Source organism: Dendropsophus ebraccatus, chromosome 1 (assembly GCF_027789765.1).
Source record: "Dendropsophus ebraccatus isolate aDenEbr1 chromosome 1, aDenEbr1.pat, whole genome shotgun sequence".
Lineage (NCBI taxonomy): Eukaryota > Metazoa > Chordata > Amphibia > Anura > Hylidae > Dendropsophus > Dendropsophus ebraccatus.
The window spans coordinates 155,688,177-155,832,355 of NC_091454.1; the positions used below are offsets into that span (position 1 = coordinate 155,688,177).

Here is a 144,179-nt window from a genome sequence, read left to right on the forward strand (position 1 = left end):
CCTGACCTAAAGTATACATGAATAATACTATGGGTCACTGTGTCTGGTATTTTGGAATACTGTGAATAATAATTTTAGGGCACTGTAGTGGCTTATATGGGTTGGTTTGTTTTATGTGGCACTTTAACTGATATTATGCAGTATGGATAACAGTATGTGGACAGTATAGCTAATATGTGTTTTCTGTTTCTGATATATGTTAGCAAATAGCTATAATATGTAGTCAGTACGGCTGATGTCACATGGGTGGTAACAGTTATAGTGTTTCATACCATCAACTCTATTTCCCCATATTTTAACTTACCAAACATCTTGCCTTTGTGAACATAAATTTTAATTTTCATATTTGCAGCCATTCCATGGATTAGACTGCATTCTCATACAGTTTTTTCATATATTTACGGTTTTTAGTCTGTATGCCATATTTGGAATCATGGCTTAAGAAATGGCACAAAATGCTGTGCAAGATTAAAGGTACTATTACACGGAACGATAATCGGCCGAATTGGCACTATCCGGCTGATTATCATTCTGTGTAATAAAGACAAAGATCAGCCGATGATCATTGTCATCAGCTGATCGTTGATATAGGTTCTGACCTATAATTGTCGGGCGCCGACCGCGCATCGCCACGTGTAATAGCGGTGTGGCCGGCGGCTAACGATATGCAAACAGAATACTTTATCTATCCATGGTCCAGGGCTCCTCCTGCGCTCTGCTTCTCCCAGGTCCCGCACGCTCCAGCTTCAGAGCGGCCTTTCTCAGTTGACAGGCTGCTCAGCCAATCACAGGCCGGGACCGCCGTGGCCTGTGATTGGCTGAGCAGTCTGTCAGCTGAGACAGGCAGCTTTGCAGCTGGAGCGTGCGGGACCTGGGAGAAGCAGAGCGCAGGAGGAGCCCTGGACCATGGATAGGTAAAGTATACAGTTTAAGCAAGGGCTGCAAGGACATGCAGCCCTTGTTAAACGATTATCGGGCGTGTAATAGGCCCAGTAAACGAGTGCTGAACTAGCAAATTGGCGCTCGCTTACTGTTATTATCGGGCCCCCGTCGGCCCGTGTAATAGTACCCTAAGTCTATAAATAATCAGTATATGTAAATATATGCATACATCAGACGGCAAATGAAGGCACAAAATTTCAGCGTATATACCATTGTCGTATTTTTAAAATGACAAAATACAGATGGTAATATATAGATCATTTTATATATTGACATAAACAATGTTATCCATAACATGGTGAGGTAGTTTACTAATAAAGACACGTGAGATTTGAGTCATCGGTGTGATTGTACGCAGAGCCATGCAGCAATCCAGCATTCCAGTATTTAAAATGTATGTTTGATAGGTATTATCTGGCCACTTCACAAGTGGAGGAAAATAGCTGTCACAGCCAGGCTTTATCAACATGCCGAAGGGCTAATTCAAGAAAGCTGAATTTGGAAGCACTTCACATTGGGGCACACTTCTAAAGAGTTTCTTAGGTTTGCTTTCCTAATTTCTTAAATATATACATCAAATTATAAACCTTATACAACAAAAAAACGCTACCATCTTTCAGGAAACGGGTGGGATTATATTAATCTCATATTACATATTACAGCCAGACCATGAAATGCTTAGCCAATTTATAGCTTTATAGCTTTAACATACTATTCATCACACACTCCACTGACACACACACACAGTTCACACAGACGCCACTGACACACACACTCCACTGACACAGACACACACACAGATACTACATATACTCACTAACATGCAGCAGTAACAGTTCTGTCCTCTCCTTAGGTCGATGTACACACAGTAAATTTAAGGACCTGCAGGTCATGTGTACATTGTGAAACAATGTAAAAATACATTATGCTCAGGGGCACAGCTATGGGGGCTACAGTGGTAGCAGTCTTTGGTATGCCTGAGGGGGCCCAAAGGCCCTGTGTCAGAAGATACCAACAATACAGCCAGTACATGGGCACTAGTATAGATTTTGCATTAGGATTAAGGAGCTTTAAATTATTATTCAACTAATGCTTAATGCATTATGTTGTAACAGTTTTTATAGCTGTATTCATATGACAAGTTCTTTGTAGTCCATTTGAACAACCTCTTCTTATGCCCTCTTCACACAAAGAAAAGCAAGTACGTAGAAAGTTGTTTTTTTTAATTGCCTAATTTTTTCATCTATTTTAGGATAACTTAAGTTTAGTGGTTATTTTGGAGGGGACAGAGTCCCTTTAAGAGAAGACTGTGCCTTTCAGTTACATTCTGTCTGTTTGAGATACTGCTTTCAAATCAAATTAACAGACTGAAAGCATAACATCTGCATGAAGTTTGTATACTCTCCTTGTGTCTGCCTGGGCTTCCTGTAAGGGCTACAGTTTCCTCCAACACTTGGTGTGTGTGTGTTTCTAAGATAGGGATAGATAGAAATGAGCAAATCTTAAGCACGCTCAGGTTAGTCCAAACTCTAACACTCAAAAATGTGATTCCTGCCAGCTGAAGAAGTTGGATGCAGCCCTTGGGAGGCCTAGAAAACATGAATACAGTCTCTATGGCCTCTACATAACGGCTTCAGCTCCAGCACCGCTGGGGACATTGGCAATGTTATTACATCTGGGCACTGCTGTGGAAGATTTGGTGCTATATAAGCAACATAAATGTATCAACTTTCTGCACAGTTACATTGTCTTGGGTTAATTGCTAAAAAAAAAGTATTAGATATACAAATATATATTAAACAAAACTGTACGAAAGAAAAAGCAATGTTCTTATCATTATATGATTCAGGAGCGTAATATATATATATATATATATATATATATATATATATATATATATCTCAATAGAAGTATCCATGCATACTCACTGATTTCTGGGTAGTCTCGGAGGTTGTTGTCACAGTTGAAGCGGTTTTATATCTCATCATCTTGTTTAGATCCAGATAGTCCAAAAGTAACCCAAATGTCTGATTCTTTTGTTTAACACCAGCGTCTTTTCAGCCACAATTCACATCTGTAAATATGTCCAAGAGTTTCCGAGACTGTCTGAGAAAGGATTTTCGCAGTGATCAGTGGAAGTCCTGTTAATTCCTCTCCACCCCTTTCCTGCTGCTTTAGATGTGCTCAGCCAGTAATCCTCAGCACACAAGTGTCTGCCCTGTACTCAGCATAGTAGCTAACTTCTCGGTCCGCTTTAGTGCCCTGATCTCTGAACACCTGCAATGACCACTGACAGGTAGCCAAGAAACACTCTCGCATTGTTTTCTCACCGGGTCATCTCACGTGTAGTTTCCTACTAGACTTGTCAGGCAGCATTCATATTAGATCTTTTAGCTGCTTACCTGGACACACGCATGTAGCAGTCAGAGACAACACCCTCGCAGGGTGGGGCCTTGTCGTGTCAATCGTTCATAATCATTAACATGTTCAGTGCCAAATACAGTCTGAGAGTTTCATCCAGGTTTAAGATAATTATGGCTCTTTAGCTACTTCTAGTGGTAATAAAAGTCTGAGAATAGAAAAAGCTGACCGCACATGATGGGATTACTCTAAGATTTGCATGCATAGCAGAATGCAAACAGCCATAATAAAAGGGATCCCTTTAAATGTTTTGCAAGCTTTTTTTTTTTTTTTTTTGCGATTTGTAGAAAATATTTATATTTTCTTGTTTTACAGTTTTCAATATTATTGTTAGGGTCCATTTACACAGAAAGATTATTTGACAGATTATCTGCCAAAGATTTGAAGCCAAAGCCAGAAATGGATTTTAAAAGAGGATAGGTCTTAGGCTTTCCTTTAGGATTTGTTCCCTGTTTATAGTCTGTTCCTGGTAGAGATGTGCGAACCGGGTTGGGGTTCGAGTCGATCCGAACCCGAACTTTCGGTATTTGATTAGCGGGGGCTGCAGAACTTGGATACAGCCAATGACTATATCCATGTTTTCCAGATATCCTTAGGGCTTTATCCAAGTTCAGCAGCCACCGCTAATCAAATGCCGAAAGTTCGGGTTCGGATTGACTCGAGCATGCTCAAGGTTCGCTCATCTCTAGTTCCTGGTTTTGGCTTCAAATCTTTAGCAGATAATCTCTTCTTAAATTAAATTCAGATGTTGGAACATCACATCAAGTTTCGTTATACACACTAGGTTACACAGACACACCCTTTAAGAAGTTGACAAGGGATGCTGAGCATGCAGGCAGCACTAAAGCACACAATACACAGTGACAGCTGATAGTACAGGCAGCTCCTGTTACCAGACCTTCCTCTCACACATGGGAGGTGGAGTAATCTGTCACAGCTGACACAGGCGAGCCAACCTCAACCCTTTATGTGCCAAAAGCCAATGCACTGTGTTGTGATGGTCAGAAGCCTCCCAATGTGTGAGATGTACTTGAGATGAGAACAGAGAGTGCATTGTAAGTCATTACACAACTCTTCTCTGACAATGACAATAAGTGACAGAGTACAGTGTGCACTGACATGTGGCTCATTGTAAGGGTGTGGTGGATATATATATAATCATATAATCATTATTCTAAGAACTGATCAACTGCATGAATGGACTATTTTGTTGGCCTTGGTGCATTATGGTGGCTCTTGGGTCTAATTGTGGTGGTAACCCAGGGGTGCTAGGTGGAACTTGCAAGGACAGGTGTGGTGGTATTGCTGCAGCACTTGTCACAGAGTTTGAAGTGATATATGCCCTTCCTGGAATCCAGTATAAACTTAAAGTAACTGTTCCACCAGGCCCAGGCTGAAGCACTGGAGGTGGGCCAACCCACCCTTAGTGGGAGGATACCCCAGCCCCTCTATGATAGGGTTCCATTGATTCTAATGGAGTTACGTCATAGAGGGGCTGGGGTTTCTTCCCACTAAGGGTAGGTCGGCCCACCTCCAGTGCTTCAGCCTGGGCCCGGTGGTACTTAAAACAAGTTGCAGCTTTTGCTGAACTTTTTCTTAAAGGTGCAGTACATGTTACATAGTCCCTTTGTTAAGAAGGAGCAGATAATAGCTTGAGAGCTGGCTGGTAATATCCCTTTATAATACTTTGGACACTTGACTCACTGCTTTTAGCAGGTATACTGGAAGTACTTGAAATATCTGTAGCTAAATCACTTAAAGTAGACGAAACACTGTGCTTAGCAGGTACACTGGATTTAGGAGAAATCTTGACAAAGTCTCTTAGAGGAGATTACTTGCTTGACCATAGACTTGACCTGAGGACTAGGTGGGCTAAAGGGGGACCTATCCAGACACTATGGCCTAGATTAATCAAAGGATTTTAAATTTAGATAGATCTGTTTTGATCCATTTTTCCATTGACTTCCATTATGAAAAAAAAGAGATCAAAACGGATCAGTTTTATTAACGTACAGAAAAACATAGTCAACCTCATTTTTGTGTCTGTTAAAAGAAAAATGGATTGCGAAAATGTAGTGTGAACCCAGCCTTACTAACACTGACTAACCAGAACTCCCTTACGTGGCCTACTCCTCATGTATATATAGACCTTATGGAGCTCACTGGTTGGTGGAGAGGACCTTAGGAGAATGTGAGACTCACCTGTGATAGGCTGCTCAGTGATAGGTTGTTTCTGTGAGGTACACTTGATTGGGAAAGGACAGCTAGCCAACTCTCAGCTGGTGGCAATCAGAGGAGAACTGAAAAAAAGACATGTACATAGTTAACCCTTAAAAGTCAGAGCTTCAGCTGTGATATACAGATGCAAAGAATACCGTGAGACACCTAGTGGTTGAAGTGCAGAAGACACATTACTATCCACAGAACTCATAAGCTATGGCTTCCTTCAGTGTCAGACTATCTATACTCAGAACAGCAATGGAACATTTTATATTTATGTCCTACATGAAAAGATATCACATGAGATTACTGCCATTGTTGTAACAATTAAATGAGAAGGAGAAGGAAAACCACATTATCAAAATTCACAGGAACTTATTTTGCTACATTGTAAACCTTTTTTTCTTCCCATGCTTGACTGATGTCCCAATACCTAAGTGGATATGTTGTATCCTCTATGCTACATTATACAGCATGGGGGCAACATAGGTTTGTTGTGTAAGTTAAATGCAAATAGCTGTCTAATTTCATGTGCGGTTAACCTTTTCTAGTTATCTTTGAGTATCTTCATGCTGTTATTGTATGTTATCTTAACTTCCCGCAAACACATTTAATTAAAGAGCATGTTCAACTGAATGCAAAATTTAAAAAATGCAGACATAGTAGCTCTAGCTTACCAAAGTCCCCCTGTCAATTTTCACTGTAGTCCACTAAGTTTTGGGTTCACCATGGACTGTTTTCTATTCACCCATCTTTTCTTTACTTCCTGGTTTGGATCATTTGAGCAAGGGACCTGCTAAACTACATAGACCAGCACTCTCTGCGTGCCAGAGCTTCTTGTAATACCTCCCACCAGTGACAAGTATACCACTAGTCAATCTATGGATATGATTGTGGGCAGCAGGTCTCTCTCCATACCATCATATTACTGACATACTGAAGATTAACCCCTTAACGACCGCGGGCGTATATTTACACCCTGCGGTCGGTAAGGACGTTCAGAGCGGGGCCGCGCGGCGGCCGCGCTCTGAACCGCGGCGGTCCCGGGTGCCGCTTGTAGCCCGGGATCGCAGGTATTAGCGGGCATGGTCCGATCGCCATGCCCGCTTATACAGTAATCGGATGCAGCTGTCAAAGTTGACAGCTGCATCCGATTACCGGACGCAGCGTCATCCCTGGTGTCTAGTGGGGAGATCGCTCCTCCGGGATGTTATCCCGGAGGAGCGATCTCCGTAACTGAAGCCGGCCGGGGACCGCTCCAAGATGGCGCCGTCCCCGGCTCGGCACTCGTTTACTTCCGGCTGCAGCAGCCGGAAGTAAACGAGTGCCTATCTCATGGATCTCTGCAGCATATCTATGCTGCAGAGATCTCAATGAGAGAGCAGAGCACTTATACTAGAAGTCCCCCAGGGGGGCTTCTAGTATAAGTATAAAAGTAAAAAAAAAAGTGTTGCTATTAATAAAAAGCCCCCTCCCCTAATAAAAGTCAGAATCACCCCCCTTTTCCCAGGTTATAAATAAAAGTAAATAAATAAATAAATAAACAAACATGTTTTTTATCACCGCGTGCGTAATCGCCCAAACTATTAATTAATCACATTCCTGATCTCGCACGGTAAACTGCGTAAGCGCTAAAAAATCCCAAAGTGCAAAATTGCGCATTTTTGGTCGCATCAAATCCAGAAAAATGTTAATAAAAAGCTATTAAAAAGTCGTATATGCGCAATCAAGGTACCAATAGAAAGAACATGTTATGGCGCAGAAAATGACACCTGACACAGCCCCATAGACCAAAGGATAAAAGCGCCATAACCCTGGGAATGGAGCTATTTTAAGGAACGTATATTTGTAAACAATGGTTTTAATTTTTTACAGGCCATCAGATACAAGAAAAGTTATACATGTTACATATTGTTTTAATCGTAACGACTTGTGGAACATATATAACAAGTCAGTTTTACCCCAGGGCGAACGGTGTAAAAACACACATCCACTAAAAACACAAAATGTGTTGTTTTTTTTTTCAATTTCACCACACATTGAATTTTTTCCTGCTTTTGCAGTGTACTTTATGCAAAAATTCAGCCCGTCATTGCAAAGTACAATTAGTGGCGCAAAAAATAAGGGCTCATGTGGGTTTCTAGGTGAAAAAATGCAACTGCTATGGCTTTTTATGCACAAGGAGGAAAAAACAAAATCGCAAAAATAAAAATTGCCCCAGTCCTTAAAGGGTTAAGACACCTGCTCTCCTGTACTTCACTTTGTTTATAGTCTCTGAATTACAGAATATTGTGTGGTTTCTGTGAGTTGGTGGGAATGGATGACATTGTTGATAATGTACCAGAGCCGAGCTCCACTATGGTGCTGCCATGTTCCTGTGGCAAGCTTACCTGCAGGAACATGGCAGCACCATAGCAGAACTCAGCTCTGCTAAATCGGGAAGATGCTGTAATCCAGCAGAGCTTGTACATACATGCAGGGACATCGCTGGACCTCATTAGCAGTCAGCTTTTTTGCATTGCATAGATGCTGTAGTAAAGGTAATATGAAATACTGTATATGCAATGCAATACAGTTGTCCTATGAGAGAGCTGAGGTTAACTAAATGGATTAAGCCCTACCTTCATGGGTATGTATCGAACAGAGACAATGAACTAGAAAGTATTTAAAGGGGTTATCCAGCGCTACAAAAACATGGCCACTTTTGCTCCTCTCTTGTCTCCAGATTGGGTGGGGTTTTAAACTCATTTCCATTGAAGTAAATGGAGCTTAATTGCAAACCACACCTGAACTGGAGAGAAGAGAAAGGGAAAAGTGGCCATGTTTTTGTAGTGCTGGATAACCCCTTAAAAAGACTTATTATAAATACTTTTTTGTTCAAAGTTAGGTGTGTGTCAAATGCACTGTGTTTTTCATGGACGCCAGGATGTGACATCTGTGACATTAATGAAACATACAGATCCCATAGACTTCTATTAGCTAATCCGTGCCACAATCTCGATCTATACTAGGACATTTCCTATTTTTTATTAAAACGAATTGCGGGTCTATGAAAAAGCATGTGTGAATAACACAATAGAAATCAATGGGCTATAAGTTGATCCGTGATCCGCAATCACAGACAACTTTGGGTGACGTGGATAAGGCCTTAGTAAAGTCTCAGCTGCCCTGTGTAACGTCAACCTAAATTTAGCTTACTTCCCAAGCTAGCTCAAAGTAGTGAGATAATCGATATTCAGAGTACAGAAAAAGTAGATCCCTATTCCTAAAAGAGACACAATATGAGGTAAAGGTTACCCAACCAGGCCCAGGCTGCTACAGTGCTTGACCATAACCAAGGCTACAATGGTCAATATAACCAAATTTACAAATTTCACCTAAAAAAAAGCTACCATAAAGCTACATGGACACATAGTTTAGATGATTTTGAGACATGGCCAGTGGTAAAATGTCTCACATATATTTCAATTCTAAATCAATTAATTACAGATTAGACTGGGGCTTAACAGGGGTCACTTTTAACCAAATATCACCTTTAAAGGGGTAGTGCAGCATTAGAAAATTATTCACTAAATAACACACATTACAAAGTTATACAACTTCGTAATGTATGTTATGCTAGTAAATGGCCCCCTTCCCCGTGTCCCCCCCACCCCCGGAAGTGTAGTGCACTATACATACCTGATTCGTGTCGACCCCGGCCGCCATCTTGGAGACAATGACTTCGCCTTCGGGAGACCGGCCGGACCGCACCAGCCCTCCTTTATGCCGGCCCCCCTCTGCCGCGTCATCAGCTGCTCAGCCGCGATTGGTTGAGCATAGCTAAGCTCAGCCAATCACGGCTGTGCAGTAGATGACGCGTCCCTCAAGCCGGCCCCCTCTGCCGCATCATCAGCTGCTCAGCTGTGATTGGCTGAGCTTAGTTATGCTCAGCCAATCGCGGCTGAGCAGTTGATGACGCGACAAAGAGGGGCCGGCATGAGGGACGGCTGCAGCGGTTCGGCTGTCCTCCCGAAGATGACATTATTGTCAGAAGATGGCGGCCGGGGGTCGACACGAATCAGGTAAGTATAATGCACCACACTTCCGGGTCTAGCGTGGGTGGGGGGAACACGGGGAAGGGGGCCATTCACTAACATTACATACATTACAAAGTTGTTTAACTTTGTAATGTGTGTTTTTTTGTGAATAATTGCTTAGCGCTGCACTACCCCTTTAAGCCCCAGTCTTACATATCTTTGAGTTCAATGAAAGCCTATCCCCATACACCAGAGACCTGATTGACTAATTTTTAATATGAAGACATTTGTCTGTAGCTGGAAATTCTTGGTCTGCCTTACTTAAAGGAAAAGTCAGTCAAAATTTTTTTATTAAAGTATTGTGTGGTGTACCCTCGGTGTGGTGTTATATCAGAGGAGCAGCCGGTCACTTGCTAGGTGGTTAGGTGTGACTCCATGCCAGTGGTGGTTGGCCAAGATACAGATGGACCTTGGAGTGTTACTTTGTGGCGCCAGTGCCGGGAAGGCACACAGGTGTGATGGCACGCCTGCTTTTATTTGACAAGGCCGGATTTAACTTTTTTCCCCTGTGGTCAGTGTCCTGCCGGGTTGCTACGGGGTCCCTTGGGTTAGTGTAATCATGGATGGCCAGAGTGGTGTAGTGACCCTCCCGGACTATTGGATCTGCCACCCACAGAAAGGGGAAGTGTTCCAAGGTTAGGTGATGTGCTGTGTCGGTGGAAAGCGAAAGATCACAGAGTCAATTTAACTTAAATAAGCTTGTTTTTACTGAAGGATACATGCTTGAGGCAAGGTTACACGATTATGAAGTTTCTCTTGATAAAGCAGTTGAGAACACACTTGACAATAGTTCCAAATAAATACTTGACAATACAGCAACTAGATCTGTAGTAGGAATACAGCGTAGGATATAGTCGTGCCAACTGAGTAGTGTGCTGAGTGATACAGAGAAGCAGAGTATCAGAGAGGAGGATGTTGTGAGAGTCTCCACCCAAGTAGTCGTGTGCTCTGCCGGGATGTTGGAGGATGAGGTAGAATGCTTAGAAGAAGAAGAACACCTGTACTCATGTATTGACCTTGAATAGTCTTCACACCACCTTATGCCCACTAGAGTTGGATGAAACTTCCTAGAGGGTGACACAGGCCCCAGACCTTGTTACCTGGGATGAGTGGAATGCTGAGGGTTTCCTACTGACACCCACGCTGCGAGATAAGAGTTCCTCGGCTTATCGCAACTTTGCTCTATCCAGATCAGTTCCTAGCTTCTGTGCCTTTTGTAGATACTGTCCTCCTCTGTGACTCTCCTTGTCCACAGCGTGGGTTGAGGTTGTCTCTGACTTGTCCTCTCCTGGAATGGTTTTAACAGTGTATAGTGCTGTGTAGTGTTACTGAGTAGAAAGTTGTGAGGGGGGTACTGTCTGCCATCCTTCCCATTCGGGGTTCTAACTAAGACTGAACTAAGTAGGGGACCTGGAACCTGCCACCCATGTGACTTCCTATCTCACAGCATCTAAGCTGTGTTTTGAGTGGGTAAAGAGTGCAATAGAAGAAGTAAAGAGCTGATAGGAGAGAAGAAGAACAGATTCACACTGGTTCACAGATTCTGGTGACACAAAGAAACAGTAACCCTTTATACACTTCAGCTGTGCAGCTTCCAAATACATATAACCTGTAGAGGGACATGCAGTGGTGGCAGAGGGACACTGAGGGACACGGCACTGGAGGGACACTGAACATCCCTCTGCCATCATACTCTCCAGCAGCCACAGCATGCACAGCTCTGGGAGTCCGGTCGTGACATCACCAATTTATCCAGGAAGTGAAGCCTTGATGCTGTAGTAAGTGTAGGGAAAAAAAACACTTTATAAGCGTTGCCCGTATTAAGTGCATATTGGTGATTTGTATATCTTTTGGGGGTCCGTACAATGCTTTAATAAAACTTTTCACCAGACTTTAAAATTTCAGTATTCTCTTTCCAGGAATGAGATTATTGTCATGTTGATCCTTATACCTATATTAGAGAACACCCTTCATATCAGGTTCCCCATCCATTGTTCGGATCAGGCTTTCGCTTCATTAAATAAATCTGAAAACAACAATTTGCAGCTGTTAAACAGCAATCTTTACAGTCCAGACCATACATCAGGTGATGTCTTCGAATTACTCTACTACTCTATTTGCCTACTGCCTTTGCCAGTCTGTGTCCCAGAATATCACCTTCCTCAGTACACAAAAAAATCCCAGCTACAGTTAGTGTCCTCAGAACATCCCCATTCACAGCCAGAGACCCATAACAGTGTTTGCTTAACAGAAGGCTATGGTGCTCAACAAATGTTTCATCCAGTCAAAAGTGAAAAGAGGGGTCATGGAAAGAATTCCGAAAGTTTATTTTTTTTACTTCTGTGTTAAGATGGCTCAAAAAGAGGAAGGTGATCTCAAATATGTCATGCCAGGGCCCACTTTGGGGAAAAAGTAATGCCCATTGACTACAGAGATTGCACATCCCAAAATCTGTCCATTTGTCTTTCTAAACAAGTAGATACCGCTCATAACATGGGTATATTTATAAGTAGAAGCCACAGAGATTGCTATAAGGCCCAGAGATTGAGGGGGCCAAGTCAAGTGCAAGAATCTTGTGTCACTTTCTGTAAATTCTCTCTTTATGTATTGTCATAAAACAATAAATTTGAACAAATAGGGTAGATATTATAAGTAGGGTTGATAAGAACAGTGTTTAATTTAAAGTGTCACTGTCATTATAACTTTCAAAATCTAAATCAACAGTAGATGTGATAAAGCAAGTTTGCAATTTACATTTATTGTTTTTCTTTGTTATCATGGAAAACACGGCACTTCCTGTTTTCTGACTCTTTTTTTCTAAAAAAAAAAAACAAAAAAAACACAGAGCGCATGTCAGCTTTGCTACATCATCAGCTAGTATGGAATACATACAGGGGTCTACCAGCCACGCATTGTTAATAATGATAGTGATGCATGTCTGACGGCCAGGGTAAAGAAATAAAAAGGATTATACTTACCTGTTTAGGCTCAGTCCAGTGTCCTGCTGCCTTATTCCTGTATTCTCTTCTCACCACAGTTGCTTCCTGCACTTCCGAACCCATCTCTGAAGTGACAGGCCACTGAGCCAATCACATGGTTTCGTCTCAGCTAGTGATTGGCTGAGTGGTCTTTCACTTCAGAGATGAGATCAGAAGTCCCCAAGGTGGTTGCAGTGAGTGGGAAACACAGAAACCAGGCTGGAGGACACTGAGTAGCCTGGACAGGTTAGTACATTTTTACACTAAAGCAGCCCTTGCTGCCAATCTAGTAGATCGATGCTCGCTTACAGTATTGTTGAGTCATGTATGGTAGAGGTCCAATTCTGGGGCCCTATAAATTCTAGTCATTTTGGAGAATCTAATCTTCCATTGTCTCAAAGCTATGCTGAACAATTTGCTTTCTCCCTTTGAAGTAGGTTCACAATGATTGGCCAACAGTGCACCATGTGTCTGTGGTTTATAGAATGTCTAACTTGTCTGATAATGTTTCTATACCGATCAGTTAATGAGTTTGTTTTATTAACATTCTGCATAGAGATGAAATCTTCATCATTTGGAGCTTCCACAACTTTTGGTGATATGTTCCTGTTAGTCTTGCTTTGGTGAAGCGTGTGTATATTTGTACATTCATTATTTACTTGGTGTAACTATTCAAACGCAACATATTTATTTTTATATTGGGTTTCAGTCCGTCTTGCATTAATTATGGTCTGGTGCAATGTACACCATATGCATTTCCAATTAAGATCTTCACATAATAATGACTCACTCAATTATTCATTGTGATGCCAAGATCCATGTGAGATCAAGTACAACTTAAAGGAAATGACAACTGAAATAACAAAGCTGTGGCAAGTGGGTAGAGCAGCACCCTAATGTCACCCAGAGCTTCACCTTCACATGCATTCTTCATGACATTTGTTTACTTTTTAATAAATAAAAAATAAATAAATAAAATAAAGACAAAAACCTTGGGAACATCTATGGACAATTTGCTTGCACTATTCTAACCACTGCTGGTTCTCATAGCTGCTGCCTGGCCCCACCTGTGTTCTGGTTACAGATACCAAAAACAATCCATTCTAAGGCCACTGTCAAGGATAGTGAGCCCGCCCAAAAACACAAGCATACATATAGTATGCGTGGTGGCTCAGTGGTGAGTACTGTTGCTTTGCAGTGCTGGGGTCCTGGGTTTATATCCCACAACATCTGCAAGGAATCTGTATGTTCTTCCCGTGTATGCTTCGGTTCCCTCCGGGTACTCTGGTTTCCTCCAACAGTGGTGGCAGAGGAGTGGTGCAAATTCTTATTGTAAGTTTGTTGAAAAGTTTTTTGTTTATTGAACTCTTTTGGTATAAACCCAGTAATACTATTGTTTTTAAAGGGGAACTGTCAGCAGGTTAGACAAATCTAACCTGTTGATAGCTTCCTAGTGGGCACAGCTATGTCTGTTACCTTCATCCTCAGCGCTGTTTTCGTGCCGTTAGCTGTGAAATTCTCTGCTCAGTAAGCAGCACGGGGGCCGGGTTTATGTCCCGAGCACCAATCTGGCCAGCCCTCTCCATTAATAATCATTAAAAGTGGCTGGCCTGCCCCCCCCCCCCCCCAATGACCATCAATGAAGGGGGTGGGACGGATCGGTGCTCAGGGGGCGGTAGCCTTGTCCACAGTACTCCTATCAGCTTACCAGAGTATTTCATAGCTGGCAGCACAGGAACAGTGCCAAGGATGAAGCTAACAGACATAGCTTAACCCCTAGCACCCTGTGCCCACTAAAGGGCTATCAGCAGGTTAGATTTGTTTAACCTGCTGATAATTCCCCTTTAAACATATCTTGTATTTAGCCCCCTCCCCCCTTTGTAAAAATACTGTCAGAGTTTTTTTTATGTGATCTTATCTCATGCTATTTCATACCATGTCTATTACTGTTAGTCAGGCTTCTTGCAAAATAGGAGTGTAAAATCATCAAACACATCAAATTGCATACATGGCGCAGAGAAACTTGTTGCAATGACACAACAATTCCCATTAGACATTGCTGAACACTGCCCAAGAGCTCTGCAGACTTTATATGGAAGCAAATACTTCATGTGACATGTTAAGGGAAAGTAGAAACATAACAATTAGTATATGTCCAAGGACCACAAGGAGGGAGGGTGGGGGCCCCACGTATCTGGCAGCTCTCCAACATTAAATGCCTGTGTAGAAAACTACTGAAACACATAGACATCAGATTTGTCTCATGTGGGGCAGAGGGGCATTTGAGTCCTCAGGCACCTGGAGCCAGATGCAGCCTCAACCTTTGCACCCCTAAAGGTATACCCCTGTACATAATGCAATGTATCTCCATCAGCAAGGCTCCCCTTAGGAACATGACTTGTAAATGAACACAGATAGAATAAAATTAGAGATGAGCGAACCTCAAGCATGCTCGAGTCGATCCGAACCTTAACGTTCGGCATTTGATTAGCGGTGGCTGCTGAAGTTGGATAAAGCCCTAAGGCTATGTGGAAAACATGGATATAGTCATTGGCTGTATCCATGTTTTCCAGACAACCTTAGAGCTTTATCCAAGTTCAGCAGCCACCGCTAATCAAATACCGAACTTTCGGGTTCTGATCGACTTGAACCCGAACCTGGTTCGCTCATTTCTAAATAAAATCAATTATACTCAGTAATTGTTTAGTATACATATATCCTAACCATATTAATCTAATTGATTTCCATAATCTGAGTTTTTTGTTTTCCCATGAAATTGTTGGAATTTCAGAGAAAGAGACATATGAGTCCATAATAAACTCTCTCTCAGCAACTAAACATTGCTGGTTGTATGTTTTGCCCAGTGTTTGTGTGGGGTTTCTCCTGGGACTTGGGTACCCTCCACATTCCAAAAAAGGAGGAAAATAATAAGTAAGAGATAATCTTTACCGCCCCCAAACCCCTGGTACCGTGTTATAAAGGTCCTCGTGCCGTGTTTGGGGTCGGCCTTTCTCCTGATGCCGGTATTTTGAAGAAAAACTACAGTTTTCATACCTTATTTTATATCATATGTCATGGTGCTGGTTCCAGTAAAAAGTGATCTTTTATCATCTACGGATTGTGCTACCTGGAACCGAAGTGCCACTTAGCCCCGCCCACATCACCACCATATGCCCTGCCCCTCTGTGACATCATCACACATAGGTCCCGCTCCCTCGGCCACCATTGGTATGGGCCGACCTAGAGGGGGTGGGGCCTAGACCTTAAGGCTGTCCCATTCTAATGGCTGTCGAGGGGCCGGGGCCTACACAGCGATGATGTCACAGAGGGGTGTGATCTACAGCGCCGCTGTGGGCAAGGGTAAGCGGCACTGCGGCCGCGAAGCCCCGCCCAGGTAGCACAATCCGCATATGATAACAGATCACTTTTTACTGAAACAAACACCATGACGTATGATATAAAATTAGGTATAAAAACTGCTAAATTTCCCCTTTACACCTGTGTAGAGGAGTCAGAATGCAAAAATGGGGAGACAGTGTCACTTTAAGAAAGAAATAAGTCATTTCATTCATTGGGAAAGTTCAAGAGGAGTCTGTAGCACAATGTGGGGTTGTTACAAGTTGGTCTAATAACATTAACCCATGGTAATTTACCAAGAAATGCTGAATTTCAACTATTCTGCTTCTTTTACTAAAGTTTAAGTGAGCATCTTCGGAGAGGCACTACCCTTTATGAACAGGACCTGGACTTGTGACGCCAAATGGTGGTCTGGGAAAATATTACTAATACTTAGGGACAGTTAGGTAAAAGGTTTGGTAAATCACTACCAAGGGTTGTTGGAACAATTGATTGAGTCTGTGGAGTGCCTGTAGGAATTGACAGTGCACGGGAGCTACTCTAAGGGCCCTATTCCACCGGACGATTATCGTTCGCATAATCGTTAACAATCTCAAACGACCGCTATTGCGAAAGACCTTAAAACGCTTACTCATTTCCATGGAATGATAATCGTTACTTATGATCGTATTTGCGATCGTTTTTTCTTCGCTATTTCTTCGCTATTGCGTTCGTATCTACTGCGAACGACCGAACTACGTCTTATTCAATGCGAATTATTTGCGAACGAGCAACGATAAAAATAGGTCCAGGTCTTATAAAGCGATCAACGATTTCTCGTTCGGTCATTAATCATTAACTGCATTTCAACCGAACGATTATCGTTTAGATACGAACGATTTAACGATAATCTGAACGATAATCGTCCGGTGGAATAGGGCCCTCAGTCCAACACTTATGTTAGAGGAGGTGAGCTGAGCATCTGCACATGCCTTTGCTTTAAGTTTTTTTTTCCACTAAAATGCCTTAATAATTTAAAACTCTAAGGGGGATATTTACTAACAAATCTAAAAACACGATTTTTTCAAAGATGTTTTGGCATAATTTTTCCAATCTAATGTGTTTAGTAAAATTTATGTAAATTGTCTAATAGCATAGTAAATGTGTCTTAAAAATAATGGTCTTTTAATTAGTCTAATAAATTCACCTGGTTCGGAGCAGATGTAGCGATGCACCAATATATGCAACTTTTTAAAAAGTTGAGCAGTTAAATTTGGCTAAAAAAGAATTCTAATTTGGATAGTCTTGTCTAAAAAAGCTTCATAAATTCATATTAGATTTATTTTGAGCGCAAACTAGATATATTAGACTAAAAACAGGTGCAATTAGTTTGATAAATGTCCCCCTATGAGTCTGATTTACTACAATTGTCTGGTTTTCAAGAACCCTACACCTCAGGGTTTTGGTTTCTCAAACCCACAGATTTATTTATTATGTGTCCCATTCCTTAGTATCTGTCAGGTTTTTCACATGAGAAAACTAAAACCCGGTCATCCTGCGGCACCAGGAATGGCTGATTTTTAGAATGCAAACCCCGTAAAAAACAATGGTTTGCTTAAAAAAATATGTTGGTTATGGCCGATTTTAAAAGAAGCGCCCCACGGCATGCCCGCTTTTCGGTTTTAAAACACAAAATGACAGCTGTGTCAGATTTTAGAGATTCTTGTGGCACATGACTTTGTAAAGGGGGTAAAACAAAAAACCGACAGGGAAAAACTAGTATAAAAATCTCAATTTGATGACGGAAACACCTTAGTAAATCAAGACCTATGTTCAAATAATATAAGTGGTTGGTAATGTCTTTCTAAATATCACAGGATACAGGCCACAGTCATTACACTCATTTCCTTGGCTTCTTCTAGGCCAAGATACGATTTTCTTTGTTTCAATGCCTGTTACCACCATAGTATATTCTATATTACAGAATACACCTGCTTCATCCCAAACACCTGCTTTCTTTCATGATGTGGTTGTGTTGTTTCTACAAAGTATTTTCTTAGCTTCACTAAATCTCTTAATCCACTAATGTTTCATACTCCACATCTCTTCTTTCTCTGATATGATACAGAAGTACGTAAAAGTCCTGCCAGTTTATTTTGCTACAAGGAGCGGCCACAATAAAGATAGAACAGAGCTTACATTTCCGCCCACAATGCAGACATACTGAATTGTTGTAGGTGCGAGGATTAGAAAAGTTATTGCAGAGACCTTTGTATCTAAATAACTACAGTAGCTACATAAAACATGTAGTCACCATAAACAGAAGGCATATGAGATGATCACAATACATTGCTACCGTGACTGCAGAGAACAGACCTCCCCCCCCCCCCCCCAACTCTCTCATTTCTACAGAAAATAACTGTAAATACAACAAAAACACAACAACTCCTGTTATTTCTTTTGTGGGTGGGGATCAGATACAACTTGGGCATAAATATTCCAAACCGGCAAACCAGCAGCATAACAGCCAAAAACAATATATTTTTACTGCCATTACCTGTACAAGACATACAGTATAAAGCTACAATACTAAACCTTTAACCCTACCTGATATAGTTCTATCATGGAGGTGTTATGGGTTTATGGAGTGGGCTGAGCTCGCCCCATTCGCTCCATTCCATTGAATCCTTTTAACAACTGACAGCCACTGTCAAATGACCAGCGTCAGAGCTCCCTCCATGCTGGTTAATAGGGATCAGCAAATTTACAGAAGCAAAGCACTTTGTTAGGATCAGGCTTTGAAGTCCGCACAGCTCCGTGACGCTAATCCATGGGTGCTGGGAAAAGTGGGATCCAGTCCTGGAAAACTGGGAGTTTCCCAGGACTGGAATAAACTTTTGCCGACACCTGGAGAGGACTTCAAAGCCTGAAAAGCTGCCGGCTGATCCTAACAAAGTGAGTGCTTCTCTTCATTCCCGACTGGTTACTAACTATCTATATACTACTGTCAGGGCCAACAGCAGCATACAGACAGAAGGCACAGCCTTGGCGGCTCATGGGGTCTGATCAGTTCCCTCTCAAAATAATGATGAGATGCTGATCAGTTGTCATGGCAGGTCAGGGCCTTCTTTAGGCCTCCATGGCTTTGTAACAGATCTTCTCTTAAAGCCTGTTATTTAAATCCCCTTGGGTGAGACTAAAAAGCAGCAGGAAAATAAAGAGCATTGGTATCACAACTTGCAGAACTGTCCGAACTATTAAAATATAATGTTATTGGTCCTATGCGATGTAACAAAAAGTCACAGTTCTCAAATGTGACAAAGTCTCATCCATCCCAAAATGCTACTGTTAAAAAGTACAGATGATAGAGCAAAAATGGTAGTCAAACCCTGGCAATTTTTTTTTTTTTATGTAGTAAACAAGACAAAAACTATTGTGTGCACATTGACTATTGCTGTAATCATACCCAAAGAATTATCCTTATTTTTTGGGAAAGTATGATTACAGCAATGGTCTGGGACATAAACTAATTTGTTAAAAGCAACCAATCACAGCTCAGCTTTCTTAGCGAGCACTGGTAAAATGAATGCTGAACTGCGATGGGTTATGATAGGCAAACAGATTGATACATCTGGGCCAACATGTCAGTTCTATTGGGAGTGGTGTAAACAATGTTTGTTATTTCACCCCCCAAATATATTTTTTTTGTTGCCCAGTACATGTTACAGTAAAATAAGGGGTGATATTACACTGCACAACTGGTCCTCCAAAAACAAGCCCTCATATGACTCTGTAGATAAAAAAAACTAAAGGAGACATAGCTCTTAGAACCCAAGAAGGAAAAAACAAAAATGTAAGTTGGCTGCGTCCTTAAAGGGGTATTCCCATCTGGGGTAGTTATGTGACAGCATATACAGGATAGGATCCCCAGCTCCTATTGATTTTAGTGGGAGCTCAATGTAGAACCGCTACGAGGAAGTGACATGTCTGACATCCTTTTTCTGCCTGGCTAAAAACCTGATTTCAGTGGGAGACAGCTTTTCAAGTAAAACATTGTGTTTTTTTGTGTGCAAATGGACATGGTTTCTTCATCAGCAAACATGTAGGTTTTTTTGTGTGAACTAGCCCTTGTAATTTAGTTGAGTATTAAACAGTCTAAAGAGAGGATACAGTGTTTGGTTTTCTGGGCTATGACACAGTTATTTGCTAAGTGACCATGAGCAAGCTGATAAAACAAGACTTATCACAAGGACTCGCTAGGTTGTATATGTTACAAGGGAGCCTCATAGCTTTTAATTCCAGCAGATCATGTGTTATTCTGCTGACAGTGTCAGGAAGTATAGTTCAAAATAACCAGGAAAAGCAACATACCAGAGACCTGTTATGGGAATAGACAGGACATCAAGTCCATCTACATTGTTCTTGTATACTGTATGCAGAGCTGTACAGTAACACAAATATTCAAGTTGTACCTTAAATTATAGTTTGGCAATTAGTTTCATCCTGATAGCACAGCTATGTATATGGGATGATGTATCTATAAGTAAGTAATACCCTAAGTTTACTGTTTACATCACATTTTTAATTTACATTAAGCATATATGTGATGTGTATACCTAAAAAACAAATGTGCAGCTATATGCACAGCAAAATGTGTGTGTGTGTGTGTATATATATTATTATTTTTTTTTTATTATTTTTTTTTACATATGTATTAATTAATATGCTGGAGAGAGAACAAAAACATGATGTGAAAAGCCCCTACTCTCATTTATCTTGTATAATTACTGTATTAGCATTTTTTATGGGTATTTATTGTCAAGAACCCTCATTAGAAGTCACTTCTAATACTGTATTTTAATAAAATATGTGAGCATTTGGCTAATTATTTCCTTATACATAGTGATGGTAAAATAACAGGAATTTGTACTCCTCCTAGTGGCTATATTGGGTACTGTTTCACAGTGGACAACTTCCCTGTCTCTAATAAAATATGGACAACTGTCTGTAGTTTGGTTCCAATTTTTGTAGTTCGCCTTAGGCCTCATTCACACAGCAATATTCTGGTCAATATTGTACATTAGCCTACACTGGGAATGGAATCTACAGAAAGTATAATTGAATGTTTTAGCCTTCTGTATTCTGCACCCACTCTGCGAGCACAGGATGAATATTCATATAGAGGCAGTGGGCATGTGGGTGGGTCGGTGTAGTGGGTGGGTAGAATGCCTCCCCCAGTGCCCTAGAATACCTCTCTAGCATATTCATTTTATTAATCTTACACAAAAACGATGCAGCATAGAGGTATAATAAAAGTACAGTGGTACCTTGGTTTAAGAGCATTTTGGTTTAAGAGCTCACAGGTTTTCTAAATTGTGACCTGGTTTAAGACCATTGCTTTGGTTTAAGAGCTCCCTGTACTGGGTGGGAGGGGGAGTGGGGGAGGGGAATGGTCTGCATAGCGGGGTGTACAGCACTGTATTCTGACCCAGGAAGTCTCCCTCACCTTCCAAATCATAGCAGATCCACTTCAGGCTGGGGCTTACATCAGGGGACAGGACTGTGGAGGTAATCTCTTCATAGCTGTAACCCCTCTCTCCCCGGACAGAGAGTGCTGCATGTATGTGCCCACATCTGCCCTGCTCATTCCTTCATGCCCCCTGCAGTCTCTGTCAGCCCTTGTGTTTCCCATCCTCTCCATTACTATACAGTAACTTATAATATCACATATTCTGCTGTTTTTGAATGTTTCATTAGTTTTACATGTTATTCAGAATAATAAATCATTATTTTTGGGGTGTGGAACCATGTGTCTGCATTTCTATGATTTCTTTGGTATAAGAGTGGATTTGGATTACAAGCACTCTCCTGAAACGAATTATGCTTGTAATCCAAGGCACCACTGTATATTGATACTCTTAAGTATCCTCAGTATCCACTGCCCTCAGTATCCTCTGCCTTATTAGCTCATGTGAAAAGTTTAGATTCTTTGAACCCTTCAAGGCCCTATTCCACGGAACGATTATCGGCCGATAAAAGTCCCGTGGATTGGAAGGCAACGATCAGCCCACATCATTCATGCCGGCTGATCGTTGCATCGTTTGTATTTTCAAACATGTTTGAAAATACAAACGATGCAACGATCAGCTGCCACTGCCCTGTGGAATAGGAGTGGCGGCAGCAGACCGCTGTTGTATGCTATGGGTTACCCAGGCGATCTAGCGAGCACCCGGGCAGCCCCCCCGCGCACCTTCCCGCGTCCCCCCTTGGACTCACTCGCTCGCTGCTGACGTGTGGAATAGCGGCAGCAGCAAGCCGGGAAACAGGGAGCAAACGAGAGCCAATATCGCTTGTTTGCTCTTCAGAGTCAGGCTGTAGAATAGGGCCTTTAGCGTCATCAAGCCTACCAAAAATCAGATGACCTTCTAATGTGTTTGAGGGTTTCCTGACTCTTCCCCCGTGACAGATGTTGGATGAGAGAACAGACAAGCATTGGTAGTCAGTAAAAAAAAAAAAAAGGCTATGCTGCCGGTACTTCGTATAGCAGAGGAACGTGTAAGCAAGCAGGGTAAGGAACTCATGTATTACCCTACTTTTATAGCAGTTATTCCTATTGGCACCATCTCTTTTGCCTTCAGAGACACATGAGGGCAAAAGCCAAAGGTAGTGTCAGAGGGCACAGAAGATGCACCAGTGGCCTCCCTATAGGTATGCTATATAGATTACCGTGTATTTACAAGTATGTATTCATAGGGCAGGGGATGCTGGGAAAGGACATAGTTCTCTGAACTTTATCTGCAGATCCGTTTTCCTGAACACTTGTGTTTTATTTATATGGCAATTAGGTGGTTTGGTGCATTGGGGGTTGTACTACAGTCCAAGGTGCACCGCTCCACCCACCTCTCTTCACAAACATTCATCCAGTGCATTGCAGTGATACGCAGCCGGACTGACGTCAATGCAGAGCACTGCCTGCATATACAGAAAACAAAATAGCTGAAGGTCTGTGTTTAGCCTCCCCCTCCCTGTAGACCAGCAGTTGAGAACCCATCATGCATGGAGAGACAAAGCTTCAGCTTTGGCTATTTAGGCATGATGGGATTTGTAGTTTTGCAACAGCTGGAGAGCCAAGATTTCCTACCCCTACTGTAGACTGAAATCTAGGTGACATCTTCCCTTTAATATTCTGCCAAGCACTTCTGGTGTTTGACTGCCCTGGTCTTTTTATGGCAGTATTATTGGTATAGTGCTTGTCTAATAACACCTGCCCCAGACCTGTGTGATTAAGTGTTCATATGTTCCACTTTTATTTTCCTTCTTGTGTTCATGGTTCAGTTTAGATATTTAAAGGGATATTCTCACAGTCACATCAAGGTATCCATTATCCGCATGATTAGTGTCCATATAATTCAGAATACCCCATTAAGGGATTAATAAACAAAATTTGCTACAGCACACATGGCATGCGGCTTATAGATAGGGCTGCTTTTTAGACCCACTTCCTAATTCCAGCTGCTGCATCCCTTTAATAAAGTATATGATATAAGGGCAGCTTTTTCATATAAATTCAGCAGGTGGTGCTGTTGACCAAGACACGCATGACTTCTTTAACCATCATCGCTGTAGAAACATGCACCAGGCTGTTGGTTCATACCAGTTATTAAAAGGCTTCAGTCATTGTACTCTGATGGCTGTGGGATTTTTCTTTGTAATTTGCCAAATATTTGCATGTCTTATGTCATACTGTTATTACTTTGTGTTCCATGTAAAGAACATAGTGAGAGCATCCTTCCCTTTCACACAAATTCACAAGGCCGGATGTGACAGTCTCAAATGGACCAGAGGATCTAATCTTTTATAGAAGCTAGCCACGAAAGATCCAGCATGTGAAGCTAATGCTAAAGCACATATCATACTACTGGGTCTAATCTATTTACTCTGTGCGCTCAATTTAACAGTAGATTTTACAGCATTGAACACAGCCATAATTCAGTTCAGGTTATCCTAGGTTTCTGTAAATTCCCATTGATTTAAGAGAGGTGAGTGTGCATGGTTCTCTTCACTGTATTGGCACTAGAATGGCTATTTCTCACATACAGCAGCCTAACAGAAGTGAAGGGAGCAGCGTCCCGCCCCAGTCACTGACTGGCGGAGTATCATGAAGTGTCAGCACTGGAGATCCGAGAGCCCAGTGGGGGTCCTGAGTCCAGCCACTCACCAATGGCACAGGGAGAGGTGAGTCCATACTTAAAATCAAATGCCCCCTGCCCCTGACAAATTTAAAAAGATGCTGGACTTCTACTTTAATTTCTCTTTAGTTTAAATTGACACTGTTTTTTTTGGCATGTCCTAGAGGCGTATCTAAAGTTTTGATTGGTCAGGGTCTCAGTGTTCAGGGAGGAGTGCTCAATAGATTAGACTAGGCTCACATACAGTAAAATAAAAGCTAAATATTACTGTAATTTTGAGTGAAAGTGAAACTGTGTGAACAGAGTAAGAAGAAAAGTTGTATTTTGCAAAAACAGGTGGTAAATAATTAGCATGTTCAAGATTATCAGAATCAATTATCATTATTCTATATGGTGTGTGCACATTATTTTATTGAAAATACGGCTGTGTTTTGCTTTTCTTTTACAATGTGTGAACACAGGGGCGTAGCTAAAGGCTGATGGGCCCTGGTGCAAAATGTTAGCTTGGGGCCCCCCCCATCTCGCCCAATCAGGCAAAGTCATATCTAACGTTATATCCAATTACTCTAATGTGCCACCATGTTCTAATGCACTGCCACTGCCTCCACCTCATGTACTGCACTACTGCCCCCTATAATTAATGGACTGTACTGTGTCATTGTCTAATCATTGTATTCCAATCTTTGACTCTCCAGCTGAAAAACTACAACTCTCATCATAAACTGCCAGTTGGAAAAGATGGGGGTTGTAGTGCTGCAACCTGAAGAGCCACATGCTGCAAAACTACAACTACCATAATAAACTGTCAGCAGGCACAATGAAGTTTGAACTTCTGCAACCTGGAGAAGTCACCTAATATCACCTGCAGTCCTATGTAACACCACATAACACAGTGATATCCCTCTGAGTACAGATAATGTAGTAGTCACCTGCAGTCCTATGTAACACCACATAACACAGTGATATCTCTGAGTACAGATCATATAGTAGATGTCACCTGCAGTCCTATGTAACACCACAGATAACACAGTGATATCTCTGAGTACAGATAATGTAGTAGCTGTCACCTGCAGTCCTATGTAACACCACAGATAACACAGTGATATCTCTGAGTACAGATAATGTAGTAGCTGTCACCTCGGGGCACCCCTATTAAATGATGTTCTAAAAAAATAAGGAAACCGTCATACAGTGACTTACAGGTGACGTCACTTTCCCTTTTCCTCTCCATCCGGCCCAGACCTCCATGCTGATTCCTTCCAGATACATTTCATCTTTTCAGAACCTGCGAGACAAACAATTTAGGCTCCGCACATTTCTAGTAACTTCCTTTCCTTTCTCCCTCCTGTAGGCTCCCATAGTAACTGCGCTGTGTGGGATGCCCCCTGTATGTAGGATCCCCTGCTGTGCCCCCTGTATGTAGGATTCCCTGCTGTGCCCCCATGAGCTAATAATGCCCCCAGAGGTGCCCCCATGAGCTAATAATGCCCCCAGAGGTGCCCCCCATGAGCTAATAATGCCACAGAGGTGCCCCCCATATACTAATAATGCCCCCAAAGGTGCCCCTAAAAAAACAAACATCCTACTCACCTAATCCACGCTGTTCAGGCAGCAGCTCTCCTCCTCTTCGGGCTCCATCTTGCGAGCCGCAGGGACGGGACTTCCGGCAGTCGTGATGACGTCACATCATCACGCCTGCCGGAGAGGTCACGTCCCGGCGTCCTATAGGCTGCTGGTATGAAGTGCCGGCAGCCTATGGGAGGGAATGTAGGAGCGGGATGCTGACAGGTAATGCTCCTGTATTCTGATTGCTTTAATGTTCCGCCCGCTCACTGTGCTCACTATGCGGGCGGAACATCAAAGCGATCTGTGCATCCCGAGAAGCTGCGCGGCCGCAGCTTCTCGGGATGCTCAGAGACAAGTGGCAAGGGGGGCCGTGCGGGCCCCCCTAGCGTAGGGGCCCGGTTGCCATGGCGACCGCTGCGACCCCGATAGCTGCGCCACTGAGTGAACATAGCCTAAAGATGCACCTGGTTTATCAAACAACATGTTCCACATAAATCTGGTGCATTTGCATTTAAATCCAATGGGACAATAGCACTTTATTCACACATATATTACTTTTATAGCTGCTATTGTAAAATGAAGCACCAGAAGGTTTTTTTTTCTATTTTGTTTCTATTTTTGGACATTTACGTGTATTTTGTTATAATGCATTAGATCAGCGGAGTCAAACTCAGGCCCTGCAGCTGTTGCAAAACTACAATTCCCATCATGCCTGGACAACCAAAGCTTGAGCTCTGGCTGTCCAGGCATGATAGGAATTGTAATTTTGTAACAGCTATGGGGCCTGAGTTTGACACCTCTGCATTAGATGGTGCTCTATGGGATGTTCAAAGTTGTAGATATTTTTTTAGAACCCCACCCTGACCTCCACAACTCGTCCGTTGTGGTTCAGTTGCCTTTCAGAACAGGGATATTTTATATTGACATGTGACACTGCATCAGGTCTATTACATACAATTTTAATTAAAATTCCATTTTATTTCCAGGTTGTAATGTACCAAAACCAGAAAAACACCACATGGAGTGAATACTCTGACAAGGGACTATGTGATAGTATTAATGTACTGGCTGAAACAATCATGTATTGTGTGGCAATATTATATGAGTATATGGTTTAGAGTAATTTTCCTGAGACAATTTCCATGCCCAGGATATTTTCTTCTCCTGCTGACACCAATGGACATACAATTAAGTAATAACTAATGAATCAGGTATATACCACATTCATTTATGAGATACCGTACAAGACATTGATATTTGATATATCACCACCAGAGGGCAGCACTTACACATGCTTTATGTAGTAAATTTGTTCTACAATTCACAGAAAATATTTACCAAATTTATTGAATTTTTTATGCCTATAGTCCTCTTTTACTTACGGCCTACATTCACCTTCAGGTGTCCTGCCATATCACGCTGAAATATATGCAGTATGTGCAGTGTCAGACTATTGATTGTACATTTAAAACAACCTTGTTAAACACATCAGATACGTTACCATTATAAATCATGTTGAATAGATCAATAATTTGTATCCCTAACCTTGTCTGACCCTCAAATATTCTCCTTTTCATTATAAAGATAAGATGTTGAAGTGTGGGTGTGCAACTAAATAGGCAACTGTTCACATTCTACAGCAATACAATAAGGAATTTTATGAACATTTACAATTTATGCTGCCATTAAAGATCCAATCCAGTTTACATCCAAAACATAACGCTGATCTTAAGAATGTGACATTTGCCACAGTTCTGCATGTGACCGTCTCAAAGATGATATCTCACATCTAGTTATTACTGTGTGCTTATAACTGGTATACTGTCTATATTAAAATCAGCATAATGCTACAGACATATCTTTGTCAGGATGTCATTAAAAAGTGCAAAAAAAAAAAACGCATATGGTTTGTTAGATGGGAAAAGAATTAAGGCCAGGAGGAAAAAATAAAAACAAAAATTATCTACGACCTGAATCCCATTAATCCTCTGGCTTGGCGGGTGGGGGGTCTCATCACTGCAGATCATCTATTTAGACTACAAGTGCTGGAGTCCAGCCAGGTGAACTGTTTAAATGAGGGATGGGGAACCTTCGGCCCACCAGCTGTTGCAAAACTACAATTCCCATCATGCCTGGACTGTTTAAGCTAAAAAGTGGGTTGGTGTCAGTTCACACTACAGTATATTCAGTTTTAATGTGTTTTCGTATTTAAAGAGGATGTACCACCCGGTACATCCTCTTGAACCTAAACCCTGATCGAACGGCGCCGGCACGGGGAAGCCGGTGCCGCGGTCCGTTTTTCGGACCGAGGCCCCGTTCCCGTGCACAGCGCCGTTCTATGCACCGGAACCGGCCGGTGCTCAAGCACTGGAGGCGGGCCGGGCCGCCCCCAGTGGGAGGGAATTCCCTAACATGTATGACGCGGCTTCATTCATTCTAAGGGGGCCGCGTCATACAGGGGAGGGAATTCCCTCCCACTGGGGGCGGCCTAGCCTACCTCCAGTGCTTGAGCACCGGCCGGTTCCGGTGCATAGAGTGGCGCCGTGCACGGGAACGGGGCCTCGGTCCGAAAAACGGACCGCGGCACCGGCTTCCCTGTGTCGCCGCCGTTCGATCTGTGGGTTTAGGTTAAAGAGGATGTACCGGGTGGTACATCCTCTTAAAAAAGTGAGTTTTTAGAGAAATATTGCTATGAGGCAAAAGTGATTTGACCTATAATCACAACTAGGAAAGTTTCACACTATGTAAAAATGTCAGCCATTTTTCATAATGGCCATCTCTACACAAATACAGTAGCGTCCATCATTTAAAAAAATAAACGTTATTTGCACAATGACACCCGTTGTTATGAAAGACAGCCCTTATTTGTACATAGTGCAAACCTAGCCTTAGGCTATGTTCCCACACAGTATTTTTTGCAACCAAAACCAGGAGTGGATTAAAGACACAGAAAGGCTATGTTCACACACTGCTGAAATTGAGTGGATGGCCGTCATTTCCTGGCAAATAATTACTGTTATTTTGAAAACAACAGCCATTGTTTTGATATATTGGCCATTATTTGCCATTATATGGCGGCCATCCACCCAATTTTAACAGTGTGAACATAGCCTTTCTGTGTCTTCAATACAATCCTGGTTTTGGTTGCAAAACACTGACCGAAACACTGAGCAAAAATACTGTGTGGGAACATAGCCTTTAGGGTAGCTTCACACACACCATATCGCAGCGGATTTGGTGGTGCAGATCCTGAGCAGATTTCATCTAATTAACTGAACACAGAATCAAATCTGCACCATTAAATCTGCTGCAGATCCTGTACGTGTGAATGCACCCTTAAGGCTATGTTCACACTTTGTATGACACCAGCCAGCCGGTGTCAAAAAAAGATCAGTACGGGCCAGATGATCTTTACAGCCACTGAATTCGGATGCGGGTGCATCCGTGCGCGCCCGCATTCAAATTTCCTGCTGCACAAAATGGAGCATGCGGCTGGAGATTCCATAGAGGGCAGCACAGTGTAAGTTCAGTTTAAACAATGTCCGTGATTAATACTGATCTTACGTTGTGTGAACATAGCCTTAAGGTGTTTTATAAAGATTTGAAGTCTATAGGTTGTGCTCACATGCTGAATTTTTACTGTGATTTTCAAGGAAAAAAAACACTAAAAATTACACATTCTTACCTTGATTTGCACAATTGCAGTAAAATAGCTAAATTTTTGCTGCAATTTTAGAAGAATAGTGACAAAAGCAGAAAATAACAGTAAAAACTCAACATGTTAACACAGCATCAATAGAGTACAGAGAATACAGTTCTAGGTGGGGAGGGGTCTCATAGGTGATGATGCCCTTACATGTCACCACATTCGCTTACCTGATCGGTGGTGAATTTTACCCTATGCCCTTAAATTCAAGCATTCAAGGCCACAAACACGCGGTGACAGAAATGTGCACAACCCAAACTGGATCAAAATAGGAATTGCGCGCATTTCAATCACAGTGTGTTCGTAGCCATGGACACCCGAACTTCTGGGCGTAGGGTGGAATTCACCACCGACCAGTCAGTGGACAAGGTGGTAAGTACACTATAAGCACTGTGATTTTCTGTGGGTCAGGCTGGTGATCACATGACCATGTTACGGGAATGAAACACATGGATGCAGCTGAGCTGGAATACAAGAGATGACCCTGAAGGACTCTTGGATGGTGAGTGAACATGATATGGGCAATATTTTTACTTAAAGGGTCTTTATTTTCATAAACAGCACCACTTTTGTCCATGGGTTACCCTACTGTTGCAGCTCACCCACCTGAGGAGGTCCATTATTAATAATAATGGACAACCTATTTAATCTAACCATTGCTACTCTACCTTTGGTGCTGTCATGCTATCTTCACATAGTTTTTGCATTTTGGGCCATAAAGCATATGTTTTACAGCAGTAAAAACAGACAAAATTTATAAAAAATATATATACATCAATGTTCATACATGAATTTTACAAGTGTAAAAATTATGGCCACTCAATAGAAGTAGCCACCTTTTAGGCCCTTTTTCATCAGTATTTTCAGCCATATTTTCACTTGCAAATATATGGGCCAAATTAAAATAGTTGGGTTTCTTGAACTAAAGATTTTGCTGCAGCCCAAAAACTGGTTACACATATGGTTGGGACAGCTCAAAAGTAATAAAAGAACCTGTCAGAATGGAAAATGTGATTACTCTGTGACCTAATACAGAACAGGTTTTTGAGGACAGATGCACAGTGTGCTATTTTTTTTCTCTGGATACTTGGTGTTTAGGCCTGATATCTCACAGTGTTCATGACAAACTCAAGTGGAGCTTCTTTGCTCAGCAAAGAACAGATAGCAAGTATAAGTATTCTTGAAAGGGAATCTGATGACTAATTGTTTAAATAATTTTAAAGTGATATTGTCATTATGAAAAACTTTTTAACATATCATTGGGCTGATCAAAACTTTTGACATGTCTCTGAGTCATGACTCTCCACACTGTGGCCGTCCAGCTGTGGCAAAGCCACAATTCCCATCATGCCGACAGATAAAGCTTTGGATTTGGCTGTCCAGGCATGATGGGAAATGTAGTATTGCAACAGCTGGAGGGCCACAGTTTAGAGACCCATGGTCTAAGTCCATGGAGCCTGACTGTTCACAGACATTGGGGGGGGGGGGGGGGGGGTCCTCTCCTCGTTCGTTCTTATGATCTGTCAGGGTCTGCACACTCAGACCCGGACTGATCACAGCTTTTAACTTGTCTCCCTGACATGTCAAAAGATTTTAATACTGACCGTGACACTTTCATGTATTTAAGAATTCTTAGTATTTTTTAATGTGAAAATAATAAGACTCAAAGCGTCTATACAGACACTTATTCGTTAAACCAGTATATGTACTGCGGTTTAAAGGCCCTTTTACACTGGCCAATTAACGTTAGTGTTTCTAGGAACGCTCATTTACCCCATAATCGACCTATTTAAAGGGCCAGAGATCAGCCAAAGGCGAGCAAACAGCTGCTATTTTTTTTACAATGTATTTAAATGGACGCACGAACGATACAGCAACCATTCATGTGGCTTGGTTGCTCAAATAATTGTGCCTTGCATAGTTATGTTGCATATCAGACTATGTAGAAGAGAACTTAGAAGGCCAGGTTTATTTTCCTAGAAAGGGAGCCAATTTGCACATGCTGTGAGGCAGCATATTATCAAACATTACTTTTTGGCTCAAATGGTACTGAACTGCAATACCAGCCACAGCCACTACCAAAAGTATGGAGCTGTGGCAGGTAAACAAGTCTCTCCCCCCCCCCCCCCCCCCCCCCCCCCCCGGGAACTTGTTAAAACACTTCCGTGTTGCGTTAAAAGTCCTTTAATAGGTATAATATTATTAAAAAAATATCATTTCATTTCAACATGGCAAGTAAAGCACAACAGGAAAGTGACATCAGGATTAATGGATTGTACAACAAGGTAATCTAGAAATCAACAGAGATGAAGAATTATTTACAGCACAGTAGTGTCTACACCAAGCAGCTCAACCTTCAACACCTCAGCCATTTATGTGAGTGCTGGGAGCTGCCTGCAGAACAGCAGATGTGCAGATGGTCGCTGTCTATTGATTTATAGTCATTGCACAGCTGTGGGCGCCAAATTACTTACACATATTGATTCTTGTAACAGTTTTGTTGAATACATTTTTATGAAATGCTTGAAAATCGTATTTTAATTATAATATTTACAAAGAACAAAAAGTTTTAAGACATTAACCTGTACAAATCAATTTCCTTCAAACTTCATACAGGAGGACATCTATATCGCTGGCAGACAGGAAACTTATGGCTATAGTGTTTGTTATATTATACTAGAATATGCATTATTTTTTAATTTTATAGTACAAATAATATCCAAATTAGGCAATTATGCCATCGTCTCTAGAATATTTATATACAGCAGGGGATTCATATAGAGACTCTCCGTCAGTGCTCAGGTCATCATCATCATCCAAGTCATTCAACATCTTGCTTGGTGAACATCTGCGTCTGCTACAGAAAAAAAATGTATTGGGAAAAAAAAAAAACATTGAATATTAAATATACAGCAATGGAATTTAGGTCTTTAAAATATCCTAAGATTTTCATATATTAAAGAGAACCTGTTAGCCGGGGCTGCCCCCTTGCACCCGGCATAGATACCGGCTCCTGCACTTCCTGATCTAGCTGCGGACATATGGCCATCGGCTCAACTGCGCGCTTAATATGCAGATGAGGCGAGTCCGATGGCCATAGGAAATCACTGGAGCAGGAAGCACAAAAGCAGATATGTATGCCGGGCCCTGTCCGGGGGGGGGGAATGTGCCATGGCTGATAGGTCAATATAAAATGTGAGGTTTTATGAATCTCATCAACAAAGTACAAAACATTTTTAGTGCAGATTTTAAAGATCTACTGCACACATCCTGTTCTTGTTGTGGATTTACACAGTGGACAACATGACTGACAGGGGTGTAACAGGGTTGTACTTGCTGCAGTTTATATGATAAACATGCAGATTTTGCTTTGGATTTGCAGTGTGAACTTATCCTAATGGAAATCAATATTATGAAATGTAAAAAAAAAAAAATATGGTAGATTTTAGATTAGTTGTAATTAAAAAGAGATGAGCGAATTTACAGTATTAACGAAGCGAATCGCTTTGTTAGCTCGGCAGTCGGCTTATCAGCCTGCTGCCTCTTCTCCGGATGCCTGGAAAAGCTGGATCAAGTCCTGGGAAACTGGGAGAAGTTTCCACGGACTAGATCCAGCTTTGCCAGGCACCCGAAGGGGCACGGATTTAAAAGGCAACAGGGTGATAAACAGACTGCTGAGCTTACAAAGTGCTTTGCTTCTACTGTAAAGTCGCTCATTTCTAATAAGGAGGAATATTTTCTAGCTCAGTCAGATCTTTCCTAACTAGCATGTTTGAGTGTACATATATTTGGCAATATAATTGCAGTGGTTTGGAAAAATGCACACTGCAAACTAGTCTAATCTCCTTTTACAGTCTATAGTAAGAATGGCCTTTTCTCAATTCATAATTACTGCGCTGCTAAATATTTGTGATTTATGGCTGTATTACAATTGTAAATGCCGTTTTACATGTAGCATAAGTCAACAAGATGGACCTACCTCATCTCTTTCTTTGCTGCACTTAGCTGTGCTTGTAGCTGCTCATTGATGTCAACTTGTTCCTCCAAGTCTCTTTGAAGCTTCTTTTTGGCACTTTCTAATCGGTCTATTTCCTCTTCTGCTTCTTCAACTTGCCGCTTCATTGATTTCAATCGTAAACTTAGCTAGACAAGCAAAAGTTGTTTTAGAATGTTCACTAGATACAGTGTAAGAGTATGTATATCATGCAGACCCACTAGATACATTTAAGGAAAGAACTGCAACCAGGACAGATGGTGAGGTGCTGCACAATACCCAGCACTGCCCTATAATCTTACTACAATGTACAGTGGTGCCTTGGATTACGAGCATAATTCGTTCCGGGACCGTGCTTGTAATCCAAATCCACTCTTAAACCAAAGCAAATTTTCCCATAAGAATTCATAGAAATGCAGACAATTGGTTCCACACCCCAAAATAATGATTTAATATTCTGAATAACATGTAAAACTAATGAAACAAACATTCAGAAACATCAGAATATGTGATATTATAAGTTACTGTACAGTAATGGAGAAGATGGAAAACACCAGGGCTGACAGAGACTGCAGGGAGTATGAAGGAATGAGCAGGGCAGATATGGGCACAGTATAGCAGCGCTCTCTGTCTGGGAAGAGAGGGGTTACAGCTATGCAGAGATTACCTCCACAGTCCTGTCCCCTGATGCAAGCCCCAGCCTGAAGTGGATCTGCTATGATTTGGAAGGTGAGGGAGACTTCTTGGGTCAGAGTACAGGGCTGTAGACCCCACTATGTAGACCATGCCCCTCCCCCACTTGCGCTCTCAACCAGTACAGGGAGCTCTTAAACCAAAGCAATGCTCTTAAACCAAGTCACAATTTTGAAAAACTGTGAGCTCTTAAACCAAAACGCTCTTAAACCAAGTTACTCTTAAACCAAGGTACCACTGTACTTGTTTTCAGGTAAAAACATTAAAAGCCCTTTCCACATTAGTGTTTTGGTTTCAACAAAAAAAGCAATGACAGCTACTACAGTGACTATTATATAACTGGGGTCCATGTGGATTCTGGTATGGTTATTCTTACCATCACAAATACCAGATTGCTAAACTGAGATATGTATTACTGGCACTTGCACAATTTAATATGTAGGTGTTCTGTGTATAGCACCATAATGGCCTGTAGGTGTGCACACAGTGGTGTTACCCATGACTGTCCACTAGAGGGCGTATGTGATCTTAGCACCAGCTCAGTATAGAAGCTGATATCATACAGAGAGGCCTGGACACATCAGACCAGTCATACATTAATTATTAATTGAGTAAAATTGAAGGGCATGAGATTCCAGAGATTAATATTGTACAAATATATTACATTTAAACCATATTAATTCACTAGAAAAAAAGGCCATGGTGATGTTAAAACCCTAAAAGGGACTCTCTTACTGCAAAATAATGATCATAAAATTCAACCTCTAGGTCATCCCCAGGTCACAGGATTACAGGTGCCATTACTTAAATTTGGAAGGAAAATCTGAGAATCCAAAACTTAAAATAACCATATGTTAGTAGGGAAGAATTTTTTTGCAAAATGAATATGCCGCCATATGGCAATACCACATCCCATTCTCAATTATTGTTTTTTGAGACTGGTCAGGTAGCAGTGATGCCAGGGTTTCACTGTGACTAGCAGGTGACATGTCCCTGTGTAACCCTTGCCTAGGGTTTGTTAATAACAGAACAGGTGGGCGTTCAAGAGTTACAAATATAGCGGTGGTTAAAGATCACAAAAAGCCAATCTTTACTTATGCTGTCAGTTCCCCCCCCCCCCCCCCCCCCCCGGGCAATAAATGATTTCTCATTTAATAGCATGGGGCCACCTTTAAGACCTGGATAGCAATCCTTTCCAATATTTGACATTAGTACTTTGTTACAATGGACAAAGCCCATATTTGCAGTTTACCTGATCTTTCTGATCTGTTAAACTGAGATGTTCATCATCGACCTGCATCATTAACTCTTTCACCTTCCTCTCCAGCCTGCGGTTGTTTAGTTGGAGATTTGCCCGATCCCTGAGGGAAATGAAAGCACATTGTTTTGAAATTGAATCAGGAAATGGTGCCAGATCCTTTTCAACTTTCCCTCAGAATGCTGATGAAACGTACATTGCATTTAATATTCTGCGGATTTACTGCTTGCAGCAGAGAAAGTTTTGCCGTCCTTTCTTTTGTCATTCAGAAAAGTGAAATGTTACTGTCTCCCACACTGAAATGTCAATAATGTAACATTTTGTAAACTTATTCTGATGAGGATGTCTACTGGGAGCTAGAGCAGACGGTGATCCAGGTCACCAGCACAAGAAGTAAACCAGCCATAGACAAGTATTCAATCCAAGGCATTCTGGTACAGTATTAAGGTTGCTGGTGATGTGATGCTGACAGTTGTAGAATACTAATGCTTAGCTTTCAGCTATAATACAATATACCAGGCTCCAAAGAAAATTCTGCTCCATATGTGTTTGTAATAATGTCATATCTTCATTGTGTATGCTAAATAATAGGTAATAAGCATGGTTTTTTTTATGACCAATCCAATATATGTACTTCAATATATATAATTTGTATAGTAGGTTGATTTTTCCCATCTGTAGAGATGCCTTTATTCTAAATAGAAAAACTAAGCTTTCCTTGTGATCTCAGGGGGTCAGTTCAGGACTACGGGTTAAAGAGACACAAAAAAAAACCAGGTCAGTGTCCCGAGTGTATAGCTATAGAGCCCCCAATGAGATATTCTAAGAGTCTGTACATCAGAAGTTAAGAAAAATAAATATACTAATTCTAAAACACCAGTATTATATTATGCCAAAAAAAAGTTAAAACATATTATTTGGATTAAGCTATAAGATATAGTCAGGGTGTGCTTTCTTATTTGTCCTATGTCCTAATGGTTACATAGTATTACTGCTTTGGCATTATTTAGGAAAGAAGAGGTTAAATCACACCCCAAGTTCCACATACAACAAGCTCCTCTACCTTTCTTCATTTTCCAGGCGTTCTTCCAGCTCTGCTATTCTTCCTTCCATCTGAGCTACAAGCCCTTCTTTATTTGATCGATGTGAAGTTTCAAGATGAGTTATTCTGCTCTTCAGATCTTTGTTCTGGTTAAAAAAAAAAAAAGGTGCAGTGGGTCAAACAATGTCCAAATGAAAATGTTACACAAGTTATGAAAACAAAGACTGATATTCAAACAATAACTGAATACTGGAAACACAATTCATTCATTCTCCATAGTCTATTGGGTTACAGCCTACTATGAAACCTGCTTACGTAAAGGACAAATAAAACTGTATTGAAAAGTCTCCTCAAGACAATTCTATTAAATCATATGGATTGGGGTGGGGGTTGCACTCTATCCTACTTTATTAGCTGGAAAACCACAAGGCTTCATGTATAAGAACCATGTACACCAGCAAGCTGGCATACAGTGTGCCTGTAGGTACATAATAGAGACTCCGTAGATATTCCATGTGCCTCCACAAACAATGCCTCTATAGAAAAATATCTGTGTAACATAGCATGTGTTATAACATGGTATTCACTTGCCCAAATTGCAATTGTAATACAATACATAATAACACTGGATTAAAAAGCATATTCTATACTTATTATTTTTATACAGTTACATAAAGTATTATTTTATCCTTCTCTATTTATCTCCTAACTGTAGATTTGTAACCTCCAAATGCACGCCAATGTGCCTCCAACATAGCCCGACTGTCATTAAAGGAGCAGAGCCCGCTCTATATGCAATGGGTATCAGCTGCATCTTACGGATGACACTTGCTTGCTACTATAGTCCAAGACTGGAAATACACCACTTCCTGCAGGACATACAGCAACTAAGAAGTACTAGAAGACCGTTAAATCTGAAAGACCACAGGAAAGGTAATAACTAGCTGATTAGTGAGGGTCAGCTCTGGTGATCATGTGGTGTGGTGTGGCAGCAGCACCGCAACTAGTTCAGCTAGATATTATCCATTTTGGATACATTTTGGGATAACCTCTTTAGCATTAGTTTTATATGAATATTACTGTCTCTACAATCAGTATATACGTTTTACAGTTAGGTTACGGTGACCCTAAACAGAAGACTTTGTAATAGTAATAAATTGTAAGTTTGTATAAGAAACAATAAAAAGCTAAGCATTACCTGTCTCTCCAAAGACATTTTATCACACTCCAGATCTTGCCGTGCAGCACGTTCCTGAAGAAGTTCTCCCCTCATTTGTTCAATCTGTCACACAAGTGAAGAGCATGGATTTCATTTAATACAACATTTAAAAAGTTAATATTGCATGAAAAATTGTTTTATTGTACTCTTGTACAGTGGTACCTCAGTTCTCAAACTTAATTGGTTCAGGAAGGCAGTCTGAGAACCGAGCAGTGTTTTCCCATAGGAAATAATGTAAATGTGTTTAATTCGTTCCCGCACCCACTAATAATTACCTACAGTACCCATATATAACATTGCAAAGTGCCCAGTTTGATCACTACAGGACATTACAGAGCAGCCCTATATACTGTACAGGACATTACAGAGCAGCCCTATATACTGTACAGGACATTACAGAGCAGCCCTATATACTGTACAGGACATTACAGAGCAGCCCTATATACTGTACAGGACAATACAGAGCAGCCCTATATACTGTACAGGACATTACAGAGCAGCCCTATATACTGTACAGGACATTACAGAGCAGCACTATATACTGTACAGGACATTACAGAGCAGCACTATATACTGTACAGGACATTATACTCAAGAAACATTTAATAAAATCAGCTACTATAGTACAGTAGTCACTAACGCCTCACTCATCCTTTACTTTATAGAGTCCCCCCCACCCCAGCACTGTAAAGTATGGGAGATGGTTGTGCCCTGCCTGTACTACTACTGTACTGTATATGCACTCCAGCAGTCTTATACAGTATAGGATGAGAGATGGTGGTGCACTGCCTGTACTACTACTGTACTGTATATGCACTCCAACACTCTTATACAGTACTGTACTTTATGTGAAGCCTCACCAGTGCTAAACTCACCAGGTACAACCCATGATCCACGCTCGCAAAAACTTTCAGATACCAAGCAAAGTTTGAATTCTGAACATTGCTTCCAGGTAAATTCTTGTTTGAATACCATGGTATTACTGTACTCTAGACTGGGGGCCCGAAAAGTGTTTTAGAACCGAGCATGAGTTTGAGAACCAAAGCTATCTTGAAGGGAATTTGTCAACTGAAATTCAGGTTCCAAACAGCTGACATTGTGAGATACACAATAGAAGGAGGCGTAAACCAGGCAGAAAGGTGTAAATTTTTGTGCAATGTCTGAGCCAGGCGCAGGTCCTGCCAGATTCACTAAGAGGTGTGCACCTGTTGGTGATTCTAGCGGGGTAATTGGGGGCCACTCTTAATAAATGTCTACTCTAATGTTGATAGCGGACTTGCTGCAACAATGCTTACATATCCAATATATATGTGAGGCTTCTAATAACAAAACATTGATGTGTACCATATTTTGCCATCTTTGTCCCATTCAGTTAAACAATCAGGCTGTTTATGCTCTTTTTTTTTCTTACACAATGCTACTTCTCTTCACAGGTTGTCTACTGTATTACAGCTATGCCCTATTCACTTCAACAGAACAGAGCTTTACTCTAACTCTAAACATTTATATAGAGATGGCGAATTATGGGATAATAGAAAATTTTAAGAATTTGTGAAAATCCCTAAAGAAGGATTTTGGAAAAGGAAGCACTGTAATAAAGTAACAGATTTCTTCAGAGAAGGCACACTTAAGGAGTGTGAGGCACTAGGGGACAGGGAGCAGAGGGATTGGGGACACATGTTTAGCTATTTGCAGTTGAAAAATGTGTTTGAGAAAACACAAGAAAGTTATTTAAGGTTACTTGTAGTGGGGGTATTGAAAGGATTTGGGGTATAAATAGAGGGAGGCACTTGGTTTCTAAATTATATAAAATATTATTGGAACAAAAATATGACTAAGCATTAATCGGTTTCAGGAGACAATAGGAGTCTGATCTAGGTTGTCTCTTGGATGAGAGCTAGGATGATATTGTAGGGTGTTCAGAGCTTCACCCAAACCTGAGTATAGACTTACCCAATTCAAAATCTTACATAGATCGTACTACACACCAGTACTAATGAAATGCATTTGAGGTGAGGCCACTTGTTATAGATGTAGCGGAGAGGAGGCAGGTTTGATTGATTCATTCTGGTTCTGTAATGTAATAAAGGAGTTTTGGATGGAGGTGGTTGATCAGTTACAAAATAAGGGAATACTAGAGGAATCCTTAAAGCGACTCTGTACCCACAATCTGACCTCCCCAAATCACTTTTACCTGCAGATAGCTGCTTTTAATCCAAGATCTGTCCTGGGGTCTGTACGGCAGGTGATGCAGTTATTGTCCTTAAAAAAATACTTTTAAACTTGCAGCCCCATGCCCAACGGGCGTGGCTTAGAATATCTGTGCCCTAACTTTGCACCACCCCTCTGTCCCTCCTTCCAACCCTCTTCATCATTAGGAATGCCACTGAAACATTTTCTCCTGTCTGAACATTACCTTAACGATCTGGCCCATGTGCTGGGCTAACACAGGTGGGGAATAGGAGAAAATCTGCCTGGAGCATTCCTAATGATGGGGAGGGTGGGGAGGAGGGACAGAGAGGTTGTGCCAGCCCAATGCATACACAATCTAGGGCACAGGGCTGCAAGTTTAAAAGTAGTTTTTTTTAGGACAATAACTGCATCACCTGCCAAATGGACCACATGACAGATCTTGGATAAAAAGCAGCTATCCGAAGGTACAAGCGGTTTGGGGGGGTCAGATTGTGGGTACAGAGTCGCTTTAACCTTTGAAGGGGCAGTGTTAGGGGAAGATAGGGGCAAGGGGGAACATAGAGGTCTCATCAATAATCTCTTGCTTCAGGCAAGGCTAGTGATCTTAAAGAACTGGTTAATGCTACAGGGCCGATGAAACAAGAATGGGTAAACCAGGTTGATAGAATTAGATGGTGGCTAAAGGAGAGAAAAAGAGACAGGACAAGAGTAAGAAAAAAAAAAATCCCCCTGGTGGATCGTGGGATGGGGGAAGAGTTCAGAGGGGTAAAATGGATTTGTTAGAAATTGTATGCTGTGCATGTTTTATATGGAAATCTTATATACTTGAATATTGTACATGGATGTCAGGACATGACATTTTTTAATGGAAATATGAAAATAATAAAGGAAAAAAAAAAAAAAAGATGGCGCTGAGGAATACAACCATGTTTTTCTAATCCAATTTTTCATGTTTTTCTAATCCTGGACAACCCTGCTATTGTAATTGTAACTGAGATTAATCAGGGAAATCGTCTAAAAATCAGCGACTCATAAAAATTTTTTTTTAAAGAAACAACTAGAATAAAAAATGTACATAGAGGGAATGTAAACATCCTACACAATATAAACAGTTCATGAATCCACAATTAATATATACAAATGTAACAGTGAACAATGGTAAACCTAGGAATTACTGCCACCTTCCTAATGAATTCATAAACAGGAACAGAAAAAGTGGCCCCACATTCCAGAGAAATGAGGTCACATTGGACTGGGAGGACTCACATGGGTTTACTTTTAATGAGAGTAAATGACTATTCACATCCTTCTAATTGCACTGTACAAATCTGCCGCAGGTGTTATTCTCACTTCTCTTCAAATGACTTTTCTAGTAAAAACACGGCTGTGAAAAGAACAATTCAAAGCTGTGTTTACGCAGCACTGTTTCTCAAAGCCAATACAAAGTGTGGACCTTAAAACTGAAAAGTTTAAAAGGATTGTAGGACATTAGTAAAAAAAAACCTGAAATAATTAAACAATTGTCAATGGGTTGCATCTGGTATCACAGCTCGTGTATGTGTCTTTATTTTGTCCAGTGACCCTGCAGAGAAAATGCAGCATCACAAGGCACTCAGGGGCTACTGTGTTTTCCAGAAGGAGAGCTGTTTGTGGCGATGGCACTCCTTTCTGGATAATAGAAGGAGGTTCGGTTCAGGGACTCCCATCCATATATCTGTATATCATTTTTACAATCCTAAGGGCCCTTGCACACTGAGCAAAAGGCGAGGAATTGAAGAGGAATCCGCTCTTAATTTTAGCTTGAAATTCCTCCTGTAAAATATGAACAGAACAATGTCCCATTGTGTTTAATGGGATTTTCACTCTGTTGCTCACACTGCAGAATTTCCAAGCAGAATTTTCTGCCACAAGTCACTTCTTTGGGCGGATTCTGCTAGAGGAATCCTATAGAAGTCAATGGGGCTTGAATTCTGCTTGCATTCCACTCCTATTCTGCCAGAGCAGAATAAGGGTGGGTTCACACTGAGGAATTCTCGTCGATAAATTCAGCAGAATTCTGTCGCCTGTACGCGCTCACAGCCACGCGCCTCTCTGCCCCTGCCAGACGCACATCAACTCTTTCTGCGGAATGCAGAATCGGCCGGCCCATAGAATGGTGTCTATGGAGCCAGCGGAAAGGCGTGCGGCTGTGAGCACGTACAGGCGACGGAATTCCACGGAATTTATCCGCGAGAATTCCTCAGTGTGAACCCACCCTAGAAGAGGAATTTCAAGCAGAATTCTTTCCTCTTCAATTCCTTGTCTTTTGGTCAGTGTGCATGAGCCCTAATTCTGGAAAAAGAGGCTTGCACTATGAGCCGGGGTAAACTTTTGCTACAACTGACTATTTCTGGTGTAAATTAGGTTAAATGCAATTGGCCACAGGCCACCTCCCTTATCCAAGTCCTGGCCATTTGCTTTCTTCTCTTATTACATAGGATAAATAGGAGAAAGCTTAAAACTTCTGCAAAATGCTGCTTGTGCATTTGTGATTTATCTACGCCATGATCTATGTCATGTCAAACAACTTTCCTTTATGTTCCTGGCTATGTACCTGGAATCTTTGACTGATTGTTGATGCTCTGCCTGAAAGGCAAATCAAGACTTCCCTCTCATGTTTGACCACCTATAAAGTTATAGACAGCTGTCCCTTGTGTTCCGATTACTGTATGTACACACTGCTGCCTCCTGAATGAAATCCTCTCCTTCCTTCTCCTTTTAGCTTGTTATCATGAGCAGCAGTTCAGTGCTTAGTGTAGGTCTTTCTCTGTTCCGCTGCTTCTTTTTATTTCTGCTTACATACCACTTTTGAACCCCACGTCCCTCCGTTTGCCATCTATAGTATTGTACTGTAAATCATCTAAGTACTACACTGTCTAATTCAGTGCACTGTAATTTCACCAGTACTATGTCATAACATCGCAATAAGGAGTAGGTGCCATGATTGGTCAGACAACTAAGGGAAAGAAAGTCCCAGTGTGAGTACTGTACTACTGGTAAAAAGCCCAAATCTGGACCCTCCCTCTGAAAAATTGTGGTACGGCGTGTATTAACCTTGTACTTTACTGTCCTTGACTGGTAGTGGCCTCAAATCCTTGGCAATTCACAGCACCCAATAGAATTCACTGTAAACCAGTTTACCACGAGTTACCAAGGATTTACTGTAACTACCAATTAATTGCAGATAAAGGACAGAAAGTACAAGGCTACAACATCTGATTACTATAACCATGGCATATAGGAGTACCACTCTGAGGCAGTGTTCACACACTGCAGTTTTACTGCGTTACTGCACCATTTTATTGTAGTACTTGTGAATACTGCATCATTTTATTGTAGTACTTGTGAATATAGCCTAAGTGCAGCGTCAGAACTGAGTTAAAAAGCTAATTAATATGACTGAGGCAGATTGCCAGGTAAAGGCGTTTTAAAGGAGGTTGTTTAGCAATGTGTACCTAGCAACCAGTCTGTCAGCTTTATCAGGTCTTCTGCTTAATGCCAAACTGGCACAGGTCCGAGTGCATAGAAGGGGCAGGTAGATTTGGCAGCACTGCAATCACTCTCTTCTCTGTTTCTTGCTGGCATGCTAATCAAATTCTTGTAAAAATAAATAATTCAGTCCTTTAATATTTTCATTCTGTCCTACTTACAAAGCAAACCCCTTTTAAAATTCCTAAGTTAACTAAAATTATTCAAACAGGCAAATAGTGATTTAGCTTCCACAAGGAGAAGTCTCTCCAGTTGGTGCCTAATCTATCATTTGAAGCACAAACCTTTAACTACCCTGTATCTGCAGCACCAGTACAATGGGATGAATGAAAAACACATGACAGGCATAAAGCTGACCAAGAATCTGTCTGTCAGTCACAACTAGGAGTCCTGACAATGAATGGGGTTGTACTCCGACACACCAAAGAAAACAAAACATTAATTTAGGAAGTTATGATTGACGCTCTTGAAAAAGGATAATGATCTCGGTTTCCAAATGTTAGCACCCTGTCATTACCTGACCTGCATAAGACATACCTTACTCAGCTATTGAGTAATGTGATAGATTTCCTATGAGACATGTGTACAAGTAGGAGATCTCACTGCGGCTACTTCCTTATTGCTGCAGTATTTGCTACGCTAACGGTATACGACCAGTTACATTCCATTTAGTGTAAGTAAATAATAATCATCAAGCCTGTCATTACCCATGTGTAAAATCCAATGTAGTTGCCATGAAGTGCATTGCAGTGTGTCATAACCTAGCAATAGTGTCCCGAACTATATAGGTGCATTGTGAATGGTGCCATATTGTGACAAATAAGTGCTATACTGTAACCACTTTCTTTCAGAAAAGTACAGACAGATACCTACAGCCACAAAACAAAAGCTGAGTGCTAGGCCTGTAAAATAGTAAACTTCTCTGAACTGCCCTTGCCCCCCTCCAGAGTTGGAGAGTACAGAGCAGCTTCTGTTTAGTTACCCCAATGACATTCTATTCATGCTCTCCAGATAATGTTCCAAAATGCATTGCAGAGTGATTGACTGCAGTTTGTTCAGGACATCATCAGGAGAGCCAGGACAATGCTAAGTAGCGCTAAGTAAACAGATTGGAAAAAAGCAAGTACAAAGTTGATGGGGTCTGAAGCAGACCGCTCTATACAGTGTGTAATGACCATGTTGGGTTACTGAAGCTTAGCTGTCATTTACTGCATTGGGAACTATGTTGTAGTAACCCAGTACGGCCACTATATAATGTACGGAGCTGTCTGCTTTTAGCTCCATTCACTGTGCATGGAGGCATCAGAGCACTGACCACAGATGATTGTTAGGTGCTCGGTGCACAAAGGCCACTGATAAAAGCCCATAAAACTTGTATGTTCATATGAAAAGGAAAAAAAAAACACAAAAACTTAACATAAAAAAAAACAAAGAAAAATACATTTATAAAATAAAATGCTAGTAGTAGCCATTTCTTTTAATTCATTTATGAATCTATATGTTGTACGGTAAATACAGCAGTCACCAGCACACTATTCTTGGCATGGCAACTCTTGTAGCAAGCTAATTCTCAGCTTTTTAGAAACAAAATTTTGCGAAAACGTTTGGGAAAAAAAAGAGCAATTAGAACAAGCATCCACACGCCAAGGTTCTCTTCCTGACACGGATGTTGTTATTTAACTCTCCTGCATTTGTTTAAAGCATTATATATTCTGGAGGCAAGGGAATAGTAACGCCGGTGCTAATTGGGGCTCGCGGAGTAGCATGTTCCTCTGGCAGCAAAGCTGTTCATTTTTAATGCATTATTTTCACCCTCAGCGGAACAACAAACGTTGTACATTTCAGCAGAAGTTATCACAGCTGGGTTTGGTGAATACTGAAAACAAAGTATTTTCAATGAGCCATAATACCCCTCTGAGAAACGGCATGGATTTAATAAACAGAACCCATGTTTATGCTAGACGTGGTATTACGAACAGCTGGTTATCATAGTCTTGTTAATGAAACTGCACAATTTCATTTCTTCTCAATTATTGATATCAGGGAGCCTGGAAGCGTCCCTTCATGTCTTTTTAAACCGGTCTGTAATCTTAGTTCTCATAAATAGTATGTGTCATGTAAGCCCACACTGAGGGGGAGAGCGAGCGGTTATAGTAATGAGGTGCATATTCTATTTCTCCAGACAGATGACTCCAAGGAAGGCGCAACAGTAACCAGAAAAAAGGCCAATGTTAGACACTTCATTCACGGGAAACGAGAATTCATTTCTACATTCTGAATGACCTGCTTCATACACCTGGAGCACAGAGTGGAACAGGTGTTGGGAAACCAAGCGGGAATGCTGCTCAGAGAAGGAAAACAAAAATTCACTAGCAAAGCCACTGTAACTTTAGCCTGCCATATTTACACTGTAGCCATAGAAATGCTGTGCTCTCCCACGGTTTCAGGCAAGAAATCCACAGTCAGAAGGTTCTCATTTATATCTCCCCTCCCCCTCACATTGTAGACGTTTTACAATTAACTCCTTTCCTGTTCATGGGGTCCCTACAGCCCCATTTTGGAGCATGTTGTAGTCCCTGTGGAGTTTCTCCTGTAAGAAATTCAAAGCCGTAGGACGAGGTTTGTAATTAAGACGCTAAACTTTTCTTTTAGAAACCTAAATTCTCCTAATGAAACATCATTTATACCTTTTATCTAGGAAAGCATTCACAGAGCGGCACTGCTAAATGTACAATATATCACTAAGACCAAGAGATCAAAAGTTCAAATACAGATCACTTTCTTCTACTTATTTCGAGCATAATACACAACCTACAGGCTGCAATTGTCAAACTAACTTTAGCCACATTTTCGGACTTCCAATATTAATTAAAAGAAATGTTACAATACAAAATAGCAAAATACACACCGAGCTACAAATCCAAACTTGTTTTATCTATTGACAAGGACATAAAAGTAAATTTGGCGTGGATTTTTCAGCTGAATTGGTCCTGAAATGCTCAGATAAGCTGAAAACCGTGCACTGATTTTTTATTGTCATGTGTGCAGTGAAGACCGATTCCCATTGGAGTCAACAGGAGCTGGTTTTAATAAACTAGATAGAGATTTGAATGCCAAAAAGAGGAAACATTCAGCTGTGAATTTTGCCATGGGAACATGTCCTTAGGCTCCGTTTACATTATGGTCAAGGGTTCCACTATTGGTTAGTAAAGTAGTAGTACTAAATGTTAGTACTAAAGTCTAAATGTTTTAATAAACCTACATGTCGGGGTAAAAAAAAAAAACATTTAATGTCTGACCCCCATTTGTGTTTAATGGGAATAATGGTTATGTAAGACTTGGCAGTAGTGACTGTCACTATGGTTTACGATACAAGAATACTTGTGTCTCAGCCCTTTTTAAATGTCTTAATTTTGTAAAACAGAAATGTAAAAAGAAAAAAAAGTCACCACTTTAGCTTTTCTGTATTGATAGGTATTGATAATGTGATAACTGTTGCAATTATGTTGCTTTCTTATTTAAAGTGACTCTGTACCCACAATCTGACCCCCCCAAAACCGCTTGTACCTTCAGATAGCTGCTTTTAATCCAAGATCTGTCCTGGGGTCCGTTTGGCAGGTGATGCCGTTATTGTCCTAAAAAAACAACTTGCAGCCCTGTGTCAAACTGGCGTGGCCTATATTGTGTATGCCTTAGGCTTGCACACCCTCTCTGTTCCTCCTGCCCACCCTCCTCATCATTAGGAATGCTCCAAGTAGATTTTCTCCTATTCATCACCTGTGTCAGCACGGCACATGAGCTTCATCGATAAGGCACCTGTGTAATTTTCACTGTAGGGGAATGGCGAAGATGGCGGGGAGAAGGGACGGAGGCTTGGTGCAAAGTTAGGGCACAGATACTCCAAGCCACGGCCATTGAACACAGGGCTGCAAGTTTAAAAGTTTTCATTTTAGGACTGCATCACCTGCCCAACGGACCCCATGACAGATCTTGGAGTAAAAGTGGCTATCTGAAGGTACAAGTGGTTTGGGGGGTACAGATTGTGGGTACAGAGTCACTTTAACAATGCAGTTGGAAAATAGAGACAGTAGTTCACTAAATGGACTATAGAGGTTGGTTCGTGAAGATGATCTGCCAGCCAGACATTACCCCTACAGCAGCTGCTGGAGGCAAAATCTAGCTTTAAATGGGGGTCATTTAAATAAACATCATCTTTGTTAGTGATTATCCAGTTCTACAAAGTTCACATAACCGAAAAACGCATATGAAATAGAGCTGTCTTAGTGAGACAACACCTTTAAGAATGTAAAGACAGCTGCAATGTTGGTATAGTCTACAGAATTTATTTTATTTGATATATATTTACCTGTTCCCTGCATCGTGTTATTCGTTCCAGCAGCAAGTCTGAGTTATTCTTTTCTTCATCGAGTTCCAACTCTAACTGGGATAACTTGTCCTAAATAGAACAAAGCAGATCTGTACATTGAGCCCTAGAACAGTGATCTATAGATGAATGAACGTGATCATTAACAAAAATTGTTGCAAACGTGTTGAGTGACTTGATGATCTATATCGTCATCTGCTATGTCAGTGTATACACATTTACCATTTGATCTGATGGGAAGGGGGTGCCTGACCTGCAGGTGAGGGCAAGAGAACAATTACCAGTGTGTCTTTTTTTAAGCCAGGTATAAAGTATGAATGAAAGATTGACAGAACTAGTTTCTATTACTAGGCTTGGTTTCCCTTTTCATACTACAATCAACACAAGTAAATATCTGCTGCTCACTGGTCTGAAGACAGAATCACTGCCAACTTCCAGCAGTACAATTTTATACAATCTATATGGAATTTTGTCTATTTTATGTGACATATGATACAAGGAGCTTTCCAAGAAAAACTATCGGTGAATAAAAAAAAAAAAAAGAAGCTTTGTGTTACATAGCCTTAAATCGTTTTTTTTTCAGAACTACAATACTGATGGCTTATCTGTAGGAAAAGCCATCACTTAATCTTTGCTCCTGCAATTAAGCAGGAGCAGGTCAGATGTCTAGTTGTCATAGACAGCCAGACACCTTGTAGAAAAGACAGAACTCGTCTATAACCACTTCTATCAGCCCTATTTCATCAAACATATTATTTACAAAGTGGAATCAGGGCTGTGATGGCCTGGTGCCCAGTACACCATAGATCTGCTAGGTCTTGGAGGACCTAAACCAGCTCTGCCTACAGTATGTATAATGACACAACATAGGGCTTTTCTACATAGGTGTTTGGGTCTTCTATAGATGCCTCTGTTCGAAGAGAAAATTGAAAAGTAAAAAAATAAATAAAAAGTTTGAATGGCCAGCAAATAAAAATATTACAGCTGTTAAACCACTATGGCAACACTTTATTACTAGAGACGAGCGAACCTCGAGCATGCTCGAGTTCATCCGAACATTCGGCATTTGATTAGCGGTGGCTGCTGAAGTTGGATAAAGCCCTAAGGCTATGTGGAAAACATGGATAAAGTCATTGGCTGTATCCATGTTTTCCAGACAACCTTAGAGCTTTATCCAACTTCAGCAGCCACCACTAATCAAATGCCGAACACTCGGGTTCGGATGAGCTCAAGCATGCTCAAGGTTCGCTCATCTCTATTTATTACCTATAATTTAGCTGCCACAGACAGACCCCATCTTCTATTGTTATTTAAATGTTGCCTATACTGAATAGATAAATGCTGTCTACGGCCTTATTCATGTCCACAAATGCTGACCGAAATTAGGACCCATGCATTTCAATGGCCTGGTTCACGTGCAGCACAAAAAAAAAAAAACAAAATACTGTGGGTCTAACCAACTAATATGTATGGGGGGTGTCCTGGCCCTCACCCTATTTGATGGCTGATGTCAGTGGACAGAAGGGCAAGGGCAAGTACATTTAAACATGCCCAGTTATTTTGTGTTCAGGGATGTCTGGCAGCAGCTTACTCCCCTCTTCTCAATGAGAATGAAAGCATGCTTGGTTCAGCTGGGGGTAGTTCAGGAGAAAGTTAATTTTGTAGACAGCAATCTGGGGTGCACTGCCATCTTAATCATGCTTCAGGGAAACTGTAAAATATCTGGGTGTTGGAGCCATAGCATGGATGTATAAATGGTAGCTGTGTCATTATGAAAATAGACATATCACAAATATTCAATCTGGCAAGATCCTTGATCTGCTGCAGTCTTTCCCAAGAGTATTTTTTTGGTAAGTAAAGTTTATTTTTTAATTAAGGAAACAGATGTTATACACGTTAGGTAAATATCATACCTCCATAGACTTAACCTGTCTTGATCGTTCATCTTTCATATGGTTTTTAGCATCTAATTCATACTGAAGATCCTTAATAGTCTGTTGCAGAAGATGGTTCTTTGTCAGGGACTCATCATGAGCTCGCTGGTGGTCTTGTAAATTTTCTTCCAAATGTCTGATCTAAGCAAAGTACAAAAGATATATAGTAAGATACCACGTCACAACCCTGTTTTGGAGTGTTCTGCTAGTTACAGTACATTGGTGTTCTTAAATTCCTTTGAAGGAAGGGAAAAAAAGGCAGTGAAGGGTGAATAGTCACCAGTAATAGTTCCCACAAGCAGTTAATTTATCCACGGGGCAAAAAGGGCACATGCACTCTCAGAGAAACTTATGATCAGGTGTGTCAATGATAGTCAATAAAAAGTCCAACACACTAATGAATATCATTGTCCAATATGTAAAAAGAAACTCTCCCTGTTGCATTAAGGGGGTTGTAGTTTCTTCTCACCTGTCTGTTTTAGTAAATAATTTCATTCTCAATTAAATAACAATGACAACAAATAGAAATGTATGATTAAATAGTCAACTAGGTGTAAACAAATGGGGGTGCATCTCTGTACGGTTTGCAGGTACACCCCACCCACCCACACACACACACACACACACACACAAAAAAACAAACAAACCGGTAACACTCAGTTGGCTATTTAGTTATACATCCGTAGTAAGAGTAACAAAGGACTGGCACATCACAGAGCTATAAGAACAAGTGATCCAGAATTGTTATATTACCACTAAAACAGTCAGGTTACAGGTTGATAAGACATTCTGATGACCACATGCCTTACGAATCTCAGGGGGGGGGGGGGGGGGGGGGGAGTATAGTGTCAAAAAGGCAAAGCCAGGATGCCCTTAACTTACCTCCTCTTGTAGTTTTCGGATTGTCTGGTTGCACCTTTCCACTTCCAGGATTTTATCTTTAAGCTGCCGATGCATTTCGCTATTCTCCTTGCGATTTTTCTCCTTATATTCATCAAACTGCTTCTGAAGCTCCACTGTAGATACCCGTGAAAACTCAACGTGTTCTGACACCTAATAGAGACAATGGTTAAATGTAATCTCACATGTCAAATTTATTCTAACCAGTTATGCACTTTAAAAATCTAAGATTCTGTCCAACCCAGCATCAGCGCTCCTGTTTTTAACATGATTCATGATGGATTAGTTATGATCAGGTTTACTATACTACCTGTCAGGTGCAACAGAGACCTGATCAACCGGAACCATAAAGTTTGTGTGAATGCTATAAACTCTGCAAGCATGACATGAGATAAATGAGGCTATATCTGTTCTAGACTATAAACTACAATTTGTTACATACACCAACACAATGTTCTATCCGAAGTAAATATCTATAGCCTTTATTGGACCAGATTTAAGCAGAGAGTGTCCTGTTCTAGCGTGTTCCTACGCTGGGGCAATTCCATATATACAGTAATGCAATACACATTGGCAGCTGTATGTATTGGTATATGGCTAGGCTACACGTTGGAAGACTCTCCTTATGTATACGCCAGGCCTACACACTGAATGCGCCACAAACAGCCTTTTTGTCTACGCAATTTTGTTTGAGGTCAATGTCCATACCCCATAACTTAGTAAAAAGAAAAGTTTTCAGTGTTTCTGTTCCAACTTTATTTTGCTTAAAATTGGGAAACTTCACAGCAGGGAGACAAGGCAAAAAAAACTTTCCCCAAATAATAATTTATTTTCTCCTGGGTCCCATTTTGTATTTGCCAAAAAAATATATTAAAAAAATAAAAAAAAACACACAGGGCTGTGTACACATTCCTTTATAACACATATACTGTATACCTATCTATTTAGATGTGTGTCTAGCCCTGTAAGGAACGACCATTGCTGGTGACCTTGACAAAAGGGAAGTGAATTCTGCTTCTAGCTAGAAGGTATGTGATCCAAATAACTTTACAGAAAGCTCATGACCAAGTTGACAATGTCAAAATAAGCAATGGAGCTGCACGCTGAACTGAGACATAATGATTAACAACACGGCTGGATTTCTCAATGATATTGGGAGGCACATGTCACAGCACATTCCAGCAAATGTCTGCACTCCAGCAGCTACAGACCAGTTCACGCTGGAAAGAAACGGAATCTGAGCATTACCTAATGAGTAATAATGAATAAATGAGTCTACAGGAAAGGGAAAGAGATCATTAGACAACCTGCCCAATCTCAGTAGCCACAATAATGTTTGTTTCTGGCTTTTTTTTTTTTTGGAGGCCAGAAAAATGCCACCAAAAAGCTGTGTCTAGGGGCACCCTCACAGAACCAGGTTCAAGGCGAACCATGGCTAAGTCATTTGCACCTTGCAGCACTGGGGTTTGTATGTTGTTTATGTGGGTTTCCTCTGAGCGCTTTCGTTTCCACACATACTACAAAAACATAGTTTAAAGGAATTTTTTAACTTATTCAAAAAAATGTATCCATTGGTATTGTAAAAAAAAATGCAAAAACCAAAAGCTATACTCATCAGTTTGACCCTCGGTACAACCGGCATTTCCCACAGGTTTTGTTTTACTTTGGTTCAGCAATGAGGTGATCATTGAGGCTAATCAAACGGCCCAGAGGTGGCAGGAAGACTTAAAAAGGGTTGTCAGGCCAGGATGCAGTTTTGCAAAATGCTCGGGGAGGAGGCAGGTGAAAAAGATCTCACACATATAGACACTGCAGCTTGTACTCCGCTGCTCTGGTCCCTGATGTGTGGCCACTGCTGGGTTCTGAGACATGACACTCTGGGAGCAAACCAGCAGGGTACAGGCGGCAGCCAGGGAGGTGTGTTTTTGTTTTTTTCACTCACCCCTTCCCTGGGTATTCTGCAAAAAGGGGTTTAGGTCGGAAACTCCTTTGGATTGTTGCACTGGACGCAGCCAGGGAAAAAAAAAAACTGGTTTGTTCATTTATCACAATCCCACACTGTTGGAACATTTTTAAACATTTTAAAGTCAAAAAATGACCCTTTAAATGACTTCTTATGAAACTAGCCCAGTATGAGCATGTGAATCTCAGCTTAGTTTTAGGCTTACTTGTCAGAATAAAAATGGCATGACTTAAAATATAGACAGTAAAATGGCACATAAAAAAGAAGAAATCGCCAAAAATTATTTTTTTTTTACATAAAAACGTGATTTTAACAATAGAATTACTATCAAACCAGAACTTTGAAAAGCCTTAACCTTTTAATCCGAACAGAAAAGTAGGAGGTTTATAAGGGAGAACAGACAAAGCCGTGAGAAAGTCATGCTCCGTGTCATAGAGCATAATGTGGAGTGCTAATTGTTCCAGTTCTCTTCTGCTGAGAAACAGTTGAGAATGATGACAATTCTTCTGTGGGTTAGAACTACACGTTCATGTTACTGCTTTGTTAATGTTTCATTGGGAAAGTTTTCTGTCGCTGCATACAAAGCACCATTTAGCTGACCACATTTTCTAAATTCTGCCATTCTGCATCTCATTGCAGCCACCTGATGTTTGGAGGAGCACGACGCTCCACCTAATTCACCTCAGCCCTTTTGGAGGCACCTCTCAGTAGACTGGCATTAGTGTATAATAAGCACATAAGAGAATAAGAAGTACAAGGCACTTTTCGCTTTTTTTCCTGTGAACACGAATTAAAGCAGACATTTGTTGCAGGAGCTGCACGGAGATCATAGAATGTAAAGTGCTCTGTTTGAGCCATTCACAGTAATTTGGGAACAACCCAAATTGTTAATGAATAACCAAAAGAAAACTCATCTTCATGAACAGTTCAGAAATAGAGCAGTACAGCAGCTGCTCAGTCTAGATCCACAATTACCAGGCAGAATGGCTCTTTGAAGCTAAAGCTTATAAATAAATTCCTTGAACTATGAAGGAAAGTATAAAACAATGCAATAAAATGTGGGCAGTTCATTCCTAGATATTAAACAGAACTGCCAGCTCTGCCTCCTAACAAACATACTGTGGATATATGTCCAGAAAATGTTCCAATGTTTATGTATTTGCTGCATTGTGTTTATTAAATATGTACAAGTTATCTATACAATGCATGCCATATTCATAAAATGTCACAAACAGGTGATTCTGCCCAAAAAAAGCCTGTACGGAAAGTCATGAAACTTGCCATATACATGCATAATACATCAAGGTGCTCCCTCCTCACACTATGCTTCACTTATGAGCAAAATCTTTTCCATACAAGTGCAGCCTGTGATGAGGAAATCAAACTCTCCACCATGATGCTGCAAGTCGGTCAGCAAAATTTATTATACTGTGTATGGAGTCACAGAATGCAATAAAACAGGTGTATCTGGGAATTGCTAAAGGGTTACGTCCGGTTCTCCATAGTCAACACAAACATATAGGATACAAAAAATTACTTTACAAAAAAAAAAACAGCGCAACCTATATGCCATACCATACCTGTTAGCAAATTATATCATAATATATTATAAATGAGTATAGTGTATAGTCATAAGACTCTGCATATACAATTACACAATAACCATGAAAGAGCCTCAGGAAACAAGTTTAGTACTTCTTAACCATTAACATTATAGCTCTAAGCATAATATATAATATAATATATATATATATATATATATATATATATATATATATACACATATATATATATACAGCCATTTAAGATCAACGTGCAGTCATATGCACTCCAACATATAATCAGCTAAGCTTACAGGGTTGTTTTACCCCCTTCCAGAGTTAGTAGAGAGCCAGATCCAGGAAAATGCAGCAAACTCACTTACTATATGTGAGAAGTATAGAGGCCTGAAAGAGTCTATATTTAGAGCAAAAACTCAGTGTATTCAGTACATACCCAGGACTGAGTCACCCAATAAAATAGCTTAGACACATACTGATTATAAAACTTTCCAGATTAGATGGTAAAAGGATATACAAATATCTCTTTCCCAGAAGGAAAAGAGCTTGGTCTTTGAAGCTCACCTATTGGATGCAGCATCCTTGCGAATCAATAGTTGATTCGAGAGCCTTAGAACATGACTGGGGATTTAAATAGCAAAGTAAGTATCTCTCCCAAAAGGCAAAGTTACCCATCTGTAGACAGCCATTTCAAGGTTGCTGCCCTTCATAAGTAGATTCCAAACATATACTCTCAATGAATGACACAGCAAACAGGCACTTTCAATTCTTGTATTAGGTTTTCATATACACAATAACATTTTTCCATCTTTGTTCCAAACCTTTACATGTAAAATAAACACCATGAGTGAGTACACATTTAACAGGGCTCTGTCTTCATGTCCTACATGGAGACTCGAAAATCCATGTGCCCAAAGGCAGAGACCTCTGTTCTTTCTGAGAGTCCAGTAGCTGGCACGGTCACGCTATGTTTAGGAGGCATGAATTTAGTGCACATGCCTGTTTGCCGTGTCATTCATTGTGGTTATATGTTTGAAATCTACTGTGGTTCAGCAATCCCAGTATTGACACATCCCAAGTGCATCTGGTGCAAATCTATTGTGTTGACCCTTCATTTGGCCCTTTATAGGCACACAGCTAGGTGCTGGCCAGCTAGCAGAATGGCCTCTGTTGTGGAACCAATCAGGTAACTGTTTCTCCTTGAAGACATGTGAAGAATTACAGGCCTTTCATGTTTCACTGAGAATTAGTCTCCATAATGACAAATGGGCAATATCCCCATAACAGCTGTCTATAGGTTGGGAACTTACCTTTTTTGAAGAGATTCTGTCTTGACTGTTATATCCCCAGACATGTTCTATGACTCTTAAATGAGTCAAACACTGAATCAGGATGCTACTAGCCATTTTCCTTCTGGGAAAGAGCCACATTGCACATAATTTTCCCCAAAATTCTCACTGGGACATGTATACCTATAAGTCTCCAGTCACTTTCTGGCGCTCCCCCTCCCCTCACTGCTACCCTTTTCCATCAGAAGTGTGATACAGTAGTTTATCTTTGTTCTGTCTACAGCCTTAGATCTTGTAGATTCATTACTTAGGTCAGTACTGTACCATCATAAATCAGACCTTACTAAATGTCAAATTAAAAGAACTGCATTGTATAAGTGGTGTAGCTTTCATATTGCCCATACAAAGCAAGTGCCTTCTTGGCAGTCCATCACCAGTGCATACCTCTTTCTGTAATCTCTCAATGGTCTTGTCCAGCTGCCAGCGCTCATTCTCCATTTCATTTTTCAGGTTTTTCAACTGTTCTTTCTGATTTGATTCCTCTTTTAGCCTTTCAGATAGTTGTTGGTGTTCATGACTGATCCTAGTGAGGCTTCTCTGTAAATAACAAACATAAAACTCTAGATCAATAAAATAAAGTGCATTACAATGTATTATGTAGAAACTGGTAAAAGAAAAAAAATAGTCAGTTTCCCAATATGATTTTAAAAGTTTTTTTTGTTTGTTTTCCCTTGCTTTTGTACCACCTAAACTCAAGATGAACAATTACTGTATGGTGATTGGAACTATACACATGCAAAGCTCAAATCTTAAGTAGTCCAGGCTTTAGGAGAGAATTTAAAGGTGTGTTCTCATATCATAAGATAGGGATAACTAGAGATCAAGATCAATGAAATCAATGGGGCTTGGACCGCTAAGCTCAGCAATGGCTGGAAGCCCCACAGAGAACAAATGCAGTGCTGGTCACACATTGTCCTCCCCTCTCGGGATTAATGGGGGTTCCAAAAAGGCAGACCCCCTGGAGGCACACTGGAGGCGCCGGGCCCACCTCCAGTGTATAGAGTGGTCAGAAACCTGAGCAGACACAAAAATCTGACAGCTGTTTAATAAATGGACTGCACCACTAGGATGTGCGCACCGGCAAGGTAGTATGAGAACATTATTCCAATGATCTAAGTGGTACATTCGCTTTAATTATGAAAATATCCCTTAAATGAATTTAACACTTCCAGAAAAGAAACTGCAAGGAAGTTGGTCCATATGACCTATTGGGACATAGGATTGTCATGGTGGAATTTCACACATGGAACTTCCTTCTGTAAGCCAGAATGCTGAACTATAAGAATGCTTCTAGTGCAACTGGCCCACGTGTGTACATAGATTTTTTTTATTGGAATAAGCACTATGCAAAGCAACATTTTTCCTGCAGCAGCCAAACTGTATTCCCTGTGTAACAGCCGATTCTTTGGGGTTTAAGAGCTGAAGACGCAGTGAAAAAGGGGATACAATGTCTTCATAAGACAACTCCATTAATGTTACACTGAAGCTGGGTTCACACTATGTATATTTGAGGCTGTATTTGTGAGGCTGTATAGCAACCAAAACCAGGAGTGGATTGAAAACACAGAAAGGCTCTGTTCACATAATGTTGTAATTGAGTGGATGGCCGTCATTTAATGGCAAATTTTTGCTGTTATTTTAAAACAACGGCTGTTATATTGAAATAATGGCAGTTATTTACTGTTATATGACGGCCATCCGCTCAATTACAACATTGTGTGAACAGATCCTTTCTGTGTTTTCAATCCACTCCTGGTTTTGGTTGCTATGAGGACCTGACTTGAGGACCAAATACTGCCTGAAATATACGTAGTGTGAACCCAGCCTAAATGTGAAAGCATGGTTCTTTTCCTGAGCAATATATCAATTAATAAATATGGAAACATTCACTTTAAAATGAGTTCACTTCCCTGGTGAGATGTCTCCCTCCCCCACCCCAACATCATCTGTTTATGTAGAGAGAGGGTGTAACATCCATCCATACGCGCATCTACCATTCCATCTCATCTTGCTTACCTTTGTGTCCTCAAGTTGATTTTCTAGCCCTCTAGAAATCTCTAGAGCTTCCCTCTCTTGTTCTTTAGCTTCATCCAAAGCTTCAGATAATTGTTGCTTCTCTTTCTGTAATATACATGAGAAGGTATTCGTAAGTTATTGTGTGTGTTTTATTTATACACATATTACACCACAAAAGAAAGCATATGCCACCAATGTGTAAAAGACATAAAAGCATTACTATCACACAAGCATGTCAAAAGTCTAAATGGGTCAGGGTCTCAGTGCTGAGACCCTCAATCTGTGCAGCTGGGAGAAGAGCATGGCAACGTCCTTCACTCCCCAGCTCGCTGCCTAATCAGTCTCATTTCAGGAGACAGGCTTAATTGTAAGTTTATGGAGCCTGACTCCTGCAATAAGATGGATTGAGCGGCGAAGTATCTACACTGAGACTGTGATGGATTAAAACTTTTGATATGACAGTGTGACATGTATTTTTTTTTATATAACCAATTCTTCAACTAATGTTTACAGACTGGATTCTGCATAAAATTATATTCCCTTTATAAATGTTTTGACATATTAATGATCTCAGCAAATACACTTGCTGTTGAGGCAGCTACCTGACAAGATCATAAACAAAATGATGCTATAACTCTATGATTAGAGCAGAATACTATTAAAAGGGATAGATTATTAAGCTCATAGGGTCATAGAGTAGACTACTCCCTCAAGTTAGCACACAACTATCCCTGTGCATAGGGAGGAATCTGTCAATCATTAGCAGGTGGGTGGGGCCAGCAGCCCCTAATGAATACTGGTGACTAGAGATGAGCGAACCTCGAGCATGCTCGAGTCCATCCGAACCTGAACTTTTGGCATTTGATTAGCGGTGGCTGCTGAAGTTGGGTAAAGCCCTAAGGCTATGTGGAAAACATGGATATAGTCATTGGCTGTATCCATGTTTTCCAGACAACCTTAGAGCTTTATCCAAGTTCAGCAGCCCCAGCTAATCAAATGCTGAAAGTTTGGGTTCGGATCAACTCGAACCCGATTCGCTCATCTCTACTGGTGACTCTTCTCATCAAGCAGCTAATAGCACATGCTGTGGTCTTAAGCATATAAGTGCTCCTGAACTACTCTACACTTCAGAATAAGTAACAGATGTCTGGAGACAGCTTATCAGTCACTATGTCATGTTGCCCTAACAAGGGCAGTATAGCCAAGCTTACAGATGAAAATGGGCACTAGGTGATGCTTAGTTTCTCCTGCAGGGAAATTGAACATATTGCCAGGTTTCCCCAAAGATTACAGCTAAGTGCAGGAGACCCTTATTGCATTAAAGTATTTTCTGAACTACAGAAACATCCATTTAAAGGAAACAAGTCCCAATATGGTGGAAATTAGTACTGAAGACCAATTTCTGTTCTGCAATATCAAATCAATTAGCAAATGGTTTTCCCTAGTCTTAACTATGTACTGGATCAACGGGGTCTGATTCTCAACACCCCCATGATCACTAAACTGAAGGGGCTGCAGTACAAGGGGGACATAGTGCATGCAGCCTCTTTATTGTTCATCTGGCATAATGTAGACCCCATCACTCTGATATGCTATAACCTATGCTATAACCTATGCTAAGAACATTCCAAAAAACCCTTTAGGCGTTCAGACGCTGTGAAAACAGCAGCCGTTCTGTGACACTGTACTGCAGTACCGGCCGGGTGAACATCACTTCATTTCAATTGGAATGTGGGCACTTTCGGGTGTACCCACGCTCAAATTAACCATAGAACACAATGTAAAGTATGGACGGGAGCCGGTCTTTACAATGTGTGCACAGGCTATTTTGCGCGGCCGCTGTTGACTGAATAGCAGCCGCACAAAAAAAGACATGCGAGTTTCCTGTGCAGCCGCAGTGTATGCAGAGTGTATACACTGCGGTCGTTGTTCCATAGAAAATAATGTTATTTCACATTTTCAAAAATTAGCGTCCAGTGTTGCATTCTGCAATGGCCGTTATTTATTGAAAAAATACAGTGTATGAACATGGCCTTAATCTAGAGTTTTACTAGATTTTTAGATTTTCCTCTACAGCCTATGTTAATCCCTGAATAACAGTACAAGTATGGTTTGCACTACCACCATACATTGTTGGTTTACTTACTTCTGTTTTCCGGAGCCTCTCTTTAACTCGGTCATTGTCTTCATTCAGCTCATTGATGTTCTGGTGAAGTTCGCCAATTCTGAACTCTAATTGTTGTATCTTCCGTTTCAGATCTTCATTTTCTTGCAACAAACTTTTTGCTCTGCTTTCTAATGCAATCTTCACTTCATCTGCTTCATTCTTCTGGTTAAAAATATCATGTGTATTCTTTGGGGTAGAGGAATAAATAAAACATATAAATAAATATTTACAATTACATAAACAAGGGCCATAGCCAGCGGTCAGCTATTTATGTCAGTGGTATAAACTTTTAATAGGCAGCAGGATACATGCTCAACTCGATTCTTCTGGGGATCAGTGGGTGCCCCCACCTAGGCAGCATTTATGGCTAAGGGCCCTATTACACGGGACAATTATTGTGCGAAAAATCGTCTTATCGTTCGAATTTAAACAATATTGTTCTGTGTAATTGCAGGCAAGGGTCGAAAAATCGTTCGTATGTCGTTGATGGTTGATTTAGATCTGAACCTAAAATTATTGTTAATAGTTTGCTGTAATTCCACATTCGTTCGCTCCAGTTCCGCATTTGTTCACTAAGCATACAGTGTAATAGCACATTGTGCATCGTTTTGCTGGGATCAGATGGAGTAAACGATCATAGTAACGATCACAATAACGATCATAGTAACAATCGTAACTAACGACCATCGTTCTGTGTAATACAGTGAACGATTTTAGGTTAACAATAAAGAATTTTGTGTGCGATCGTTTATCAATAGTCGTTAAAAATCGATCACTGTAAAAGGACCCAATGGGTGCCCCCATCTAGGTAACATTTATGGCTAAGGGTGTGTTTACACACTGACAGATTTTCCATTACAATTATTTAGGGCAGAGCCAGGAACAGACTATAAATAGTAAACAGGTCATAAAGGAAAAAGTGAGAATTTTTCTCTTTTCAAATCCATTACTGGCTTTGTTTTCACCAATGGCAACCAAAAATTTGTATGTGTGAACTAGGGCTGGGCGATATGGGCAAAAAATAAAATCTCGATTTTTTAAAATTTTTTGACGATTCTCGATTTAAATCTCGATTTTTTTTCCTTTTTTGCTAAATAAACAGAACATTTTCTCCCTGCAGCATCAGATACTATTTTAATATTTTAGACAACAACTGTATTGATTTCCAGTGTAACAGAGGCCCCATATAGTATAGGAAATCATGTTTGTGCCTCCATCTACGTAGGGTGTAGTAGTGGAGGTATAGTGGATAGGGGGTGTAGGAGTGGAGGTATAGTGGATAGGGGGTGTAGGAGTGGAGGTATAGTGGATAAGGGGTGTAGTAGTGGAGGTATAGTGGATAGGGGGTGTAGGAGTGGAGGTATAGTGGATAGGGGGTGTAGGAGTGGAGGTATAGTGGATAGGGGGTGTAGGAGTGGAGGTATAGTGGATAGGGGGTGTAGGAGTGGAGGTATAGTGGATAAGGGGTGTAGTAGTACAGGTATAGATGAGGGGTGACTGGGGTGACACTGGGGGACACTAAAGGGGACTGGGGTGACACTGGGGGACACTAAAGGGGACTGGGGTGACACTAAAGGGGACTGGGGTGACACTAAAGGGGACTGGGGTGACACTAAAGGGGACTGGGGTGACACTAACGGGGACTGGGGTGACACTAAAGGGGACTGGGGTGACACTAAAGGGGACTGGGGTGACACTAAAGGGGACTGGGGTGACACTAAAGGGGACTGGGGTGACACTGGGGGACTGGAGGGACAATGGGGGACACTAAAGGGGACTGGGGGGACACTGAGGGGACTGGGGGGACACTGAGGGGACTGGGGGGACACTGAGGGGACTGGGGGGGGACACTGAGGGAACACTGAGGGGATTGGGGGGGGACACTGAGGGGACTGGGGGGGACACACTGAAGGGGACTGGGGGGGGACACTGAAGGGGACACACTAAAGGGGACGGGGGGGACACTGAGGGAACAATGAGGGGACGGGGGGGACACTGAAGGGGACTGGGGGGGGGCACTGAAGGGGACTGGGGGGGGGACACTGAAGGGGACTGGGGGGGGACACTGAAGGGGACTGGGGGGGGGACACTGAAGGGGACTGGGGGGGACACTGAAGGGGACTGGGGGGGGACACTGAAGGGGACTGGGGGGGGACACTGAAGGGGACTGGGGGGGGGACACTGAAGGGGACTGGGGGGGGGACACTGAAGGGGACTGGGGGGGACACTGAAGGGGACTGGGGGGGACACTGAAGGGGACTGGGGGGGACACTGAAGGGGACTGGGGGGGACAATGAAGGGGACTGGGGGGGGGTACACTGAAGGGGACTGGGGGGGGGGACACTGAAGGGGACTGGGGGGGACACTGAGGGAACAATGAGGGGATTGGGGGGACACTGAGGGGACTGGGGGGTGACTGGTGCAGCTGGAGGTGATTGGAGCAGGAGGGCACATCCATCTCCTCCTCCTCTCAAATCCACACACACGCTCCCCTCCCGGCCAGATATGGAGGTCCCGGGTCTGTGGAGGAGGAGGCCGCAGGGACTACAGTAGGTGGTGATCGCATAGCTGCGGGTCACGGAGCTATACAGCGGGAACGGGGGTCTGCACCGAGCCCCCCGATCCCGCTGTATAGCTCCAGGACGAGCAGCGCCGCGATCATCACCTACTGTAGTCACTGCGGCCTCCTCCTCCACAGACCCGGGACCTCCATATCTGGCCGGGAGGGGAGTGGGACGCTCAGTGGAGGGGGCGGGGGCAGGTCAGCGGCGGCGCTGTCAGTGGCTGGAGGCCGCCGGCACTGCACCGCCCCTCTCCAGCCTGGCCACCCAGCATCTTCTCCCCGCTCACCCACACCGCCCCTCTACGGCTCTCCCGCCGGCCTGCACCGCAAGCCCCCTTCTCTCAGCTCCTCCCCGGCACCGCAGCCCGAAATGATTTTTTGTGAAAATCGAATTTACGATTTTCACAAAAAATCTAATCGATTTCAACGTTCTGGACGATTAATCGAATTAATTCGATTAATCGCCCAGCCCTAGTGTGAACCTACCATTACAGTGTGGAGAGGAGATATATGCCTTGGGCTGGAATGCACCTTAAGGGTCTGTTCACACATACAGACTCTCTGTGTATTTATCGCTGTTTCTCGCACTTAAATCCACAGCGATACTGATTGCTATCAAGTCAATGTACTGTATGTGTATTCTCGATGCATGTTTGGTGTGATTTTTACATGCGAGTTTTGATTTTCACAGGCAAGTTCAACACCACAGAAAACACAGCTACTTTCATGCGAGTTTTATGCAGCGAGTCTGTACGTGTGAACAGACCCTAAAGGCAAGTTTACATGTGCAGATTATCTGCAACAGATTGTATATACATTTATTTGCTTTAGTGGAAAAACAGCAGAAACAATGTAACTTAAGGGTAGCTTCACACACACCGTATCGCAGCGGATTTTCTGTTGCGAATTCGTAGCAGATCCGCAGCTGATTTGATCTACATAACTAAACACAGCATCACATCTGCACCATCAAATCTGCTGCGGATCCGGTATGTGTGAAGGCACCCTAAGGGTCCTTTATCATGGCCTGATAAAGGGCCGTGCAAGGACGCAAGCTAGAGCGATCATTGAGATCATCGCTCGTTCACAGTCCCTCTAGAAGGCCATTTTAATATATTGAAAGCAATACAATTTGTGGCCTGAACAAAAGATGCGATCAGAAGGTTGAGCAGCGGTTTTCACACTCCTCGCTGAAACATTTACACAGGCCAATTATCGACCAGAGGAGTGTTTCTAGCAACGCGCCTCCCGATAATCGCCCAGGTAAAAGAGCCTTAAAATTAATAAAGACAGCATCAAATTAGCTGCAGATCCTGTATGTGTGAATGGACCCTTAAAGTTACACTATCACCCCCCCCCCCCTTTTTTGCATTATGACTTCTGTACCCAGGTGTAAAGCGTAAATTTAGCAGTTTTCACACCTTATTTTACTTCATACATTATGGTGCATGTTCAAGAAAAAAGTCATCTTTTATCATCTGCAGATTGTGGAAAGTGGGCAGGGCTTCAAGGCACCTGTGCCACTTAGCCCCACCCACAGCACCACCATAGACCCTGCCCCTCCGTGATGTCATTGGCACATAGGCCCGCCCCCTCACCAACAATTGTAACAGGCTGGCCTAAAGGTCTAGGGCCCACCCCTTCTAGGTCGGCCCATACTAATGGGCATCAAGAGGGCGGGACCTATGTGCCATTGATGTCACAGAGGGGTGGGGCCTGCAGTGGCGTGGTGGGTGGGGCTAAGTGGCACAGTTGTCGTGAAGCTCCGCCTACTTAGCACAATCTGCAGATAATAAAAGATTTTTTCTTGAACAATCACCATAACGTATGATGTAAAATAAGGTATGAAAACTGGTAAATTTACCCTTTACACCTGTGTAGAGAAGTCATAAGATAAAAAGGGGGTGACAGTGTCACTTTAAGTTACAATTTACTAACCCTTGAATTAACCCCTTAAGGACAGAGCCTGAAATGGCCTTAATGACAGAGACAAATTTTATGAATATGACCAGTGTCACTTTAGTCATTAATAACTTCGGGATGCTTTTACCTATCCGGCTGATTCTGAGATTGTTTTCTCGTGACATATTGTACTTTACATTTCTGGTAAATTGGAGTCGATACTCATAACAAATCTTTATGAAAAAAACCCAAATAATGTGAAAAAATTTGAAAAAATGCATTTTTCCAACTTTGAAACTTTTTTGCGTATACAGAAAGTGGTTATACCACATAAATTATATATTAAATAGCATTAGCAACATGTCTACTTTATGTTGGCAGCATTTATTAAACTATCTTTCATTTTTTTTAGATGATAGGAAGCTTAAAACATTAGCAGCAAATTTCCAAATTTTCAGTAAAATTTCAAAATCAGATATTTTTAGGGACCTGTTCAGGTTTAAAGTGTATTTGAGGGGCCTGTATGTTAGAAAGCCCCACAAAGCACCCCATTTCAGAAACTGCACCCCCCACACTCTGCAAAAGCACATCCAGAAAGTGTTTTAACCCTTTAGGGGAGTCACAGAAATAAAAGCTAAGTGTGTAAGGAATTTGAAAATTTTAATTTTCTGTGCAGAGATTTTATTGTAATCCAATATTTTTCATAATTATAAACCTATTACCAGAGAAATGCACCCCAATAATTATTGCCCCGTTTCTGCAGTTTATAGAAATACCCCATATGTGGCCCTATTGCGCTATTTGACGCAACCACAAGCCTCAGATATAAGGGAGCGCCTAGTGAATTTCAACGCCTCCGTTATATTTGGTCATTTTTGACTGTACCACTTCAGGTTGGCAGAGGCTCTGGGGTGTCAAAACCTAAAAAACACCCCTAAAGGGACACCATTTAGAAAACTACACCCCTCAAGGAATGTAACAAGGGGTGCGGTGAGCATCTGGACCCCACAGGTGCTTCACACATTTTCCGAACAATATGGCGTGAAAAAAGAAAAATTTATTTTTTACACTAAAACGTTGTTCTAGCCTTCAATTTTTCATTTTCTTAAAGGGATAAGAGGCAAAAAAAGACAAAAAATGTGTAGCGCAGTTTCTCCCGAGTACAGAAATACCCCACATGTGGCGATAGAGTGCCAAGGGGGCGCAGGACGAGCCTCCAAAGGGAAGGAGCGCCAATTGGCTTTTGGAAGCTGAATTTCACTGGAAAGGATTTCAAGGGCCATGTCGCATTTACAGAGCCCTCGTGCTGCCAAGACACTGGAAACCCCCCACAAGTGATTCCATTCTGGAAACTACACTCCTCAAGGAATCTAACAAGGGGTGCAGTGAGCATATGGACCCCACTGGTGACGGGCACAAATGTGGAACAATGTGACGTGAAAGGGAAAAATTTCATTTTTTCACTTTCATGGCACAAATGTGCCCGTCATCAAGGGGTCCATACTCACTGCACCCCTTTTTAGATTCCCTGAGGGCTGCAGTTTCCAGAATGGGGTCACTTGTGGGGGGTTTCCAGTGTTTTGGCAGCACGAGGGCTCTGTAAATGCGACATGGCGTTCATCATCCATTCTAGCCAAATCCAACCTCCAAAATCCAAATGGCGCTCCTTCCCTTCGGAGGCTTGCCCTGCGCCCACATGGCGCTTTATGTCCACATGTGGGGTATTTACGGACTCGGGGGAAATTGCTCTACACATATTGTGTGTTTTTTTCTCTTTTAACCGCTTGTGAAAATGATAAATTCAAGGCTAAACCAACATTATAGTGTAAAAAATGTAATATTTCATTTTTACGCCACATTGTTCCACATTTGTGCCCGTCACCAGTGGGGTCCATATGCTCACTACACCCCTTGTTACATTCCTTGAGGGGTGTAGTTTCCATAATGGGGTCACTTGTGGGGGGTTTCAACTGTCTTGGCAACACAGAGGCCTTTTGAATGCAACATGGCCCCTCAAAATCCATTCCATCCAAATCCTGCCTTCAAAAACGAAATGGTGCTCCTTCCCTTCGGAGGCTTGCCCTGCACCCGCATGGTGCTTTATGTCCACATGTGGGGTATTTACGGACTCGGGGGAAATTGCGCTACACATTTTGTTTTTTTTCTCCTCTTTTAACCCCTTGTGAAAATGATATATTCAAGGCTAAACCAACATTATAGTGTAAAAAATGTAATATTTCATTTTCACGCCACATTGTTCCACATTTGTGTCCGTCACCAGTGGGGTCCATATGCTCACTACACCCCTTGTTACATTCCTTGAGGGGTGCAGTTTCCATAATGGGGTCACTTGTGGGGGGTTTCAACTGTCTTGGCAACACAGGGGCCTTTTGAATGCAACATGGCCCCTCGAAAGCCATTCCATCCAAATCCAGCCTTCAAAAACCAAATGGCGCTCCTTCCCTTTGGAGGCTTACCCTGCACCCGCATGGCGCTTTATGTCCACATGTGGGGTATTTCCGTACTCAGGGGAAATTGCTCTACACATTAAATGTTTTTTTTTATCTTTTAATCCCTTGTGAAAATGAAAAAACATGACAAGATTAATGATTTAGAGTAAAAATTTTACAAAAATTACACTAAATGTTGGTCTAGCCTTGATTTTTTTCCATTTCCACAAGGGGTTAAAAAAGAAAATGAACACAAAACGTGTAGGGTAGTGTCCCCTGAGTACGAAAATACCCCACATGTGGGCATAATGTGCCATATGGGCACAGGGCAAGTCACCAAAGGGACAGAGCGCCATTTAGAGGCTGGAATGGAGGATGGAGACCATGTCGCAATTACAAAGCTCCTGTGCTGCCGGGACAGTAGAAACCCCCGACAAGTGACCCCATTCTGGAAACTACACCCCATAAGGAATCTAACAAGGGGTGCAGTGAGCATATGGACCCCACTGGTGACGGGCACTTACGTAGAACATGTGCCGAGAAAATAAAAAATACAATTTTTTTCATTTTCACGTCCCAAATGTGGCCGTCACCAGGGGGCCATATCCCCGCTGCCCCCCTTCTTAGATTCCTTATGGGGTGTAGTTTCCAGAATGGGGTCACTTGTGGGGGGTTTCTACTGTCCTGGCCGCACAGAGGCTTTGTAATTGCATCATGGCATCCTCTAATGGGAATGGCGGCCATACCTACTTAGCTGGGGAAAAGGGACAATTCTAATTTATTTGGGGGTATTAGGCCAATTATTAGTTTATAAGGTTGGAAATGACAGGTGTCCATCAAACTCAACCTGTGTTGATCCAGAGGAAGGCAAAAAAAAACCCTCGTAAGGCAGACGACAGTAGCCTCATCACAGGGAAAAAATTCCTTCCTGACTCCATAATGGCGATCAGAATAATCCCTGGATCAACGTGACCCCTGAAATAGGAATAAGGGACAGAATTTAGATAATGTAGAACCCCAGTGACGTGTGGTACGCCTTGGAGCGATCCAGTATGCAGAGACCGGGGTGATCAGGACAGGTGTCACACGGGAAAATGGTGTCCTTCCTGATCCCCCTGTTACGCCACACTCTGCACTTCTTCTGGGGTCTCCCTTTCTCCAGTGTGGGGGACGTCACCTGGAAAATGTTGTCCTGGTGCGATACGGGGTCCTTCATATCCAGAAGCGCTGGGGCCGCTCCATGGCTGCTAAATATTAGGGCGCTATTACTGCTTCTGATATGTTCGGATGGTGCCGCAAGCTACAGTAGCTCGGGCAGCGAGAGACCAGAGGAGGGGGGTGCTGGTATAAAAGTTATCCCCGTACAGGTGGTGGTGACCTTTATCCAGCAGTGGGAAGATCAGTTCCCGGACGATCTTCCCACTAACTCCGAGGATGGGGGGGGGGGGGGGGGGGCGGGGAGGGGGCATCTGGGGGCTGGATTCGGGTGTCCCTTCCTACATACACTCTAAGGGTACATGCACACTGCGGAATCGCGACAGATAACCCTTCGTGCATTCCGCAGCTGGCACCCACCGGCGGACTGATGCAGGCACACGTCTCCACACGTGTCATAGACTCCATTCTATGCACGGACGGATTCCGCTCTCCGTCCAACGTGTTCATTCTTTGGATGGACGACGGATTCCGCCCGTGCATAGAATGGAGTCTATGACACGGATGGAGACGCGCCCCTGCATCAGTCCGCCGGTGGGTGCCAGCTGTGGAATGCACAAAGGGTTATCCTTCGCCATTCCGCAGTGTGCACGTACCCGAAATCTGTAAGTGTACCCTGAGGTACTGTCACAGAGTGTGTAGAATTTCACACCATACCGTCATCTCTTATTGGGACGGTACTGGCGGAAAAGACGTGTCTGGGGGGCAGCGTACGCTACGCTACCCCCAGACATGTCACTGGATGATGAGGATGATGAGGATGAATGGAGGAAAGAAGGATCCCCCATTCATCCTCACTGGCTGTTTCGGTGTCGGAGGCAATAATAACGTATCCCTCTGACGCCGAAAACACCCTAGGGGCCATCTTTATACGGGGATTGGTATATGGGGTATGTAGTGGTGTAGTGTCAAACTTTATTCAATGTAGTGTGGTGTAATGTAGTGTTTTTTACGTGTTTTTTTTACAGTAAGTATACAAAAAAAACCTACGCCAACAAAGGAGTTGCTGATAAATGCCGCACTTATGTGCGGCACTTATTAGCAGACTGTGGCAGTAGAATATAGAAAAAAAAACACCCTACGCCAAAAAGGAGGAGTTGCTGATTAGCAGCGCACTTTTGTGCGATGCTGATTAACACTCAGCGGCGATAGGGTGCGGAAAATAGAAAAAAAAAAATTTGAAAAAAAAAAAAAAAAATTTCTACATTCTGAACATCCCTGTAGCTGCTGATAAGTGTATTACACATATCAGCCGCTAGAGGGCAGCAGAGCGCAAAATACGGAAAGTGCCGACGCTGGAGCCGAAAATAGCCGAGAGAAGCCGAACGTGACGTCACGGAAGAAGCCGAAGACCCGAACGAAGACGTGGACGCCACGAACCCAGAAGACGCCGATCAGGAGCCCGGGACAGGTGAGTAATGTACAAATACCTGCTCTGGACCCCTCGGCTACCTAGCTGAGGGGTCCAGGGCAGGTATTTACTATATTGTGGGACTCTGATCGCCGTGCCACCGGCCCGATCGCCGTGAACGGCCGGCCGGCCGTTCACGGCGATCGGGCCGGTGGCACGGCGATCACCATTACTTTTTACAGTAATGGCGGTCGGTGCCGTCCTCGGACAGCACCGACCGCCATTTTTTTTCCGGGTCATCGAGTCGCCGATGACCCGGAAAGGTTCCGATCGCCGCTATTGGCTGATCTGAATTGATCAGCCTATAGCGGCGATCGTAAGCACGGGGGGTGTTAACCACCCCCCGTGCCGAGAAGCTAAGATGGCCTGCTATGATTTATAGCAGGCCATCTTCCCCGACCGCTGTGTGTGAACACGCAGCGATCGGGGAAACATCGGGCGTAAATTTACGCCCTGATGCGCCAAGTACCAGGGCGCGAGGGCGTAAGTTTACGCCCGATGTCGTTAAGGGGTTAATACAAATTCTAATTACAACTTAAAAACGTATAAGATAATTTATCACATTATTGAAAAAAGGCACTACATAGAAAATAACACACTAACAAGACAATATGTTTTACTTTAAAATGACTAGAAATGTGTGAACTATGCAGTCTATTTTTGGGTGTTATAATCACTTAATAAGAAGCTTATCCATCCATCTATAAATTCCAGCTACAATTACCAGTGCAGTTCATGAAAAAGAATCAGGTTCAGGCACACACTACATAAAACATGCTGCATCTGCCCTCCCCTCTCTTTAACAAGACAACAAAAGTTGGTGCCCGTACACTGCTTGTGTCAGCAGAAAATAAGAATAATAGGCTAAACAAATAAGGAAACAATGAAAATGTTTCCTTTAATGCTTGACATGCTCCAAATGTGTTCAGGACGAGCATTAGACAAAGAAAAGGAAGAGGGCCAAGACAGGACTATTAGGAGGTACTGGAGAGTGCTTACAGTCAGATCTTGTTTGTCAGCATTGCTGGCTGGTATGGAAATTATTGGTCCGCATTTAAACAACACTACACTGGCCCCAGAAAGGCCTTTAGGATATTTTTCTAATACAATCTCTTTTTTTTTTGCATTGCAAGCATTTATAGAAGTAGAAGAATGTGTAAAGTAAATCAAAGAGCACAAGAGTTAAATATGCATCATGCCAGCTAGAGAGCCTACTGAGGTGAATGAAAGGCCACCGTTTTCTAGGCATGTGTTTTTCATGTATCACTGCCCACAGGGAAAAAACAGGACAGATGAGGATATGAGTAAATACATCATGTAAGTCCTAATTCCTGTAGATGTTACCGCTGTAGGGAAGTAGTTTGGTAATTTGCCAGCAGAGAGCGGTGTACACCCCAACTGGATTCAGTCCCTTGATATTTTTTTAAAAGTGCAACCAAGTCATGGCTGTTAAAATAAACTGCCTGTGTCTTTTATGTTCACGATTTGATAGGAATCCTCATCAAGGCTGCTAACATTAGTAAATGGCGTGCTACATACCGTGACCGTGCAGCGGTCACTCATTATTTGCATGAATTCCGTACAAAAAAGCCGTGGATTAGCCCCAATGCAATACGATAAGGCTAATCCTCATCCAGATTAGCTGGCACATTCGTGGCCGTGTCAGCTACGGATTTCCGACATGGTTTTTTGCAGAATACACGTCAGAGATTGCCTAGGGCAAATCCTGAATGTGGGATATTCCTATATTTATACACTACATATTGAAGACAAAATAAAGGCATGTGTAGTCCGAGAAGCCATGTTATACTAGCACAGAATTCATTCAGCAGGGCGGGTAATAAAAACCCTTTAAATTTGTGCAATGGTCTTGCAGGAACAAAAGTTCACAGGCTGTAAGACATGGGAGGGGGATGAATAATACAACAACTACTTTGGAAACAATATTTTATCAGTCATATAAGTAAATAAAACCAGTTAGCGGTCAACATGACGCATACGTTTCCCACCCTTATAAAGCATTTAGTTCATCCACAGGTTACTACACTGGAGTAACTGATCAGGGCAACTAAAGAACTGATCTCTTTCAGCCCGAACAAAGACTCATGCTGAAAGGTTTATTACACAGTGAAATAAGCAAACATGTGTGGCCAGACATAACCAGAATACCTGGAACCTAAAGAAATATGTGAGTAATGTAAACCGGCCAGTAGGCTAATCCTCAAAACAGGTCAGCTAACTTGCTAGGAGCACAGCAGCAGTATGTCTAGAATGCAGAATGCAGTCAGAGAAATATATAGGGTTTATGTGCACTAAGCCAGCACTGTAATGGCCAGGCCACCCACAACTATGCCAAATGGCTGGTCACTCTCTCAATCTACAAGGAATTTCATTTCACTTAACATAAGCCAAACTTAAGGCATCCCTAATTTAGATACAAAGAATACAACATTAATTTCTTACAAATCTATGTTTCTGACCCTTCCAATATGTTAGGATATTGGTACCTCCTATTCTAGATGTAGCAAGGCAGGCTTGAACACGAGTTTAGTAAATTCACATGTACATTAGGGGGAGAGAGAACCTGACATGAACTGCTGGACTTTCTTTAGGATGCAGGAGGAAACTAGGCTATCGTCCTCAGCTCAGAAAAGAAGCCAAGTCTCTTTGATTCAACCGAAAGCGGATTTCCACCTCAAACTCTGGAACAGAAATTACTATTGTAACAAGTAAAATATTGTCTAGACTAAGAAAACAGGAAAACATATGAACAAGGTGTCAATGTAAACAAGAAGTACAATTCACCTTCCTTCGGAAAAAAAGTGAAAAGCAGTCAGAGAAAAGCAAAGTGTAGCTTAGTGTAGCAAGTGAAGGCTTACTGGAAACTGGTCCAGCGTCTGACCTTATGTCCTACTGGGTGGAGAGGAACTTTAAAAGGATTTCCACACAAGACATATAAATGACCATATAGTTGTGGTGTTCAACATACGGTTATGAACTTTCCTGTTTTCTTAGGCTTTAGTCACACAGTGTTGGGAGTTTCATTAGTATCCCCCACTCTAGATTCTGTAGAAAATGTCAAACACGCTCCTATGTCCCCCTTATACACTCTGACCACGCCGCCCCCCTAAACCTCCCTTCCGATATAGCTGAGGCGTTTAAGATCTACTATGCTGACCTCTATTCCGTGGACTCGACTAATCCCACTACAGCTAGCCACGACTTTAGGGACCGTATCCGGACCTACATCTCAGAATCAGGGATGCCCAGACTGTGGGGGACAGTGGCGGAGGAGTTGGAGCGACCCATCTCTGCAGGGGAGTTTTTGGTGGCAATTCAGGAATCCAAAACGGGGAGGACGCCAGGCCCGGATGGGTTCACCCTAGCATACTACAAACTATTCCAATCTCAGTTAGCTCCGCACTTCTCCAAGGCCTTTAATGCGGTCTCGGACACGGGAAAAATGCCCCTGGACTCCACACGCGCTCATATTTCGGTGATACCAAAGGAGGGAAAGGATCTCACGCTGTGCAGCTCATACCGTCCCATATCACTGCTAAATGTGGACCTTAAGCTATTTACAAAAATCTTGGCCACTAGACTATCCTCGACCTTGGAGGAGGTCATTCACACTGACCAGGTCGGTTTTATGGCGGGGAGAGAGGCTAGAGACAACACCATACGAGCCAAAGACCTAATTCACAAGGCCAAATCTCTTGATCTACCGTTGCTGCTTTTGTCCACAGATGCGGAAAAAGCATTTGATAGAATAAACTGGTCTTTTATGTGGAAACTCTCACTTGTCTGGGCCTTGGTCACAACTTTATGAATTGGATCTCGGCTCTCTACCGCACCCCGCGGGCACGTGTCAGGGTGAATGGCCTCCTCTCCGATGAATTCACGATTAAGAACGGGACAAGACAAGTTTGTCCCTTATCCCCCCTAATATTTATTTTAGTGCTGGAGCCCTTTCTATGCACGATCCGGCCCATCCGGATGTGGGTGGAGTACCGATCCGTGACACCACTCATAAGGTCTCTGCATATGCGGACGATTTGCTCTTCTATATTACCAACCCTGTGATCTCTCTCCCCTCTCTGATGAGAGAAATGGAAAACTTTGCCCGACTATCTAACTTCAAAGTTAATTTCACTAAGTCCGAGGCCTTAAATATCGGCCTCTCAGAGACAGTGGTGTCCGGTCTTCAGGGCTCCTTCCGCTTTCGGTGGGCTCTAGAGGCGATCCGATATTTGGGGATACGCCTTCCGTCCGACCTGCGTAAACTTTACTCACTGAATTTCCCTCCTTTGCTGTCCCAAATACAGTCTCAGTGCGAGGTGTGGTCCAGGGGCTACTTTTCGTGGTTTGGGAGATGTGCCATACTAAAGATGACCATATTACCCAAATTTTTGTATCGGTTTCAATGCGTCCCCACTAGAATTCCGATCTCATTTTTCAAAGCGGTTACATCTATGCAGGTCAAGTTTGTCTGGAACAACAAACCAGCCCGCTTGAGGCGTACCATCCTTTGTGGACCTAAGTCTCAGGGCGGGGTGGGCCTGCCGGATATGAGACTGTCTCATCAGGCCTCTCTCCTGACGAGGGTGGTGGACTGGTGCAGACATGGTGATATGAAGCCATGGGTGACGGTGGAACAGTCCTGCACGAATGTTCCCTTGTCTTGCCTACCGTGGTTGCACCCGTCCAGCGTCCCTGCCTTGCGCTCACACCCTACTGTTGGCCCGACCATTCTAACTTGTGCGGGGGTAGTCAGCCGCTCTCACATGCTCCCTCATAGGTCTCCTTGTTTTCCGATCCTGGGGAACCCCTCTTTCCCCTCGAGTCTCACTGACCCAGTGTTCAGGGCCTGGATAAAAGGCGGGTAGGTTCAGAATGTCCTTTTTCCGTGAAGGGTCTGGGTGGGTCTCGACCTCCAGGTTGGGTGGGATTACGGAGCCTGTCTCTCTAGGCCCGTGGAGAGTTACTCAGATTAGACATTTTTTGAACTCTCTGCCCCTACCGACCTCCTATGCCTCCGCTGCCACAACCTTTGAAGAATTATGCTTGGAAGGGGGGGATCTTGAGACATACCCTTTCGAGCATATATGCCTTGCTGATCTCCCCCCCCGGACTTACCGCCCCCCGAGTTCCTTTTGAAGTGGGAGGAGGACTTAGGGGTGACATTATCCTCGGGTCAGAGGGACCGGGTCCTTACCTTAGTCCACAAGTCGTCCATGTGTACAGGCTATCAGGAAGCTGGCTATAAAATACTTACCAGATGGTATAGAGTGCCTATAAGGCTTCATTCTATTTGGCCGGATGTGGATCCGATGTGCTGGAGGTTCGGAACTTCTGAGGGTACACATCTGCACATTTTTTGGACATGTCCCGTGCTGGCTCCTTTCTGGGATGAAGTGCGGAGGATCATTGTGACTCCCGCCCTGTTCTTGTTACACCATTGCCCACTCCCGATAAGGCTCTACAAGAAGTCATTGCTAAAATTCCTGGTGATGGCAGCGAGAGTATGTATTCCATTATGTTGGAAGAAGGACTCCCCCCCCCCCCCCACCACCACCACCACCACTTACACTCTGGATTTCTAAGGTCAATGACCTACTGTATATGGAGGACCTGACTTCCTCCCTCCATGAATCTAACGCGAAGTTCACCTCCACATGGTTCCCTTGGATGGAATTCAAAAGTACCCCGGAATATCTTGCCTTGGTGAGTGGGCTAGACCCGGCCTAAATCCTATCTGCTGGCCCGGCGGTGGTATAGCGGTGGCGGCTGTCGCTAATGTCCCTTAAACCCTTCCCCCTACCCTCCCCCCCCTCCTCTTACTGCCTCCCTCTTTACTTATCTACCTTACTCTGTTTCTTTCTTATTCTACTTTACCTATTCTCTTCTCCTCCGTCTTTTTAAAGGCAAAGGTAGGTTCCCCCTGAGGGGGACCCTTATCTCCTCACAATAAAACCATCGAGGTTACGGAGGGGGGCAGCCGCCATTCTCGGCTCTTTCGTAAGCGAATATTTTGGGTTAGGCTGAGTTGCTAACTTCCAGGTAGTTATTGTTCTTACTTCTGCCTATTCGTTTCCCTTCTCTAACTGTTCCATAAGTGTGTGGGAAGGAGCGGAGCAGTGTGGTCTGTTCCTTTCCTTTTTGTGACCTCAAAATAAAGAATTTAAAAAAAAAGAAAAATGGCAAACAAAATAGTGCAGTATGCAGGGATTTTGTTCAGTAAAATGCTGGACACCATGAGAGAAACCAGATGGACCCCAGTGAAAAAAAGTGAACTGGGTTTGTCCGCACAATATTTTACTTGTTACAGCAGCATTTTCTGTTTAAGGGATGCTCTTAAATGTAAATAGGAAAACTCTCAACCTCAGATTATGCTTTCCTCATTTGTTTTGGATGTTACAATAGTGTCCCACACTCCGAAGGCACATGTGGAAACATAGCCTAAGAGAGAAGCACTGATGTGACAGCCCATAAGCCACAAGAAGCTAACAATGCAAATTTATAGTGTTCCATTACAAAGAAGGTCCCAGCCTGGGCAGATCACAACTTTTATTAAACATATGGTCCCAGATTTATCAAAGGGTGTAAAATAAACACTTGTATAAACTGCCCACAGCAACCAATCACGGCTCGGCTTTCATGTTAAAGCTGAGCTGCGATTGGTTGCTGTGGGCAGTTTACACCAGTCTATATATTTTACACCCTTTAAAGATAGTAATAATATTTATTAAAATAAAACCAACAGATTCCACAGAACCCTATGGTTCTCTAACAACAAATATGCTTTGACATCATTTTAAAGAGTTGTTACACAGGGCGGGGGGACTTCTATCTTCACAGTTCTACCTTCCCCACACAATCCTGTCGCTTCATCCAAAAGGGCAGCACATGGTGGGACACTTCTGGATTCTCTGACTGGGTGGGCAACTTCATGTGACAACCCCAAGTATAGGTAGTGCTGCACACTGGAACAGTGCTCTGTGACAGCAGCAGTGAAGCAGGGAAGGTAAGTATAGGATATTGTTTTGCTTTCTTTACCACCTCCGTGCGCCTATTTTTACAAAACAACAAAGAAAAAAGAAAGAAAAAAAAAAAAGCTTTGCCCGAAAGTATTACCCTTTCTGCTAAATATTGGGGAAAAGCGTTGTCAGAGAAACTAGACATGAAGCGCATTGTATGTTTTTCTTGTATTTACAATGCGATCATAAAACTTAAAATAAGCATAGCTCAGATTAAAGTGAATAAGAATGTGACAAATTCCCACAAAACAAACCATGTCCGTAGCTCAACTATATCTCATGGACAGGAGACCAGTATATCAAAAGCTATTCCTTTGCATGTAGAGTCAGTAAAATTATTGTTCATCTTCACCAAGCAGAAACATAAGATGACTTGTGTTCAATATGCTAATGATTAAGGCAAAGCAATTACTCGGCAATTAAGGCCTCAATGTACAATAAACACAGATTTATTCTCAGGCCTACCAATACAAGGTGGAGGCAAGAGGAAGGATGGTAACATTGCTGAGCCCTCCCTGCCTGGGACAGTTCATACAGGAAAAGAGCTGAGAGTTTTCCGCAGAATGACTAGCTCACTTGTTTTGGAGTCAGACAATGAAAAATCTATGACAGATATGTCATCAGCGACTCTGCTCTCCTCAGACAGGACAATGAATTGTTACTAATTACCGGGCCCTTCACTGGTGGCTGCTCTTTGTCTGCTGCCTACAAGCGTCTGAACCAAGACAGGGTCTGGAAGGAGCATTATTTTCTGTTCTGCTTCTCAGCTAAGCAACTTTCACATACAACCAGCCAACTCCAGAATCAGTGCAACTATCTGAGAGAAAATCTGCAATCTAGGAACAAGATATGCTGTCAAAACATAAAACGCTGTGTTTTGCGCTTGTGTCTATGGCATTACTTGTTTGTGATAAATCTTGTTTACCATCGCTCAGAAATTATTAGATAGAATAGAGAATTCTTCTACATGCCTACAGACAACTAGCCAAAAGGTGGCCATAAACTTTAGACAACGGTCAGCAAAGCAAACTGATAACTACAGTATTCCTATCCCCAATACACATGACTACCAGACTCAGCCAAAACTGCAAATGTTCTCAACTAAGGGAAGGAAACCAAGCCATTGCAAGTCACCTCTGGCAGCTGTCTGTGAAACAAGTCAGACGTGTTTTATTTCAGTCTTCCTTTCCTCATACACGTAAGGACACCCGGATATACCTATTAGACAGTCTGCTTGGCCTGGTGAACTGTATACTAGCTTGTATTTAACCTTCACAATATAAGTATATTTTAGACTCAGCTCATTCTGAAGAACAAAGATCTATGATTTTAATACTGACAATTTTACAATGTCAACAAACCTATTCGATAGTAGAATTACCCAAAACCTTCCATGATGATGGGGTCATTCAGTTCTCACTAACCATACTGCTAAAAGGTCAATGAGTAACGGCTGTGAGATCCTGGAGTCATGTGACTGGCAGTAGTTTCCCTTAAAGCTATTGTTGGCTTAACACTAAATGAGACATTCACGATTTCTGAATGCATACATCACTGTTTCTCTTCTGCTGACACAGCCAAATAAAATAATTCTATTTAATTAGCATCCATCAGAGGCTCTGCTAATCCTTTCACAGATACAACAGGCCGATAGTGAAGAACGAAATGCAATCAAAGCCCCTTTCTCCAGCAGATAATCAGCGCTGGGCTGCTGACATGCTTCCATTTCTTAGAAAGTTTAGAATGTGGTCTCATTCCTGGGAATTATCAGGTCAAGACCAGAAAGCCTCAAACAGAGGGCTGAAAAGATTAGTTCATTAGACTTCACAGTAACACAATGTTCTTTTTACAAACTCTAAGGCCAACATTTAGATTAAAGTCACTACAGTCAAAAGAGACTAACTGGGATAATTGAAGAATTGTAAAGTCAACATCAACAGCATAAAACGGAATTCAACAAATGTAAAAATAATTAAGCATAAGAATGAGGTTACATGTTACAATGGAAAGGGTTTCTATGGCTTGGATTACACATCTTTAGTAGTGAAAGGGCTTATTTGTTAGTGGAGCAATCCTTTGTGGGCCAACAGTATGTGCTTTCTAACCTTTAGAAAGGTAAAGTTGTATGTGATGTCTAATAGGCTGGGTACTACAGATTAGCCCATAGCAGGGACCAGAAAAAACCCCCAGATACAAAACAAAATTACACATTTTAATTTGTGTGGTTAAAAGGAAATGCATGTTATAGAGCAGGAGGAGATTCCAGATTGATATATGGTTTTGAAGGAAAAGAAAAAGAAGAAAGTCTCAGTTTAGTTGTAGGCTTAGTGGTCAGAATGAAAACGGCAATATTTAAGTTTGATTTTAAAAATACAGACTGTGAAATGGAAAATTTGAAAAACCATAACAAAAAATTCTTAAAAATATGTTTAACATAAAAACTTGGTTTAAACAATCATTTTTTATTCTTTTTACACTGAAGTTAACAGTGTAAAGCAAATTTCCTCAAAAAGAAAAAGCCTTTCGGAAGACCTTTTAAATACGTACATTTGGTTAAAAAACAGCTGAATGCAAGCAATTATTTTCCCCATAAACACCAGCTGCAGGGAAATGATCAAATCCCAGGAAATTATGAAATGACCACTCTGTTGGGTCATTTCCCCGAAGAAAGTCAGGGATTTGATCAAATCCCTGAACAGTTTCAGCGAAGACTGGTGCCTGGTTCAATGCACATATGGGCCTCCTGCTCCCCATCCTTGAACCAGCCACCAGGCTTGAGGCTTGTTCAATTACTCACCACAGCCAGTGTCCAGACGGCAAGGGGGAAGGTGCGGGATCTGGTGGGAGGCTGCAGCATTCAAGTACATATATACAAATAAATGTATTTTATTTATAGGGGATCATTAATAAAGGGGGGATGTGGAATGTGTATATTTATATTTATTTTATTTATTATGTATTTATTTATTTAATTTATTGTAATTATTTCTGTATGTATGTATGTATGTATGTGTTTAGTGTATTTTTTTTACTTTCACTTTTTCACATATATAATGCATTACAGCACATGATCAATGCTGTAATGCATTATATATTAAATGATCTGTCAGGGGCCTGATCATTAGAATTCATAGCAGCCCAAACGCACTGAGAAGCACCTGGGTTGCTATGGTTACCCTCCGGGTTCGCTGGGAGAGGGAGCACAGGGAGAGGGGGGCGCCCACAGAGGGAGAGGGAGCCAGCTGGGGAGGGGGAGCACGGGGAAGGGGGGGGCACCTACAGAGGGAGAGCGCGGGCTGGGGAGGGAGAGCACGGGAAGGAGGGAGCGCAGGGTCGGCTCCGGAAGGGAGCAGTGCCTGGGAGGAGCACAGCAGCGGCACAGCATTTGCAGCTGCCTCCTCCCAGCACCCGATTGGCGAGAGGAAGCAGATCTCCCCATAGACGATGCGGTCGCACCGACCGCGGTGTCTATGGGGTTACCTGCGCGGGAGGAGGACGGCTCCTCTCTGGGCAGTGGCAGCAGGAGGAGGCTGTGTGACACAGCCTCCTCCTGCTGCCTGATCTCAGCCAGGCACAGTGGTGGGAGGCAGGGAGAGCATGATGCAGAATGGCACCGCTTTTCATGACGTCCCTGGACGTCATATTGGAGGAAGGGGTTAAGTCTATGGACTTCTGCAGCCTTATGAGGAGGGCAAGGGATTCCATAAACCTATTATAAAATTCATTTCCTACAATGAACCTGGAAAACAAACGCTTCGCTCATTCCAGTGACCAGTCAGGGTGTAAGTGTTCATCAGACCCCGATCGACCAAAACTGTGGACATGTCTCTATAATATGTCAAAATTATGTTAAATGACAAACTTTAAAAATGGCATTTTCATTTGAGATTTTAGGCTCCCAGAGCATTGTGCATGGAGGTCAGTTTCAGCAGAAAGGCTGAATAAGACTCACCCAGTTATTGCACAATGCTTTTTGACAACTTCAAACCACTGTACATACCTAGCATTTCTAGGTACACAAGATAAGATTTAATAAAGTGTATCTGACGCCTGAGAAGTACACCCTTGCAGATTATGCCAAGGAGCTGTGAAAGTGACGTGTTAGAAAAATTAATAACCTTTTTAGGTCTACGGGAGAAGAATATCTATATGCTGGCAGCATTGTCATAAAGGACATTAAGGGTGCGTTCACACGTCCAGTATTTGCAGCAGATTTGATGGCGCAGATTTGAAGCTACAGATTTGCTTTGAATCTGCAACTTCAAATCTGCGCCATCAAATCTGCTGCAGATCCTGTACCCTAAAGTAAAATGTTAGTTGCCATTAATAAAAGTTAAAATTATTTCTGAAGCACTATGATGTCTCTGTAAATCATAGAGGTTACACATGCTTTAAAGTAATATAACTTACCTTGACTGCCTCTTCCAGACTCTCTCGCATCTTCTTTAGCTCTTTCTCATATTGCTCTTTCAGTTTATCAATCTCCTGATCATGGCTTGATACTTCTTCCTTAAGGGCTCCCTTTAAGGCTGTAAGCTCACGTTCTCTCTTCTTTAACAGGTCTTCTTGTTCTTCTCTGGCCAACAACAGTTCTTCAACTCCTTGTTTCATGTGCATAAGTTCCTAAAATAAAAGTTCATATTTAGCAAACACATTGAAAATAAAGCTTTATACAACTGTGTATGGCAGTGTCAGAACAGTACCACGAACATTTAAACTGTTTTGGAGCTCCCAGCATCATAATGATAATGTCAAGAGTTTTCATAATCTATTCCGTTGCATATCATCCGTGTATACGGACTGTGCATGGAAAGTGGGAATAAGGCACAAGACTGCCTAGAAAACAGGGATGCAGCTAGAGGCTGTATCCAGGTTTTCCAGGACTCCCTAGAGCTGCATGGAACTTCTTCAGCCACCGGTAATCAAATGCAGAGCGTGCTCGAGGTTCGCTCATCTCATTGTCACATAAGAAATACTAATGAAGTAGAGGCAGTAGAATTAGTTCATTTACCAAAACAAGAAAGCATTGAAATAAAGTGTATATTGCATCATTTGCTTTTAAACCAGAACAAAAAACATATAATCGAAAACATAATTCATTTTTTTATGATTTATGATGTTTTTACGTTATTCATTTGATCCATTAAAACACAGACTTGTAAGTTGATAGCACATACAATATTATCCTAACTATGAATGCAATGTCTTAGAGCTGACCTGTATCAAAGCTTCTCTCTCCCCATCATCATCATCATCAACAGATCGCTTTGCATTATCCAATTCATCATGCATTTCTGACAGCTGCTCCTGTAGGTCTCTGATCTCAGTCTGATACTGCTCTTGCTCCATCTTCAGCTCAAACAATCTGTCAGGGAGAAATTCAAGCACTCATCAAGTAAACAAACACTTGCTGTTATAAGTGTCCCGAGACCACATCAGAAAACTGCTTAGCATGGGAGCTCAAATTTATGGATGGTAGAGTACTCGCTAAACTGTGGGCGACATTGAAATGAATTCCTACTTTAAAGAAAACCTATGGCTTCCAGCAATGATGAGTGACATTAGAGAAGAGAGCAAAGCATCCTGTCACCTTACCTAAAAACTCAACCCACAAGTAGTAAAAGTACAGTAAAAGTATTGCAGAAAATGTTCTCCTCTATAGTAGATCTAAGTAGTTTTCTCAGATTAGTCTACCTATTCTGGTCTTCACGGATTCCAGACTATCAAACTTTTTTTTATATACTAAAGATTATTGCCTGCTGGATTAAAGGAAACCTGTCACATGGAAAATGCTATCTGAACTTCAGGCAGCTTGCAATAGAGGAGGACTTTCTGAGTAGATTATTATAAATTTTAGGGGGAAAGGATTTACCAGAACCTATAATTCACTTAAATCCCTGCTCATTCTAGGCTTAGGGGCCCAGGGGGTGGCCCTAATGAGCGACTGAAAGCTTTTTCCATATCAGTGCATATACAGAACTGTAGTCACAGACAAGGACTGCCTATAAGACTCCTAGGCCTAGAACTAAGAGGATTTTAGGTAACTGAGTTATGAGTTAACCTGAATTTTCTTTTTGCCACAAAATTATACATTAATCTGCTCAAACCTTCCTGCTTCATAGCATGATCCTGGCAGATCAAATGACATGTTAAAACATATCAGGTTCTCTTTAAAGATTTTTTAAATAAGTTTGCTACTGACAGCACTCAAACCTTTTGGATTGCAAACCAGAAAATGCTTGAACCTCAAGCAACATTGCTATAAGCTATAAGTATTGAGAAGAGTGACTTTTACCCCAGTTCACCCCCGAAACAATAGTAGTAAGGAGTTCAAGGTATTTGGCCTATCCTCTCGTAAAAGAAATAATCTGAATTATTTACATTTTTCTCAATCATTTATCTTTTCGCTTGTTTTCTGGGACACTTACATGTCGTCCTGGTGGCCTTTTTACTATTAATCTGCTATAATGAAAGTATTATATTGATTCATTTCCCACACAGTATATTTGCTCAGTTTTCTGGTCAGTATTTTGCAACCAAAACCAGAAGTGGATTGAAAACACAGAAAGGCTATGCTCACACACTGCTGAAATTGAGTGGATGGCCGTCATTTAATGTGAAATAACGGCCTACACTTCAAAACAATGAACGTTATTCAAAATACGGAAGAGATGCAGTTTATTTCCAATTGGTATTTTCTCTGTTTATTTTTCAATTATTGATCAATAAGTATTAATGCAAAATACTATTCTAAATACTGATCAAATAATTTATATTGCTGAACTGGCCAAGTACGGCCGATAATCTTTTGGTGAAATATGGCCTTTACACGTGCCAACATATACCTCAGGCTTTCCAAATGTGTAAATAAATATCAGGTTGAACAACAAGGACATATACCAACATGCTACCAATGTTAAAAACAAATAGAAGTATGAAAAAAGTGAAAACTACACTTTGTATAATATTTGCTTGACATAAGAGTTATTATGACAACCCCAGACAGTATGAAATGTGGTTAAACAATAAAAGATTAACCTAAACATACTCTTCTAGATGTTTTCTTAATTCTTTCTCACTCTCTCCTAGTTTCCCACGAAGAACTAAATTCTCCTCCATGCTGCGTTCAAGTTGTTCTTGAATGTCTTTAAGATTTGCCTTTGTCTTAGTCTTCTCTTCCTTGTTGCTTTCCTGATTCTTGGTCCATAGAACAAAAACACATTGCTAGAATACAAGTACAGCTACAAGTACAGCATGTATCAACCCCAAAAGGTGCACATATAATATATCCTCACTTTAGTAACTGAACACTGCCTGGGTAACCCCAAAATAAGGAGACCTTATATTTATTGCAGGATTTTAAGATGGCAATCTGCAGCTAGATTACTTTTTGAGGTAAAGTATTTGTGCCACATTTGTACTGAAGTGCTGCAAATAATGGATGCTATTTTTTGTAATATATTCACATTTGAGAGTGGTGGTGCAGCACCATGATAGAAGCGGGACTGGCAAGTTGTTACTGGATAGGGAAAGCTGCAGATTAAAAGGAAGCATACTGTACCACTATGGGATGGGATATCCAAATACAAGCACGGGATAATGCAACCATGTGACATTACGCTACTATGGATCCCACTGATCACCGAGGCCTAATGAATAGAATGAATCAGTGATGGAAGGATGGTGGAAGACCTACTGTGGAATTGTAAAAAACTGCTAACTGGATGTCCCTATTCCCCAGTCAGTTATTGTGTATGGTAGAATAGAATACACAAATGGTTCAGTACCTTAATCTGTTCATCGAGTTGCCTCTGGAGGGTGGAAACCTTCTTTTCAAGTTCATTTTTCTGATCAGACAAAACCTTGATTTCTGCTGTTGGGTCTGGAGCCTGTAAGAACAAGAAAACAAAGGTAAGGACAAATATGTTTCATTTACAGCATATACATCCCACATTACTATCATGCATAAGGTATTGCTGTGATAAAAAAAATTATAGTAAAGTTTAAATTTACACTGCAGCATAAGGACATATAACACTAATAATAATAAAAACCAAGCACATACATATGAAAAATAGTTGTAAGTACAGAAACAACAAGTACAAAGAACTAAAGAAGTTACACATTGGTATAGATTGAGAGAGAAGCCTGTCTGTGATGAAAAAGGTAAGGGTAGGTGCTATTTCTGGGCAAATAGAAAATGTTGTGTACCACTTGCCATGCAGTTTAACTATACGCACTGTCCGTTTAACGTATACATTTAAAGGAAACGCATGCAAAAACTGATGCTATTGTATGCCATACTGCAGGATCTGTTTTTCTCTGACTTACATTCCAAAATAATTCCTCTGACTTACATTCTAAAATAATTTAACGTAACAAAGACATGGCTGACCACATTTTTTCTGTACGGAAAATTAAACATTCTGAAACAGATAAAATAAAATGCATTTAAAAATGCAGTGTGAACGTAGCCTTACAGAGCACATACTTCCCTGCCTTGCTCCCCAGCTGAGAATTCATTTAGTCCCAGCTGCACTCCTTTTCTGCCAGATTCTGGTGCTGTCCCGCTACCCCACTCAGCTTTGGGATTGGTTATGCAAGAAGTGAGACATCATCAGAAACCAGCAGAACTGAAGGTCAGTACACAAGTTTCCCATTTACTCAGAAGTGCGGGTTGTCAGTGATCAGTGTTTTGTCTGTATGTTGTGTCCAGAAAACCCCTACAGAAAATGCACATGATTTCTTTAAAGGAAAACCTTTCATCACTTTCATACCTGAACCACAAGTCCCTAGCCTTGATCGGTGGCATTCTCCCTGTACCCAAACAGGAATAAGGGAGTACCGCCTTGACGACTTGTGGTTCGGGCAACAAAAAAATAATGTTAAATTTCCCTTTAAGTCCAGTCAAAGCTACAAATTAAAAGATTAGTCAAGCACAGTAGCGTATGCACAAAACTAACATACAATGAAGAGAATGGAAAACAAATGCACATAAAAACTTGATATTACATAACTTTCATTGTACATCTAAAAAAAAAAACCAAACACCTACTGTATAACTTTTGCAGTTTTAAAACTCCTACCCAGGAACAATAGCAGAATTGTCAATTAACAGATTGGTTATTGTTTGTGAGGGTACATAATCATGTGGCTCTGGGCACATGCATCTGACTGCATGTTCTAAGGAGCCTCCAAATTCTGTATTTAATCTGCTCTGGTAGGCAGTCATGAGATCTGGATTAAGAAAATAAATGAGAATGCTTCTATACTTTAAGAAGTCAAACAATTGTGATTCTCATTCTAATTCCAGGCTCAGCTGGTCACAGTTGTGTTCCTGACCCACAGAAAGAAAATAAGAAAAAAAGCCAATTCTAAGAACTTCTGCAGAGTCAATATCGATCTAAATAAATCAATTCCACTGTAGCCAATGTGGTAGGATATAGGGGATAATAAACACTCTTTTCCTACTGTTGTTCAGTACTAAAAGGCACATTGTCAGACTGTAAGTAGGTTAATATTGACCATCCTTTATAAAAGTAAAGTGCCACAACAAGTACTATATAACAGAAGGAAAACTCAAACTAATAAAAAGGTCATTAGGCAAAGCAATATAAACCATATCATATCTCAAAGCATGCAATATGTAAACACTATATAAGCGAAGCAGAGAGAAGATTTACCTGCACTGTGCTGGATGCTCGAGACTTTAAGGTCTGAATTTTTTCAAAAACCAAATTGACTTTTCTCTTTGTTGCATCATCATTATCATGGCTCCTATAAAGCAGAAACGTGACAAACTTTAAAAGCATTAGTACTGAAAAAACCTGCGACAAAATTCACAGAACAGAACCATTACCTCCACAATGGTAATAACTGATCTGACCTGGCACTGTCTGACTAGGCATACTAAAAGATAATAGCCAGCCTTTTTTTATTTTATTGAATATATATATATATATATATATATATATATATATATATATATATATATATATATATGTGTGTATGGTTAAAGAGGATGTACCATGTACCAATGTGGTTCACAGTGCTTTAACTTCCACCAAGTCTAATAGGATCTGCTATTCAAACTCCACACAGGGGCACAATGCAAATGTGAACAGGGCCTTACTTGCTGCCAGTTTATTTCCTGTACTGAATTGTACGATCATAAAGAGGCTCTGAACAAATAATATAATAGACTAAATAGTGTGAACACTTCCAGTAATAACTGTAGGAGACTAATGAACTGTCAAATACACACGTTTTACATACTAATAAATGGAGGAAAAAGGTGCAGCCTGGAATGTAAAGAGGTAAGCAGTTAAATCCCAATTACCCAACAATAAAATGAGACACGTACACAGAAGATGAGTGTACATTTACTGACCCTTCTTTTAGGTAGTTAAATAGTATTTGTTTTGCTGTTTCCTCATTGGTCTGCTGTGCAAGTTGCTGCTGTCCCTTCAAAAGGTCTGGTGTCACCTGAAAACACAGAAATTGACATCATCACTCAATACATGTGCCTGAAACTTTAATTTACTTTACACAGCTTCCCTCCATTTGACAGCATATGCTATTCCTAACATATTTCTAAATCCCTTAACTCGCTAGCCCAAAAAGAGCACCAATGTCTTGATGACTAGGTGCCTCACCCTACAATCTGCTGTTCACTGCCAGTTGTTAGGCTAAGGGTACTATTACACGGGCCGATGGGGGCCCGATAATAACTGTAAAACGAGCGCCGATCTGCTAGATCAGCACTTGTTTACTGGGCCTATTATATATAGTTTAGCAAGGGCTGCATGGACATAGTTACCGATGTCCTTGCAGCCCTTGCATAAATTGTATACATTACCTATCCATGCTGCAGGGCTCCTCTTGCGCTCTGCTTCTCCCCGGGTCCGCGCTCCAGCTTCAGAGCGGCCTGTCTCAGCTGACAGGCCACTCAGCCAATCACTGGCTGTGGCGGTCCCGGACAGTAATTGGCTGAGCAGCCTGTCAGCTCAGACAGGCCGCTCTAAAGCTGGAGTGCGCAGACCCGGGGAGAAGCACAGAGGAAGAGGAGCCCTGCAGCATGGATAGGTAATGTATACAGTTTGAAAATAGTCAGCCACAGGCCGCGCACTGCTATTACACAAAGTGATGCGCGGTCGGCGCTTGACAATTATAAGTCCAAACCTATAGCAACCATTAGCTGATGATTGTTGTCATCGGCTGATTGTTGTGTTTATTACTAATAATAGGCTGGATAGGGCTAACTCAGCCGATTATCGTTCAGTGTAATAGGGCCCTAAGTGTCTTATTGCATGGGGTGATAATGTGCCCAATCAGGTCGATTCGGGCAGATATTGCCCGGTGAAATATAGACACGATCAGCGAGGAGCAGATCATGAGCTGAGCATTGTGTTACAGCACGTTAAAAAAAAATCATTGGCCACTGACCGCGCACTGCTAAGTGTAACAGAAGGTGCAGGGTTGACAGCTGATTAAAGTACAGTAATACCTCCATTCTCAAACACAATCGGTTCTGGAAGGCTGTTCCAGAACAGGCCAGTCAGAGAATCAAGCAGTGTGTTCCCATGGACAATGTAAATGCCTTTAATTATATTCTACACTCAATTGATCAGGTGCAGAGTGCCCGGCCCACAGAGTGTAAAGACTAGCAGTAAGTAGTGGTGCATCCAGCAACACTACTTAGTGTAAAGGAGTGCGGATTCCTGTCACATTCCTGGTGCAGGAAACACACGTTCAGAGCAGGAATCCTTGTCATTATGACAGGAATCTGCACTTCTTTACAGGGTGCTCCCCGCAGCTAGGAGAAGCAAGAGTGGTGCGGGAAGTTCAAACAGTTTTCTCTCTGCCTCTGCTGTGGGAAACAACTGTTTAGAGCAGGGATTCCTGTCATTATGAAGGGAATCCCTGCTTCACAGGATGTTCCTCACAGCTGAGGCAGAGAGACAGGCAGGGTGGCTGTTTGAACTTTTCGCACCACCCTGCTCCTGCAAACTGCCCCGCCCATCACGCTCCTGCAAACGTTTAAGAACAGAGTGCTACTTCTGGACAAGATTTTGTTTGAGTACCAAGCACTTCGAGTATTGAAGCGTTTAAAAAACAATGTACCACTGTGTTTAGAAAATAATAAAGATGTATACTTACCTGTCCATGCTCCCCAGTGTCCTCCTGCTTGTTCCCCGCTGACCGGAGACGCTGCCAAAGCTTTTACACTCAGCTCTGAAGTGACAAGCCACTCAGTCAATCACTGACCGTGGTGCTGTCCTGTCTCAGTCAGTGATTGGCAGCAGCTCAGCACTTTCCTTGCTGTGCTGTCACTGTTTCTCTCTCTTCTGCCTGTGCAGTACCTTGCAAACAAAGTGCAAACTCACCAACATTAACATCAATAGTAAAATACTGTAAAACACATCAGAGCCTAGTGCTAGAACGTTCAGTCTAGAGCTTTTTTTTATGACCACTGTTTCACAGCATAGCAGAGAGAAGTGCTGTCCCGTGAATGGCCAAACAAGTGAAGGGACCTGCCTGTGTGAGCACTGTTGGAAAGCAGTCCAGTTTTGGTCCCACCCTTAAATGTAAAGAGATACCTGGGCACCATGTAGAGGGCTCCACAACAGCACAGAAGGCACTAGGACTTCAATAAGGTCATCCACACATCTGTTTTGAAAACAGATCAATGTTTGAACACTTATCCATTCTAAAAAAAAAAAAAAAAAGCTAGCAGGACGTGCACTTATACAGTCCATTTTTTTTCAGAACAGAAGCTCCACTAGAAGTAAATTAGTAATTTTTTCATGAGTGACACACTGATGGGCCATCCTGGTGCCATCTGTATGTCACTGAAGCATTTCCTAACGACAGCCTGTGGCCTTTTACTGACCTATTAGTGTTTGCTGAGCTGCAAAAACGGATGCCACACTAATAATTTCTCCAGATCACCACTGATCCTGCAGAAAAAACTGATGTGTGGGTAAGGACTGTGTTTTCACAATTATGTTTTTATTGTGTTTTTTTTGCTTATATAATAAGAACCTACATTGTCTGTCTCGGCTCTGCAATGTGATCACTGTTATCAGACTGTTCATAGACTGGTGCTAAATAACAATTTGGCTGCTGCTTCTCAAGCTCAAACTAAAAAAAATACCTGCATTTTAGTACATTTTCTCTGAAACACAAATGTGGAAACACAGCCACTCCTCCATTAATAAGAGTTGACAAAGGGCCCACAAACAGCATCCCATTATATCAGATAATACTGCACAGCATATTTTAAAAAACTGCATTGGCAATGTGCCGGTTTTGTCCATTCAAACCCCTTAGCAAGTTCCACTCCCATGTTCTTCTAGCTAAAAATGGCTAGTACATCATCATTTCTATGACAATATAGCCAAGTCCCAGGGATGCAAATGTTTCCCTTGCACACATCACAGTGCTTACCACTTGGCCACTTTAATGCATCAAAATACGAAACTGGAAGGATGGTAATGGCATGATGATGAAAGCTATGATGAAGGATTTCTGTGCATTTAAAAATGGATAAATACATTTTCAACAGATAAAGTGCTATTTCTTCCTAACTTTAGGATGTCTGAGGCCACAGCACCCCAACAATGTATCGGGGCAGCCAGACAGTCCTCCTATATACAAGGGAGGCACGCTGCAGGCCTAAGGCATGAATGCTCTGAGCCAACTATGGATTCATTAAAGCTACTTAATGGTACTGGTGGTTTGGGGGGGGGGACTCAGCAAAGATTCACTTTAAGCCCTATTACATCTCATTTTCAGGCTAGGTCACTAGTATGACGGAAGTATGTATAGGTATAATGCAGAGTACCAACCAATGACTTTAATAGGCCAAACACAGAATACTTGTGAGTACACTTTGGAGCCCCACATTTAAAAGACAAACCAAGCAAAATCTAAAGTGTAGTAAGTTTGGTCCATTAAAGTCAACAAACGTGCTAAGAGTACACTACAGTATACACTCAAAACATCTTTATGCCAGTTTCTGGATGCATAACAGTGACATAGCCCAGAAAAGAGGTGAATGGTGGCTTAGCCAATCCAAGTGTGCATGCTTATGGTGGGAAGAGAAGAAATAGCTGATGGCTATTTTATGTTATGATGTAATAAGTTTTGCCATGCCTTCGAAAGTTCCTAAATAAGTATACAAGCTCAGAAAAGTAACTGTTGTAGACATTCAGTGCACAGAAGAAAAGAAAATACATTTGTGCAGAAGGAAAACTTATATATTGGAGAGCTACATGGAACCCTGCAGATCAGCAACAGCTTCTAACCTGTTTCCATTAGTTTATCACTCCTGGCTTCACCACAGGAACAAATTCTTATGGTTGTGACTTTATCTTTGCAGTAACACATTTAGAACAAAGCATTAAAAGAAAGATATATTTAACCATTCAACAGCTGAACAAGTGACTGAAACAGGATGAATTCTTTCTTAAAAGGGAGGAACAGAGGACTTCGGAAAGTCCTTCAAATCACATGTACATTCTCCACCCTACTATGTACATATGTTTTCATGAGATAGACAGATGGGTGGAGTAGTGATTAGTAATACAGCCTAAGAAGACCATGATTTGTCATCTGTGCCCTATCAACAGGAATAGGAAAAACCATGACAGATTTTTGAGGCTACATAAAAGTGCTAATCTGGATTTTGGAGTTATCCAGCATTTTAATTTCTTTTATATATTGCTGCTCTGTTGGTAAACTCAATAAACTCGTAATACTTTCCTCTCTGTGCTCCCCCAGTATCCCGATGCAGCCTCTCCAGTATCCCCCATTGAATGCAGCTTTTCTGCTTCTGAGACAGTACAGCGCCACGGCCAGTAATTGGCTAAGGCGTCTGTCACTCCCAAGACAAGTCTTAGCAGAGCTGCAGTTAGTGGGGACACCAGAGAGGCAGCATCGGGACACCGGGGGAGCGTAGAGAGGTAGGCATAACAGGTTTATTATGTTTAGGGCAGCAGTATATAAAAAAATTTTGGATATCACCTTTAATGGTTCATCCACACATTTGGGATGTATCACAGACTGAACAATTCTTACGGTCCTTCCTGTATCATAATTCACTATGGCACGGCCGTGTCAGTTCAGTAGTGGAGTGTTTTAACTGTTTCGGAGCTCACTGCATCATATTGTAATAGGTGTAATAAGTGTTCAGTCCGTGATACACATCCAGCATGTGGACTGTATATCATGGATATGTGAATGCAGCCTTAGGCTCTACTTACATGTCTGTAATATACGGACTGTAAACTATGGACTGGACCTCGTAACTCCCAGCATCATCATTCATTATGATACAGTGAGCTAAAAAAAAAAATTTAAATCTTCCTGCAAATGTACTGACACAGCCGTGCTAAGACGCCCTCCGATTGCTAAATACACCCTGTTTCCCCGAAAATAAGACATCCTCTGAAAATAAGGCATAGTGGAGGATTTACAGGATAGCTTAAAATAAGGCATCCCCCCAAAAGTAAGACCCCCGCCACCACCAGGGTTATGCTGGTTTGTGATGACAACTACTGTACAGTATATAATAAATATTCTTTTTTTTTTTTTTTTTTTTCCAACAATAAGTGGGAATTCTCCATGGAAAAATAAGACATCTCCTGAAAATAAGATACAGTGCATATCTTTGGGAGCAAAAATGAATATAAGACACAGTCTTATCTGGCATGTTGCAGGAGACCGACTCCATCCAATGCAAGTCTACAGAGACTATCTCCCGCTACAAGTTGGATCAAGCAACGAGCCAGGGAGTTAAAAGGGTTATCCAGGATTAGAGAAAACCATTACTTTCCTGCAAATGTACCACCACTAACCTCAGGTTGTGTGAAGTATTACAATTCAGCTCCATTCACTCCAATGGAACTGAGCCATAAAACCCACACCCAAACTAAGGACAAGGGTGGTGCTGTTTCTAGACAAAAGTGACCATGTTTTTCTAAGCCTGGACAACCACAAGCGCTCCTCCTTGATAGATATATATAGTGATCAGTGGGGGTCTTAGAACCAAGACTCAAACCCGTTGACATTTGTGTAACATGTCAATTTTTTTTTATAAATAACAGTAATGCTTTACGCCATAGACGACTCTAAAGAAGGCCTGGACACTTTATTCTAAGGGCCATAAAATTACTACAAGTGTGCTCAAGCGGAGCTTTTACCATTGAGTTTGACAGAACTAAAAATTTCCTTTCTTGAGCCATTTTAAGCTCTAAAACTGCTATTTTTATAGTTCATAAAGCACCAATGAAATTGAAGATGGTAGATGGTAAATAAACTGGTGCATATGGAATTAGCTGGCTGCATGAACTATTTTTTCACACCTGCTATAAAAAACTAACATGAAAGAAATGAATAACTCAATTAATGGTCATTCTAGCAACAAATCCCATTGTTATAAATAGTTTCAAAACAAGACTACTAGAAAAGTGATGACATGACAGGAATAACACAGTGTCCTAAATAATTATACTTTGAAGAAGGTAACTAGAGAGGCTTTTATTCTGCCCGGCTGGCATATTGCCCTCTAGTAGTCATTGGACAGACCGGCTACAGCAAAGTGATTAATGAGATTGACAAGGCATTTATTAAAATGATTGGAGCACAGCAGTAGCTCGGGATTTCCATAACAGCCAAGTTTATCAAAGTTCATTGTGAAAGGGCAGCACTGAGCTCATGTTATTGCCCATTAGGTGGCCGTGCCTCGACTGCTGGAAAGCAGCCATCTTGTCCTAGCGGCCTGTTTTCTCACTAATCCAACAAGCCAAGCAAACTTCCTGGCTTTCAGGCTAGGAAAGGAGCTCTTTAGTAAAATATTTTTTTTCCCTAAAATAAGACCATGCATCCGAAGAATGTTCTTTGTTGTCCATATCAACCAGTCTCAGTCCAGCTTTACTTTTACAAGGACTCGTGAATATTTGAAAGCCGAGCTGTGATTACCTGCTATGGGCAACAAAGAACATTCAAACGTCTGTAAAATCTGTCTGCGATTGTGGATAGACTACAGACCTATTCATTTGATTGGCCCCATTCACATGCCTTTACATATTACAGGACTCTGATCCCTGCTGCAGAAAATACTGGCCAAACCTAGTACAGACCACAGTTGTGGCCCAATGAATCCATAGTGCTTTCTGTAGCTACCGGTCCACAGTTATGGACGTGTGAGTGAGGTCTTATTGTAAGATCGTTTGACCCTTAGATTCTTGATTTTCTTTTACTGTAACCTGGAAATGGTTGGTATAAAATACCTGCCTCCAGCAGAACATATAGTACTGAGCTTGGTAGGAAATTAAGAGGCCAGAGCTCTGAGCACTGCAACCCCTTAAAAAACGTATGTATATTGATTTTGACTGTATTATTTCTCAATAATTAGCTGAATCCATCATCCTGGGTTGTCTCAAGCCAAACTCAAAATACATTACCCATTAAATGTAAATATTAGCACTAACCTGTGCACTTTGACCTGAATTGTGTGCATTCACCTTCCTACTTCCCTCATCAGATGGGACAGCAATTCTGCTCTGTAATTTTAGTGTAGATGTCATAGTTGTAAGATCGTCATTACTTTTGCTTTGTCTTGGAAGTGTGGCTGAATCCATTTGATCCGTGGAGGTTACTTTGTTATTCTGAGTGTCTTTTTGATAGGGTAAAGAACTGTAGTTTTGTCTATTGACACTTTCGAATGGTGCAGTTTGGCTGGCAACGCTTCCCGTGGTGTTCTGTCTCTTGAAGGGTAGTTTATAATTCTGTGTGTGTGATTTCTGTTGACAGATCTTTGATGGCCTCAGCAAATGTTCATTTGATTTCCCCAAATTCTTACTAAACTCATTTAAGTAATCTGTATTGCCTTGAAGGCCAAAGGGTAATGCACTATCCACACTTCTTGCCCTTTTTCTGTCCTCTGGATTTATCCTATTCCGTCTGGCTGATCTGCCTCTTCTTTGCATAGAAATACTTGAATCAAATTTTTCAATCAATTCATCCACTCCTGGAATGCACCCAGTATCGATATCACGGCCTGTCCCAGGTATAAAAGGAATATACCTCCGGTTTTCATGTCGGTTTACATTGTCAGCATAGATCGCATCTTCTTGCTCTTCTAGCCAAAATTTTTGCAAAGAATGAGACGAGGTTGCAGTTGTTGAAGAACAAGACGACCTACGGGATCGAGATCCTTCGAGAACTGGCCCAGATGAATCTTGTCTTCTGAACTGGAGAACATCAGGTCTGGTCTTCTTAGATTCAGTCGTGGCTGTAGAATTTGTGCTATATGGTGATCCATTACTAGAAGTAAAAGACTCCGAAGTACAATTATCACTAGTACTGCTTAAAATACTGGTGTTATCCACTGAGGATTTTTCTTGGTTTTCTTGCTTGGCAGAAGTGTCCTTGCCAACCCCCAGGTTGGTGGATATATTTTTTACAGCCGGCTCTTTCTGCAGGGACATAAAAGGCACATAATCCTTCTTGTTTTCTTTTTCCGTGGGAGATATTGTTATTGTACTTGTGGAAATCTTATAATTGTCTATAGTCAATGAATGTCCGTTTGGATCATATGGTTTTAAAAGCTCAGGATGTCTTTGGAAATTTAACATGTTTGTTTGTAGGGGTCCTTCCTTAAATTCTGAAGAGCTATTTCCAGAAATTACATAGCTAATTTTATTTGATGTATTAATCCCTGGTTTGTATGGATTTTCTGGGAAATCCTCATTACTGTCCTTTTGGCTATTTTGACTGTCTTTTGAACTCAGTACTGATCTGCTTTGAGAAAACCGATCCGTTTCAGGCATAGAAACATTTCGTGAAACATGTCCCTCTTTATTATTTAGAACAATAAATGGATGGCCATCAATTCCTTGGACTCTGATGCTTACTCCGTAGGAACCCTCGGTTACATTTTGAGAATTTCTTATTTTCCTTTTCTTGTCTTCATTATGTTGGTTTAAAACAAGAGCGTCTTTTGGTCTATATTTAAAATTAAAACGGGGCTCCATTACCACTGACTTGTTATAGCCTGCAAAGACAAAAACTAGATTAATTCAGTTCCAGGGTTTACATGCATCCAAGCTTAAAGTACTAGCTTTAAACAGCCCTTACACTCAATATCTATACACAGGATTTTGAAATTATTTTTTTGCTGGTCTAAATAACAAGTATTCACTTTGGAACACCCTCTTACAGTTTACAAATAGAAGTAATATACAGTACATATATAGGTCGGTAACTTTACAAATACTGTATATAGCATTAGTTATATTCTGCTGGTCCCAAGTTACAGTCTGTATTCACAGTGCTACAGAATTCAGTGCTGAAATCTCTTAGTATTCACTTCGGTGATTTACATTGTGGGATGGCTCCTCTGTGCACCTGATACTATTATAATCATGGCCAAATCTGACAGCACACTCCAGCGTCATAGAAAATCATTTACCTAACCAGTTCACAAAACTGACTATACTAGAAGCCAGCTGCAGAATGTCTTGTACATGCTATTGTGGATGGAATGTGTAGGTGTGTCATCCAACTTCTATGTTCATACCATCAACTACAAGAAAGGCAAAATTATTTATTTGGGAGTCAAATTGTGGTTTACTCTTGGCAAGCAACCTATCATTGCATTATCGGAGACAGCCAGGAACATTTCTTGCTGAAAAGTTGATAACACAGCAAATGTTTCCAGCTGCTAAATTCCATTTATGAACACAAATCAGAATCTCTCCAATCTATCGGTGGAAGGGCCACTTTAAGAGCTATATAGTCTGTACAGAGAGTCTGTTTAATAAACATTAATGAGGCATAAACGTGGGCTGCGGAACGGAATGCAGAGCTCTCAGCATCATGGTACATTATGATGCTGGGATCTCCAAAGCAGTTTAAATCTTTAACCAGCTGTGTCAGTACTGTAGCACAAAGATTTTAACCGATTTAAGCACAGACTGTAATCACGGAACATGTGAATGCCCCCTAAGACATTTAGGTGTCCTCAAATTATATAATACAACAGAATACACTTCAAAAATTTGCAAATATTATACATGCACTGCCGCTAAAGCTAGTACATGTACAACTGCAGATGCCCCCCCCAAAAATGTGTACTCTACTCATGATGGTCATCTACATTTACAGTGGCTGTAAAAGACTAAACGTTAAATGAATGTTCATTTAAAATTCAGCAAAAAAAAAAAAAAAAAATAATAATAATCTTTGGATCAAAATTGCTCACTCAGAAGCCTAAAGGTGTGTGCATTTTTATTTTTCTGTTGTAAATGCGGAAACTTATTCTGCTTGGCTTCTCTAAAGTTTTTGAACCAATTTTTGGACAATTCATATCACTAAATATGAGAGCTCTCTAAAATATAGATCAAAAGTGGATTACAGAATGAAACAATGTCTATATTTGAGGGTAGACAACTAGAAAACAACATGACAAAAAACAGTAGAACAACATATATGAAGCAGCTGATGAAGTCAATCAATTTGGTGCAAATTTTTGCACAACTCTTTTTTGCACAAAAGTTTGTGACTTTATAGAACACACCACAACTAATGCCACTTTAGATGCAAAAAAAAAAAATATCTTTTGTTGTCATCTGAAGACACATTTATAAAATTTGATTCAGGCTCCGAATTTACCACACTATGGGGGACATTTACTAAGGAGCCTAATTTGTGACTCTTCTAATGAGGATAGGTGTATACAGTATTGTTCTAATATCTTGTGACTGTTTATTAAAATGTAGCACTGCCATAGTGAATGTAAAAAGATGCAAAAAAGTAAAAATTGGGCAAGCATATTCACCTGGTACTGACCAGACGTAGGCCTGCACATGTTTGTGCAACTTTTTAAAAAGTCAGAAATGATAAACTGGGTGCTAATCCCGGATAATGCAAATTTTTTGGTCAATACTCAAAACGGGCAGATTAAAAATAAGTTGCATCTGAAAAATATTTGCCTGTGGAATACTGATTCATAAATAGAACTTAGACCAAAAATGGGTGAAAAATCCATTTATTCACCTAAAAATGGGTGCAAAACCCTTAATAAATTTTCCCCATAGACTCCAGTCCAGAGCAGACTTCAGAAATCACAGATTTTCTTTTACTTTTTTTGCCCACTTGTGAAGATGTTCCATGCAACAATAACAAACACGCTAGGGAACATCTACAAACCTGACTTCAAAAACCCTGCAAATACCCCCACCCCCGGGTAATCTGCATAATTATGCCTAAAATCATCTAACAAAAGAAACTTATACCCAACAAATCTGTGCTGCCTAAATACAGAGAAGGCCAGCAATTTATGGTCCAATGTTGGAACTTTGTTTCAAAGAAAAAAAATGTCTGAATAAGTATAGGTTATGGGAAACTTCTATCATATCCATATAAACACATTAGTAGAAAAGATGCTACAAATATATACATTTTAGGCATTTAAACCCCAAAAAGCTAAGTATCAGAATACAGTCTACCGAATTCACCAGATGAAGAGATACAAGGTTTTTTACATAAACTAAGTTTACCATTTGTAGAGGTTTTTTTTCCTTGTTGTTCTTTTTTACACTTTCCCTGCGGCTTAAACCTACTCCCCCTATATTTCAGTATTATATGCAATGGGGTCACATACTTTGCATAACTTGACTTGTCATTCATTTATAATGTTGGAAAAGAGGTTAAGAGGTTATATATTGGTATGGTACAACATGAGAATTTAAGGGGGGAAAAAGTAAATATGCTAACAGGGAGTCTATTCCTCTGCAGACCCACTCCAGTCATCCACTACACTAAATGAAAAAACAAAATATATATATATTACTTACCTTAAAACTCTGCTGGGGATAGGTGGCTCTCTTTTTGTCCGTCTACCAGCATTTAAAAGCACAACCAGCCCCCCTTAATATAGTAACCACTAGATGAACACACTCCCATGAAGATCCAGCCGTCACCTGCTCCTCAATGCAGGACTTTTTGTGTTTATCTACAGGAGTAGTGTATTTACGGCATACGAGGTGTGATTCTCACGTGTGAATAATGTTAGAAGGATCTGTATATGATGGAAATAAAAAGCTAAGGGATATAAAAAGCTAAGGGATAGACAAACGTCTGGATGACTGGGAAATATAAAAATAAGAACTAATAAACTGCAGGAATAGGATGGAAAACAATGACAAATAATGGGCCAGGAATGTGAAGCATCAGCCTCTCGGTGTGACTCAATACAGCGATTTACAGCCCAAATATTTCACATTAATAGTATATAACCCAGGCCACGTCAGCCCAAGATCATAAGTAATTATATAAGCAATCCTAGCTAAACTGGTATATAGTGCGCACATGCCTAGTTGGTGACTCAGTGAATAAACATGGCAATATATACATAACAATAATAATATCTGGCAGGCTTATATACAACTTTCTGTATTTTTATCCCCTACAATAAAAGTGTAAAAAAAAAAACAATAATACAGCTCAGAGTTGTTCATAGGTGATCCAGTACAGATGTATAAAGACGTCACAGGGTCACAGGCTACATCAACAATTACCATCATAACTGAACACAACCCTGGTTCTGCCTTTGCTTCTAGTCAAAACATTCACAGAAGTACCTCTGTAAGAGGTGTGATCAGCATTTAGGGTGCTTTACAAGATAACTTCCTTATATATACACAAAACAGGAGAATATATATATATATATATATATATATATATATATATATATATATATATATATATATATATATATATATATATATATATATATACACACACACACACACACACATACATATATATATATATATATATATATATATATATATATATTAGATAGACATACACACAGCAATGGCAGCAGATCGCTGCAATCTAGATCTTTGACTTTTCACAATGTTGAAAGACAACAATCATCCAACATTGTGCATAACAGGTAATTTTCTATTACGCGAACACAAATCACTTTGTGTAATAGGGCCTTTAGGGAATACTGCTGCCATAAAGGGGTGTCTGTGACAATGCTTAGGTAGGTGGTACATGTCAAAATAACAACCATATGAATTCTGAGACCCAAAGCAAAAACAGCGATCAGCAAATCAGTGATCACTGCCTCTACCGTTTTACCTTCTTTCTCTATGGGTGACGTACACAGGGGCGGTCCTGGCATTTCTGGGGCCCCAAGCAAAGTTATGTCTGGGGCCCCCCCCTCGACATGCGTTCCAAAACAATAGACCGCTGTGTGTTGCCCCCAGTAGTATATACCCCTTGTGCGCTACCACCAGTAATATATACTCCTTGTATGCTGCCCTCAATAGTATATACCCCTTGTGTCCTGCCCCCAGTAGTATATACCCCTTGTTTGCTTCCCCCAGTAGTATATAGACCCCTGTGTGTTCCCCAGTTATATATAGCCCCCTTTGTGCTCCCCCAGAAGTATATAGACCTCCTGTGTGCCTCACAAGTAGTATATAGACCCCCTGTATGTTCCCCCAGTAGTATATAGACCCCCTGTGTGCTCCCCAGTAGTATATAGCCCCCCTGTGTGCTCTCCCACTTGGATATAGACCTCCTGTGTGCTCTACAAGTTGTATATAGACCCCATTCTGCTGCCCCAAGTAGTATATAGACCCCCTGTGTGCTGCCCCCAGTAGTATATAGACACCTCTGTGAAGCCCCAGTAGTCTATAGCCCCTCTGTGATATAGCCCCCCTGTGTGCTCCCCCATTTATATAGACCCCCGCTGTGTGCTCCCCCTGTGCGCTCATTACGAGTGCTTATAGTTACAGTTCAGATGGCAGCAGCGAGCGGGGCAGCGACCCTGTCCAGCGGTCTTGAGCATAAGAGCGGGGCGTGGGGGCCCCCCTGGATGTTGGGGGCCCCAAGCGATCGCTTGGTGTGCTTGGTGCCAAAGACCGCCACTGGACGTACACATACTCGGCCATGTGCTGCAGTTCCTTTATTTTTAAGATCGATGAGGGTCCCAGATTTTGGACCATATGTGATGATAAAGCAATGGCATATCCTATAAATATGCCATCACTTTTAAATATCAACCAGCTGCCATAAGGTTAGCCATCCAATCACATTGTTGATCTGTAAGGACATACACTGACACCTACATTCATGTATTATCCAACTAGTGATGCAATTTTTATATCAGTAAAGTAAAAACAGTACAAACACATTAATAAACTGCTGCAGGGCACCAAAATGCCCAAACGTCATTGACCACAAACCACAAACTGATCTCAAACCACACAGACTAAACAAGCAGATACAAAAAAAGCTACCAGGTTTCATGTACTGCATGTTGATCAAACTAACCACTATTTTACTGCACTTTTATTTCCGTATGTTCTAAGAAAGGTGTGTACAAACCTAAAAAGTATTGACATTATGCCTACATATAAATACGTAGATTACAAGAAAAGAAAACATATGTGTATAATTTTGTCTATGGAGAGAGCAAGCAGACCTATATGACCATAAGGCCTCATTCACACTTTGTCTTCTTTGAAGCCTGAGGCTACATTCACACGTTACGTGTTCCGCACGGAACACAGACGTAGAATGCCTGTAATGGACTCTCCCCCGCCCGGGCAGCCTCTGTGATAAGATGCTCGGAGCAGGGGAACTGTGCGGGTATATGCCGCAGGGCTGCTTCATTACAGTGAATGTAGCCTAAGGCTGGGTTCACACTACGTATATTTCAGTCAGTATTGTGGTCCTCATATTGCAACCAAAACCAGGAGTGGATTAAAAACACAGAAAGGCTCTGTTCACACAATGGCGAAATTAAGTGGATGGCCGCCATATAACAGTAAATAACGGCCATTATTTCAATACAACAGCCATTCTTTTAAAATAACAGCAAATATTTGCCATTAAATGGCGGCCATCCACTCAATTACAACATTGTGTGAACAGATCCTTTCTGTGTTTCTAATCCACTCCTGGTTTTGGTTGCAATATGAGGACCACAATACTGACTGAAATATACATAGTGTGAACATAGCCTTAAACTGCATAAAAAGCATATTTAAATAAATAAATATATAATTTAACACAACAGACAAAAAATACAACATAAATGGCAAAATGGCAATTGGGACAAAAAGTCACAAAATCCAACATACCCATAAATGACAGGCTACGTTTTATATATATATATATATATATATATATATATATATATATATATATATATATATTATATATTATATATATATATATATATAGCAAAAAGCAGGGCTGTGGAGTCGGTAAGCCGCAGCTCCGACTCCAACTCGGGACTCCTGAATTTTATAAGGACCGACTCAGACTCCCAACTCCTTTATAAATGGCCAGTCATATACCAGGGGAGATATTTATCACACTGGCTCAGCCACTTCTTCCTAATGTCCTACATGATCCTGGGGCGACTTCTGAGGGAATAAGGAAAGATATAAAGCAACTTCTCCTGTGTGCAGTGTCTCCAGCCTCAATGTCCTGAACAACTCAGAACTAGACTTGATGGAGCAGGTGGTCTTTTCCTGCTGACAATCTTCTATGTTTCTAACTAAATATTCACCATATACACAGAAACACTGCTAACAATGCCAGATACCTGTAATATAGAGGTCATCCATAGTGATATAGAGAGGGGTCACACATAATGATATAGAGAGGGGTCAAACATAGTTATATATGAGGTCACACAGTGATATAGAGGTCACACAATGATATAGAAGGTCACTGTGGGGGCAGGCAATAGCACGCACACACACAGCCTGCTGCAGCCATAGCACACACAAACACACAGCCTGCTGCAGCCATAGTGTGCACACACACACAGCTTGCTGCAGCCATAGCACACACACACACACACACACACACAGCCTGCTGTAGTCATAGCACACACACAGCCTACTGCAGCCATAGCACGCACACACACACACACACAGCTAAAGCCATTGAACACTGAAGAAAAACACACAATCTTCTCCCAGAGAGAAAACCCCACACTGAGGACAGAGGTTACTGCTACACTACTTATGTCTTCTCCTCCTCCTCTATATTACACAGGATATCTTCATATTACACTGCTGCTCATATACAGTCATCCAGCATCCAGGAAGAGAACAGCACAGATCTTCCCCCACACAATGGACTCTTCCAGCTTAGAAACAAACTGCCAAATAGTGACCGACAACTTTTCCATGGCCCCCACTTTATGTAATAGGGCCAGTGTCCTATTAGAATGTTGCTCATAATATATATTCAAGAGCAAAACTTGTAAAATTCATATCAAAATTCAATTCTACACTTTTTAAAGAGGACCCGTCACCCCCGGTGACAGGGTAACAGGCTCCTGACCCCCCCGTTAGAGCCCCCTATACTCACGTGATCCCGCCGGGTCCTGCTTCTGGAGATGGTCGGGTCACGGAGATATCAGCGCCCGGCGCGCGCGCTCCTCAGATGAGTCCAACACTCATAGAGAATGACAGGAGAGTCCAGCGCTCCGTCATTCTCTATGAGCGTTGGACTCATCTGAGGAGCGCGCGCCGGCCTGCAGCGGCTGAGATCTTCGTGACCCGACCATCTCCAGAAGCGGGACCCGGCGGGATTAGGTGAGTATAGGGGGCTCTAACGGGGGTCAGGAGCCTGTCACCCCGGCATGGGGGGGTGACAGGTTCCCTTTAAAGATTTTTTGAAAGCTGGAGTCGGTAATTTTTTTTCCGACTCCAGCCAAAGCTAGCTCCGACTCCAACTCTGACTCAGACTCCACAGCCCTGGCAAAAACACAGACACCAAGGACCAACAAAGATATTATGTGTTGGTACACAAATATCTGCTGTAGATCTTCCACCACCAGGGGTTGACCTCCAGGTAAAAATGCCAGCCTTTGCCCGCTGTCATATGCATTCTGACTAACAATTGCTAGACAAGGAGAATGAGGGAAGTAGGGTGGATCTTATTCAGACAATAGAGTGAGGGAGCATGGCTGTCAGTGGCATCTGCAGAGAGTCCCTTCTGTATATTATGTTAGCACTTGCAGCATATGGAGTAGAAACACAGGAACTTTGATTGCTCCTTTGAAACCTTTCCAAGCTCACTGTAGTGTGCATCATGGAAAGGGCCCAAAGAAGCAAAATTCAAACATGTCTCCCTCATACACTACAGGTACCAGCATAACAGAGAGGAGGGACCCTGGGATGAAACTGTTGAAGATTGGGCAATGCATGTACATGCTCCTCATGCTTCAGCGAGTCTGAGAGAAGAGAAGAAAATAGAAAAATCTCTACATAGTGCTGAAGTTGTCAAGTTTGCTACATTTCTAATCCACAAATATAGATTTTTAGAAAAATAATGGGTACATGGACGGAACATAAAGAATATACATCTTGCTAGCAAAGGCCCATAATAGAAAAAAGTGAGATAACCACTCAAAACTAATGGTGCATTTACACAAGAGATTTAGGTGACAGATTTTTTTAAATTCATTTGAAATGAGGAGAAATCTCAGTCTTTCCTTTATGACCTGTTCTCTGTTTACAGTCTGTTCCTGGCTTTGGCATCAAAAATTTCTCAGATAAATCTGTGTAAACACACCCTTATTCCTACAACAAATCAAATGTGTTAAAGAACCTGGTCCCAATGAGTTGCTCCCATGTGATAAAGGGTTTGATTCTAATGGAGCCGCGTCATAGAGGGGAGGGGGTTTCCTCCCACTGGGGGTGAGCTAGTGGGAGCGCCTCCAGTGCTTCAGCCCCAGCCCCCGTGAATAGAACTGAACCGTGCACAGGAACCGAGCCGCGGTTAAAGGGAACCAATCAGCCCAATTGGGCTGATATGGTTTCCTTGGAGCAATGTATAAAGCCCCTGCAGCAGTTGTGGCACATACTGGCCGCGGTTGCAGCAAGAGCTTTATACCGGAAAAAATGACTTATTCCCCCAGCTCGTGACAGACACAGGCGGGGAAGTAGCCAGTGTCTAGTCACAGCGCTCTCCGCAGGAATGATTGACAGGCAGAGAGGTTTGTTTCTGGCAGAGCGCTGTGATTAGACACAGGCGGGGAGCCGCCCAGATGACCGATTCCCCGCCCATGTCTGTCACGGGCCGAGGGAATAAAAGTCATTTTTCCCCGGTATAAAGCTCCTGCTGCAGCTGTGGCCAGTACGTGCCGCGGCTGCTGCAGGAGCTTTATATAATGCTCCAGGGAACCATGTCAGCCCAATTGGGCTGAGTGGCTCCCTTTAAAAAAAACGGACCTTGGCACCAGCTTCCCTGTGACTGCGCCATTCCGTCCATGTGAAAACTTTGAGCGAATGTACCTGATGGTACCTTCGCTTTAAATCAGCATCTAGCTCATAGGCTAATACATGTGATGCAAGCGCACTGGCAGCTTTTTCCATCCCCTGGACCCGGAAGTCAGAGACATCGCTGGACGGCGGCGACGGAGAGGCGGACAGCGGGCGAATTGAGTGGGGATCGTCACCGGAGGGATGGTGAGTATGGTGTCTGTGTGTGTCTGTGTTTGGGAAAAACGTGTGCATCCGCAGCTTCGTAGAGTAAAAATAGCTTTATTTAACGTCACAAAACATAAAACAAAAAACGGCGGCGTGTTTTTTATCACTTTTTTGTTTTATGTTTTGTGACGTTAAATAAAGCTATTTTTACTCTACGAAGCTGCGGATGCACACGTTTTTCCCTATCTCGGATGATTTGGGTTGCGGTTACCCATGTTAGCACCCGCGTGCTTTCTCAACACGGAGATCCATTTCTGGTGAACCAAGGCTGAGTGGGTGAGCTGACAAATCTTCTTTTGGTTTTATGCTGTGTCTGTGTTTGTTTGTTTTTGGGGGGGTCCCGCGGGAGTTGTCCTTTAATATTAGAGATTAGCAAAGTAAATTGCGCTGTTAATTCTCTATGTTTTGCAAAGCAAATTCTGCCAAATTCATTAACAAATTCGCTAAACATGGCGGCCACACATGTTTAGGTACAGTACTGTTACTTGACAGGACCAAGGGATTAACCATAATCCCTTGCGGCCATCCAATCACCTGCAAGCCCCACTGTCATGAGAGCACCTCACACTCACCCTGTGTATAGTGTGAGCTACTTCCTGGAGGTGGGATGTTGGCTGTGTGTGTAGTGGAGCAAAATCGCAGCAGGCAGTTAGAGCAGAGCAGGGAGCAAAATACAGAGAGACAGGGGCAAAGAGGAGGGTACATTGTGGGGGGTTGTCTGTGGGTGCTGTGAAGACAGTGTCCACTCAAACCAGTCTGTGGGTGCTGTGAAGCCAGTGTCCACTGCTGTGCTGTTTGAAAAATTATTTTACGCCGCTGACCCACCAAGGTCCAAAGCTGTCCAGGGCAAAAACGGAATGATTGGCTGATTGACATTTTCCAATTTTTCACACTTTCACAACAATAGCTGATGAATAGATTATTACTTTGTAATAGTTGCACTATTGTAGTTACAATGGTTTGGCTGTTTTATTGAGATTCATTTGCATGCGATTCATGAAAATTCACAAATCCAACCGAATATTTGCAAACCTCGCTAAATGAATTTTTGACTGATTCGCTCATTTCTAATTAATGGATCATAGGACCTTATTCCAACTTTTTATATTTCTTTTAGGCTGCAGAGTATGTTTTGTACCTGCCTAAATTGTTCTCCACATGGCTCGAGTTGCAGGTTTCCCTAGTGTGCTCTTTGTGTCTGGAGACAAGGACTTGAGGTTGATGTCATGCACTTTCCTGCCCAGCTGAGGAGGATGTGGAAGGCTGGATACGAGCAATCTGCTTCCTGTTTCTGATTGGCAACACTAGTGAAACTTGTTCTAGTTTTAATTCTGCTCACCGAAACCACAGAAGACAATTAATCTGTTCAGTGCAGGAGGAATTACTGACTTCAGTGCCAGACGGGAAAGTAAATAGTCAGTTCCTATACATTCATATACTTGTGGCAGAACATTCTCCACAAATCACAAAGTCACAATTCACATTTAAGAGAGTCTGTAGTGTAAGCCCTACATTAATGGCACAGAGTTTATACAGTGGCCCAAGGAGTCACTTTGGTTCGGTACTATGGGCCTGTATAAGCAGGTCAAAATTAGTACAGAACCCATCGAAGAAAGCATTTCTATATAACTGGATGCATATAGAGATACAGGAAAGATCCCCCGGTCTTCCATGGGCATCTTTCAGTGCAGCTAGGATGTCAAATTCAACCACTGAGGAGCATGTGATATACACGTTACTGTGCATCCTCCATAGGAATACACTATGTACCCTTTGCACAGCAGTTATGCTAGGTATATCCGTACCATTACAGCGCCAAATTACAATGATGTTCTCAACCAAAATCACTAAACATAGACGTCAGATAACAGTCTGCCCCACCGACAAGCAGGGGAACAAGAAGAAAACAAAACAGACATCTTGCTTTACAAATGATCCCTATGCCCATTCATCATAACAGATTTTACCTTTTATCAATTCATGTAGTTAACTTTGCGTTGGTATATTCTGAAGCCGCACAAAGATCTGTGTGTCTTGCCGAGAGGCTGTAAACTCGCATTTCATAGTGAGAGAAAGAAAAGAAAAGGTTCTAGGGTCCTGACCTCTCTTTTTCTTCTAAATGAATAAATGTCTCAATGTGTAAGTTTGCTGACTGGGAACAATGACACTGACTTTGAACTGAGAAGCTTGACCTAGCCTTACGTTGTCCCAAGCAAGTGTTCACTATAGAGCCTACCAGAAAATGGTTTGTATACATGTTTGGAAAGGTACAATCCTGGAAGAAGTCATGCGATCCAGACTGCAGTACTGTGCTGTTTATGTAGATACCTGGTGAGTATACTTGGTTTGTGAAGTACATTAGGCCATGAATCAACAGCTCTCAGTAAGTGACCAAGGTACCCAGCAATGTGTAAAATTTATTGTGCGGTGTTAAATGAGCACTGAAATTACCAGAAAATAATGACAGAAAGGGAATGGGGGTGATATAATACTACATCTCTAAAATTTACTTTATTTTTTTTCCCTTTATTCTTTATAAAATACAATGCTTAACCAACCACTAGGTGTCTCACTTACTGGAAAACTGCAGTCAAGCCTCCGTCACTAAGGCAATTTGGTCTTTAAAAGGGGTATTCCACTCAGAATTAACTGCACAAAACATAACAGCCTATTCTTACCTCTCTGAGCTCGCCTAGTGTCCTACATCATCTTTAGTCCCTGGCTGAATAATCCTGCCTTCTCTTCTGAGACGGACTCGTCTGGCAGTGACAACTCGGTCAGCCAATCACTGACTGAGAAGGGACAGAGCCATGGCCAGTGATTGGCTGAGCGGGCTGTCACTGCCAGGCGAGTCTGTCTCAGAAGTGGAGGTAGGATCATTCAGCCTTGGACAGACATAGGACAACAATGGGGGAGCACGAAACAGTAGACTGTCACCAGCTCTCAGATATGGCACAATAATCTGCCGACATATTCCCTATAAAAGTACTTTTTCTAGACCAGTTTATATAAATGCGCTGAACTAGATTACACATCTTCTCCGTATGAAGATGCTATAAAAACATAATACTGTTGTGGGGGAACATATTACTAGTGATAGAGGAAAGGTCTAATATGTTTCACCACGTATAAACATATTAGCAGATAACGTTTCAGAGTGTGAACCTGAAGGGAACGGGCTTATTTCTCTCCAGCCTGGCACGGATAAACCGATGTGTGTAAGGCACATGAAGTCTTCTCTATTACATAACGTTTCTCTCCATATATTAATAATCACACCCTTCCTCCTCCCCAGGGATCAACTAATTCATGACACAGGAGGGGGGAATTCAGAAGGTGCCCAAAGTTCAGGAATGCAAAGAATGTTGTTGGAAAACTCAGTACCATCCCCACCCCCATAGAAAATGGGTATTGTCCAAGATGCCACTTTAGCTATGCAGCGGAGCTCAGACACAACAATCACAGGGGTGAAACCTCCTCTGATTGCTCTGACAGGTCTCACATGTAATTACGGCTATAGCTAATGACATCCCTCCATGTGCTGCTGCTCTAGTGTTTACTATCCCACACACAGCAACGGGGGGGGGGCGCCAGCTACCTATTCTCATAACAGGAGGGTAACAAAAGAATGCTCAGAGAAAAGTTATAGAAAACGACAAATGGTAACAAACAATAAACAAGCAAACAATAAATAATAAAACATGCTGCAAAAGAGGGGGAAAACAAAAACTTATTTTGGCATAAATTAGCCAAGGCAGCATACACTCCATAATACCATGTGGAAGGGCTAGGGTCATATTATACTCTTCTTTGACACTTCATTACAGTAAGAGCCCCGAGATTGCGCATAATGGGTGCTGACAGGTTCCCTTTATGGCTGTGTTCAGACTGTGAATTTTTGTTGCACATTCACAGGCTTCCCTTAATATTCCCCCTTAGTATACACACATACAGCCTGTGCGGCTGTAACTGTCCCCTTGAGGGAAGAATGCCTACATACAGTACATTCATGCATACATACAGTACATACCGGCCCAGACTTATCCACCCAGCATATTTGTCTTAGGCAGGTAGCAAGCACTCACAGTCCATTTTTAGAAATACTGTAAAAGCTAGGCTGTGATTGGCTGCTATCTGTCTATGACTCCTCTTAGATGTACCAATCTTCAGCCAGTGGTGGCCGCAAACGTGTGCAAACCAAGATCTGCTCTCGTTTACATTGCCTTTATATGGCACAACTAAGAGTGGCTGGGCTGCACGAGCAATCTCTTTATTGTTCATACAAACATTTAAATCCATTGCTACTGGCCGCACATTCCCTGTTTACACAGGGGCCCGCACAAAAGTTGCGATTCTCCCGCTCCCCAGCTGATCATTGACACAGGTCGATTTTCATCTGAAGGAGTATTTCTACCAACGCTCCTTGCTGATAATCCCCCCCATGGAAAAGGGCTTTAAGATGAAAAAAGTGACTGATTTTTTTAAATAAATCATAAGTCAGGGTCACCGGATCCAACCTTCAGGCACTAAAGAGATAACATTTCAGAGACAGAGAACATGTATGAGATACACCCAAATCCATGGGCTATCTTGTCTCTGTTTCTAGGCGTATGAAGGCTATGACAGCGGCACAAGAATATATCTCCAAAACAAACGTGTAGCAATATTTCATTTATAAGAAAGCATGGAGCAATATCTCAACACTGTGGCGGACTCTTATTTTGGAATAGATTTGGGGATCTGGAATCAGTACACTGGTACAGCAGTCACAATGAAAGTACATTAATATGTCTTGTTTTTTTCATTTACATTTGAGCAACAGTTGAATACCTATTTATATCCGTGGACACCCCCTTTTAGTGCAGTACCTGTGCTATATGTATGAGCTAATATTTATTCAATTGGTGGACATCATATACAGACTTATCCAGGGCCAGACTGGGACGGAAAATCAGCCCTGGTATTTCAACGCACACAGGCCCACTTACCGTACAGAGGAAATTATATGCTAAAATGTCACTGCAGCACAGACACTATATACCATATAATCTTGTTGGACATACCAGGAGCTACAATCCTCAGCAGTTCCTAAAGGTCTATAGCTGTCAGGACATGATGGGAGTTGTAGTTCCCAATCTATGGGGTTGGGTGTTACATAGTTCTGGGGTATTCATTTAACATGACTGTAACACCCAACCTCATATATTGTAAAATATACCTCCCAGAATGTCCTGACAGCTATAGACCTTCAGGAACCGCTGGGAGTTGTAGTCCTCCCAACATAGATAATTCTGGGGTATCCATTTTACCTTAATAAAAAATATATTTTGTTGGGAGAACTAAAACCCCCAGCAGTCCCTGAAGGTCTATAGCTGTTTGGGAACTACAACTTCCATCATGCCCTATCTATGGGGTTGGGTGTTACATAGTTCTGGGATATTCATCTGCCCCTACACAGATTAATAAACAAGATGTGCACCCTACTGAGGACTATGGGGCAGTACTGGGGGTGAAACTGGTGCTCCAAGAATAGGAAATCTTCCTTTCTGGATAAGAGTATGTTTCCACTACAGAACATGCAGAGAAATTTAAAGCAAAGGCTGCATGGCAGACTCAGCTTGAAGTTCCCCTTGTCCCATAGACTTAATGATATTCTGAAGCTCAATCCCTGAAAGAAATGACATGTCGCTTCTTTGGGCACAGGGCGGATTTCCTTTGAGAATATCATTGAGTCTATGGGACAGGCAGAACTTCAAGTGGAGTCCGCCACACGGCCTTTGCTTGAAATTCCCGCCGCATATTCCGTAGTAGGAACATACCCATAGAATACAACTAACATAAGAATAACCGAAGCCCGTGGCCAGGCAGAGATCACCCTGTGTTTCCTCTCCCCAGGGATTAGTACTTCCACAGCAGAACATCTACAAGGGCAGATATAAAATAGCTGAAGGTCACACGTGCCTTGCAGGCCGTTTCACTGTGGGGAAGACGGCGACTGTACACAAGCAACAGTATACAGGTGACACAGACAGCAAAGCTGGACATACCCGCAAGACAGGTGTCAGCCACCAACTATCTCTGACAATCCCTCCCATACACATCAATGCTCAGCATGTGTTCTGAGTGGGTAGAGGCGATCCATCTCCCTCCAGGTGAGAATTAAGAGGGCAACATACACATAAGATGGCTAGCCAGTCCTAACTAAATCACCAAGTTTGGTCGAAAAGTATACCATGTGCGGCCACCTAGGTGTTCTAGGTGTGTAGACCCCCACTAATGTTTGAAAAGAGCCAGGAGAAGCACCCAGCTAAGCACTTTACTCCCTTCTCCATCTTGTTGCAGGAAATATTATGAGGCAATTAAGCTCCATTCATTTCAATAGAACTGAGATGCAAAACCCCAGCCAAACTGGAGACAAGAGTTGTATTGGCTCTGGAAGAAAGTGGCCATGTTTTTTCTAAGCCTGGATAACCCTTTTAAATAGTTTACTACTGGAAAAGTAATAAAGTCTATTAGGCTATCCAATCCATTTTCTTTTTACAAAATCTTACTGTAGATTCTCTCATCTCGGCCATTATTTGTGACATAAAGACACAGATGGGTTTCACAGGTTGTGGCCTCCATACAATCACAGCTGCACTGACAGGCAGGTCATCGCGGTGATCGCACTGATGGCAGCTACAGGCAGTTTAACTGTTAATGGCCGTGCAGTAAAATGCTGTAAAGCATCAGTACCATGTGCCGTCATACAGCTGGAAGATGACTTTATTTTGAAATCCGCACCGCTTCACAATAAAAGTGCCCTGGCGGAAAGCTGATCAGCACATCCGGATTCTGTAACCTGCAGCGCTCAGCTGTCATTGCCGGGGAAGCGGCCGTCATAGTCCGATCAGCCACATAGACAGGCTCTACGGCTAGATTCACAATTCTCACATGCAGCTGTTTGAGGTTCACTCTCTTTTCTACTTTTCCTTCCGAATTAGAGCATACCCCTATTTCTTGAGGCAGGGATCACGGCGAAATTACTGACGTCTGAATAGGGCACTAGTAACCTATGAGACTGTACTTTGTCTGTAATTGCCGATCCACAATAATGGACAAAAAATACTGATGTGTGAATGAGGCCTAAAGCCAAGTCCACACAGCATCTTATTGTGCGACAAAGGAGTTCAGTCACTGCCACATGCTTCGGTGCAGAGTAATGTATCCGCCACTGGGGGCGCCAGCTGCGTATTTCTGTGTGAAAAGCATGTGGCAGTGTGTAGTGGCGGTGATCCTTTACATTTACACCAAGGGCTACACAGCGACTTAGGTCACACAACGTTGCATGTAATGTTAGTGAATAGTGTTGTACTGCAACATGCAAAATGGAATGACAGAGAAATGAGAGTTACAACTAATTCTCGCCACTTCTCTAACACTTGGCTATTTTGATAGCTAAATTGCAGACAACCGGCACAAATTATTATAATACATAAATGAAGTGCTAGGTATTGTGGCACAGTTGTAACAGTAAGCCTGGGCTGGTGTGAGCCAGAGAGGTGGATCCCCCAATGATGTCCAGATCCCCTCATCCCATAACATTACCCAGAGAGGTCACATGCCCATATGGCCAATAATGTCTGTACACAGGTTGCCACAATCTGAGTGGGGTGTGTGATATTATTCCCCATGTTCTAGGCTAGGCACCATCAACAGCAGCAGCTCCACTATTGGTCAGACATCTAAGCCAATGTTCACACTCTGCAGATGTGTTCAAAAAGTTCTGTAACTAGAAATCCCTTCCATACCTGAGCATGGGGGCCTCTCTGCAGCGCTCTCTACATACCCTGATCCAGTGTGTGGGAATAACACAGAATCCGCTGTGTGCGAACAAACACATATATATAACAAGCACCTGGGAATAACACAGAATCCGCTGTGTGTGAACATACACATATATATATAACAAACACCTGGGAATAACACAGAATCCGCTGTGTGTGAACATACACATATATATAACAATCACCTGGGAATAACACAGAATCCGCTGTGTGTGAACATACACATTGTTTATTTATTTATATATATATATATATATATATATATATATAAATAAAACAATCACCCAGTGTGCGGCTTCTCGTGCACCTTCTCCTGCCCTTACACCTGGCTGTCCATAGCAGATGGTATAAGAAGAGAACGTGCCCCACCATAGACACCTGTTCCTGAGATACCACTCCATCTGGGAGACTTTCTGGGACATATAGTGCCACAGCCTGTATCCCCAGCCCCGGACACCCAGGGGTTAATCCCCCTATCACTACAGTCCAGAGAGTGAGTACACAGAGCCCGGCACCAAGGTCATCACAGCCGCCTCCTAGTAAAACCGCACAGTGTGGAGTGGTACTGATCAGCCACAGGTAACAGTCCATGGAGCCACAGACCCCAGGTCACTGAGGAGAAGACTGAGTGTGAGGTACAGCAGAGTGTGAGGTACAGCAGAGCTGGCAGCGTTACCTGCAATGTGTTTGCTAGGAGCACACTCTGTCCTGTCACTACATGTTCTAGACTTTTCTACGTGTCCCTCCGCTCCCCCTGCCCTCAGCAGGCTGCTGTACAGGACGGGGACATGTTGTGTCACTCACCTTTCTCAGTGAGTCCCCTCCGCTGTGGAGTTGTCCAGTGTTATCCCAGCACGGCTCGGCTCCGGCTCCCTCCCTGCACCACGGTGACCACCCCCTTCCTTCTTTTGTTGGGAAGAATCCGAAATCTGGACAGACGCCACACTGCCACCTACTGGGCGAGCCGCGGCTGCGCACTCAGGTGTAGGATGTCCTGGGACAGCCCGGGGGTAGGTCTGGGGGCAGGAGGCTGCCTCTCACCTGTGTCAGGACATACTATGTGGGAAGTGCAATGTGCTTAGAGGGCAATTCCAGAGAAAACCATGGTCATGTGGTCTATTAGTATGTGTCAGAAATGTTCGGTTTCTAAGTTTACTATGAGAGGGCATGGTATATTAGGGTGGAGTTTACAGGGTGTGTGGGGTCTGTCAGGGAGTGGGGCTTGATGGCGGGCTGCCTTGTTATAGGGTTCAGGGATGTGACTTTGGCTTTGAGATGGATGTCAATAAAAGTGGCTTATGCTAAGTTTACACGAGGCGATTATAGGCCCGATCGTACGATTAACGATTTCGAACGATTTTTTTTTATAACTATCAGCGTTTAGACGGTACGATATATCGTACGAAAAAATAGTTTTGCGATTGCGCGCCCGCAGCCCGGCCCGCCCACAGCCCGGCCCTCCGCTCAACTGCAGCCCCCTGCGCCGCCCCGATCGCCGCTCCAAACGCCCCCGCTCCGATCGCCCCCGAAATCCACGGCTCCCCTCTTCAGCGCATTGATTGGCTGAAGAGGGGAGCAGGGAATTTCAAACGGCTCCTCTTCAGCCAATCAGTGCTGCCTTGCGGCGGAGGTGGCGATCGGAGCGGCGGCGGGGGTGGTGATCAGAACGGCGGGGGGTGGTGATCGGAGCGGCGGCGGGGGGTGGTGATCGGAGCGGGGGGGCGATCGGATTGGCGGCGGGGGGGCAATTGGAGCAGCGGGGGGGGGGCGATCGGAGCGGCACGGGGGCGATTGGAGCGGCGGGGGCGATCGGAGCGGCGGGCGGCCGGACTATCGCTTGACGACTATTTACACGGAACGATTGGCGAATTTTTTGCGAACTACGAACGACGATTTATGAACATGTTAAAAGATCAAAATGAACGATTTATCGATCGTTCGCCGCGTTTACACGTACGATTATCGTTCGAATTCGATCGTTATCACGAAAATTCGCCCAATAATTGTTCCATGTAAACGTAGCATTAGGGTCCATTTACACAGAAAGATTATCTGACAGATTATCTGCCAAAGATTTGAAGCCAAAGCCAGGAATGGATTTGAAAAGAGGAGAAATTTCAGGCTTTCCTTTATGATCTGATCTCTGCTTATAGTCTGTTTCTGGCTTTGGCTTTAAATCTTTAATCTGTCAGATAATCTTTCTGTGTAAATGGACCCTTAAACCCTAACTTTTAATCCAACAATTAAGAACCACCATGTAAGGTGACACCCAATCTCCAAATAGTTTCCTACCAGGGCAGCCACAGTCTCATACTGGGGTATTGCCAGTCAAATGAGTCTGAATAGAACCAGTCAGAAACTGACAAACTATGTTCTGGCCAGTCCACTGTTCTGCCCGCACACTGCACATGGTCTTGCATCAGAAATCTGCATACTATAATGTGCTACATGACACTATTCCTAATGTACAGTTATTAACCTATGTTTTGGTAACCAATGATGCAAACAAAGTCCTCCCAGCGTGTTTCTGTCACCAGTAGTAGTGAAGTCATCAGGGGAGAGGTGACAAGATCACAGGCGGTAATCCACACAGGCGTGGAAGCAGGGCCGATTCTGGGGTTTCTGCCGCCTGAGGTTTGCCTGGCTGCGTCCCTCCATTCTCTGACCAGCACCTTAGCAGATGGTATCACACACAGTGGCATCAGATAGAGCCCCAACATACAGTATCACAATGTAAGACTAGACACAGAGCCCCAGCAGATGGTATCACACACAGTGGCATCAGATAGAGCCCCAGCAGATGTATCACACACAGTGGGATTAGATACAGCCCCAACATACAGTATCACAATGTAAGACTAGACACAGAGCCCCAGCAGATGGTATCACACACAGTGGCATCAGATAGAGCCCCAGCAGATGTATCACACACAATGGGATTAGATACAGCCCAAGCATACAGTATCACAATGTAAGACTAGATACAGAGCCCCAGCAGATGGTATCACACACAGTGGGATTAGATACAGTCATCTGCTCTCCTAACACCAGGCCCGGACTGGTAATCTGGCCAGCCGGGCAAATGCCCGCTGGGCTGGCCGGATTACCAGTCCGTGGGCCGCTGGGACTACAAAAAAAAAACATTATTTTAAAAAAATTGCCGCTGCGGCCTGCTCCCCTCTGCCCACTTTTTGTGATTATGTATGAACTATGAGCAAGGAGTAAAAATAAATCTGAAAGGTAACCACTAAGTCATGATCTGGCCCTGCCTGAGAAAAATGTTAAAGGATTTAAAGCGTAACTATAATTTCAGTAGCCAAAAAATGAAATTCCTCAAATAAAAAGCCCACGTGTTACCCTTAAAAAAGAGCCCTAAACTGCGTTGATAGTGTGTACGCTTGCTAAGATATCCCCAGTTGTTTGGCTCAGAAGAATAGATTAATTTTTCGTCTGGCTGAGAGAAAGTGGGCGTGGCCTCCTCCTGCCTTAAAGTGGGCGTGGCCTCCTCTGCCTTAAAGTGGGTGTGGCCTATCCCTTATCTCCCTGGCTGGGTCCCTCCATTCTCTGACCGGCACCTTAGCAGATGGTATCACACACAGAGGGCAGTGGGATTAGATACAGCGCTTTAGCAGATTGTATCACACACAGTGGCATCAGATAGAGCCCCAGCAGATGTATCACACACAGTGGGATTAGATACAGCCCCAGCATACAGTATCACAATGTAAGACTAGATACAGAGCCCCAGCAGATGGTATCACACACAGTGGGATTAGATACAGTCATCTGCTCTCCTAACACCAGGCCCGGACTGGTAATCTGGCCAGCCGGGCAAATGCCCGCTGGGCTGGCCGGATTACCAGTCCCTGGGCCGCCCGGACTACAAAAAAAAAATATTATTTTAAAAAATCGCCGCTGCGGCCTGCTCCCCTCTGCCCACTCCTGCCACAGCAGCCCGCCTGTCACGCTCGGACCGCTCCTGACGTGCAATGCAATCCTCCAATGCAATCAACGTGGAGGAGGAGCGTGGGGCCGCTGCGGCCGGCCGTGATGCACGCGTTGAACGTGCACCACAGCCGGTGTGTATATTATATATTACACCAGTAGCATCACTTGGCCGTGAAAGGGGGGAACAAGTTGACGTCTCGCACCAGGGCCCAGAAGACATTAGCTACGCCCCTGAAGGGGGCTATGAAATCACTGCTGTATTCTTTTCTATAGTCTGCAGGGTGTAATACTCTGCAGCATTTGTATCTGGTGGCTATATGGTCAGTGTATGGCGGTATTAGTGAGTATATTGGTCGTGTACACTTACTTTTCTTCTGTGATAATTTTTGGCGCTATATATGTAAGAAAATAGTGTGACATAGTAGAACTTTGCAGTGGGGGGGTATTTATATGTGGGCTGGTGGGGTTTGTGTGCCAGGGCTGCTTTTCTTCCCCAGTCCGGCCCTGCCTAACACTGTAGGATAATGTCAGCCATGGAGGTGGGGGCACCTGCTGCAGACATCTGATAGTGAATGTTATATGTACTATGGAAGGACTACAGCTGTGTTGTGCTGGGACTTGTAGTCCTCCCCTCAGTGACTCACCCACTCTCCCTCATGCAGCAAATTGGAGTCATGACTGGGATGTCCCTCCTTGTTGAAGCACTGGGTCCTTGTCCCTCCATCCATCTCTTCCCCTGCGCTGCTCCTCACACCACACCCTCAGCTAAGTCACCTCTGTGAGGGGAGGGGGAAGGAGGTTTTGTTTCTGTCTGTGTCAGGGCTGTTATCTGATGCTGCTGTCACAGTCCGTACACTGGAAGCGGATTTCCAGGGAGGGGGCGTGTCCAGCAGGAATGCAGAAATAACACAGGAGCAGACACAGCTCTGAGGGGACATTCAGCTTCATGTATTTAAAAAAACTGTTCATTTTAGTTTATTAATGTGTATTGCAAAAATTCTTATCATGACCTAAGCTAACTAAAACTAAATGGTCAAAATATTTTATAGTTACACTTTAAGAGCATTTGGGGCGTCGCCTGGGTCTTGAAGCACCACTCCGTCCCGCCCAGTCCGCCCATCTGTACCGCCCTCCCCCTGCCCCCTCCAGTCCAGTTCACCCAGTACAGCCAGCATCCCCCTGTCCCGCTCAGCTCGCCCTCTCCCATGCTGTATGAGAGCCGATCAGGACCCCAGGACAGTATACTGCTCACTGCTACAGTTTGCAGATAGCAGGAGTGTGATCAGCATTACAGGGGGCATTATTACTGTATGGAGCACTATTACTCTATGGGGGTCAGGGGGCATTATTACTGTATGGAGCACTATTACTGTATGATAGCACAGGGGGTGTTATTACTGTATGGAGCACTATTACTCTATGGGGGTCAGGGGGCATTATTACTGTATGGAGCACTATTACTGTATGATAGCACAGGGGGTGTTATTACTGTATGGAGCAATATTACTCTATGGGAGCACAGGGAGCGTTATTACTGTATGGAGCACTATTACTCTATGGGGGTCAGGGGGCATTATTACTGTATGGAGCACTATTACTCTATGGGAGCACAGGGGGCATTATTACTGTATGGAGCACTATTACTCTATGGGAGCACAGGGAGCGTTATTACTGTATGGAGCACTATTACTGTATGGGAGTACAGGGGGCATTATTACTGTATGGAGCACTATTACTCTATGGGGGTCAGGGGGCATTATTACTGTATGGAGCACTATTACTGTGTGGGAGCACAGGGGGCATTATTACTGTATGGAGCAATATTACTCTATGGGAGCACAGGGAGCGTTATTACTGTATGGAGCACTATTACTCTATGGGGGTCATGGGGCATTATTACTGTATGGAGCACTATTACTGTATGGGAGCACAGGGGGCATTATTACTGTATGGAGCACTATTACTGTATGGGAGAACAGTGGGCATTATTACTGTATGGAGCACTATTACTCTATGAAAGCACAGGGGGCATTATTACTGTATGGAGCACTATTACTCTATGGGGGTCATGGGGCATTATTACTGTATGGAGCACTATTACTGTGTGGGAGCACAGGGGGCATTATTACTGTATGGAGCAATATTACTCTATGGGAGCACAGGGAGCGTTATTACTGTATGGAGCACTATTACTCTATGAAAGCACAGGGGGCATTATTACTGTATGGAGCACTATTACTCTATGGGGGTCATGGGGCATTATTACTGTATGGAGCACTATTACTCTATGGGAGCACAGGGGGCATTATTACTGTATGGAGCACTATTACTGTATGGGAGAACAGGGGGCATTATTACTGTATGGAGCACTATTACTCTATGAAAGCACAGGGGGCATTATTACTGTATGGAGCACTATTACTCTATGGGGGTCATGGGGCATTATTACTGTATGGAGCACTATTACTCTATGGGAGCACAGGGGGCATTATTACTGTATGCAGCACTATTACTGTATGAAAGCACAGGGGGCATTATTACTGTATGGAGCACTATTACTGTATGGGGGTCAGGGGGCATTATTACTGTATGGAGCACTATTACTGTATGAAAGCACGGGGTGTTATTACTGTATGGAGCAATATTACTCTATGGGAGCACAGGGAGCGTTATTACTGTATGGAGCACTATTACTCTATGGAAGCACAGGGGGCATTATTACTGTATGGAGCACTATTACTCTATCAAAGCACAGGGGGCGTTATTACTGTATGCAGCACTATTACTCTATGGGAGCACAGGGGGCATTATTATTGTATGGAGCACTATTACTCTATGGGGGTCAGGGGGCATTATTACTGTATGGAGCACTATTACTCTATGGGGGTCAGGGGGCATTATTACTGTATGGAGCACTATTACTCTATGGGAGCACAGGGGGCATTATTACTGTATGGAGCACTATTACTGTATGGGAGCACAGGGGGCATTATTACTGTATGGAGCACTATTACTGTATGGGAGAACAGGGGGCATTATTACTGTATGGAGCACTATTACTGTATGGGAGCACAGGGGGCATTATTACTGTATGGAGCACTATTACTCTATGGGAGCACAAGGAGCGTTATTACTATATGGAGCACTATTACTCTATGGGAGCACAAGGAGCCCCAAATACGCCAATGTAAGCTCCCTGGCAGTGTTCTCTGCCTTGATGGGCTACATTGCATGGCCTGTTTTGCAGTCCCCTGACAATTCTTTATGTCCCACCCCTTGCTTTCCTCTGTACAACTCTATGCCTACTCCATAGCTACAATACTTCTTCCAAATCACTGCTGTATTCTGTGCAGGCCATGGATCAGCTCTGGCATTTTACCCAAGGACACTTGTCATGGGCTACAGTACCCAACCTCTGACACAGTATTGTCTCTCTATTCTGCAATGCCATTTCCTATTGGCTTAATCCAATAAGTAACTGCTGGGAAAAACTGGAAAAAAAAACAGGGCCTGATGCAAATTTTGCTGGATTCCCATTAAAAATAGGGACAGTCACAGCAAATTCAGCCACTTTGGTGATGTGTGTCATAAATGTGACCTAGATGCATACTTACTATGCCATCATTTGTTTTTAGGTTTTATGTATTGCCAAGTCATTTAAAACTAAGGCTGGGTTCACGCTACTTTTTTTTCATACGTTTTTGCAAAAGACGGATGGAAAAACGGATGCATTTGTGTGATCTATTTTTACAAAAAACGGATGTAAAAATTTAGATTTCTCTGAAATGTTGCAACCTTATGGTGTGTTTACACAGACAGATTTATCTGACAGATTTTTGAAGCCAAAGCCAGGAACAGACTATAAGCAAGGAAGAGGTCATAAAGTAAAGACTGAGACTTCTCCTCTTCTCAAATCCATTCCTGGCTTTTGCTTCCAAAATCTGTCAGATAATCTGTCTGTGTAAACACACTATTCGTTGATTGTATTAATCGAGCATGTTCCAGTGTCATGCTATCTGTGGTTTAAATAGAGTAAAACTCCTTACAATTTCCTATTAATATTAGTTTCCAGCACCCCCACACAGGTACGTACATTGATATATATATATATATATATATATATATATATATATATATATATATATATGTTTATATATACACACACAGCTATCACTTAAACAAGGCTGCAGATTGGTGAAATTTCACCTGTATTACTTCTGCTCTTTTGTTTGCCTTTGTGGACTTTGGTCCTGAGCACACAGATGCCGAACACCACCCTATACAGCAGAGCAGATAACTAAAACCAAAAGGTAACATTGCAGCCCAGAGTTTACTAACTAGGTCACAGTACAGCTTTGGCAGACATCTTTCTCTTCCATCACTCTTTCAGCAAGTTTCATTAATCTTACAGAGTACCTTCATAAGCTTCATGCTCAAAGCAAAGCAAGGCAGTGTGCATGGAGTCGCTTTGACTGCACACAGACCATACGGTTCCATAATATTCAGCAGTAAAGGCCCTATTACACCAAACTATTACTGGCCAGTCTTTCCGACTGATAATTGTTTGGTGTAATAGCGCATGTTAAAAGAACAAAATCAGCCGACATGCATGATGTGGGCTAAGCCTGGTCTTTTAACACGTGGAAATGGCAATACTCAATACTCAAGTGCTCGAGTAACAATGGGAGACTCAAGCATTTAATCAAGTGCCCCCTGTTTGTCAGAGCAGGGGGTACCTGGTCAATTTGAAAGTGACAGTCTGGCTCCCAGGGGGGTAAGTTAACAAACTGGGAGCCAAACTGTGCTCTGTTAATGTAGAGAGGAGTGGGGGAATAATACTTACCGCTCCAGTCTTCCATCTGTCTTTACTATTGCCGCTCAGCTGAGCTAATATAGTGAAGACTTTCCTCGCTCCCCTCCCCCCATGTCGTTTAAAGTGAATGTACCATCAGGCCTGGGCTGAAGCACTGGAGACGGGCTGACCCACCCCCAGTGGGAGGAAACCTCTGCCCCTCTATGACGCAGCTCTATTAGAATTAATGGAGCAGCATCATAGAGGGGCGGCGGTTTCCTCCCACTGGGGGTGGGTCAGCCCGTCTCCAGTGCTACATTCACTTTAAAGTGTCATGATGAGACTTTCCGGATCAGCAAAGAGATCCTCTGCCAATCCGGAAGGTCGGGTTTTCATGGATACGGAGACACAGTCAGACGATAATGCATTCCAAATACTTATCGCTTATCATGTGGATAGGTAATGTATTTTAATTTTTGATAACCTCTTTAGACTAGATTCGTGACCTCACTCTTCTTTCTGATGTTTCATTGAAAAAAATGGCAGTGACAGATCCGTTGCATGCTGGACACCAGTGGTACCAAACCACTAACTAGCATCCTGCCCTATTTTGTTGGGAGAAAGGGTGGACATCGCGATGGAAACTGGTGGTTCCCCAGTGCAGTGCTGCACTATTTTATCTAGTATATTGGATGAAACCAGCAAATGTGTGGACTCACCAATTTTCTGTAGAGAAGTACTTTAGTAAACTGTAGTATGAACACTGTTCCCAGTATTGTGTCCACCAGGACTGCATCCATGCTCTTTCATATCATTTTCATTACCTTTGTTATCTTTAGTTTGAGGCTCACAGAACAAACATAACTGATATATAAATATGCAACAAAGACCAAAACCCCAACTCTCATGCTTATTTCAGTCTGCCCCACCATACCTTTCCTGAAAAAGACAACCCCAACCTTTGCCCTATCCCTGTTGTACCCTGGTGCGGAATATTATCAATGTGCCCCCTGCATATTTATCTTCTGACACTCCCTTATTGGAGGTAGGTTAACTAATTGTAAACAGGAACAGGGCAGAGGCTGGGGTCATGCTTCCCAGTGTGGGTGCTGTAAAAAGGTAGGGTGGAGCAAGATTGAAGTTAGGCAGAGAGTTGGGGATTAGGTGTTTGTTGCATATGTTAAAGGAGAAGTCTGGCGAATTTTTATTAAAGTATTGTATTGTCCTCCAAAAGTTATACAAATCCTTAATATACACTTATTACGGGAAATGCTTATAAAGTGCTTTTTTTTCTGCACTTACTACTGCATCAAGGCTTCACTTCCTGGATAAAATGGTGATGTCACGACCTGACTCCCAGAGCTGTGCGGGCTATGGCTGCTGGAGAGGATGATGGCAGAGGGACACTGAGGGCCACAGGGCACTGGAGGACACTGAGCATCCCTCTGCAGAGGCAGACCTATCACTTGTGCAGCCTGTTCAGCTGCACAGGGGCCCAGGCCAATAGAGGGGCCCACCAGGCTCAGACTCTAAAGCAGGGATGGGGAACTTTTGGCCCTTTAGCTGTTGCAAAACTTCGGCTGTCCAGGCATGATGGGAATTGTAGTTTTGAAACAGCTGGAAAGTTGAAGGTTCCCCATCCCTGCTCTAAAGTGTCAGCTCAGCATGGCACTTGTCTGTAGTGGGCCCCCCAGGTGGCATCAGCACCTGGGAAATGTGGGCTAATGCTCCTGCGGGGCCCACTTAGTGACTGGATGCTGTGCCCAGTCAGGGCTGGTTCTCCTTTCTCCTTCTGCATGCTGCTGCGGACACCCCCTCCTGTACTCCACTGTCTAGCATACCTTGTATGAGGAAAAGAGGAGAGAGAGAGCGTGTGATGACAGCCCCCCCCCCCCTTCCTGTACTCCACTTTCCAGCATACCTTGTGTGAGTAGGAGAGGAGAGAGCATGTGATGACAGGGGCTGGAGGGATCCTGCAGGGTTATGGCTGCCAGGGACAGGATTCTGAAGAAGAGCAACAGCAGCAGCTCTGACAGTGAGTGAATATTGTCAGTGTGTCTGTCAGGCTGCTGGAAGTTATAAGATAGAGGGTGGACTGTGTAAGAGAAAGCACACACACACACTGCCCTCTGGTACTGTAGGTTTTATTTTAAGTTTATGCCTTTTTAGCCAATATCTGTGCCCCCCCCCTAAGCAGCCACATACAGTACATGTCTCCCACCTGTGCAGCCACATACAGTACATGTACCCCACCTGTGCAGCCACATATAGTACATGTATCCCACCTGTGCAGCCACATACAGTACATGTACCCCACCTGTGCAGCCACATACAGTACATGTATCTCACCTGTGCAGCCACATACAGTACATGTATCCCACCTGTGCAGTTACATACAGTACATGTACCCCACCTGTGCAGCCACATACAGTACATGTATCTCACCTGTGCAGCCACATACAGTACATGTATCCCACCTATGCCCCAACAGTGATTAAGGGCCCATTTGTTCTATCCCTATTAGTGCTGTTCTGGGGTCACTCCCACACTCTGAGCTATATATTCTAATCTCCCACACAGCATCCAGTGTATAATGCACCCAGAACCCTCCAAGTACAACAGCTGCGAACACTACAACTTCCAGCAGTTACTGCAGTCTGCAGCCCTCAGGAAGTGCTGGGATTTGAAGTACAAATGTGTAGACAACTCAAGGGGTTGAAACTACAACCCAGCATTCTCTGAGAGCTTCATAAGTGTAAGGCATTCTGAGAGTTGTAGTTATTGTTATTCCAGGATACATCAGTCCAGGATGGGACCAGGTCAGCATGTCGCTTCTGACGGGTTCCTAATTTGGGTGCCCTCTATGATCAGTTCTATTGGTGGGCCACAGGTACCCCAGTCCCACACTTGGGCCTGCACAGACTGCAGTACAGTCCTTTAGTAGGCCCTGGCATCTGTGCTGTGATGTAGGGCCCTCCCGAGATACCAGGACACATGTACTGGATACCCGGGTGTATATATGTGTGCGCCTTCAAGGCAGAAAGGTGGAAAAACAAATAGGTTATGGGGGCCCAAACACATTTTTTGTACAGGGGCCCCCTTGCAGTCTGGGTCCGCCCCTATCCCTCTGCCATTATCCTCTCCAGCAGCCACAGCCCACACAGCTCTGGGAGTCGGTTCGTGACATCACCATTTTATCCAGGAAGTGAAGCCTTGAAGCAGTAGTAAGTGCAGGGGGGGAAGCACTTTATAAGCATTTCGCGTAGTAAGTGTATATTGGTGATTTGTATAACTTTTGGTGGGCAATACAATACTTTAATTAAAAAAAAAAAAAAAAAAGCTGGATTTCTCATTTAACCCCTTAACGACATCGGGCGTGAACTTACACCCTCGCGCCCTGGTACTTGGCGCATCAGGGCGTAAATTTACGCCCGATGTTTCCCCGATCGCTGCGTGTTCACACACAGCGGTCGGGGAAGATGGCCTGCTATAAATCATAGCAGGCCATCTTAGCTTCACGGCACGGGGGGTGGTTAACACCCCCCGTGCTTACGATCGCCGCTATAGGCTGATCAATTCAGATCAGCCAATAGCGGCGATCGGAACCTTTCCGGGTCATCGGCGACCCGATGACCCGGAAAAAAATGGCGGTCGGTGCTGTCCGAGGACGGCACCGACCGCCATTACTGTAAAAAGTAATGGTGATCGCCGTGCCACCGGCCCGATCGCCGTGAACGGCCGGCCGGCCGTGAACGGCGATCGGGCCGGTGGCACGGCGATCAGAGTCCCACAATATAGTAAATACCTGCCCTGGACCCCTCAGCTAGGTAGCCGAGGGGTCCAGAGCAGGTATTTGTACATTACTCACCTGTCCCGGGCTCCTGATCGGCGTCTTCCGGGTTCGCGGCATCCTCGTCTTCGTTCGGGTCTTCGGCTTCCTCTGTGACGTCACGTTCGGCTTCTCTCGGCTATTTTCGGCTCCAGCGTCGGCTCTTTCCGTATTTTGCGCTCTGCTGCCCTCTAGCGGCTGATATGTGTAATACACTTATCAGCAGCTACAGGGATGTTCAGAATGTAGAAATTTTTTTTTTTTTTTTCAAATTTTTTTTTTCTATTTTCCGCACCCTATCGCCGCTGAGTGTTGATCAGCATCGCACGAAAGTGCGCTGCTAATCAGCAACTCCTCCTTTTTGGCGTAGGGTGTTTTTTTCTATATTCTACTGCCACGGTCTGCTGATAAGTGCCGCACATAAGTGCGGCATTTATCAGCAACTCCTTTGTTGGCGTAGGTTTTTTTTTTATACTTACTGTAAAAAAACACGTAAAAAACACTACATTACACCACACTACATTGAATAAAGTTTGACACTACACCACTACATACCCCATATACCAATCCCCGTTTACAAATGGCCCCCAGGGTGTTTTCGGCGTCAGAGGGATACGTTATTATTACCTCCGACACCGAAACAGCCAGTGAGGATGAATGGGGGGGATCCTTCTTTCCTCCATTCATCCTCATCATCCTCATCATCCAGTGACATGTCTGGGAGTAGCGTAGCGTACGCTACCCCCCAGACACGTCTTTTCCGCCAGTACCGTCCCAATAAGAGATGACGGTATGGTGTGAAATTCTACACACTCTGTGACAGTACCTCAAGGTACACTTACAGATTTCGGGTACGTGCACACTGCGGAATGGCGAAGGATAACCCTTTGTGCATTCCGCAGCTGGCACCCGCCGGCGGACTGATGCGGGCGCGTGTCTCCACCCCTGTCATAGACTCCATGTTATGCATGGGCGGATTCCGTCGTCCATTCAAAGAATGAATACGTTGGACGGAGAGCGGAATCCGCCCGTGCATAGAATGGAGTCTATGACACGGATGGAGACGTGCGCCTGCATCAGTCCGCCGGTGGGTGCCAACTGCGGAATGCACGAAGGGTTATCTGTCGCGATTCCGCAGTGTGCATGTACCCTTAGAGTGTATGTAGGAAGGGACACCCGAATGCAGCCCCCAGATGCCCCCTCCCCCCCCATCCTCGGAGTTAGTGGGGAGATCGTTTGGGAACTGATCTTCCCACTGCTGGATAAAGGTCACCACCTGTACGGGGATAACTTTTATACCAGCACCCCCTCTTCCGCTCCCTCGCTGCCTGAGCTACTGTAGCTTGCGGCACGATCCGAACATATCAGAAGTAGTAATAGAGCCCTAATATTTAGCAGCCATGGAGCGGACCCAGCGCTTCTGGATATGAGGGACCCCGTATCGCACCAGGACAACATTTTCCAGGTGACGTCCCCCACACTGGAGAAAGGGAGACCCCAGAAGAAGTGCAGAGTGTGGCGTAACAGGGGGATCAGGAAGGACACCATTTTCCAGTGTGACACCTGTCCTGATCACCCCGGCCTCTGCATACTGGATCGCTCCAAGGCGCACCACACGTCACTGGGGTTCTACATTATCTAAATTCTGTCCCTTATTCCTATTTCAGGGGTCACGTTGATCCGGGGATTATTCTGATCGCCATTATGGAGTCGGGAAGTAATTTTTCCCCTGTGATGAGGCTACTGTCGTCTGCCTCACGAGGGGTTTTTGCCTTCCTCTGGATCAACACAGGTTGAATTTGATGGACACCTGTCATTTTCAACCTTATAAACTAATAATTGCCCTAATACCCCCAAATAAATTAGAATTGTCCCTTTTCCCCAGCTAAGTAGGTATGGCCGCCATTCCCATTAGAGGATGCCATGATGCAATTACAAAGCCTCTGTGCGGCCAGGACAGTAGAAACCCCCCACAAGTGACCCCATTCTGGAAACTACACCCCATAAGGAATCTAAGAAGGGGGGCAGCGGGGATATGGCCCCCTGGTGACGGCCACATTTGGGACGTGAAAATGAAAAAAATTGTATTTTTTATTTTCTCGGCACATGTTCTACGTAAGTGCCCGTCACCAGTGGGGTCCATATGCTCACTGCACCCCTTGTTAGATTCCTTATGGGGTGTCGTTTCCAGAATGGGGTCACTTGTCGGGGGTTTCTACTGTCCTGGCAGCACAGGAGCTTTGTAATTGCGACATGGCCTCCATCCTCCATTCCAGCCTCTAAATGGCGCTCTGTCCCTTTGGTGACTTGCCCTGTGCCCATATGGCACATTATGCCCACATGTGGGGTATTTTCGTACTCAGGGGACACTACCCTACACGTTTTGTGTTCATTTTCTTTTTTAACCCCTTGTGGAAATGGAAAAAAATCAAGGCTAGACCAACATTTAGTGTAATTTTTGTAAAATTTTTACTCTAAATCATTAATCTTGTCATGTTTTTTCATTTTCACAAGGGGTTAAAAGATAAAAAAAACATTTAATGTGTAGAGCAATTTCCCCTGAGTACGGAAATACACCACATGTGGACATAAAGCGCCATGCGGGTGCAGGGAAAGCCTCCGAAGGGAAGAAGCGCCATTTGGTTTTTGAAGGCTGGATTTGGATGGAATGGATTTCGAGGGGCCATGTTGCATTCAAAAGGCCCCTGTGTTGCCAAGACAGTTGAAACCCCCCACAAGTGACCCCATTATGGAAACTGCACCCCTCAAGGAATGTAACAAGGGGTGTAGTGAGCATATGGACCCCACTGGTGACGGACACAAATGTGGAACAATGTGGCGTGAAAATGAAATATTACATTTTTTACACTATAATGTTGGTTTAGCCTTGAATATATCATTTTCACAAGGGGTTAAAAGAGGAGAAAAAAAACAAAATGTGTAGCGCAATTTCCCCCGAGTCCGTAAATACCCCACATGTGGACATAAAGCGCCATGTGGGCGCAGGGCAAGCCTCCGAAGAGAAGGAGCGCCATTTCGTTTTTGAAGGCTGGATTTGGATGGAATGGATTTTGAGGGGCCATGTTGCATTCAAAAGGCCTCTGTGTTGCCAAGACAGTTGAAACCCCCCACAAGTGACCCCATTATGGAAACTACACCCCTCAGGGAATGTAACAAGGGGTGTAGTGAGCATATGGACCCCACTGGTGACGGGCACAAATGTGGAACAATGTGGCGTGAAAATGAAATATTACATTTTTCACACTATAATGTTGGTTTAGCCTTGAATTTATCATTTTCACAAGGGGTTAAAAGAGAAAAAAACACACAATATGTGTAGAGCAATTTCCCCCGAGTCCGTAAATACCCCACATGTGGACATAAAGCGCCATGTGGGCGCAGGGCAAGCCTCCGAAGGGAAGGAGCGCCATTTGGATTTTGGAGGTTGGATTTGGCTAGAATGGATGATGAACGCCATGTCGCATTTACAGAGCCCTCGTGCTGCCAAAACACTGGAAACCCCCCACAAGTGACCCCATTCTGGAAACTGCACCCCTCAAGGAATCTAACAAGGGGTGCAGTGAGGATATGGACCCCTTGATGACGGGCACATTTGTGCCATGAAAGTGAAAAAATGAAATTTTTCCCTTTCACGTCACATTGTTCCACATTTGTGCCCGTCACCAGTGGGGTCCATATGCTCACTGCACCCCTTGTTAGATTCCTTGAGGGGTGTAGTTTCCAGAATGGAATCACTTGTGGGGGGTTTCCAGTGTCTTGGCAGCATGAGGGCTCTGTAAATGTGACATGGCCCTTGAAATCCTTTTCAGTGAAATTCAGCTTCCAAAAGCCAATTGGTGCTCCTTCCCTTTGGAGGCTCGTCCTGCGCCCCCTCGGCACTTTATCGCCACATGTGGGGTATTTCTGTACTCGGGAGAAACTGCGCTACACATTTTTTGTCTTTTTTTGCCTCTTATCCCTTTAAGAAAATGAAAAATTGAAGGCTAGAACAACGTTTTAGTGTAAAAAATAAATTTTTCTTTTTTCACGCCATATTGTTCGGAAAATCTGTGAAGCACCTGTGGGGTCCAGATGCTCACCGCACCCCTTGTTACATTCCTTGAGGGGTGTAGTTTTCTAAATGGTGTCCCTTTAGGGGTGTTTTTTAGGTTTTGACACCCCAGAGCCTCTGCCAACCTGAAGTGGTACAGTCAAAAATGACCAAATATAACGGAGGCGTTGAAATTCACTAGGCGCTCCCTTATATCTGAGGCTTGTGGTTGCGTCAAATAGCGCAATAGGGTCACATATGGGGTATTTCTATAAACTGCAGAAACGGGGCAATAAATATTGGGGTGCATTTCTCTGGTAATAGGTTTATAATTATGAAAAATATTGGATTACAATAAAATCTCTGCACAGAAAATTAAAATTTTCAAATTCCTTACACACTTAGCTTTTATTTCTGTGACTCCCCTAAAGGGTTAAAACACTTTCTGGATGTGCTTTTGCAGAGTTTGGGGGGTGCAGTTTCTGAAATGGGGTGCTTTGTGGGGCTTTCTAACATACAGGCCCCTCAAATACACTTTAAATCTGAACAGGTCCCTAAAAATATCTGATTTTGAAATTTTACTGAAAATTTGGAAATTTGCTGCTAATGTTTTAAGCTTCCTATCGTCTAAAAAAAATGAAAGATAGTTTAATAAATGCCGCCAACATAAAGTAGACATGTTGCTAATGCTATTTAATATATAATTTATGTGGTATAACCACTTTCTGTATACGCAAAGAAGTTTCAAAGTTGGAAAAATGCATTTTTTCACATTTTTTCACATTATTTGGGTTTTTTTCATAAAGATTTGTTATGAGTATCGACTCCAATTTACCAGAAATGTAAAGTACAATATGTCATGAGAAAACAATCTCAGAATCAGCCGGATAGGTAAAAGCATCCCGAAGTTATTAATGACTAAAGTGACACTGGTCATATTCATAAAATTTGTCTCTGTCATTAAGGCCATTTCAGGCTCTGTCCTTAAGGGGTTAAAGTATATAATTAAATCCCAATTCAACACAAATGAAGTTTATCCAGCTGGAATGATCTTCACTGACACTGTTTTACAGCGTGTGAACCCGGCCTTTGTCAGTAAATTATCCTCAAAGTTCATGTTGGATTTACCTAGTGCATACATGCTTTCATACAGTTCTTGGTCAAATGCTTGCATTTACACAAATATTGCATTCACACTTAACAGCATTCTTTTCAATACAAAAACAATAGAAAAATTACATTAGCAGATTAACAATCTTGCTCCAATATGCTCTGTAGATTAACCCCTTAAGGACCGGGCCTGAAATGGCCTTAAGGACCGGAGCAAATTTTATGAATATGACCTGTGTCACTTTATTCATTAATAACTTCGGGATGCTTTTACCTATCCGGCTGATTCTGAGATTTTTTTCTCGTGACATATTGTACTTCACATTTCTTGTAAATTGGAGTCAATACTTATAACGAATCTTCATGAAAAAAAACAAAATAACGTGAAAAATTGTGAAAAAATGCATTTTTCCAAATTTAAAACTTTTCTGCTTATACAGAAAATGGTTATACCACATAAATTATATATTAAATAGCATTAGCAACATGTCTACTTTATGTTGGCGGCATTTATTAAACTATATTTCTTTTTTTTTAGACAATAGAAAGCGTAAAACATTAGCAGCAAATTTCCAAATTTTCAGTAAAATTTCAAAATCAGATATATTTAGGGACCTGTTCAGGTTTAAAGTGTATTTGAGGGGCCTGTATGTTAGAAAGCCCCACAAAGCACCCCATTTCAGAAACTGCACCCCCAAAACTCTGCAAAAGCACATCCCGAAAGTTTTTTAACCCTTTAGGGGAGTCACAGAAATAAAAGCTAAGTGTGTAATAATTTGAAAATTTTAATTTTCTGTGCAGAGATTTTATTGTAATCCAATATTTTTCATAATTATAAACCTATTACCAGAGAAATGCACCCCAATATTTATTGCCCTGTTTCTGCAGGTTATAGAAATACCCCATAGGTGGCCCTATTGGGCTATTTGACGCAACCACAATCCTCAGATATAAAGGAGCGCCTAGTGAATTTCAATGGCTCCGTTATTTTGGTAATTTCTGACTGTACCACTTCAGGCTGGCAGAGGCTCTGGGGTGCCAAAACCTAAAAAACACCCCTAAAGGGACACCATTTAGAAACCTACACCCCTCAAGGAATGTAACAAGGGGTGCGATGAGCATCTGGACCCCACAGGTGCTTCACAGATTTTCCGAACTATATGGCGTGAAAAAAGACAAAAGTATTTTTTACACTAAAACATTGTTCTAGCCTTCAATTTTTCATTTTCACAAAGGGATAAAAGGAAAAAAAAACACAAAACATGTATCGCAGTTTCTCCCGAGTACGGAAATACCCCACATGTGGACATAAAGTGCCAAGCGGGCGCAGGACGAGCCTCCAAAGGGAAGGAGCGCCAATTGGCTTTTGGAAGCTGGATTTCACTGGAATGGATTTCAAGGGTCACGTCGCATTTACAGAGCCCTTGTGCTGCCAAAACACTGGAAACCCCCCACAAGTGACCCATTCTGGAAACTACACCCCTTAAGGAATCTAACAAGGGGCGCAGTAAGCATATGGACCCCTTGAGGGGGTGTAGTTTTCAGAATGGGGTCACTTGTGGGGGGTTTCCACTGTCTTGGCAGCACGAGGGCTCTGTAAATGCGACATGGCGTTCATCATCCATTCTAGCCAAATCCAATCCAACCTCCAAAATCCAAATGGCGCTCCTTACCTTCGGAGGCTTGCCCTGCACCCACATGGCGCTTTATGTCCACATGTGGGGTATTTACGAACTCGGGGGAAATTGCTCTACACATTTTTTTTTTCTCTTTTAACCCCTTGTGAAAATGATAAATTCAAGGCTAGACCAACAATATAGTGTAAAAAATGTAATATTTCATTTTCACATTTGTGCCCGTCACCAGTGGGGTCCATATGCTTACTACACCCCTTTTTACATTCCTTGAGGGGTGTAGTTTCCATAATGGGGTCACTTGTGGGGTGTTTCAACTGTCTTGGCAACACAGGGGCCTTTAAAATGCAACATGGCCCCTCAAAATCCATTCCAGCCAAATCCAGCCTCAAAAAACCAAATGGCGCTCCTTCCCTTTGGAGGCTTACCCTGCACCCGCCTGGCGCTTTATGTCCACATGTGGGGTATTTCCGTACTCAGGGGAAATTGCTCTATACATTTTGTGTTTTTTTTTATCTTTTAGCCCCTTGTGAAAATAAAAAAAATCAAGACAAGATCAATGATTTAGAGTAAACATTTTAAAAAAATTACACTAAATGTTGGTCTAGCCTTGATTTTTTTTCCATTTCCACAAGGGGTTAAAAAAAATAAATAAACGCAAAGCGTGTAGAGTAATTTCCCCTGAGTACGAAAATACCGCACATGTGGACATAATGTGCCATATGGGCACAGGGCAAGCCACCAAAGGGAAAGAGCGCCATTTAGAGGCTGGAATGGAGGATGGAGGCAATGTCGCAATTACAACGCTCCTGTGCTGCCAGGACAGTAGAAACCCCCCACAAGTGGAAGCTAAATAGGTATGGCCGCCATTCCCATTAGAGGATGCCATGATGCAATTACAAAGCCTCTGTGCGGCCAGGACAGTAGAAACCCCCCACAAGTGACCCCATTCTGGAAATTACACCCCATAAGGAATCTAACAAGGGGTGCAGTGAGCATATGGACCCCACTGGTAAAAGGCACATATGTAGAACATGTGCCGTGAAAATAAAAAATACCATTTTTTTCATTTTCACGTCCCAAATGTGCCCGTCACCAGGGGGCCATATCCCCGCTGCCCCCCTTGTTAGATTCCTTATGGGGTGTAGTTTCCAGAATGGGGTCACTTGTTGGGGGTTTCTACTGCCCTGGCCGCACAGAGGCTTTGTAATTGCATCATGGCATCCTCTAATGGGAATGGCGGCCATACCTATTTAGCTGGGGAAAAGAGACAATTCTAATTTATTTAGAGGTGTTAGGCCAATTATTAGTTTATAAGGTTGAAAATGACAGTTGTCCATCAAATACAACCTGTGTTGATCCAGAGAAAGGCAAAAAAAAAACCCTCGTAAGGCAGGCAACAGTAGCCTCATCACTGGGAAAAAATTCCTTCCCGACTCCATAATGGCAATCAGAATAATCCCTGGATCAACGTGACCCCTGAAATAGGAATAAGGGACAGAATTTAGAAAATGTAGAACCCCAATGACGTGTGGTACGCCTTGAAGTGATCCAGTATGCAGAGGCCGGGGTGATCAGGACAGGCGTCCTTCCTGATCCCCCTGTTACGGCACACTCTGCACTTCTTCTGGGGTCTCCTGTTTTCTAGTGTGGGGGACGTCACCTGGAAAATGTTGCCCTGGTGCGATATGGGGTCCTTCATATCCAGAAGTGCTGGGTCCGCTCCATGGCTGCTAAATATTAGGGCTCTATTACTGCTTCTAATATTTTTGGATCGTGCCGCAAGCTACAGTAGCTCGGGCAGCGAGGGACCGGAAGAGGGGGTGCTGGTATAAAAGTTATCCGTACTGGTGGTAACCTTTATCCAGCAGTGGGAAGATCAGTTCCCGAACGAGGATGGGGGCATCTGGGGGCTGGATTCGGGTGTCCCTTCCTTCATACACTCTAAGGGTACGTGCATACTGCAGAATGGAGAAGGATAACCCTTTGTGCATTCCGCAGCTGGCACCCACCGGCAGACTGATGCGGGCGCGCGTCTCCGTCCGTGTCATAGACTCCATTCTATGCACGGGCAGATTCCGCTCTCCATCCAATGTGTTCATTCTTTGGACGGACGATGAAGTCCGCCCATGCATAGGTTGGAGTCTATGACATGGGTGGAGACACACGCCTGCATCAGTTCGCCGGCGGGTGCCAGCTGCGGAATGCACAAAGGGTTATCCTTTGCCATTCCGCAGTGTGCACGTACCCTAAATCTGTAAGTGTACCCTGAGGTACTCTCACAGAGTTTGTAGAATTTCACGCCATACCGTCATCTCTTATTGGGACGGTACTGGCGGAAAAGACGTGTCTGGGGGGCAGCGTACGCTACGCTACTCCCAGACATGTCACTGGATGATGAGGATGAGGATGAATGGAGGAAAGAAGGATCCCCCCATTCATCCTCACTGGCTGTTTCGGTGTCGGAGGCAATAATAGCGTATGCGTCCGACACCGAAAACGCCCTGGGGGCCATTTGTATATGGGGATTGGTATATGGGGTATGTAGTGGTGTAGTGTAAAACTTTATTCAATGTAGTGTAGTGTAATGTAGTGTTTTTTACGTTTTTTTAACATTCAGTATAAAAAAAAAACCTACGCCAAAAATTCTGTGGCTGATAAATGCCGCACTTATGTGCAGCACTTATCAGCAGGCCGTGGCAGTAGGATATAGAAAAAAACACCCTACGCCAAAAAGGAGGAGTTGCTGATTAGCAGCGCACTTACATGCGATGCAGATCAACACTCAGCGGCGTAAGGGTGCGGAAAATACAATTTAAAAAAAAAAAAAAACATTTACTACATGCTGAACATCCCTATAGCTGCTGATAAGTGTATTACACTTTTCAGCCCCTAGAGGGCAGCAGAGCACCGAAAAAAAGTCGAGGACATCCGAGGGGCCAACGGAAAAGGCAGAAGACCCGAACGGAAGAAGATGACGTCACGGAACCCGGAAGACACCGATTGGGCCCCCGGGATCCGGTGAGTATGGCCAAATACCTGCTCTGGACCCCTCAGCTACCTTTATCATTTTTTGGGACTTTGATCGCCCGGCCGGGACGTGGCACCGTGGCAACCATTACTTTTAACAGTCTCGGACAGCACCGGCCGCCATTATTTTCCGGGTCATCGGGTCACCGATGGCCCGGAAAGGTTCCGATTGCCGCTATTGGCAGATCTAAACTGATTAGCCAATAGCAGCGATCGTCGGCATGGGGGGGGGGGGGGGGGTTAACAACCCCCCATGCCGACAGGGAGAGATGGCCTGCAGTGTATTTCAGTAGGCCATCTCTCCCGATCGCATGCGGCCGGTCCGTGGCGCCCTCTTAAAGGACCCGCGTATCGGTACGTCATGGGTCCTTAAGTGACAGTGATCCATGACGTACCGGTACGTCATGGGTCCTTAAGAGGTTAAAGGGACATGGTCAAAGAGACAGAAAGAAATCAGTTTGTACTTTTGACTAGATTATTCAGGTTGTCTGTAAAAGAAATTAAAGGTCACAATTTAACCCCTTCCTCAAAAAGGTTGTCTGTGGCATACTTAGGCTATGTTCACACAACATATTTGACAAGAACGGCCGTTGTTTGCAATTAAAACAGCGGCCATTCTTGTCATAAAAAAATGTGTTGCATTAAAGTCAATGCAAACAACGGCTATTGATCACACAGTGTATTGAACAACAGCTGTTGTTTGGTAAAGGCATGGAAATAATTGACATGTTAATTATTTCCACACATTGTGCAATGAAATCAATGCAATTTTCAGTGCAACAACGGCCGATGTTTTTGAGTGTCAACCAGCGGGCGTTGTTCATACATTGTGTGAACATAGCCTTAGACTTTGTTCCCACACAGTATTTTTGGTCAGTTTTGCAACCAAAACCAGACGTAGATTGGAAACACAGAAAGGATCTGTTCACTCACTGTTGAAATTAAGTGGATGGCCGTCAGTTAATGGCAAATAATTGCTGTTATTTTAAAACAATGGCCATTGTTTTGCCATTAAGCCCTAGACGACCCTGGACATACATGTATAGGGCAGCATTTTGAAAAATGGGCCATGCCACAGAGATGTACACGCTGGCGCCAACCATTTAGTAGTCCCAAAAAAAAAATCTGTAACAAAAGTGGTACGCTCACTTTAAGTTTAATGGCTACATGATCATTAGTTCCTGTTCCAAAAAGGCTCCCAAGCCTTCCTACCTCAATATCATATGAAGCTATTTAACCTATGACTCTATGTTATTCTGTGTACCCTTATTTGTTTTATGCCATGGCTGGTTGTAGATCCATACCTGTTGCTGTGGTCTGAAAACAGATATGGGCTGCAGGCAGTGGCGGATTAAATGTACCCTGGGCCCCGGGCTGTCCACCCAACCTGGGCCCCCCGCCCCCAGTCAGTTTGCCCACATTATAATCTGCTACTGCCCCCCCCCCCCCCCTCTCCCACGCTGTCCCCAATAAGCACTGCCTGTCTCCCCTCCCTGCTGGCCCCAATAAACATAATGTTCGGTCCCTTGCTGCTACCCCCAGTAAGCATTGCCCACCCCACCTCCACTGCCCCCAATAAACATATTGCCACTTGTTCCCCCGCTATTGCCCCCAATAAACATATTACCACCTCACCTGGTCCCCTGATGTTGCCCCCCCCCCCAAGGTCACAGCAGCACAGAGGATGTTAGGAGAGGAGGGTGCTGATCTTGTAGGGGAGGTCGCAGGTTCCCACAGCATAGAGGATGTCAGGAGAGGAGGGTGCTGATCTTATAGGAGAGGTCACAGCAGCACAGAGGATGTCAGGAGAGGAGGGTGCTGATTTATAGGAGAGGTCACAGCAGTACAGAGGATGTCAGGAGAGGAGGGTGCTGATCTTATAGGAGAGGTCACAGCAGTACAGAGGATGTCAGGAGAGGAGGGTGCTGATCTATAGGAGAGGTCACAGCAGCACAGAGGAGGTCAGGATAGGATGGTGCTGATCTATAGGGGAGGTCACAGCAGCACAGAGTATGTCAGGAGAGGAGGGTGCTGATCTATAGGAGAGGTCCGAGCAGCACAGAGGATGTCAGGAGAAGAGGGTCTCCCTCTTTCCCCCCTTTATAGATGGTCCCCCTCTTTCCCCCCTTTATAGATGGCCCCCCTCTTTCCCCCCTTTATAGATGGCCCCCTCTTTCCCCCCTTTATAGATGGTCCCCCTCTTTCCCCCTTATAGATGGTCCCCCTCTTTCCCCCCTTTATAGATGGCCCCCCTCTTTCCCCCTTTATAGATGGTCCCCCTCTTTTCCCCCTCTATAGATGGTCCCCCGTCTTTCCCCCTTTATAGATGGTCCCCCTCTTTCCCCCTTTATAGATGGTCCCCCCTCTTTCCCCTCTTTATAGATGGTCCCCCTCTTTCCCCCCTCTATAGATGGCCCCCCTCTTTCCCCCCTTTATAGATGGTCCCCCCTCTTTCCCCCCTTTATAGATGGTCCCCCTCTTTCCCCCCTTTATAGATGGTCCCCCTCTTTCCCCCCTTTATAGATGGCCCCCCTCTTTCCCCCCTTTATAGATGGTCCCCCTCTTCCCCCCTTTATAGATGGTCCCCCTCTTTCCCCCCTTTATAGATGGCCCCCCCTCTTTCCCCCCTTTATAGATGGTCCCCCTCTTTCCCCCTTTATAGATGGCCCCCCTCTTTCCCCCCTTTATAGATGGCCCCCCTCTTTCCCCCCTTTATAGATGGCCCCCCTCTTTCCCCCCTTTATAGATGGCCCCCCCTCTTTCCCCCCTTTATAGATGGTCCCCCTCTTTCCCCCCTTTATAGATGGTCCCCCTCTTTCCCCCCTTTATAGATGGCCCCCTCTTTCCCCCCTTTATAGATGGTCCCCCTCTTTCCCCCTTATAGATGGTCCCCCTCTTTCCCCCCTTTATAGATGGCCCCCCTCTTTCCCCCTTTATAGATGGTCCCCCTCTTTTCCCCCTCTATAGATGGTCCCCCTCTTTCCCCCTTATAGATGGTCCCCCTCTTTCCCCCCTTTATAGATGGCCCCCCTCTTTCCCCCTTTATAGATGGTCCCCCTCTTTTCCCCCTCTATAGATGGTCCCCCGTCTTTCCCCCTTTATAGATGGTCCCCCTCTTCCCCCTTTATAGATGGTCCCCCCTCTTTCCCCTCTTTATAGATGGTCCCCCTCTTTCCCCCCTCTATAGATGGCCCCCCTCTTTCCCCCCTTTATAGATGGTCCCCCCTCTTTCCCCCCTTTATAGATGGTCCCCCTCTTTCCCCCCTTTATAGATGGTCCCCCTCTTTCCCCCCTTTATAGATGGTCCCCCTCTTTCCCCCCTTTATAGATGGTTCCCCTCTTCCCCCCTTTATAGATGGTCCCCCTCTTTCCCCCCTTTATAGATGGCCCCCCCTCTTTCCCCCCTTTATAGATGGTCCCCCTCTTTCCCCCTTTATAGATGGCCCCCCTCTTTCCCCCCTTTATAGATGGCCCCCCTCTTTCCCCCCTTTATAGATGGCCCCCCTCTTTCCCCCCTTTATAGATGGCCCCCCCTCTTTCCCCCCTTTATAGATGGTCCCCCTCTTTCCCCCCTTTATAGATGGTCCCCCTCTTTCCCCCGTTTATAGATGGCCCCCCTCTTTCCCCCCTTTATAGATGGTTCCCCTCTTCCCCCCTTTATAGATGGTCCCCCTCTTTCCCCCCTTTATAGATGGCCCCCCCTCTTTCCCCCCTTTATAGATGGTCCCCCTCTTTCCCCCTTTATAGATGGCCCCCCTCTTTCCCCCCTTTATAGATGGTCCCCCTCTTTCCCCCCTTTATAGATGGTCCCCCTCTTTCCCCCCTTTATAGATGGTCCCCCTCTTTCCCCCTTTATAGATGGTCCCCCTCTTTTCCCCCTCTATAGATGGTCCCCCCTCTTTCCCCCCCTTTATAGATGGTCCCCCTCTTTACCCCTTTATAGATGTCCCCCCTCTTTCCCCCTTTATACATGGTCCCCCTCTTTCCCCCTTTATAGATGCCCCCCCAGTCAGTAAATAACACAAAAATAACAAAATACAACTCACCTACCCTGCGTTCCCCCGTCGATCCTCTCTCCTTCTGCAGTCTCCAGCTGATGTGCGGCTGCCGGGGGTGTCCCGTCCTCTCCCCGGCAGCGCGCGCATCACACAGCTCCTATTGCCGCCTGAGCCCTGACTTCCGGTACACAGAGCGTCTCTAACATGCGCTCTCAGTACCGGAAGTCAGGGCACCAGGCGTACAGGGAGCTGTGTGATGCGCGCGCTGCCGGGGAGAGGACGGGACACCCCCGGCAGCTGCGCATCAGCCAGAGGCAGCCGGAGACTCTTGTGACCGCAAGCGAAACAATGCTTGCGGTCACAAGAGTGCAGTGGCGAGGGGAAAGGGGCCTCCCGGGCGGCATTATAATGTGGGCGGCGTGGCATGGGCCCCCTGGAGCCTCGGGCCCTGGGCGGCCGCCCAAACCGCCCACATTATAATCCGCCACTGGCTGCAGGCATTGTCATTTTATTGTGGGGGCCTCACCAACTTATGTAATGAAATAACCTAGAGTGACAACCAAAATATTTTTTTCTAAAAAGTAAATAAAAATCCAATACCAATAGTTATTTATATTTCCTTAACACATACTATTTTTATGGCATTTGTTGCCCTGAAAAAGACACAAAAACTGCACTTTTTGTTCCACCACAATAAGGTTTTTGTGACTTTTTTTACCCAGTATAGTGTGTATTATTACATGCATTTTTATGGTATTTTCTTATTATAAGTCATGGGATTCAAGGATTTCTATTTCTAAAAAAAAATGGGAGAAAAGAGCCATAAAAGCACAATCATTTACACACATTTTTTTGTTTTAAGTTGAAAAGAAAAAAAACGTATGGAGGTCTATGGCAGAAGAAAACATTGTAGATTGCTGCATTCTGGAATCACTGATACTAGTGAAGAAAGGCCACAAATAAAAAAGCATTATATACATTATATAGTGATTGATATTTCCCTACTGGCTGACAGCTAACATCTGGCATTCTGTACATTGCATTTTGCATCCTCCATGGTGTTTTCCAGAAAATGGGGGCAGTTTAGCTGAAATTCTTCTCACGCTCGCTTCACTGGATTTATTGAGAGAAGCATACCTCTCATATCCAGCATGTTGCCATAAGGTAGTCTCAGAAATCTATGCCTACTCTCATTTGGTGTACATTTCGACTACAATTTATATGTGTGTGCTTCTTTACCCACCACTTCGCTCGATTCCCACCTACTTGGTGAGTGCTCTGCCGACTGTAAAAAGTGGCTAAATGTTTTCGCAACTTTTTTCAAATTTGCAACTGTTCTGCACTAGGCACAGGCCCTGATAACTTCCCACCACCTCTTTAAATAAACGCTACTTTTACACAATTTCTGATTTTTTTTTTTAGACAACCCCTTTATTTTTCTGTGGACTTATTGAAGAGTAATAACATATATAACATGTGCCATTCATTTAATGTAGCATTTCTAAATTAGTCCTGTAAACAACCAATAAAGAGATTGAAATCCTGATGACATGAACCTAATTTTTATAATGGACATAATATAAGGTAGGCATTATTTTGTTGTTGGGCAATACTGCCACCTGGTGGAAATGATCAATTTTACATTTTTTTTTTTTTCAATCCCATTGGTGAGAAAAAGTGATGCAAGTGAACTTGTGATATGTATCTTGATATATCTATCAGCTTTGTGCTTTAAACCTAAAATTGGAAAATAGTTACATAAACTAGGTCTTGTATCAAAGCTCTTATAAGATGATGAGAGAAACATGGTAGGCCAAAAAATCCATCTAGTGATATTCAAATATCAAATATGAAATGTGTCTGCATAAATGGACTTACCAAGCTTCCCCCCACCCCCAACCTCAGTAACAAGAGACAGTAAAATGGACTGAGCTGCAGGTATATTGCCATACTTACAATAATCAATAAGGTATTAAAGGGGTGGTCCAGTTATGAAAACCTTTTTTCAGATATACTTTCTTTTTAAAGTTTCATTTTGTTGAATTGAGTTAAAAAACAAAACAATGAATAATAAAACACAGCAAAAGTTTTGTAGTATTACCCCTCATTACCGGAGCATAGATTACCTGCTCGTCGCTGCGGCTGTGTGTGAGGCTCCCGGCACCCCTCGCTCCTCATCAGCCAATCAGTGCACGGCCTCACACACAGCTGCGGCACCGAGCAGGTAATGTATGCTCCCAGCTGGGGCGGCGGGGTGTTAAAGGGGCCGGGTCACATATCTGCAGAGGAATGAAAATTCTGCTGCGGGTATGTGACCCCATAGGTTTTTGCTGCAAACTCGCAGCGTGAAATCAGCTGCAGATCCGGTACATGTGAAGCTACCCTTATGGTGCATTTACACGTACAGAATCCGCAGCAGATCTGATGCTGTGTTCAGTCATTTAGATTAAATCTGCTGCGGATCCTGTACATGTGAACGCACCCTAATTTTAGGGGCTTTTCCGGTTAATATGATTCACTCCACAGAACAGGATCAGAAGCAATAGGCTCCAATCACTGTGTTGTGATGGTGGCAGGTAAGTACAGCTAAGCTCCTGTACAAGTAAGCATTAGCTGAGCTGCAGTAACCAGGCACCACCACTACACACAGACAATGGAGACAATGGTTTCCAGCACTATTTACTGTGTAGTGCAGGCGCTGGGTTGTTAGCTAGTTTTAGCTTGGAAACCCTTCTTAAGGTGACAGGATTTCTACACAAACAAAATTACCAGATTATTCTAAGTAACGTCACAGTTATGATATACTTGGAAAGTTTTTACAACTTTTGCAAAATGAGTTGTTCTTGCAGGAGTGATCTCATAGGAAAAGGAAGAGCTGAGCCCCACAAGTTGCATTGTTACCTTAGGAAGCGAGCAGGGAAACTTAACGTGCAAAACAAAGGAACAACAGCTCTTACCATTGTCTCCACACCACAGAGGAAAAAATGATATGCTGCTCTAGTTGATAACATATTGTTGCCCACACAGCATTGTAATTTATTATATCTCTGTAGTCAGACACTGCATTTTAGGATTAGAGCTATGGTCTTTTTTGTGAACCTTCCTACTATGTGGTGGTAGGACTATGGGTGCCCTTGTATGCTGTTTGTTTGGGGAGGGTGGGAGTGTGAATAATGCATTAAAGGGGTTATCCAGTGCTACAAAAACATGGCTACTTTCCCCCTACTGTTGTCTCCAGTTTGGGTGGGGTTTTGAAACTCAGTTCCATTGAAGTAAATGGAGCTTAATTGCAAACTGCACCTGAACTGGAGACAACAGTAGGGGGGAAAAGTGGCCATGTTTTTGTAGCGCTAGATAACCCCTTTAATTTTGTCTGTGTCTTTCTCTGCTGGCCAGCAAAACCTCTTTCTATCCAGTATTATTTCTTCAGACAGACAAGTGCAGCATTACCCACCAACATATCCACCAGCATTACAACTTACCAGCAGTAAACCCGAGGGGAGGGGCTACTGGGTTTATATGAATTCTTTCGGCAGATAGCGGAATCAGCTGGCCCATAGAATGGTGTCTATGGAGCCGGCAGAAAGGCGCGCGGCCGTGCACGCGTAGAGGCGACGGAATTCCGCTGAATTTATCCGCGAGAATTCCTCTGTGTGAACCCACCCTAACAGGACACCTGGGAATTCTGCTCTTGTGGGCTGTGAGATAGTAGCGGGGGCTAACATGGTGCCCACCAGTAGGTAGAAGCTCTTCTTTTCATAAAAGGTTGTGACTTTTTGCAAGGTCTGCACTTTGTCGCTGTGGTTACTATACGATATAATTACAAAATGCTGAAGACACTAGTGGTCATTTTTTTAATCTTTATTAAGGAGCCATAGGGGGAGATTTATCAAAACTTGTCCATCGGTCATAAAGAGAACCTTGCCCCCATTCACCCAAGATTTATTCTCTGGGTGGGACGTCTCAAAGCTTTCCGGGCTGTTCACACTGAGCAAAAGTGGCCGAGTTTTAAGCCGCTGTTCCATTGTTTCAATGGGATTTCTGGGGCGTCTCCATTCTCCGCCCAAAGCAGTGACATGTAGGAGATTGTGTCGTTTGTTGAGATGTTATAATCCAGCGTTGTCCGGATGGTTGCTGTTTTATCTTTCTCCAGCCTCCTAGTTCTTCCCCTGGATGTTACTCAGGGTTTTAGGATTCTGGGTCTTTTCCCTCAGGCAGATGGAGATGCCTTCTCAGGATGACATTAGGGACAGACGCTAGGAAAAAGAAGAAGAAAGAACATTAATGATCAGACTACTGATCAGAAACTCTATGAATATATGAGGAAGGGGATTATATCTGGAGCCCATGAGACCTTCACACGTCATCTACTCACCTGGAGATCTGTATAGTTATGATATAAAGTCACATCTCAGAATTCCATATATTCAGCTACCAGGACGGGAACATAGAAGATCTGCAGGAGATAGAAGGACAGAATAGAGGGTGTTAGTGTGCGGCTGTACTCACCAGGGGATCTAGTGTGGAAGGGTTTCTATATTACTCTTATATAGGACACATGTGGATTACACCAGATGGTGAATAGTGACAGGAACTCACCTCAGCACATCGTCCGGTACATTTTATACAGACCCGAGTTCTCACTCCTGGATTTTATGCAGGGTTTTCGGGGTCCGGGGTCTTCTCCCTCAGGCGGATGGAGATGCCTTCTTGGGAGACCCTTAAAGTTAAGCTCTAAGAAAAACAAGAAGAATGAACATTAACTAGATTTGCATTTCCAGGGAAATACATAGTGCTTGAAAAGAGCGCCCCTTTACCAGTGACTTTCTTTTAAGAGAAACTTTAATCCTGGGTGCCGTCCCTTTAAGAGCGACTTGGGTCCCATCCCTTTAAGAGCGACTTGGGTCCCATCCCTTTAAGAGCAACTTGGCTCCCGTCCCTTTAGGAGTGACATGAGTCCCTTTAGGAGCGACCTGGGTCACTTTAAGATCGACCTGGGTCCCTTCCCTCTTAAAAGGATCCAGGTCGCTCATAAAGGGACCCATTTCGCTCATGAAGGGACCCATTTCGCTCATAAAGGGACCCATTTCGCTCTTATAGGGACCCATTTCGCTCTTAAAGGGACCCAGGTCTCTCTTAAAGGGACCCAGGTCGCTCTTAAAAGGACCCATTTTGCTCTTAAAGGGACATATTTCGCTCTTAA

At 42.9% G+C, this 144,179-nt stretch overlaps 2 protein-coding genes across 6 annotated transcripts in view; both read right to left on the reverse strand.

Moving 5' to 3' along the window:
* Positions 1-31,605: 31,605 nt before the first annotated feature.
* Positions 31,606-113,468, reverse strand: CGNL1 (cingulin like 1). 3 transcript variants are annotated; one of them, XM_069982341.1, is made up of 19 exons: positions 113,389-113,468; positions 93,710-95,274; positions 86,605-86,699; positions 85,898-85,991; positions 84,002-84,103; positions 83,263-83,411; positions 81,432-81,579; positions 80,625-80,837; positions 59,616-59,822; positions 57,470-57,574; positions 55,838-55,990; positions 50,565-50,735; positions 49,662-49,823; positions 47,731-47,820; positions 37,623-37,706; positions 36,446-36,570; positions 35,377-35,485; positions 33,417-33,580; positions 31,606-32,294 (listed from the first exon to the last, which is right to left on the reverse strand). In XM_069982341.1, the coding sequence occupies exons 2-19, from the start codon at positions 95,252-95,254 to the stop codon at positions 32,162-32,164; spliced, it is 3,849 nt and encodes a 1,282-aa protein (XP_069838442.1). In that variant the 5' UTR covers positions 95,255-95,274; positions 113,389-113,468; the 3' UTR covers positions 31,606-32,161. The 3 variants fall into 3 exon arrangements, with proteins under 3 accessions (XP_069838442.1, XP_069838435.1, XP_069838451.1); XM_069982334.1 differs by lacking the exon at positions 113,389-113,468 and adding an exon at positions 111,310-111,430; XM_069982350.1 differs by lacking the exon at positions 113,389-113,468 and adding an exon at positions 98,078-98,202.
* A 29,383-nt stretch (positions 113,469-142,851) lies between these two features.
* The window catches only part of LOC138779201 (DNA damage-regulated autophagy modulator protein 1-like), a 4,949-nt gene continuing 3,621 nt past the window's right edge, over positions 142,852-144,179 (reverse strand). For all 3 annotated transcript variants that reach the window (XR_011361090.1, XR_011361091.1, XR_011361089.1), the window contains exons 5-7: positions 143,576-143,710; positions 143,352-143,432; positions 142,852-143,232 (exon numbers count right to left, since the gene is read on the reverse strand). The gene's annotated coding sequence lies outside the window, so the exon portion shown is untranslated. The remainder of the gene's footprint in view (positions 143,233-143,351; positions 143,433-143,575; positions 143,711-144,179) is intronic.

Coding starts and splice junctions, on each gene's coding strand:
- CGNL1 (XM_069982334.1), bottom strand. CDS start 111,382: ATGGAGGCCACAACCTGTGAAACCCATCTGTGTCTTTATGTCACAAAT. Junction 37,707..47,730: donor TAACACGATGCAGGGAACAG/GTAAATATATAT, acceptor CTTGTGTGACAG/ATTGAACAAATGAGGGGAGA. Junction 35,486..36,445: donor CGCCTGGAAAATGAAGAAAG/GTAGAGGAGCTT, acceptor CATTTCCCTCAG/GGATCGGGCAAATCTCCAAC.